The sequence below is a fragment of the Python bivittatus genome, unplaced genomic scaffold (genome assembly GCF_059951505.1).
Source record: "Python bivittatus isolate LINGU-HERP-01145 unplaced genomic scaffold, Pbiv_v1 ctg000840_np1212, whole genome shotgun sequence".
Lineage (NCBI taxonomy): Eukaryota > Metazoa > Chordata > Lepidosauria > Squamata > Pythonidae > Python > Python bivittatus.
Genome location: NW_028277113.1, coordinates 48,082,885 through 48,199,653, shown reverse-complemented (window position 1 = coordinate 48,199,653; position 116,769 = coordinate 48,082,885). Strand labels below are relative to the sequence as shown.

The 116,769-nt window shown below is 37.2% G+C and overlaps 3 protein-coding genes and 1 non-coding gene across 16 annotated transcripts; 3 read left to right on the top strand and 1 right to left on the bottom strand.

The window, feature by feature from the left end:
* Positions 1-6,490: 6,490 nt before the first annotated feature.
* SGK3 (serum/glucocorticoid regulated kinase family member 3) lies at positions 6,491-56,975 on the bottom strand. Of its 8 annotated transcripts, none has more exons than XM_088130563.1 (20): positions 56,785-56,975; positions 55,933-56,008; positions 50,928-51,016; positions 34,140-34,242; positions 29,881-30,086; positions 24,453-24,536; positions 24,227-24,299; positions 22,018-22,093; positions 19,105-19,192; positions 16,892-16,941; positions 16,336-16,393; positions 15,847-15,930; positions 15,637-15,768; positions 14,870-14,982; positions 14,632-14,668; positions 14,444-14,530; positions 13,535-13,630; positions 12,007-12,162; positions 8,415-8,504; positions 6,491-7,939 (listed from the first exon to the last, which is right to left on the bottom strand). In XM_088130563.1, exons 5-20 carry the CDS (start codon positions 29,956-29,958, stop codon positions 7,769-7,771), a joined length of 1,473 nt encoding a protein of 490 aa, XP_087986689.1. In that variant the 5' UTR covers positions 29,959-30,086; positions 34,140-34,242; positions 50,928-51,016; positions 55,933-56,008; positions 56,785-56,975; the 3' UTR covers positions 6,491-7,768. The 8 variants fall into 8 exon arrangements, with proteins under 8 accessions (XP_087986689.1, XP_087986688.1, XP_025023328.1 ...); XM_088130562.1 differs by lacking the exon at positions 50,928-51,016 and adding an exon at positions 35,575-35,690; XM_025167560.2 differs by lacking the exon at positions 56,785-56,975 and adding an exon at positions 56,401-56,766.
* A 6,432-nt stretch (positions 56,976-63,407) lies between these two features.
* Positions 63,408-77,632, top strand: VCPIP1 (valosin containing protein interacting protein 1). The gene is made up of 3 exons (XM_007429624.4): positions 63,408-66,348; positions 70,535-70,621; positions 72,713-77,632. The coding sequence occupies exons 1-3, from the start codon at positions 63,681-63,683 to the stop codon at positions 73,585-73,587; spliced, it is 3,630 nt and encodes a 1,209-aa protein (XP_007429686.1). The 5' UTR covers positions 63,408-63,680; the 3' UTR covers positions 73,588-77,632.
* Positions 77,633-79,832: 2,200 nt separating this feature from the next.
* On the top strand, positions 79,833-79,925 carry TRNAY-GUA (transfer RNA tyrosine (anticodon GUA)). The gene is made up of 2 exons: positions 79,833-79,869; positions 79,890-79,925. It is a non-coding gene; the product is annotated as a tRNA-Tyr (tRNA).
* A 419-nt stretch (positions 79,926-80,344) lies between these two features.
* Positions 80,345-108,255, top strand: MYBL1 (MYB proto-oncogene like 1). 6 transcript variants are annotated; one of them, XM_088130706.1, is made up of 16 exons: positions 80,348-80,797; positions 85,907-86,012; positions 86,103-86,174; positions 86,423-86,515; positions 88,092-88,312; positions 89,369-89,552; positions 89,924-89,998; positions 92,718-92,819; positions 93,923-94,156; positions 94,533-94,883; positions 96,128-96,273; positions 96,493-96,607; positions 101,445-101,561; positions 101,649-101,753; positions 102,737-102,913; positions 103,765-108,255. In XM_088130706.1, exons 1-16 carry the CDS (start codon positions 80,778-80,780, stop codon positions 103,891-103,893), a joined length of 2,247 nt encoding a protein of 748 aa, XP_087986832.1. In that variant the 5' UTR covers positions 80,348-80,777; the 3' UTR covers positions 103,894-108,255. The 6 variants fall into 6 exon arrangements, with proteins under 6 accessions (XP_087986833.1, XP_087986834.1, XP_087986832.1 ...); XM_088130705.1 differs by having other exon boundaries at positions 85,893-86,012; positions 92,721-92,819; XM_088130704.1 differs by having other exon boundaries at positions 85,893-86,012.
* Positions 108,256-116,769: the final 8,514 nt, after the last annotated feature.

Below are 116,769 nucleotides of genomic sequence, written 5' to 3'. Positions count from 1 at the left end.
CAATACAGTATATAATAATGGTAATGAAACCACCTTCAGTTCCTTATAAAGCCTCTAATTTCAAGTGGAGTATGTTTGGAATTTAATGTTCTCATCAAAGGTGATTATAAAGCACTTTTCCCGTTATATACTTATACTACAGGTCTAATTATCTGTGCGAAAAGTGTCCTTCAGCTTAGATGATGGCTTTGGGTTCAGCCACATGGTTTACCTTTCCGTACATAACAGAGCCATAATTAGCCTGATAGCAGGTCCCATCCACAGCAGCTGTCCATGTCACTTGGTCAGCACTTCCCCTTCTACAGAAATATCATTTACAGATGCTTTAACACACATTATTTCCATATTAAAAGCATTAGAAAGGGAGTAACTACATGTCTGTTGTCTTCATCACATAAATCCTTTTCTATCCCAACTGCCAATTAATTAATTAATTATTGTGTTGGTATAACTAGGGCTCAGCAAAAAAAATTAGTTACAAATAATTACCACAATGTAGATGCTTTTGCATCTTTGTAATCTTTTTTTAATCACAAAAAAAGTGTTTTTTTTTCTTTTAAAATCCACAATAATACTGGCATTATTGTAACATCGGGAACCTAAGCTATTACTTTTACAACCTATAAAAGCATCTATTTTCTATGAGAGTAATTTGCTACGCTCCCCAACAACTTGCTCCTGCACTCAGCTTCGGTATTTAATTTCTATCCCAAACCAGGCCAGATACAACACCAGTCTTCACTTCCCCTCCCTCCCTCTGCACACAGATTTAGCATCTTTTTCATGAAGCCGTTTTCCATTATTTGTGTATGCATTTTTACAGCTGATTTTCCTCCCATCCTCTAATGCATAGATTTTTATGTGCAGCTTTAGTGCTGTGCTCTCTTGGTCACTTTTAGATGCAGATTTATTGCTCTATAATTCTACAGTTGTGTTGTCTGAGGCATTCTTGACTTTTTTAAAAAATAATCTTTCTATCATCGCCTCTCAACTTCTATGGTTGTTGGGGTTTCTTGCAAACCATAGACAAATGTAGGCAATGTAGACAGATGCATAGATAATGGGATGGTAGAAGGAAAATGTTTTCTTTTTTTATGGAAATGTCCCAAAGGATATTCAAATAGGCAGAAAGGTCTCAGCTATTTGTCATGTTACAGTCAGTAGAGCTTTAAATCCACTACAAACTATAATCCCACAAAAAAGATGGACACACCCATGATTCCAGTGCTATGAATATTGGGACAGATCTCAGAAAGATAAAGACAAATCAAAATTACTCTGATTTCACTTAATTGTGTGGCAAAGGATTGAGAAACATGCTGGTGTTCTAAAAAAGATTCTCAGTCTAAAACGATTAGTAATTAAAGGATTATATTAGAAAAGGTACAACCATGACTTGGTTGTTTTCAGGATGGCATGATTTTTTTTGGCAGTCCACAAAAGAATTACCAGCCTGATATAAACCTAACTGAGAGTTAATAGATGGGCAAGTCACACTATTTGCATGGCTGCAAAATGTTTATATAGGATTCTCACAAGTCTTGTCCTCAGATGTTATGATGAGCCAGAAACCCTGAACTTCTAGAGATTCCCAGCCCCATAAGCCTCTCAAGAGCTAGGTTTTCCCTTCCTCTTCCAGTCCTTACTTCACTGAGGCATTGGAATAGTACCATCTAGGATGGCCACCACAACAGTTTGTGGTGTTGCTGTTGTCAGAGGGAAACCTTTTGATTGCAACAGAGGAAAAAAAATATTGTCAAGAAATTACCATTTTTAGTACAAATAAGCCCTTTTTAGCCACTTACAAGTCATATTTTAAGTTTCTCCTTTTAGAAGGAGATGGGATTGCTCAAGAAACAGCACTACACATAATTGCAGGAAACATCTATGTATATACTGCCATCATTCAAAATGAAATAATTTACAATAGTAGTGATTGAAACTTGGCAGTATTTACTGTTAATTTCAATTGTGAGGGTCAGTGTGATTTAATTGGTTCATTTCAAATTTGAAGAATGAATAATTTATAAAGCAAAAGATATAACAATAATCAATTTGAATTGTTTTACATGTATGTATGGATATAAAGTGTGAAATTGCCCAGGCTACCAGTCTTTTTGAATAGGAAGCCTCTCAGTTGCCAGAATGTGAATATTAAAGGTGAAAAGGGTTTCTAACTATGCAATAACATGCAGCATCTGAAGCAGATAATGATGTGGAAAAAAGAAATATGGGAGGGGGGCTGGTGGTATTTGCCATATGAGAAAGTGCCTGAATAATACCCTCAGATCAACAGTTTAGTTATAGATGCTGTGTTAGCCTTCCCTCAAACTCATGATATGTTCAACAAGATCACAAGAGATTCATCAACTGCTATAGCCAATTAACAGCTTGTATTTGGAAAAACTAAATGCATTGCAGAAGTGGTAGGTTTAAAATGAGGTACAGTGTGAGAGTTGAGCTCAGATACCATTTAATTTTTTTAAAATTTCCATTCAAAATCATCTCCAAACATTTGGTCTACTGGTTAAGGCACCAGGCTAGAAAGCAGAAGACTGAGTTCTAGTCCTGCCTTAGGCACGAAAGCTGGCTGGGTGATTTTGGGCCAGTCACTCTCTCTCAGCCTAACCCACCTCACAGGGTTGTTGTTTTGGGGGAAATACAGTAGGAGGAAGAACTATTAGGTATGTTTGCCACCTTGAGTTATTTATAAAAAATAATAAAGGCGGGATAAAAAAATCTAAAAAAAACCCCTACTGGGTAGGGGAAGGGAAACAATAGTGTACAGCTTCCTGTGATCTGTTTAATTCTACTCATTAAAAAAAAAAAACCCACATAGTAACACATGACAATAATAAAGCTGAATGGATTTTGAAGATGGACCCAGAAGCCCCTTTAGATGATCACTCCAATGAGTGATGTTGACATGTCCCCTCTCCCCACCCCCCTCATCTCTCTGGAGCCAGGGATTACGGGACACAGTTGTTCAAACTGTAACTGTTGAATGAATAAACTTTCTGTATCTTCTCTCAAAGGTTTATGCCTGTTTCTCCTCCTCGGGCCTTCTTTCCGCTTCCCTCCTCTCCTTCATGTATTTCTGCCACTGGCAAGGCTGCGTCATTTGTCTGTCATTCGGCAACAGCAGATCTTCCCATCCTTCCTCTCTTGCTCAGAAGGACCAAAGCCCGACACCAGATTTCTAATCACAGGAGCTCCCGCCAATACCCCTTTCGGGCTACTGTGATCTGGTGCTTGGTTAATCCCGTTGCCAGTCTCACAATGCTGTATGGCAACTCTGTGCTTTGACAGAATTCAGGTGTAACTTTTACCTCAGATCAGTTATTTCAAGGGATATTCATTGATACTGATTAGCTGCTGTGGCATTAAAGCCACATTGTAAGCAAACCTACAAAAAAAGCAAGTACTCCTAGAGGCCTAACTTTAAAATAAACATACTTAGCCAACTCATACTAATCATGCTTAACATTCATGGATTTGTTAGTTTAACTGGCCTTTTATATATTCATGACTATAGTTTCTGAAGCATTACTATGTGTTCAATATGCTACAAGAGTTTAGAAAAGTAGTTAATTACAAACTGAGTAGGAGTCATCAGCATGGTGTGGCTAACAAAAAAGACTAATGCTGTTTTAAACTGCACCAGTTCAAGTATAGTTTTTGAATCAGTAATGATTTGATCTTATTCTGTGTTGGTTAGACTCCATCATGAGCACTGTGCCCAGTTCTCAGTACCATATCTGAGAGACACTGGGCCAAATTCAGAGAATGGCAAACATGATTATTAAGAGATTAGATACTAAGTGGTCTGAAGAGGACCTGAAGGAATCAGGAATGTTTAGCCTTCAGAAGATTGAGGAGGAATGCAATAACCCTCTTCAAGTACCTGAAGTGACGTTACACCAAAAAATGAGAAGATCTTCTGTTCCATCAACCCAGAGTATGTGATATATAATGGATTTAACTACAGAAAGGCAGCTTCTGGCTGAATATTAGATAAAACTTAACAGGAAAATCAATTTGGCAGTGGTACCATTTAACAGACGAGCACTGGGCTCTTCTTCACTGGATGTGTTGAACAGAGGCTAGACAGCCATGTCAGGGATCTTTGGGATTCCTGAAAGGGATTGGACTCACTGACCTAAATAGTCCCTTTGAATTCTTTAATTCTACTAACTTATTTAAAGGGTGTATCCATGTAAAGTACTCATAGCCAGAGAACTTTGTGGTGGGTTACAGTCACTAAAAAGCAAGATAAAACAATAAAAACAGAATAAATATAAAATAGTAAAATAATTTAACCTATAATAATAAATATAAGAACACTGATATTTAAAGAAAAACAAATTATTATGCTGTGGACCTGAACACAGGAGTCAAAAAGGTAAGTCTTCATCTGCTGTGGAAAAAATATTTAATGTCAGGACCATCCTGGCTTCCAGGAGAAGGGCATTGCCAAGTGGAGGTGCCTTAGTAGAAAAAGTTCTCACATGCCTCCCCACATAATATCGCTCTCCCAGTTGTGGGATGCTGAGGATTCCCCTCATTGATCTGAACATTCAGGCAGACTGAAGTGCTCTGTTAAGTATTGGGATCCTAAACCATTACGCATCTTTATCAAAACCTTTAAGTCTGATCAGTAATATTAATAATTAAAATGGGGAGTTATCTGAGGATGGACTACTTTGGCCAGACCACCCTTGTCCAGAAAGGGTTGAGGCCACAAACCAGGCACAATTGACTGAATGTATTCCATGCCTCTATAGACCATCTGAATACAGGAATACATCTTGGCAGCGCACCTGCTTCTTTGGAAGAGGAATACAACCCCATCCAGAGTCAGAGACCTACTCAAGCCCTATACCTGTGACTTGATAATCCACAGTGCCTATCTTTGAGAATTCAGTGTCAGTTTATTAGCCCTCATGTAGCCTATTATAGTATCTAGACAGCAGTTAAATACCTACATCCCTTTAGCTAATTTTAATGTCAGGAAGAAATAAGAGCTAGGCATCATCAGCATATTGGTAGTACCTGGTTCCAGAGCCCCTGATTACCTCACAGTGGATTAATATAGAAATTAAACAAGAGTGGCAAAATTGACACCTTTGGGATACCATAGTTTAGTAGAAGCTTGCTGAAGTTACCTTCAAGTGCCAACCCTGAAATATGGAATAGGATCACTGAAGAACAGTGCATCCTACTCCAGCTCTAGACAGTCATTTCAGCAGAATATAGTGGAACCTTGAGTTACGAATTTAATCCGTTCCGTGACTCTGGTTGCAACTCGAATTGGTCGCAACACGAGGCAAATTTTCCCATAAGGTTCAATGTAATTACCATTAATCCATTCCGGCGTCCGTGGACCAAGTGTCAGGGGCGGAAAAACGGCCACGGACCACGTGTCAGGGGTGAAAAAATGGCCACGGACGTGTCAGGAGCGTAAAAATGGCCACGGACCACGTGGAACGGGCAGAAAAATGGCCACGGACCACGTGGAACGGGCGGAAAAATGGCTGTAGACCACGTGGAACGGGCGTAAAATGGCTGCGGACCATGTGGCACGGGCAGAAAATGGCTGCGGACCACGTGGCACGGGCGGAAAAATGGCCGCGGACCACGTGGAACAGGCAGAAAATGGCCACGGACCACGTGGAACGGGCGGAAAATGGCTGCGGACCACATGGCACGGGCAGAAAATGGCCGCAGACCACGTGGCACGGGCAGAAAAATGGCCGCAGACCACGTGGAACGGGCAGAAAATGGCCGCGGACCACGTGGAACGGGCGGAAAATGGCCACGGATCCGGTTCATAAGTCGAGGCGAGTTCGCAAGTCGAGGTACATTTTTGGGGCCGGAGCTGATCGTATCTCAAAAAATTTGTAAGTAGGGGCGTTCGTAACTAGAGGTACCACTGTACTATGATTGATGATGTGGGCATATTAATGGCACCTAACCCCAAGATCCCTGACAACTTCACTCGGTGGCTTCATAGGAGGATCAACAAAGTTACAATCTCATGGTAGAGGTCATCTGTTGGATGATCAAGACAATTTTGCTACCCAAACCAGGCCAGTAATGCATTTGGAACTGATCCATATAATCTATATTCTCCAAGGATGTATGAACCTGACCAGCTACTTCACTGGATATGTAGTTCATGTGAGAAAACTGGATCTCATATGAGGCACATAACTGGTTAAAATGGGCCAGCTGAACTCTTTTGGGATTAGAGTTAGGACTCCACTGAAGATTGCTATATTGAAGACAAAAGTGGGCTTTGGGTTTGATATTTTGATTGTGTTTGTATATACTATACATTATTTAGTTTGCTATGGTCAGACTGTTAATCAGGCTGGTAATAGAGAGTATATACATCTTGTTAAAACATCTCCACAGGTTACCATTTTTTTAGCATTATTCAAATCAGAATTCCTGAAATAACACATCCTTCTGACTTTTTATTATTTTAATTATATATTTAATTTGTATTTTAAAATATTTTTACTTCCATTTTGTTAGTCAATATGAATTCCATTTATTAGTAGAAAAATTAAATAAACAATAACAGCAACATTACAATTTATGTTGATTGTCTCAAATACCTTCATCCTTTTACTTTGAATTGGAAGACTAGACCAAAGAAGAAATAACTTGTTTATATTATAAAGTGAAAATATTTTATAAAGTAAAGGTTTGATTTCTATTCAACCAGAGGCTGCTAAAGCCAAGAAAAAATATTTCCCTATTCAAATTTCACAAAGGGACTATTTTGAAACTCATTCCCACACCCTCAAAATCATCGACTATACTGGAGATAAGTGTCCCCAGCATGTCCAAAAATAAAAAGATTATACTCTAGTAAGTTATTTGAGAGCAAATTGTACAAATGTTTAGCAAGTAAGAAAAAACTGAAATTAAAATACAGATCACAAGGAAATAAGATTTTTAATACAATCAAACTGTAATATATTAGCTTTCAACATAGAAGGAAAGAGTTTCCCTTCTACAAATAGCAGTAATGTTTAATTTTTTTCATTTCTTGGGGGGAAAGACACTTAGCTTCTTCTACAAGAAGAGGACAAATAGTCATTGTGAAGTGTATTGTCATCAACAAATATTAAATGCTAATTTGCTCCATCATTGCTTAACTTAGCAAACACATTCCTATGTTTGATAACTGGAATGAATTAAATACTTAAGTGAAGTGTAAATGACTTCATTTATATGCCCATCATGACTACAGTGGCACAGGTTTACATTAAACTGAGTGATACTGTATATATTTTTATTTCTTATAGCTAATAAAGTAGTGTGACTATTGCCAATTAAGCAAACAAACTATGGATAAGCTCATCTTTTTAAACAGCAGTATACAAAAATAATTGTATAGTAGTAATTCAAGCATGGAAGTTCATTATAATTACAAAGTCCATTAAATAGATGTGCTGATAATAAAGACAACTGATCTAGATATGTTAATGTAAACTGAAGGAAAAATAGCCATCCATGTTTAAAAAGGTTCAAGATTAGGAACTCTTACCTAAATGTATTTTTAAAAATATCTTTGTGCAGCATGTGTAACAGTCTAAAAATGTAATCCAAAATGCCCAGAATCCTCATATTACAGCAGAGAAAGTTGTTCTTCAGCAGATCAAATGAGGCACTTGTTGCATATATTTTAGAAACTGTTTATAATCAAATAATTTCACTCTTCCTAGAGATAATATACAACGTTCCAATCTTCATCTTAATGAAATAAGTCTTCAGAAGGTGGTGCATAAGAAAATCCAATGAATGCATCATCTGCTTCCAGTACACTAGCATTTACAATATTATAATCAGAAGAAACGCAAACTGAGCAGGGTACCATCTCTTCTGTAAACGTTGCATCAAAGTTCCTGATGTCATCTGGACCAAACTATAAAATAAAGCATATGTAAAACATTGCAAGGAAGAGGCCTATATTTCCAAAATAAGTTGAAATGCTTTTAATGAATTATACAACAGAACAGTTTTGCGTATACAGATATTATGGTCTATCTAGTGTTAAGCAGTGAAACTTCCACTTGTGCAATGGGATTTCCACTTATTCCCCTCCCTTTTCATCTCCCACAATTCTCCAAAATCTGCTCTGAAGGCAGGGGAGAAAGGAAACAGGAATTCATTCTACTGGTGAATGGTATTCTATCAATAAACAGTTACAGTTGGATATGGCCTTGTAAGTAAGATGTTCCACATAAACACCTGTTTACTAATTTGTTTCTAGATATATCCTCCTTGAGGTTATGTAATATTATGATAATTTTTTATTCACTCCTTCCTTCCCTGAAAGTTTTTCATTCAACTTAGCTATGATGACTTAATGAAAAAAGAGCAGGAATTATTGCACCTACCACATTAGGATTAAATGGTGGTGGGATCTTTTTTTGTAAGAGGTCATTCCAACTGAGAGATTCAAAGAAGGGATGCCTTTGAATTTCAAGCTGAAATACAAAATACAGGTTAATACAAGCTATATAATTTGTCTTAAATGTGTCAGAAAGCTTGTCTCATCCAGAAAAAGTTAACAAATATTCCTGTTTTGTTTAAAGTCAGGTTCCAAAAAATCACGGAAATGTGCTGAATTGCCAATGTATGATACTAAACATTTTGGTGACTATATATTAACACATAGCAGTGTTATTTCTTGAAGTTACAGGGGCAGAATCATGTATCCTTAGTAATAGATTGTGCTTATAATACTCTGTAAATGTAAATTGTTGCTGAGGTGCTTTTGATAACCAACAATGCCATAGTACTAAAGCTGGGGTTGGATAAGGGATAGGATGGACATAACTGTCTTACAATAACTTGCTTTAATATGACTTTTCATACTTTCCCATGCTTTCTATTCACTATATAATTTCTAAATTGTTTAGAAATTGCTTAGATTGTTCTAAAAGCAGATAAATTTAGAAAGGGAGAAAAAGAAGCAATGCATGAGCAGCAATAGAACGAAAATTAAATGGTCCAGAGATTTTTACAGTAGCTGACTGTTTAAACAAAGTAAATTTAAGTATTTTTTAAAAATGAAACACAAAACAAAACCCCAGGTTCCTGATAAACCGAGCTCCAAGGGAAGGGGGTGTGGTGATGATTTACTGTAAAACCTTGACAGTGACCAGAGGTACTGCTCCACTGGTGAATAGGGGTGAGTGCTTATATGTACAATTAGGGCTGAAGAACAAAGTTAGAGCTGTTGCCAGCCCCACTGCTGCCCAGCAAAGCATGCCCAAAGCTCCTGGCACTCATGTCTGGGCTGCTGTGGGGGTTGCCTAGGCTTTTACTGCTAGGTAACATCTGCATGCCATAGGTGTTGTTTTTATGGAGGTCAGAAGTTCATGGCCTCCATGGCACTATGGGTTTGAGGAGGTGATAATTACCTCTTTAAGAAAGAGAGGGGGGTACTGCTTGCCTTGAAGGAAGCAGGAGTTTGAGCCTGCGAATCCTGAGGAAGTGGACAGGGTGTTTGAGAATGTCAGTGCTACCACCTGTGTAGATCCATGCCTGTCCTGGTTAGCCATGGTTCCCAGGAGGTTTAAGCTGTGATTATTTCATCTTTGAGGAAGGGGGGTCATCCTGTGTGCATAAAGGAAGCAGTGGTGTATCCCCTCCTCAAGATGCCATCACTGGTTTCCAACCTTCCCTTTTTGGATTCTGGAAAAGGTAGCAATTCAACAACTGCAATGATATTATATTGTATTGATTTTTTTTTGTAAACATCCTGACTCATGAAAAATTAAGACTGTACAGAAATAGTTAAATAAATGGATAGCTGGCTCAATAAGACAGATTTACAGCATACAGGGACCAAAGATTGTGCATTTTGAAGAGTATTAAATCAGCAAAATACTATTAACCTAAAAGTGGTCAGGAGTTCTGCAGTACACTGGCTCAGATTCTTGGCTGAGTTGTGAATCAGGATGTCTCCAGTTTACTCTTTGCATCAACTATAGGCTCACAGTTAGACAAGTCAATCCATTTCTCTACCTCAGTTCACCATATCCTAAAATGGATAATGCCAACTTGACCTATGGAGTTTACAAAGACTCTGAGTATAAATATGAAATTCTTTGAGTACAATAAAAGCTCTGCACCAATATGAAACACAATTATAACGAAAATGAACAACTTTCTAGTGCTATAAATTGTTAATTTCTTAAAAACCTGAATACATTTCTCTATTTGGCAAAAAAACTTCACATAGTTTAACCCTTGATTCAAAGAAAATTATGATTAAATCCCATCCAAATCAATGAAGATTGGGTTAATCTGCTCTATACGTATTTCTATAGGACTTATATCTTTGTATTTACAATTTGGATCAAACATTTTAATCAATGTTAAAATGTAGATTTCAGTTATATGATCTGGTCTAGTTCAATTATGTCCTTAACTGAAATGCAGTATTATTTATTTATTTATTTATTGTTAAAATATAGATTTCAGTAATATGATCTGGTCTAGTTCAATTATGTCCTTAACTGAAATGCAGTATAATTTATTTATTTATTTATTTATTTATTTATTTAGATTTATCCCCGCCCCCGCCCACCTCCCCGCAATGGGGGACTCTGGGCGGTTTACATCAAATTAAAACACATAAATACATAATTAAAATTTATAAAAAGAAAAACACATTTACACAAATGGAAGGAAGAGAAAAAATCCAAGAGGCCAATGGAAGCCACACCAGGCCTCTAGGGGGCTAGTCAACCCCATTTCTGACAACCTCCCTCCCCACCCCAGGCCAGATGGCAGAGCCAGGTCTTCAAATCCCTCCGAAAGGCCAGGAGTGAGGGGGCCTGTCTCACCTCCAAGGGCAAGATGTTCCAAAGGGCGGGGGCTACAGCAGAGAAGGCCCGCCTTCTGGACCCCGCTAATTGGAGTTCTTTTGCCGAGGGGGTCCAGAGCATGCCCTTTCTGTGAGATAGGGTGGGACAAGGCGGTCCCTCAGGTAGCCTGGCCCCATGCCATGCAGGGCTTTAAAAGTGATAACCAACACCTTGAATTGGACCCGGAAACAAACCGGTACCCAATGCAGCTCATGAAGCAAAGGTGTTATATGGGTCCTTCTTCGGACCCCAAAAATAGCTCACGCGGCTGCATTCTGGACCAGCTGAAGCTTCTGGATATTCTTCAAGGGTAGCCCCATGTAGAGCACATTGCAGTAGTCTATCTGTATTGTATCAGCCTTCCCTGATCTGGTACCAATGCACTGAACTTCATCTCTGATGATTGTTGGATAAAACTACATTAGAGACAGGTTGTGTTGGGAAATATATTCTATATGCTGGAATGAAATGCAGTATCCGAACTTGATTGCTTAAATTTTTCAGATCACCTAACATTGAAAAAGGAACAAATACCGTATTTATTGGCGTATAACGTGCACCTTTTCCCCTAAAATTTGGGGCTGAAATCCTAGCTGCATGTTGTACGCTGGGATACTCAAGCAGCAGGGCTGGGAGAGTGGAGCCTTCATTTGAGCCAGGGCTGTAACTGGGGCAGCTCCGCAGAGCAGGAGGTGAGCAGTGTGCGAGTGAGAGAAATGCTGCTCACACTCTGCTCTGCGGAGCTCAGGGGAGCACCGGTTTTTGCTCCCTCGCTCACCTCCTGCTCTGCAGAGCTCAGGCGCCAGTGATGGGGAGATTTTCTTTGTTCAAAGAGGTGCTTTTTCTTTCATATTACGTATTCTACCTTATAAGTGGTATAAATATTAATAAACAAAAAGTCCAGAGATCCCTTTATTTTGGTTCCAAGTCATTTATTTTAAATTTAAGTTTTTTAACTCAAACTTCCCTCTTAAAATTAAGGTGCGTGTTATATGCCTGTGCTTGTTATACACCGATAAATATGGTAAATGCATTTCATACAGCTAATGAAATAAGTCTTTTAAATGTTATTTTATTTACTACTTGATTTAAAATAAGATATTTTACATACAAAGTCGTCTTTAGCTCCAAGTCTGTTCTGCCTCTCTTTCTCCAAAAGTTCTTCCAGAATAGACCAAGCTGTAAGACTGACACCTGGCCTTAAATGGAGGGGTTTGTGAAGAATGTTTTCATACATCTCAGCAATGTCACGGCAGTAAAAAGGAGGCTGGAGAGGTAATAGGGAAAGATAACAGAACAAAGTTAATAGTGTATTTGTTCAAGAAATGTAAGTAGATATATATTGCAATGATCACCCATGCTACAGAATGTTCACCCTCCAAGATCACAGAAGAGAACAGTTCAGAACAGCAACTTATCTGCTTAATAAGTGCATATCATAAAGATATAAGAGAGAGGATTTATTTTAGGACTGGACCATCATTTTAGAATTTTCTCTGCTTGGTACTCATGAAATTGAACAGTTTCTAAAGTGCCATAAGACCTTCTTAATACCTGGGATTAAATAAACAAGGGATCATTTAAATTAAATACTGCATTTTTCTATCTTGAGCTGGATTGGATTATAGTTTCAGATTCAGCACTAAATCCTAAAGATGACCTAATCTAGAAATGTAGGAAATTAAAAATTATTGATGGATTATTGCTATATTATAATGTAAAAATAGGTCCACTGCATAAGATTTACCACCAAGGGGCTTGCTCCCAGGTAATTATGTTTTTAAGAAAGCAACCTTAATCAGAGTGATCTGAAATAGAAAACAATCAAGGACTGGTAGGAAATATCTTGGGAGGAAAATAACTTGGTTCTAATTAGCAATAGCTGCTATTTTTCTGACACATCATGTGTTTAAGGATCTCGGATCAGAATCTTAATGCACTGGATGCAATATTCCCTTTACTGTCCAATATCTTCAAACAAAAATTGCTTGTGACATGATAAATAATATTCTTATTCAAAATTATTGTGTATTCTTTATTGATGTAAGCAAAACATTTTATAACTGGGATAGGAAGCAAAGTAGGACGAAATAGGCATTTTCCTAAATGCTGAAAAATGTACATTTCAGTATAAGTATTACAAAAAACAAAAAAGATCCTTGTTATTCTATTATCAAGGAGGAATGAAAGGATAAGTGAGAAGATGTTACAAATGTCCTAGATACTGTCATCTTTTTCTGAATGATTCCATTCTCTTTAGCAGCGAATACAATCATTGCTATTTCAGTTGTCTATTCTTTTGTGCTAGGTGACATAATCTGTTCCGCTAGCCAGCCAGGAAGTTAAGAGAACATCAGAAGCAAATGACTAAACTACAAGACTTGCTGGGAATAAATATGCACTGTTGATGTTACTATGTTTTTAATATTAGAAATTAAAGTTAATTTTAAACTTAATTAAAGTTAAGTTAATTTTAAACTTAATTCTGCTACATCAAAATGAGGTTCCCTTTAGTCAACATCCTGTTTCCAACAGCAGGAGCTGAGATACAGGATAAGAAGTTGTTTCCTTCTAGCAAGTAGTATATATGTTTAGGCATTGATTCAGGTGTGCAGTTTGAAAAATATGAGATTACCTACCAGACCATATAGCATTTCATATAAAACAGCTCCAAGGCACCACCAGTCTACAGTGTTATCATAGGGTTGCTTTCGGATCACCTCTGGAGCCAGGTACTGTAGGGGAAAAACGGCTTCACCAGTCACTAGGAAGCACAACTCTTTTCAGTATAAGTGATGCTAAACATAAGTCTATGGTCTTTCACTCTCAACTATTTAACAGAGCTCAAAATCGATTTCTTAGATATATGTGTGTTATTATCAATAACAATAGATGTTTTGAAGCTTGTTTTTATGATTTTATAGTTTGTAGTTTTATTACTGCTGTGAGCTATCCAGAGTTGTGTTTTCAGATAGGCTTCATACAAATCTTATCAATCAATCAATCAATCAATCAATCAATCAATCAATCAATCAATCGATTTAAAACAAAAACAGAATTCTTCTAAACCAATTGCCCCTACAATGGGCCCCCTACTCAATCTAGCCCAAGGCCCGGGGGAAAAGACACACTCATTTGAATAAGGGCAAGATGGGGGCCGTACAAATCTCAGGGGGGATATGTTGGGAACTTTCTTGTGATACTGATAATTATATAACACTACTAAAATATATTTTTGTGCAACTATTGGCTTAGTTTGGCTTCTCTATTCCACAGCCTTTTTAGGCAGCAAATCTACCATCCCCACAGTCAGCAAGACTTTCCAAATATTTAATTTGCATCTATTTTACTTAGATGTTATATATCTCAGCTATATTTTTGCAATTCTATCCATGGAAGTTTCAAACATGCACTAGCACTTTCTTTTTAGTATAAAGTTTGTCTGAGCAACACCTTCCTCCTGATGTGCTCCCATCACCCTAGCAAGCATATCAGAATTGCCTGAAAAATACAAAAAATATATATATTATGCAAGTAAATTAACTTACCTCTGGTGTTCCACAAAATGTTGCAGTGGTGTCTGAAGTAGCAATTCCTTCTTTACAAAGTCCAAAATCTGTTAAGACAACATGCCCCTGTATTGAAAATAGATAGTCTACTGTCAAACAATGAAGAAAGTTAGTGATTGTATTATTTAACATTTCTTGGATAATAGAAAGAAATATTCACTGCCTACCAATGAATCTAGAAGAATATTTTCTGGCTTCAGATCCCTGGGCATAAATGGGAAAAAAGGAAAAATAATTCACTATAAGATATAAAGTAAAATCTCTAGCAAGAGTCATGCTCTTGTGTGACTTTTAAAAAGAAATAAGGTCTCTGTATAAACCAACAAACAATAAAAGTGACAAAAATATATATTAATAGAAAATGCCTGGATTTATTTTATTTTCCTTTTTAGTCTAAGTTATTACCTGTATACAATTTTTACGGAGTGCAAGTAGCCCAGCGCACTGGCTATTTCAGCAGCATAAAACTTGGCTCTGTGTTCAGGAAAGGTACGTTCTTTTTGCAAGTGAAAGAAGAGCTGCAAATATGCATGGAGCAAGTTAAAAGAAAATGGCCTTAAAAGCTGTGTTATTCTTAGTAATAAGATTAACACATTCTGCAGTTTCCCTATCAACATCTATTAAAACAGTGAAAATCTGCACTCTGTGTATTCACATCCTTCCTTTAATCATTTCCGTATTTTTTCACATCTGTAGACTTGGCATGCTAGGGCTGCAACTGCTAAATAAACAACTACAATGCTCTAATTTGTACATAAATCTAACCTACAATGTTATTTGCTTGTTACTAGTTTACAGTGATGGGTAAATCTATTCATTATAGTTTAGTATGGTATATAAACTGGTCCACTATAGCATCCAGCAACATGGTTTTAGAAATCCTGGCTTAGCGTTATTTGTGAATGCTACCCATGTTTCACTAGTTAATATAAATCACGAATATAATAAATTTTAGACTAAATATTCCATATAGTGTACATATAAGACAGTAAGTAATAACATTAGCAGCAAATCAGCAAATGGATCTATATTTGCAATGTGGGAATTGATTTACATTAAGCCACTACAATTAGTTACTGCAGTTTCTCTTAAACTGTAGGCCAAAACTCATAATTCTGCAATTTCAATAGATGGCATATGGCCACAATATAAAAACTGAAAAGTATACCTACCTCTCCTCCATTAACAAAATCCAGAACAAAGTACAGCTTCTCTGTTGTTTGGAATGAATAATGTAGTCCAACTAAAAATGGATGTTTCACATTTTTCAAGAGCACATTACGTTCAGCCATGATATGTTTTTGCTATGAGGAAATAAAGGTCAGTAAGTAAGTAGGAACAATTTGTAATTGAAAGGAAGAATAAAATCTCTTTCCTTTCACCTCTTTCCTGTTTAGGACAATTTTCTTCTGCAGCACTTTGACAGCATAGAACTTCCCATCCCGTTTTCGTTTTGCAAGAAGAACCTAAAGAAGAATTTTCATACAAAGTCAAAGTCTGTTCTACTGAAGAACTCAAGTAAATGTTTTTCCAATTTCTTAGGTTTTCTAAAGCTTCATATAATACAAAACCTTATATTAGATTATTTGTTTACCTAGCCTAGCCCTATATACTCTCACAAGTAGCAGCTGTTTAGAGATTATGCAGAGTTATTTTAGATTACTTGCTATATTTTTTTTAAAAAAACACCTTTGAGATCCCAGGGATTGAAACTGGGATCTTTGATATCTAAGACATGCAGTTCTCTCATTTAGCTATAGGTCTTCTTTTCATATAATCAACAAAAGGATATATCCCAAACTACAGAATCAAAAAATGTTCAAATGGAATGGTACGAGCAAAGACTTTATTATAATAAAAATCAAACCTACCTTGCCAAAGCTGCCCTTCCCAATAACTTTCAGGAAGTCGAAGTCTGTAGGTTTTGCACTGGAGTAGTTTCAGGATAAAGAAAAACACAGGTAATCAAACTGGTAAAAGTAGCTATTTAATGGTTGAATGGCAGTCATGTCATATATTCTTCCTATCTTCCCAAATTTCTCTTTTATAATAACTATTCTTTCTATATTTACTGTGCTCTCTTGTCACAGTTCAAATTTAACAGTCAGACGTCGGCCATATTTCAGTCTCCTAGAACACCAATGATTCTACACAGCCTTTTCTATTTTATGCATGTGCATTCTCATTATCCTCCATGTTACTTTTCCTTAGTATTTGTTTTACTGACTTTCCACACATTTATCCTTTCCCTTTTATTTTTTCTTATACTCAATAACTTGCAAGACAATATTCTCTTGGTTCAAAATTGCAACAGTTTCTTCCTAAAATGCCCCCAAATTGAAATTACATGTATGGTGCTCTTTACTCCCCCCCCCCATGGTTAATGAAATAACTGCAAAGACTAGTTTATATTTAACTAAAACCTACTGAGGATTTCCAGATGGCCCCAAGTTGATGCTCTGTGAGGTAGAACTTAGCTGTTGAAAGATAAAAATCTAAATTAGACTCAGATCAAGTTTATAGATAATTCATTAGTTAGAAAGAACATTTAATCATTACATTTCAGATTGCATTTTTAATTCTAGTATATTCAAATTAAGTATTTTGGGGGCAAAAAGTCTTTCTTGTAATGCTGTTTTTGAAAGAAACAAAGGTTAATTACTGTAATCCCTATCACTGCAGAGATGTTCCTGACACCAGTGAGTGTAAATTGTTCTTTTTTTCAACTTGTTTCTCAGACAGTTTTTTAAGTTTAGGAGCAAAGTCTATGTTCCCCACATATCTTTGTGTGCTGTCCAAAAGAAAATCCATCTTGTTTTAATAAACAGCTTTGAGGTTGAAAAAGGAAACTCAGTGATACAAACTAAACTCCAAAAAGGTATTTGGAAGGGACTGCACCAACCACTGTGTATCTTTTTAGATATGCTGTGACTATACCTACAGTTTTTGTTGGGGTCAAACTTTCCAGACCTTTGAAAAGATTTTAAAAGAACAAATAATAGGATTAACCCTTCCAGAGGTTTAAGGCACCTATTTTACAGATAAATTTTTGCCATTTTGCTGTTAAATGTTACCAGAAGAATTCTCTAAGTCTTTGAGAGCAAAAAAAAAAAAAAAATTGCAGGGATGAATGTGACCCACAGGCTGTCAACCCCACCCTAGAAAGATGGGGCAAACCCCTGGGTCAGAGTCTGACTGATTATATCTACACACTTCACTATGCCCCCCCTCCCCCAAATCCTGGAACACAATAAATCCTGCTGAACTAAAAATATACAGTAAGTGGAAGGAGTTCTATGTGGAGAGAAGATGAGTACTATTAAAATCTGGTCTGGAAGAAAGAGAGAAACACTTTCCTGCCTGGAGAACAGATGTGGTAGGAACCGAGTGACAGTTAAGTTAGAGCTGGGGTTAAAGTTGTTACCAATGAAAAATATGGCTGTCTATCAACATGCCTAGTTACTATGAACAACCTCATTTTGTAAAATGATAATTGCATTTGGTCTTATATAAAGAGTATTTTTCTGTATTTTGTGTGGCTTTCACATTCCACTGTTGGATTAAATAAATTTATTGGTTCAAAGTTGAATGGATTAGTACAATATATATTACTGTGATGATGATGATAATTGTGTTATAGCTATTAAGTATTGTTCATCTCAAATGAACAATAAATTTTGGGAAGAAACTCTGCTTATGCAAGTATACATACTAGTGTAAAACTAGAGCAACTAACTCATAGAGCAGACATTAGAACTTGGCATTGTTTAAATTGTCCTGGCAAATAAAATCAGCATCATCTGCAAATAAAAAGTCCAATTGTGACATGACAAACTCACATTACTAAAGAAAATTAACATTTCTCTACCAACTCATCAAATACGGTTATCTGACTGTCGGCAGGGGAACGGAAAGCATCTCTGAAATATTAAACATTCTAATAGGACATCAATATTAAATCTGTGAATGATATAAAAATGAAAAAAGTAAAACGTGGCAAGATACTTGATTATATTGAAAATCAGATGTTTATTAATGCTGAGGGGGATTTCTTAGAGACATGCTGTATCTTACAGGTTCAATGCATGGCTTTGCTGACCACTAGAATACAGAAGTCTCTGACCAGGGGTGGGTCAGCACTCCATGGAGCTTGCTTGAGCACTGTAGCATGAAGTAGGCTGTAGTGTTGAGTGACATGAACTATATGACAATTCGCCAATAGTAGGAGGGTAGTGATTAGTATTAGTTAATGCTGGTTTAATTGCCAGAGACATGCTCTTACACATTTTCCTTTACTAAAATGTATTGTGGATGTGCTTGTAATTTCACTGATGATGGTGCAAAGATTCCAAACTAAGCTTACTAACATAAAAATTGGCATCTTCACTGGAACATAGGAAGAGTGGTTATGTATATTTTAATAATAGTCTAGCAATACAAGTTGAAGGATTCTAAGCCTTGAATAATGTGAAATAAAGACTTAACATTCTAAGACTACTATATTTAGGAAGAGAGGTAGGCAATGCTTTACATTCCACTGTAACATAAATCAAGGTGTTAGACATTGGAAGAGGCCAACAGGGTAGAGGAAATAAGGTAACTACTGTAATTTATGCAGAGGATGGGGAAAAAATAATTACCTTTTGACTGTTTCTTTCATCCTCATCTTCAGATGGATCATATTGGTGCTTTGGATTGTCCATCTGAAGAAATGATCTTACATCTGGACTAGGAAAGATAATTTAAGTGATTATATAATGTTTTGTTATATACTTTCAATGTGAATAACGCATACAACAAAACAAAAAAATTATCATCATGACTTAGATGAAAACTGAAATAAAACAGGAAGCTAGTTAGATTATATCAGAGTTACTTAAGATGAAGCTTCCATTTCCATCTCTACAGTATATATTAATTAAATGACTTGTGAACACCACCAGGAAGAAGCAATTTCTGTTGTAACACTTTTGGTATTGCTGCCATTTTTAGTTTTTAATTTGTTACATTTTTTATCAATAACATTAAAATCACCACCAAAATTATATACTACAATTGAATGAAAGCAGCAGAAATTTGCTCAGTTAAAACTAATTTCAAAGGCATTAACTGACCAAAACGTTTTCCAAAAAAAGCCACATTTTAATAAGCCACAGCAAAGCCAACAGTGAAGTTGTCAACCTCATTACGACTGGATATATACTCCAGAGTAGGCATGACCATGGGACAAGTAGAACCTGAATTTGAATTATTCTTACTTTCCTTGTGGATAGGACATCATCTAGTGCATCATACATCAATCTGAAGGTCTGTAGAGGTATATTTGGGAAGATGCATTTTCTGAGATATGTAAATTCCTTATCTTCCAAAGACTGTAAAAAAATGTTTGCCAGTAGTTTCAACTGGCCCTGGAAACTATAAAGATGTCCCTTCAGTTGAGCCAGAATTGGAACATTCTATAATCTTTTTTATTTCAAGCAAGTCACAGCTTTCTGAATTTGCTAAAGCTTCCAAACTGTCCTAAAGGCGGCAGCTCTCTAGCAATAATGCTGCAACAATCAATTCAGGATATATATCAGTGATCCTGGGCAGATGGTTCTCAGCGTTTACTATTTGAAATGATTGAAAATGAATTCTGGTCACAATTAGTACTTAGAAATCCAACAGAAATGCAGGGTTCACAATGACCAAAGTAAAAAGTTTATTTCCATCTAATCCTAACTCCCAAACTTGTTAGCCACCACTATTCAGATTCATTCATTTAAAGACTGAATTATTCCTACATTTGATTAAAGTTATAAAGCTAATCTTAATGTATCATTCACAGGGTACAACTCTGTCTACTGATTCCTCCTGTGACTGCATATAAATGTGAAAAACACCATGAACAAATTGAAATCTTGAGGCTTCTCACAGAATTCAGGGAATAATGATTAGCTAAGGAACAGGAAAATTGCTGAGCTAAACCAGCATTTCCCAATCTGATGCTCTTCAGATGGCTTGCTAGTTGAAAGTAATGAGAGTTAACCAATACATTTGTAAGGCACCAGATTAAAAAAAGGATCCAGTCTGTTGCAATCTATTCTGAAAGATGTTGTGATTTATTATACTTAACAGTAATGATAGTTCCAGAAAAATAATATAAATCACATCTCCCCTGGCAATCTCTAGAGAAATGCTGTCAAGTGAGGGCATAATAATGAGTCAGGTCTGCAAATATTTATTTGTTCATTAAATTTGTATGCCACGAAATCTTCAAGATTCACGGTGGCTTACAATAACATAGAAAGATACAATAAAATTGCCACAATAAAATAAAAGTATTGAATTGTATAACAAAGAATTCTAATCAATACCTAGTGAGCACTCTCTAAAGATCCTCCAATGATGTTTGGTCTTTAAAATCTTATAATTATCCAGTTAGCCAGGTTAATTGGCACACTAAGCCATTTCAGTTCATATTTTATTAGAATTTTCCTGTTAAATATTTGTATATTTCTACTTAGCTCAGAATTTTTACAAACATGCCAGTAATTCCATCTTTTATGCATTTATGACAGTTATTTGGGGATATAAAAGGACTTGCACTTGGCTAACAGAATTTATTATTAATACAGGGAAAGAATGAAGGAAACCTCTAAGAGCATAGCCATAACCTTAGACAACTGTGCAAAAATTGAAACAGTTAAGAACCAGACAAGCAGAATCTTTAATTTTCAGGATATGGCACTGGTGATTATGTGGATGGAAGAGGTTTTATCTACAAAATGTTTAGGATTATGGTTTCAATGGGCTGCAAAGAGAATTCCTTCCTCTGGAATAGATGGAGACACTGCATTTTAATACCATATATTTCACAGGTGAGTACTGGGCTTCTTTAGAAGAGCAGAATTCAGGATAACAACCAATTTTATTCACGTTCTCATCTAGCTATCTCTTCTGCAATTTCATATTCTAGATATCTTGATTAAAACCAAAGTAATAGTCTTATTTTTTGACAGAGCCAAGAAGAAACCCTAGTCCTGGTGAGATGATGTCAACCTTAATTGTGTTATGAGCTTGCTTACATTCATTTATTCTTCTGATTTACAAGGGTGGTGATATGAAACCTGAAATTAACAGGCAAACCCTTTCAGAAAGTTCTGAATGCCAGTGGGACTATAAGTTCCATCAGATGGATTACTTTAATCAACCACAGATTCCTTCAGTCAGAGAAACTCCTTGTGAAACAAATAAGTGAAGCTAACCATAGGACCAGACTATTAATAATTAAAGGCTTAACTAGTGATTTTAGCAGCAATTCTGCAGTGGTTTAAAAAAATAGGGAGTATCACATCTAATTGAATACTCCAACCCTGACCAGCCAAAAGCATACCTCAAGAAGAACATCATGGTGATCACTTTCCATTTCATTGTGTGCAGCATCTGGTAATCAAAGGTTATAGACATTCTCTTGCAATATATCACTTAGAAAGAACTTGTGGACTGTGGTTTCCATTCTATAGTTTACCACATAATTTTATTCTCTTGGGGGAAAAAACAGATTCACTTACTGATTGCAAAGCTCTGGCTGTCGTACTAAATTCTGAATGAATTCATTCAATCCTGCTCTTCTTTGTTTAATGAAATCTGAAAAACAAATGAGAAAAGATCAGATATTAGAATGCATGTTTCAAAGTTTAAATATACACATTTCTTAGATTATCTCATAACAAAAACATGAAAAATCTTTGCTCCTGTATTCTCAATCAGAGCTGTTCTCCAGAGTCCCACAAATGTCAGTGGACAGGCGAAACAGATTAGATTAGACTAGCTAATAAGTAGATCCTTTATAAAAAGGCCATCTTATTGTCTACCAAATCCTTTAAACTATAGATTTAATTCCAAAAGTGCAGCAGGCATTTAAAGGAGAAGGATATGGTGAAATGGATACTACTGAATAGACACTTGAAAATAAAAAAAATATGTCATCCCCATATGTGTGTGTGTATTGAGATACATACATACATACATATATATATATATATATATATATATATATATATATATATATAATATGATAGTACCACACACATTTTGATTAATCCTATGTTACGCACCTATGTTACATTATCCTGTGTAGGATATAAGAGATGGAAAACCAACTGGAATAAGTGTGGCTAGCAGGAAAACTAAGATGGTAGGGCATTCCTCTATAACGGCATCTCAAATCAGAAACTAGTTATCCTGTTAAGCTCAGTACTAAGTTAGAGCTGGAGTAACTGACAGTAAGGAAACAATAATATATAAAAGCAGCTTTGAAACTCAGATAGCGTTTTACTTAGGGTGCATAGAACACAGTGAAAGAAGAGAAGTTCTATTTAGTCAGAGATAAACTAGAATTCTCTCCCCATGAGTAAATATAGCAAATACTTTAAACCTCCTTGTGTAATATTTCACAGTTTGGGCTACATCTTTCTTCTAACTGAGCTAATGCTTTTCTTTGAGTATGATTAGTAAATACCGGTAGGCCTATTATGTCATTTGGATGGTACAATAAGCATTCACATTCAGTCTATTTATATTTGCATGTTCTACTGAGAAAGAGAAAAAGAAAGACTTTAATTAGAGAGGACAAACATTCCAGAACTAACTTAAAGGATATGCTACATATAATCAATCAGAATTTAAAACATATTATATACAACCACTTGAGCATATAGACTTTTTCCAATTTCTGCTAATAGATTGGTATCTTATATACAACATGCCTCTCAGCTAAAAAGCTGAGAAGCAATAGCTAGTCTAAAGAAATCTGATGCAATCAAACTCTGCACATCAGATTCAAACAAACAAACAAATAAAACCCTCAAAAACAAAAACAAAACCTGTTATTTATATGCAGGTGAATACTGTATACAAATATTTTGGATGCTGACAGAACTGCTATAATGGAGAATTTGTATCCTTCATATTTATCAGAATTATATAGCTTTGCAATGGATTAGATTATACCCTGCTTGGCACTAATGAGCATAGACAGAATTTAATGTACTGGGCACTATTCCTTATTTTTAGGAGCCTGATGCTTAACGTACTTGTGTTCGCAGAGTTCCATGCCTTGATTTAAACCTGTTTTGAAAGTATTACTAAGTCAAAAGTGCAGCAAGAATTTCAAGGGATCTAATCATACATTCGTGTACCTGAAGCAACAAGTCAGGCCACCTGAACTCTTCAATATTATGGGACATGGACAAACACAGTACAACACATCTGCTGCCTCAACACTAGATGCATGCATTAGATGGGCTAGGAACTCTGGTATCCAGGTTCATGTTGGTGTCAAAACAGATTTAAATAAAAGCTGACTTCAAATTTGCTCATAATCAAATGCAAGTAACTTGTGTTACAGCATACAGGAGAACAGCTATAGAGAATTCTCACCCAGAAATTTTGGATTACAGTTTTCCTAATCCCTTGTCACTGATCATACAGGTTGGAACTAAATGGAGTTGGAATCGTAAACATTTGGAGGGAACTAGATTGCCTGGTGTTGGTTCTGATGATATAGCTCATTATGGCACATTTATATCCACAGACTCATCTATGTGCATTTCTATATACTGTTATATAGAAGAAAATGCAAAAAAAAAAACCACACACATACACAAAACTATTTTATCGTATTTTACTCAATTCAACTGGGAATTTTTAATTGGCTTTGAAATCACTTGTGCAGAAACAGTTTAAAGACAAAGTGAGAACCAAATCAGAACTGCTTACCAGGATCAAAATTATCTCCAAATATTCTCTTAGCAGGAATTCTCAAATTCATTGTAGGAAATTGTTTCCTTAGCTGAAATACATAAATCATATAATTTAATCTCAGATATCAGTTCAGTTCTCAGTCATGATGTAACAACAGAAGATGTTACAGTATGCAGAAGAAACTGGTTCAGGGGACTTTCCCAAACTAATTTGAGCACAACTCCCCAACTCCCTTACTTACCGTATTATACAGCTTGTCAAACTCAGCATATCGCCTGAAGACAAACCATTCATTAGTGCCAACTGACACCAAGACTTTGTAGACCTGTTGATACAAACAATTTTTTTTTAAATAAAAAGCTTTTTAAAAATGTATGGGATTATATACCTATGGATGTGCCCCATTTGTTTAATTAACTATTGAATATTGCATCCAAAAACTTAATGCACAGCTACAGTAGATTGCATTCTCCAGTATGGGTCTGCTGAATACATTCATTTTTATTTCTAAATGGATTTATAGACATGCTTGATGAAAGAAACTGAGGTATGTGCAGGAACTCATCAGTTTATAAAATCTAGAAAAAAGGTTCCTATCTATTGGTCACCCAACTGAGGACAAATTCCAGACAGGTATGGAATTAAGTAATCAGTTCCTTCCAAATACCTGGGACTAAGAAACATCACTAACGCATTATACAAAAATTTATCCTAGTGTTTAAGGCTCCAGACTAGAAACCAGGAGACTGTGAATTCTAGTCCTGCCTTAAGCATGAAAGCTGGCTTGTGCCAGTCACTCTCTCTCTCAGCCCAACTCACCTCCTAGGGTTGTTGCTGTGGAGAAAACAGGAGGAGAAAGGAGTATTGGGTATGTTCGCCACCTTGAATTATTTAAAAAATAAAGGTGGGATAATTTTTTTTTAAGTTAATAAACTTATTAGGATGGTTTCTTTAATAAGCACTGCACAGCTCCATCTTTAAAGACAGTAGGAACCATGCCCTTTTCTTATGGAGGCATATACTACTTTCTCATGTCCAGAATCTTCTCCTTTCCTCTTGTTGGACTTTTGCAAGTAGCAGCATTTAAGCAGTGTTCCTGCTGCTGTGAGCTTCTTGTAAAAGAAATCATTCCTCATCAATGGGAATGTGCTAATTTGAATGATGCTGGTGAAAGTAATAGGCCTATAAGATCTCAAAGGATATATAAGCTTTGGTCTGAATCTGTAATATCTATAGAACTGTGCTTGGGTTTAAAGGTACTATATAGCAAACTGCATTATTGATATAATACACCTTAAGAGCTGGGCCTAATACCTAATCATTTTCAAGCATGCCAACAGATTCTCCTGTTACTACACTTTTTTTTCTTCACAGCATGGAGTATTAATTAATGTAACACTCCTTTGCTATAGTGTTTATGGGACATCATAGGACTCCAATTTTGATCCAAGTTCTCAAGGAAATTACAGTGGTACCTCTACTTACGAACTTAATCCGTTCCATGACTCTGATCGCAAGTCAAGTTGGTTGCAAGTCGAAGTAAATTTTCCCATAAGGTTCAATGTAATTATCGTTAATCCGTTCCGGCGTCCGCAGACCATGCATCAGGGGCGGAAAAACGGCCGCTGACCACACGGCAGGGCGGAAAAAATGGCCACGGACCACGTGTCAGGGGCGGAAAAATGGCCCCAGACCACGTGGAACCGGTGGAAAAATGGCCGTGGACCACGTGGAACAGGCGGAAAATGGCCGCGGACCACGTGGAACAGGCGGAAAATGGCCGCGGACTACATGGAATGGGCGGAAAATGGCTCATAAGTCGAGGCGAGTTCGTAAGTAGAGGTAAATTTTTGGGGCCGGAGCTGATCGTATCTCGAAAATTTTGTAAGTAGGGGCGTTCATAAGTAGAGGTACCACTGTATTTAGCCTACACTTTTGTTGATACCATCATTTAATTCTCTCCTTCAAATTGCAAAGATTTGCAGGGGAGGAAAAAAAGGAGGTGCAGCTTGATTATACAAAGATAAACACTGCAAGGAGAAAAAAACAATCTCTTCCAAACAAAATCAGTACAACTGCCTCTCCCATAGTTACCTTAAAATCGTAATACTAAGAGAATTATCTGATTTCCCCTGTCATGCCTGAGAGACGAGCTAGGCTAAGTTGCAGATTTATGTTTATTGTGTATAATGTCTGCAATATTCTAAAAAAGATTTAAGTATTCTAAATCATTTTTCTAAAAATATCCATAGGCTGTTTTTGGGGGGGGGGAGGGAGGGAGAGAGAGAGAGAGAGAGAGAGAGAGAGAGAGAAATACTATGAAATTGCTGTGAAACTATTTTTTTAAGATGAAATTATTTCCTTTTAATATCTGAACACAGCTTTATTTTGAAGCAACATTACCAATCTCCATAAAGCATAACTTGATAACACTGCAAACTGTCTAGAAAGGGAGGAGGCATTTCTAGCACATGTTATTATGTAGGTCTGCTGGACAGGCCTAAACGGTAAGAAACAACCTGAGTTCCAGCTGTTTTTGCTATATTAATATTCTTTATTTCACAGAGATAAGAAGGGCTACAATGCAGTAACAGAAAAAAATTGCAATGTCCAAATGTATTTAGTACGTTTCTCTTGAGAGGAGCAGAAAAAGCAATACGCTAGTTGCCATTAAGCCGCTTCATGAAGCTATTCAGTTAAACACTGTGGTAAGAAGCGAGATCAATATTACATTGTCATCTTTACAACCTGAAATATTTACAAATTCTATCAACAGACATTATAAAAAATAATTTGCTCACTGATGAAATTAAAAAGAAAACACAAAGCTAAAATTATACATAGACAAAAAACAGAAACCAGATCCAAAGAAGCTATTGAAATCGGATGGGGAAGAAAGAACAGGAAACAATTAAAGGAAAACAGAAGCATAAAGTACCAAGACTAACAAAGCAGGAAATGATGTAATTTAATGTGTTTGTATTTAAAGGACTTTTTAAAAGAACTTGTCTATGTTCTTTCTGATTTTTAAATAAGTAGTCAGTCAGGGCCCTAAATTTGAGCTGCTACACAGAATATAAAAGTTTTAAGCTAATATAAGTATGTGACAATATTTTTAGGCTGAATATGTTTATGTACTTTACATCATGCAGTATGCATATGCATGAAATCATTTATGGCTCTGGACTATTTTAAGTATTAATAGGTTTGATTGGACCAGTTTAGAGTTATGTGAAGGGATAAAAGTGAGCCTGAGGTTCATAAACTTTTCTGCTTGGCATGTCCATATGGAAAATGGAAACTGATCTAAGACTTAAATAACCTGTTTTTTAATTATAATTTTTATTGAAGATTTTAATTACAGTAGTAAAAGTAAATACAAACTAAATTCAGAGAAGGAGAAATAGAAAGAATAAAAAGTGCAAAGAAAGAAAAAGAAGAAAATAAGAAAAAGAAATATATAGAGAAGTGACTTCTGATCTTCATCACAAGTATAAACAAACTTAGTAATTCTTTACCCCCTATAAGGTTACAAACAAATATAACTTCTTCCCATAACCCTTCCTTTATCTATATACAAATCCATAAATCAACTTTTCAGTCCTAGTGTCAACAAAAAGTCCATAAAGGGTTACCAGAACTTTATAGAAACATGTCTTATTTTAACCTTGGTCAAACAAACCAACTTTATATTCCTTCCTTTTACTTCTGACAATCTTGATCTTTAATCATTCAGATGTTGTCATAAGATTTGGTCTCTCTTCCATTTTTCTTTTTCCTGTTCCAAAGGCTTCTTTGAGGGTTTGGCAAACCTCTTTTTTAAATCCAGTAAAAAACCATTATCCAGGTCATTCTCTTGGTTTATCATTTGTATTTCCACTTTGATTTTCAAAGCTTTAACCAACTTCTTTTGTATATCCAGTAGAAAGTCCTTATCTGGGTCATTCTCTTGGCTTGTCATTTGTGTTTCCACTTTAGCTGCCTTCTCTGTATTATAATCCACACTTTTTTTATTATCTAGTATTTCTGGTTCTAATATTTCTGCATCAGGCAAAATTTGTTTTACATCTGTCATTCCTTCCTTAACATCTTTTGGACATAGTGAATCCATAAAAGTAGACATCATTGTTGATATTTTAGCTGCTAATTTCTGGCCCCATTCATAGAAAATCTCCTAGAGTATTTCAAATGTTATAAAGTTTTGTGTCATTTTGTAAATCCCCGTACTAACCAAAACCAAAGGGAAGTTCACTTTTTTCCCCTTTTCCTCCTCTGCCTGGAATCTTTAATCCCCTCTAGTGTCCAGTTTCTGAAAATATCTCTCTCAAATATCTATTATGACTCAAGATAGATTAAAAAATTGGTGCCCACAAAAAGCTGTTTATTTTATATAATCTTATAGTAAAAGTCTCAATGTTCCAAATTTGTCTGGAACCTTAATTCATTTTTAACCTTCTTGGATTAAGGTTTATTTAGCTTTTTGCCATTTATTTCCAATTCTTTAAATTCTTAAACTTATGGTTAATTTTTTTTTAATTCAAGAATGAAGATAAACTCACCAGGTGGCTTTTCAAACTTATTGTTCCTAAGATCTCTAATAGCCTTAAGATAGTTAAATAGGTAATTTCTGAAAGTGATTAGAAAGTGAGGTTAGCGAATCCAGTGTCCTTTAAAAGGCTCCACCACAGCTGTGAGCATGATGGCTTATCCCTTCATCTCCTGGTGCTCAAACCTGCAAGAGACTGTTGTCCTCTGGTCTCCTTATGAGGAGCAGCCATCTGAAGCATATACGGGTAATCTTATCCAGAGAGGTTCTGAAGGACCGGTCTACTTGCCAGTTCTTTGGTCTTTGCCACAGTCATCATTTCCACTCTTTCAGAGACATTCTTAGTTCACCATGCCTCCCCCAGAAGTCTGACCTGTTTGATATTATGTCCAAATTGGGAACTCTAGATAATGTAGAATGTATTTCTGGCTTATTGACATAAGCAACCCAGTTTAATCTGTTGATAATCCATGGTGTGATTCTAGATTGCTTTAACATTAGTTTGAACTAATCAGAGTTCATTCATTTCAGACATAATCTGTGATTAGTTTAAAAGAGGAAATATATGATACTTATTATCTACTTCTTATAGCAGTCAGGGAAAAAAAGGCATCTAACAAGCATCCTACCACTCTTCATACTATGGTGATTTTTAAAACATCATTACTATCATTATGAGAGGGCGCTGACACAGTTCCATAGTACCCTCTCTCTGCTCTATATAGCTCTGGTGCTCAAAAGATCAATTACATGCTGGAGAGCACCTAGGAGCCAGGAGGTGGGGTTTCCTGCTAGTGAGAATGTAGCTCATCCCCAAGCTACACGGAGTTCCAGCACTGTAGACTAACTAAAACCAGATTTCTTGCAATATATGCTGTACCATGGTTGACCCAGAAATGAATTGCCTCAGCTGCCTAGTGGAGAACAGCATGGGACAACAGGAATGTACAGCTGATCTGGAATTGGTGCCAAAGCCCTTGTGGAAGGACCCTGAGAGAGAGGTTAAAACAGGCCTATCTGGCCTCATCTGTGTAGCACTGAAGCATCTCCAAACTGAGCAGGTACATATTAAGAGAATACCAAATTGAGTATACAATGAAGCACCTTCTGTTTCCATACTTACAGTAAATCTTTTTTTCTTCACTCTGTGTTCATCAGAGCTGGGGATGCTAACACTTGGACAGCTTTCCTTTAGATCCATTTTATGTTGTTTTTGAGCAAAAATTCAAGACCACCACACCAGGGTATAACAGGATGTAGAAAGTATCATCAGTATTGATTTAAAACACACAGTCGTTCTTGTGCAAACTTAATTTCCATCATGCAAGCCTTAAATAAAATGAAATGTTAAAAAGGATCAGCAAGAACTGGTATGGTTCATGAAGGCACACAAACTGACTTTTTCAAAATTCACTCCCACTCCCACCCCATAAAATGAAAGTGTATAAAGTGAATATAGAACAGGAGTATTCAAAAATTTAAAAAAATAGCAAGGTGTCTATATATTATAAATACAGACACAGAAATGTGTTTTTAATATTTGAATACACATTCTATAGCAGATGTATCAGGCATTTATAACTCTGAAATACTTCTGTTACTACAACATGTATGTAAAGTGCGACATGAAACAATAATTATGTATTTCATATGCTCTGCTGGCTCATAAAACTCATAAATCCCTATTGAAAGAGTAACATATAGGCTCACATTTTTATGCAGCTGCAGGTAAAGAATAGAAGAATGAAGGTGGATTTTTATAGTCGAGATTTCTTTATTTCACTTAATTTACTGTCTAGTGACTTGCACTTATGTGCAGGCAAATCCAATGCCTATTTATCCAGGAAATGGAGTTCCACTGATTTCACTGAGCTTCACATTTCTTTTCAATGAATAATTACCATGGATGTTAGCAACTTTGCATTTGTACTATATAGAAAGAAATTTTAACTTCAACAAGGTAGTGGCAGTTACAGAGTAAGGAACTTCAAGCTGTGTAGCCTTTGTCCTCATAATTTTAATTATTTAATCCCTAATAATTTATTCTTCCCCCTTCTTAAATAATCCAGCATATTCACAGTGCAAGAATATTCTTCGAAGAAAGTAGTACTATTAACATCTGGTACTGGTGGTTCAATATCTTAAGACTGCTTTGTTATTAAAACTAAGAATACAATGGATAAATCATCTTTTTCAGGAAACCCTCTGGCAATAGGCACTTCTGCAATTGGAAGTATGCTTGAGTTAATACAACTGCCATGGGATGTGGCAAAGCTGACTTAGGAATGGCATACTTTATTCTAAATTTATTTTGGCAATAAATAAATATACTTATAATCTCAGTAACACCATTCCAAAATGATAAACTTAGAATTATATTTAAATTATCTCCTCTCTTATTAGTTCTTTTCCACATAGCACAATATCTTTAATTTGGAGAAGGGTTAAATATATTCCATCTACTGGCATCAATTAACAGTTAGAAGCTTGGCAAAAAGAGATGCATCTTCATAGCTTTTCTAAAGATTGAGAGAGTAGCAGTAAAATGCAGCTCTCAAGTGGGATTTTTTAACCTGGGAGCAACACAGGAGAAACTCTCTCCTGTGTGCCTGACAGATGATCTCTGAAAGTGCCGGGAATCTTCAGAAAAGCCTCTTTCGTAGACTGTAACAGTTGAACATTTGTAGTAGGAGAGATGGTTCCCTCAGAGAGAGAGGCTCTAAACTGGTTAGGCTTTTATAAGTCAGTGCAACACCTTAACAGGTGCGCAGAAAGCAACTGGCAACTAACTAAGACTGGGTTTTCCACTGCAAAGCAGGACAAGATATGACAAGTCCACCTTGCAGTGACATCACTGCATGAGCTCCTCCTTTATATAACTGTTGGAACACCCTTATGGGGTGGGCTTTGCATAATGATGTCACTGTGCATGCTCAGATGCTGTGAAAGCACATCTTGTTCCTTACTCTGCTGGCAAAAAACAGGCCAACCAGCCAGGCTGGGTTGTTTTCTACCATTAATTGCCAATTACTTGCTGACAGCCTGCTGCTGTCAGCCTATTTTTTGCTGTATTCTTCAAATAGTAATTCAAAACAACAGTTGAATTTGCATGTAACACTACAGCATGAACATGGTTTATAAGTCACCATGGCTGGGCTTGAACAACAAATAGCCCCCAAACAGACAAAACCCTATGATTTAGTGTGACATGTAAACCAGAACATTTTTTTTTCCAGAATAGTTAATTTCTGCCTAATATAAAATATCATAGGTTGCCTTAAAGCAGCCTGGGACTCTCCTTTGAAAAGCCAGATGCTAATTAACTCTCTCCCTACCAATAATCCCAAATGCATAGCCTCCTAATATAAGCACAGATCAAAAGAAAACATGGTAAATGTAAAAAGACTGGTACAGTTTTAAGATGCCAATTTAAAATATGTAGCTTCTTGAAGAACATACATGTATAGATTTTCTGTCTTAAGGAAGAAAAGTGTTATTGGACTGCATGTATTCCCCAGTGTTTCTAACATGCCTACATTAAGCAATTTTCCTGTTGTGGAGACACCCATGCTTGTGTTGGCTGATGTCAAAGCACTTCAAAATCCAGTTAAGAGATTTGTTTTAACATCCAGTTTATAAATTATGTATCTCAGTGATCCACTTTATTTTCAACTAGTTTTTGGAAAATTTAAGCTTTATAAAGCAGTTATTTTAATTTAAGAGAAACAGTTTAAGGAATGCAATATATTTTGATAAGCAACAAAATGTAATTTTTTCACCATAGCAATTAAAAGTATTTACAGTTGATTTCATTATGCACAAAAAAAGAGGAGGTACACAAACTTCCCTTCAATGAAGAAACTGCACCACAGCATATAAAAAACAAACAACAACAAAATCCTAGTACTGCAGCAGTTAAAACTGCACCAGAAACTAAGTTGGATATAAATCAGCTCAATTCTTCAATACTGCTTATGTTGTGGAACACAGAGGTCCACATCTACTTTCAAACTAATGCAGCATCCCTATATGGAAGATTGTAGAGTTTTCTGTAGATAATCCATGAATAATTTTAAAAACAGATGTCACAGATCTTGCAGCACACTGGTTTCAACATCTCCTAGAGGGTGTATATTTTAATTTGTTGTTTCTTGCCATTGCTTATGATTTAAAACATTGTTTCATCCAACTGTCACATTTTCTTAATCCAGTCAAGGTCTTATTATAGTATAGAGAACTAGATATTCATTTCTTCAATGTAAAGATAGTACGCATATTAATGTCTTCATGAAGAAATGAAACAAGATTAATATTTCGCAGATCAGGCGGCTGAATTTGCAGATTTGCCAAAGCTTATTTTTTGTGTACTAAAAACATATTTAATATTGAAGAGGGACCACTTGACTCATGGTACAAGAGTAGTAGTTGAGACTTAGAGCTGATTAGATCTCAAATCACATGGGAAGCTTCATAGGCATTCCAATACCTGAAAGTACTATAAGTGGTCTTGCAATTACCAGGACTTACTGGGCTCCATAAGATTTGGAGGAATATTCTGCCTGGTAAGATTTAAGAGAGGTCTCTATAAAGCCTCTTTCCACATTCCTTGGGCTATTTTGGCAACAGCAAACAGTATGCTACATATAAACATATACTCTCCCTTCAAGAAATATTTATTTGGGTAGTACTTGTCTCTAAATATTAATTAAACTAGGATTTTTTATTTTTTATTTTTTTTGCCCAGGATGCCTCCTTGACAGGAATATTGGTTTTGATTTTCATACTTTATTACTGTTTCTAGTTTCCTTAGCTATTGCCATTCTCCTATAATTTTAGATTAGCCATCCAATACTAAAGTGGACCATGGCCAATCAGTTTATTGCTTTTAATTCCAACATGCTGAAAAATCTGGCAAACATAAAAATCTAGTGAATAAGAGGTCTTGATGTTGCAAAAGATAACAAAGGAACAAGTGTGTGTTGAGCCTGGGTGAATCTAAGAGCTAGCAAGGAGCTCTGAAAGTTGGTATAAAGTAACAGATTCTTCACAGCCCAGGAATGTACAATGAAATTCAAGGCTGGAAAGATAGTAAGTCGGCAGTAAACATTTACTAATTTAGATGGGAATTTCCTCTCTGGCTAATGTTGCTCCCACACAGAGTTTTGATTTACATCTTACATGTTAGGGTATGAATAATGTCCATAATACAATTTCTAGAAGACTTTAGGGACTGTTAAAGATTTGCAGTTGTTGCTATTCTATTCCTTTCAGTACTTTAGTAAAATGTTTTCGTTACCTAGAACATTTCTATCATGCATTTTAGAAGCACACAATTAAAAAAAGAAAAACAATTAAAAGCCCAAAAGTTGGAATATGACTTACCTTTCAGTCTCTCAGGAATAGGATACAAATCCACAGTTAGGTAATATCAAAGATGAGGAGTCTGCAAGTCACAGCTGGAACTGATTACAGATATACGGCAGACCTAGAGACAGCAAAAAGGCTAATTTCAATGAGGCAACTTAGACAGGGAAAATTCAATAGCTTGGTTATGACTTTGACAGCATCTCAACATTTCAGACTATTATCAGTGCAGGTTATTATTCCCAGTGAATATGTGAGGAAAAGGTCTGCTCAGTTTATCTCATGTGACACAACAGTTACTTAAAGTTAGTGAAAATAAACCAATTCCTTAACTGTGGAACTTCAAATATTAGGTTGCGTCATAGCATTTGCTTCCCCAGCTATCCACTTAAAATTGCTGACTCATTGCTAATCTTGTCAATCACCCAGATGACTGTTGCTAGTTGCAGGCCCAACTACTGTACTATATGGTGTTTCCAGATTCTGAAAAGCCTTGCAAATACTATATAGGCATTCATTTATAGTACACATTTCAGATTAAATACACTGCTTCTCACACACTTCTATCCAGTTAATCAAAGAGGCAGCTATGACTATTGCTGGGCAGCTTCAGCGGAATACTCTCTTTTCATTAAAAAGTCTGTTTTTGTGGCTGTTGCTGCTGTTCTGAGGAGATGGGGCTCTGCTGAATGCTCTATTGCCATAACAGCTCCTGCAGCATAGCTCTTATTGATTCACGGGAAGCAAAAAGGAAATAATGAAATTAACCATTTTTTATTGCTTTCAATTCATTTTTGTCTTCATATTGTTCCAGGACTTCCTGCAAATGTGAAATCAATGTTCAATTTTATTTTTATTTCAATACCTACACTGCTCCACCAATAAAAACAACAGCGTATGCATACAGCTAATGTTGAGCAAAGTTGGCTCAAGACATTTGTGCTGCCTAAGCACAGCAGGAAGGTAGCACTCTGTCATCAACACAAGTTAAGGACTGTTGTAATGTTTTCTCACTCTGCTAGTGGTGGGACTGACCTGAAAATGAATTGGGCCACTTACCACTAGTTTTCCTATTTGGGGCAGAACATAAATAAAGGTTTGTCTTTCTCAGGCTAATTTAAAAGCCAGAAATAACTGCTCTCTCATGAGACAGAAATCTTTAAAGCACTAATAATCAGGATAATGCTATTTATAAACTGAAATACAGAATGATTTAAGTGACGGAGCAGCTCCTCAAAACATAATGATCAAATTAAGGGGAAGTTATCTGCTGAGCACCTAATTATATGAATAACGTATCTAGTGACTGAGCTACAAAATTCCTAGTTAACTATATCTACATCAAAAGTGTTTCAATAATAAAAAAAGTACAAATGCAGCCAAAAATATTGGTATCCCTCCACTTTTTCCCAAAGAATCCCATTTATTTGCCATAAAATAAATTGAAACTGACACAAGTAAATGGCATCTTCTTTATTCCAATGTCCATAGAACAGACACTTTGCTTCTGTTGTATGATTTCACATATTCAAAGTAACTTCTTGATTTTTGCTCATATGTCCATGAAAACTGAGGAAGAGACAGAAGCATATAACTGATTGAGAGTTAGTTTCTGCATTTTTCTATCGATCAGACAGAGAGACCTTATTAGCTCTATCACACAACTCTTTGGAATGAAAATGGCAGCAAGGGACCTTGTTGGGTTACTGTGTATAATTTTGTGAATGTCTGAGCTGTCAAATCAGTAGAAGTACTCCATGCATTGCAAATAAATTACAATCTGAACAATGAGTACACAAATGACAGAAATCATTGGGGTGGGTAGGGTGCATACTACAAATTGTTAAATTGTACTGCAGAATTTTATAGCACTTTAAAAGAACTGAATGGGATTTATCAGATTAAATGATGTAAATTTATCTAATTGTTATTCATCCCAACTACCCTCAGTGTTAACAGGAGAACTGAAAATATCATTTATATAAAAATTAAGGGACTGAAACCACACATAATCCACTACTATGAAGCAGGCTGAATATATATTTCTAAATATGCAAACTTAAAACTTTCCATGTTTCTAAAGATGGAAAATACCTTTTCAGATTGCCTGTTTCCTTGAATGTGTATGTGTACCTATCATTCCCAATGTGGATCAAGACATGTTGCCTAGTAATAAATTCCCTTCATTAGTTGCTTCGGTAAATGGAATGTACGCTGAGTTTCACATTGATACTTAGACTAGCAATTCATCAGACACATAGAAACAAGGTCAAAACCTTACCACATTAACATAAAACAAGGAAATCTTTATTATTATTCAAACTACAGATTTGAAGACAAGCATTTTTTCTCTTAGAACTTAATCTACTGAAGAGTTCAATGGATTAAAAAAAATCACCCCCACCTTCTTTGATATAGAATAGATTAAGCATCATGGTGGCATGTTGGTGTGCAATTTGGAAATCCAAATGATCCTTTAGTGCTACAAACTACCCATACTATACAGCCAGGTTTCTTTTGCAGTGTGAGTCTCCATCTTTCCCCCATCTCAAAGAGCCAAATCTGGAAAGAAGCATCAACCTCAGTATTGTTCATTATAAGAGTGTGCATAAGAGGCATTATTTGCTGCTGTCGTGTGGTGCTGTAGTGAACTGAATAATAGTAATGATAACAAAAAGAGTTCCCCCAAATCCAGGCATAAAACTAACCAACTTTTCTGATTTAAGCCATTGCTAGCACTGCTGTATTTTGTTCTGACACCTGAATTTTCTGGCAGGTAAAAATGGGTGGGGTGGGAAAGAAGTAGTATTGGCAAATGCAATGTAAAGCCTTAGTTCTCGATGGAAGGCTCAACCAATATGGAAGTAATCATCCAAGAGAAGTGAAAACTCTTTTGTTGGCTCTCCCACTCAGCAAATCTTTCTTGCTTGTCATTTAAACTGTCAATCTTCCTCTTCCTCTTCTTTGAAAAACAGTGGAATTTAGCTTCAATTAAAGATTGGGATATCAGGCTTTTAAGTTGGAATGTCAAACTGGGTCAAATAGGACCACCCTCACACTCAGCTGCAGGTGGGTAGAAAAGGAAGTGGGAAAAAGAATTTATTTCCTTCAGTGAAATACTCCCTTTTTGTGAGTTTATATTCATGCTAAAAGCAATACATTGTCTTCTTACTTATATGGTATTTTAATGACCACACAATGTATTATTTCTCATCAAGCCTACACCAAGATTTCACTTCCAAAATAAGGATCTTGATGTAACTAGATATGCACCGTTCATGTTTAAAAGGGAGGCCAGCAAACATAGTGATACTCCAAAGTGTGCAGGAGTACAAAACAAATGGCCTAAATATAATTAATTGTTTGTAATTACAATTATAGTAATTATGCTTCAGTCCAGTGAAGACTGAATGCACTCAGTGGCCACAGAACACTGACTTGAGAGGAGGGAAGAAAGAACAGAATAAGTACCACAGAATAGGGCATGACTGCCTGGCTGCTGCTATTAAACAGGCCTATTTCGTTGTACAGCAGTTCCTATGTAACTCCACTCCACCCATGGCAATCTTCCCACTTCCAAAAAAATGTTAAATGTGGCCTTCAGTCACCAAATCTTTGCCCTTACTTAATCTATACATATTATTCTTGCTCCACATAATAAACTCTCATTGAGAACAAAAGGATCAGATTTTTTCTAGTCCATCATGCTGTGTCATGTAGTGACCCATCCCAAGTCTCTGGAAAGGTCACAAGCAGTGCATGGATAGAAGGACTTGCCTAGGTGTGCTGCTTATTTTCTGCCCCTATCATTCCACATAATTCCATATATATTGTTACAAACCTTATTCTGTGAGATTTCTAAAGATTTTTAAAAAAAAATTTATAAAGCAAAACAAAAACAAAAATGTTTTATGGCCTGCTGAAATAACCATATACAGGTAGCCCTCATTTAATGACCCTAATTGGGACTGACAACTCTGTCACTAAGCAAAGCAGTTGTTAAGTGAAACATCACATGACTGCCCTGCTTAGTGATGGCAGTTCCAGCAGTCCCAAATGTGCTAAGCAAATCACCAACAGTTGTTAAGCAAGACATCATGTGACTGCAACTTGTGACCTCCTGCTGGCTTCCCCATTGCCTTTGCTTGTCAGAAGCCAGCCAAGAAAGTTGCAAATGGTGATCACATGACTGTGGGACACTGTGACTACTGTAAATGTGCAATGATTGCCAAGCACCCGAATCACAATCATGTGGGACACTGTGACAGTTGTAAGTGTGAGGACCGGTCACAAGTCACTTTTTTCAGCACTGTTTTAACTTCAGTCACTAAATGAATGGTTGTTAAGCGAGGACTACCTGCATAGGTTTTTAGAATTATCTGGAATATAATTTGTTAGCCTGCAAATACCATCAGAAGGTTACACATTATCATATTCATTTCCTACTGGAAAATATTTATATTTTCATTATATTAAAAAACAAATCTCACTAATTTTTCATGTTCTCTCAAACAATACTATTTGAAATTCCAGATTGGCAATGGATAATCTCATGTTTAAACTAATTAAACAAAATAAATGCAAAATATGTATTTATTGATCTTGTTCTACTTTCTTGACTGTAAAAGTCTTGCTTTTTCAGAACCAACATTTCCCCAAACCAGACACTTCCCTTTGAAGTAGAGTCAACAGTAGCTTATCAGTGTCTGAGCAGGCAGAAAAAATTTTGGTTTGCAGGGATATCTGCCAGCATTCTTACAAACATTACTATACACAAAGCTTTCATTCATTGAGTCATCAAATCTTTTTTTAATAAACATCACAGAGAAACAGACATAATTAATTCTAAACAGAAAGCAACATATTGAAGGAACAATCAAATAAGTACTCCTGATTATATTGTTTCTGATAATTAATTTTAACTGAATGTTCTTATTTTTGAATAGATGTTATCAAGTGCCTTATCACTATTACCTACACAGATTTGGGGTAGAGAGTTATAAATGATGTATAACCCCATGCTGAGAGATGACCTCACCCAGCAGCTTTATATAAATGTTAAATAGGAACAGAGAGAGTACAGAGCCCTGAGGGACCCATAAAGTAGAAGACTAGGACAAGATCTCTCCCCTCTTATAGAATGGAACTGGCCCTAGAGGAATGAAAACATCACCAGAGCACTGTGCTTCCCACTCCCAAAGTCAGTCCAGAAGGATACCATGATCTTTGGTGTTGAAGTCCACTGAGAGAGCAAGGAGGTCCAGGGTGGATGCACCATCCCCATTCTGCCAGAGATTATCAACTAGTGCAATCAATGCCATCTCAGTTCTATAACCCAGGCCAAAATCTGATTAAAAAGACTGTAGATAATCCAGGCCCCTTTGAAGCTTCAAACCAACCACTTTCTCAACAACCTTTCCTAGAAAGCGAAAGTTAGAGATAGGATGAAAATTGTCTGCCATCCTTGGATCCAGCAATGGTTTCTTGAAGAGGGGATGGACTACTGATTCTTTAAGACCCAGAGGAACTACCCACTCTCTCAAGGATGCATTCACCACCCCAAGGTTCCAAGCGCATGACCAATCAAGAAGGGCATGAATCTAAAAAAATAAAAGTAAAAAAAAAAGGAGGAGGATATGAATCTAATATACAGGTCGCCATACCTATCGCCCCAATTACTCTATCCACTTCCTCAGGACTAGCAGGCTTAACTCTTCCCAGATAACCAAGCTAGACCATGCTTCAACAACTTCAAATAACCTGCATGGCCAGAATCCAATTCAGAGCGGATCCAACAACTTTATTTAACAGCTGTCTCAAACTGTATTCCCAGTGCCCCTGCAGGTGTTCCTCCCATCCTTCCCTACCCAGGTGGGAGCAGGTCACCTTAAACAGAACCACTGGCCAAGATGCAAAAGGAGTGGAAAAATAATTGCATTTTGCCACTCTTATTTCCATGAGGTAATCCTTAATAAAGGTTCTTATCCATGCCTGATTGGGTTCCCTCTTCACATTCTTCCAGTAGAGCTCTAGGCGTCTCTTCTGCTGCTTCATCTCCCAGAGTTCCTCTGAGAATCAATACCAGTTTGGGCTCTTCTACCCTCTTCTAACAGATCAGCACTCGCCATCCTACATTATATAGGAGAGTCTACCAAATTCCTCTGTTTAAAGAGTGCAAGCAGGGGATGTGAATGTTTCTGTCAATGAACTTCCTTATTTTTGCATGCAATCAATTGCTAATAACTCAAATAATTAAACAAATAATGCATCCCCCTTATCTAGTAAGCATAAAATATTCCCTTTCCAGATTGCTAAACAATGAGAAAACGGATTCTGCAAAAGTGCATTTATTATCACTTTATTGTTAACTTTAACAATCGTACTTGAAAAATAAAAGGGATAATATATCTGATGCTTCAAAATACAACTCTGTTTACCAAAATAGAAAAGGAACAGTGAGGGCAAACTAGTTTGTGGCCTCCTTTCCTTTTTAAACAAATGTTTTGTTTTTCATAGTGCAATATTTATGCAACTACCCCCCACCCCCTGTACATCTTAGAGCTCTAATTTGAACATCTGATTTTGCATAGCTCTCTGGGTTTCGCTCAAGACATCTGCAGAACAGCAGCTTAGAAAGGCTGCTTTACAATAGCTATACAAAATTGGTGAGCCTCAAAAAACAAGTCTTTAAGAACCACAACATAATAACGACAACTAAGGGAAACTTCACTACGCAAAATCAAAGACTGATTCTGAATAAATATACAGTTCAAGTCATTACACCTCAAAAATGTTATTATAGAGTTCCAAAAGGAGCTAGAGTAGTTCCCTTACAAAAATTCTTAGTTTTTTTTAGCTCAGAGGAAAGCTGGGCATGAGAGCCATAACAAAGATAACTGAAATCATGAATAGTATGGAAAATGAGATTAGAGTGAAATATTAGTTTCATCCACTGAATCCAAATGCAGAGAAAGTCAGGACTAATACAGCACTAAGCTGTGGAATTTGCTGCAATCAATTCAGCTGGCTTTATGAAAATGAACATTAAATTGAGATTAATGTATATTTTAAGAGGATTCAAATGTTAATTCCTATTAGATATTTTACCCAGATAGATAATGAATGACAAAAATTTTATGGCAGACTAAAGCTCCTAGAATCTTTTTGGCTAAACTGAAACTACCTTATGATGATGATGGCTTTAACCTATCATATTTTCAATTATATGGTTGAAGGATTCTTGGTTCTAGGAATTTACCATCTTTGGTACTGAATGGTGTTGCACTGCCCCAAACAAACCTCGTGCACAATCTGGGGGTCCTCCTGGACTCATGACTCCTGCTCTAAGAGCAGGTGACAGTTGTGGCTAGGAGTGCCTTTGCACAACTTTGTATTATGCGCCAACTGTGCCCATTCCCAGATCAGAGGGACCTACTCACTGTCACTCATGCCCTGGTCACCTCCCGGTTAGATTACTGCAATGCACTCTACGTGGGGATGCCCTTGAAGAGTATCTGGAAACTTCAGCTGGTGCAAAATGCAGCAGTGCGAGCAGTTGTGTGTATCTAGTAGAACACACGTTACACCTCTGCTTTGTGAGCTGCACTGGTTACCAGTTTGTTTCTGGGTCCAATTCAAGGTGCTGGTGTTGACCTTTAAAGCCCTTCATGGCATGGGGCCGGGTTATCTGAGGGACTGCCTCTCCCCAATTTCATCAGCCCGTCCTACCAGATCCAGCAGAAAGGGCATGTTACAGGTTCCATCGCCTAGGGAGATATATTTGGCAGGCCTTTTCTGCTGTGGAATCTTCTCCCCCCTGAGGTGAGACTGGCCTCACCATTGTTGAGCTTCCAGAGGTCCCTTAAGACTTGGTTATGCCAGCAGGCCTGGGGACTCCAGGGGATGGGGGAATTAGTGAGGTGGCTCCCTTATTTTTAACTTCTTTTTGTTCTCTGTTCTATTTTGTTTTATATATTTTTAATGTATTTTACTGTTTTTAGCTTTGTTGTACACTGCCCAGAGTTGCCTGTGGTGAGATGGGTGGCTATATAAATTGATTTAATAAATAATAAATAAATATATATATATCATTGGGTTTTTATTTTAACATCCATATTTTTTGGAATGGGACTTTTTATGATTATTTTCTTCTTTTGGGTCATTTGGAGAGCAAGTGTGTAACATCTTTGAAATCTTGGCAAGTTTTAGAATCCAGGTATACTAACTGGGATGTTCTTTTCCAGCCTTGTAAACTGCCAGGCATGTTTGGTTATTAATAGATAAGTTATTTTATATTTTGATCACGAATCCCATGAGAAATTGATGTGAAATTTGAAAATAGCCAGAAGGATGTTTTATTGAAATGTTTGGGCTAAACAAGGGATCAACACTTTAAATCAATTGATTTTTAATGGCTGTTTTATAGATTTTAAGAGATTGTACGTTGAATATCATTTACTTGCACAATTAGCTTGGCAATATAGATATGAAACATGTATTAATTAAACAGTATGGTTTGGATGCATTAGCAGCCTCTGAGGTATCTACAATTTTTTGCTCCCTAAAAGTTGCAATGCTTGAAAATCAATCAACCATTCACATTTATAAGGAATCAAAATTAGTATTAGTTTTATACTGTGTAAGTGAATTGTGGAATGTTTAGTTTTGGTTATTCAGTAGATTCAGATATTAACAAATGTAAAAGATAGTTCTTATAATTTAAAAGTGAAATTAGTGGAAGTGAAAAGAGATGGATAGTAGATTTTTTAATGTTGGCATTGTAAAACATTTGTAGAATGAAAGGAATGTAGATAACAAAAAAATTAAAAAATCACCCTATTGGTTGAAAGCTTGTGAGCACTAAATGACAGAACAATGGCTATTTGAATCTGAGCTAAATCTCTGAATGTAAATATTTTCCTTACTTAAAGACCAAAAGATACATCTGAAGAAGAAACAACAGTTTTATGCCCAGCATTCAAGAAGCACTACAATAAATGCCAAAAAGAAATATAATATACATCAAGGAAGATTTCAACACCAAAATTAGAGACAAAGAAGAAGCAGAATTTGTTGGCAGATATGGTTTGGGAGACAGGAATGAAGTAGGTGACTGCTTGTTGCTTTTCTGTCAATAAATTCAGTTTTGAATCACCAATACATGGTGTATTTAACCCAAATGCCACTCATACACATGGGTATCTCCAAATGGACCACACCACAACCAAACTGATTATGTCTTATACTCAGTGATGGAGAAACACAGTTATATCAGTTAAAACTTTACATGGTGCAGGCTATGACTTAGATTATCAAGTACCTGTAGCCAAAGTCCATTTTAAATTCAAATTCTGCAAAACCAAAAGAACATAGCAGCCTGGAAATATATCAACAAAATTTCATTTCTCTATACCATCGAAGTAAAGAACAGATTCGACTTACAGTACTTAATTTCATGGAAAAACAACCAGATGAACTATGGGAAGAAATGAAAAATATTATGAAACAACCCAGAACTATGTTCCATACAACAAACCAATGAAGTAAGCAAATGGCAGTCAAAGGTAACCATCCAAATTGCTGAATGGAGAAGAAAAGCCAAAGCCACAGATAACAGAAGTGAAGCAAAATGATTAAATGGAGAATTTCAATGTAAAGCAAGAAAAGATAGGGGAAAAAAGGACTGGAAGGGACACTGTAAAGAAATGGAAGACAGAAAGGAAAAAAGACATGCTGGGGAACTTTTTCCCTTAAAAAAGAAAACCTGGACACCATTCTCTACGTGCAAAGGAACAATAAGGGGCAAAGATGAGAAAGAACTGACTGATCAGAAGCAAATCTAAAACAGATGGAAGGATTATACTGAGAAATTATATACAATTAGTAATGTTCTTCAACATTACTAATTGTATACATTAGTATACAACAAAGATTGTATACTAATGTAACAAAGAGAAATCTGAAGCAGATCAAGATATAATGGAAGCTGAAGTAATATGGGCACTAAAACATCTGCCAAAAAGAGAAGCCCTTGGAATAATGGCATTCCATCCAATTTGCTTAAAACAATACCATAAGCAGTAATACAAACTATGTCAAAAAATATGGGATACCAATGAATGACTAAAAAGTTGGAAAAGGTCAATGTTCATCCCAATCAGGAATAAGGTTGACACGCAGATCTGCTCCAACTACTAGACAATAGCCCTGATATCAATTCTAGCAAAAATTTGTTGGAAATAATACAACAATGATTGAACCAGTCATAGAAAGAGAGCTGCCCAAAGTATGGTCTAATTTTAGAAGAAGAAAAGGCACTACATTCCAAATGTTCGATGGATCATGAGACATGCACAAGAATTTCAAAAGTATGTATACTTATGCATCATTCACCATAGCAAAGCCTTCTGTTGCACTGAACATGAAAAATTATGGTAATGCCTGGAAGAAGTGGGTATTCCAGAACACTTAATTTCATTAATGAAATCACTGTCAATAAAACTAAGAAGACACTGTCAGAGCAACTTTTGGAGACACAGACAAGTTCAAAACTGGAAAAAGTGTGCAGAATGGCCAATGAACAGAATTTCTATTCTATTTCTATTCTTATACAGGCAGTTTTGAGAAACTTTGACTTAAGGCAAATCAGACATTGGAACAAAAATTGGTGGCAGAAGCATTAACAATCTACTGGCAGAAAATGAAGGAGGATATAAAACAGCCTAAAAGTCAAGGAAGAAAGTGAAAAGGCTAGATTTCATTTAAGCATTAAGAAGACTAAAGTAATGATAACAGCTAGAAATTGTGACACTGAAATTAAAATTGGCAATGAAAATTTGAATCAGTCAGGATTTTATTTTCCTTGGTTCCAAAATTGACCAAACAGGAGATACTAGTTCTGAAATTAAATGCAGAATATCATTTGGGTACACTGCAATGACTAGCATGGAGAAGATCTGGAAAATCAGTTTTAATACCAAGTGCTAAAGAGTAAATGGTACTGTTTTTCCTATATCTACTTACAGTTGTGAAAACTGGATAATTAAAAAAGCAGATAGAAAAAAACTAGATTCCTTCAAATTATGGGTTTGGAAACAGGTATTGCACATACCTCCGACAACAAAATTACAAACAAGATTTAAGTCTGCATCAAGTTAGCAACATTCAAGTTAGTCACTGGAAATTAAGACTGCCAAGACTGTCTTATTTTTGGTTATGGCATGCATTCAAGTTCCTTAGAAAAATCAATTATGCTAGGAATGGTTGGAGGGGTTAGAAAAAGAGGTTACCAAATAATACGTTGGATGTATATCATCAAACAAGATATTGGTTTCAACTTAGAAGCATTAAAACAAAATTGTGAAATATCAGAAATAATGGAGAGAGCTAATCTATAAAGTTTCTCAAAGGCAAATGTGAAAGAAGAAGACAAACAGATAACAGAAGAGTACAACATTAAAATAATAGATCAAGCTCCAAATATCACAATAGGACATCTGGGCTGAGGCCCACTCTCAAAAAAACAGTAACAGTAACCCATTAAAATAAAATCTCCTTCAAGTCAAGCTCAATTCCTGGTTACTTCATGGATATCTCTGTATAATTTTGTTGGCAACCATGCAGAACTGGTTTGCCACTGCCTTCTTCCATGGTCCAATCTAGCCTACAGTCCTGGGATTCCTGGTGATATCTAGGGGTTAAACAGGTCTGACTCTCCTTAGCTTTTTGAGATCAGCCAAAGTACTTTGGGCACATTAGAAGTCTGCATGCTCAAAGACTATTTCTGATTTCTACAATTTGCTCAAAAGGAGCTCCCATGCTACTAAAAGGAAACGAGACTTATTCTGGAGATATGTGCCTCACATTTACCTTCTAAACACAGTACTTATTGTAAAGTACTGTTTGCAAGTGCCTATTGAGCAGCAATTACATTTTTGAAAATTTCACCCACAGAAGGGTCTTGGCATCCAAAACTATTTTGGTCATTATTTTAGGTAATATAATAAGATCAATTTTCTTACTGTCCAGACTGCAACTTTGTAGCTACAGAACCACATGTTTGTAACAGATTCTTCATAGGATATCCAGAATAAAACCACCAATTGACAGGAATAGTAATATAGTGATAATAATGTATTACTAATAAATTTAAAACAATTTTTAAATTGCAGATTTTGCACTTTATAAGGAAACATTTTACTATTTATCATTATATTAATCAGAAAGGGCAGGACACAAATATGAAAAATGAATAAATTGACAACTAAAAAGTGTGTTGGGTGATGCAAAGTATTAGCATCCATGGTTTTTTAAATGAAACTCATGTGTTGTCAGACTGGCAGAATTAAGAAATCATTCTGGTCTTTATAAAACAGATACATATGCCTTTTAAGTACTTATATAATGTACAATTCTCTAAATAGTTGACACATTTAGGGGCGGAAAAATCAGTTCCCCATCCCACCCTACCTGTACTGCTACATCCAAGCACAGCTGGCCAGGGGATAATAATTTTAAAGTTTACTATAAAATTATTGCATGTCAATGGCAGAGGTAAAACTGAGCTGCTGAATGGTGAAGGTGGTGGCAACAGAAACACAGTCATTTCACTCAAGCAGTAAAAGAGAATTACAGTATTTATGCAGCCTCTCTTGTGTCTGTGTCCATAAATTAGAGAGTTAGATCTGCTCAGAGGCTTTCAGATGTGCCCAGGAGCTTAGAATTTGGAAATTCTGTTCAAACATGTCGGAATAAGTAAATAAATAATTACATTTATTGAAAGATTTAAATGGCCTCTGTTTTGTCCCAGGAGTAGGCTAAAGTTATTTTTGACACATAAACACAGGGTATTGCTCTAAATTCAAGCAATAATCCTCATGCATTTAGAACTTAAGCATTGAATGATGAAATGTAAGCATCAAATGAATGGCAAACAAAAGAACTTTGATGATTTTGATAAAAAGAAACTTAAATAAATGGAGTTCAGGGAAAGAAAATGTATCGTACAGAGAAATCCATTTCTTCTCTTTGCAGCAAAACTTCCAACGCAACTTGCTAAGAGCAAAACAAACCACACCCAAACATTTCAAAAATAAATAAAACTATTTCTAATTTACAAAGAAAAGGAATACAGTCCAGTATGTAATTATTTACTTTATAATCTTCTCATATAAAAAGACACTACAGCTATCATAGAAAAGAAGTTTGCCCAGCCTTGAAATGTGAAAAAAATGAACTCAATACAAAGAACAGAGGACAATTCAAGACTACTCCAGGATCACATAGGTTGAAATCACATGCAACTATACAACTGTGCACTTATTTGTGTGTATGCTATTCATATGCAAAGCAAAAGGGAGAAAAACTCTTTAAACACATGTACTATTTTCTTCCCATATTACAGGGTAGACATGTGATTTAAATATATACAGGTGCCCCATCCCTTAATCCCAATATTTAAACAGATGCCTGGATTGTTTTCTCTTGCAGGTATTTCAAATATAAGATGTCAAGTTAAATCATTAATCTGCCTTGCAAATAATATTGCATCCTGCCTACATATCCAAGTTGGGCAGAAATAGACAAACAGAAATTAAATGATGGATCATACAAGATCCAAATGAAAACATTTCATACTTTAGGACCAATCCAGGAAAGACTTTCTCATATCCCCAGTAAAGGGCTCCCCGAAAGCAGGTATATCTTTAAGAAGACTTATTCTGCAGATGGAAGCAATTAAATAAAATACTTGAGAGGGTCCAGTCCTTGTAATAAAGATCAATAGATAGAGCCAAACAGAATAATCTGGGCTGCCACTGCTGTCTCAATTGTGTGTAATAAACATGTGCTTTGCCATCTTCACATTAACATAATATAGATACTGAGGATGAGGCAAAATCCCACCTGTTTTCCCCACCTCATTGAACTCTACAGACTTACACCATTTTCTCCCAACCAAACTTCTTTAAAGATTCAGAACCAGTTGGGGAATAGCCTAAAAACAAATGGAATGAATAAGTCAAGAGCAGTTCTCTTCACTACTCTATCTGAACAACAAATTTTGCTTTATATGTCAACAAAACAAACACTGGCTTTACATAAGAAACAGTTGCCCCACAAAGTCCATCTGTTCCCTTGGACTTCCATACAAAACCCCTCTTACACCACAGAAATGTTGCTTTTCAAAATCTCTTTCCCAAACTCATAGAGAGCTTCACACAAACTTGGTGGTCTCACTGGCCAGTTTCCAATGCTCTAACTAATCAACAATTTCTATTTCAGATTCGAATAGCTTTCACTGCAAATGTAGTTTTATTCTAGCACCACCGCCTGCTTTTTAGTCAGTCCAAGGGGAACAGTAGATTTGAAAACAAGATTAGAAAGAGTTGCTCAGCAGAATTAGTTTTTATGATGAGCAGCTTTCCTCCGCTCTTAAGAATACAAGCACAGCACTGTTTTCACCCACACGTAGAATGATTCATAGTCATGCTAGCCTAAACTTTGGTCTGAAGACAGTCTTGTTTTCAAATACAGCACTGTTTGGCAATTAATGATGGCATGAAGAATCCCAGTCATCTAACATACAACATCCCCCAAATGATTGAAAATAAGGATGTTTCTTTCTCAACACATGCTCATATACAATTCAAATGCAATATAACACATTATTACTAATTAAAATGTTTTAATTCTGCCTTCTAAGCTAAGTTTTCAATTCTCCACTAAGGAGATTGTGGACACAGGTTGTAAGATATAATATTGGAACATAAAATATCTCATCATGTTGAAGGAGGAGAGAGGAGAAGAGCAACAACTTTTAAATAATTGATATGGATACTAAGAAATAGCAGCCTTGATTAATGAGATTCAGTTTGCAACTGATAGTGCTGGATATTCCTTCAGCAAAGAATTTCCTTAATTCTCCAAATTCCTCCTCCCCTTGGAAAAACTGGTGCATTTATTATAGTTATAGAAAGAATCTACTATTGACTTTAAATCAATTTTAAAAGCCAAAACATCAAAGTATTTACTTATTAAAAATTCTTTCAAATACTGATCAGTGCCTAAGGATACAAAAGCAGTAAACAATAATGATGTAAGAGCTAATAATTAAATCAGGTAGGAACAGTAGCAAGCTTTTACAAAGATAACGCTTCTACAATAAAATAAATCCATATCATTACATATAGCTCAAGAGTCCTGACTTATTTTCACTTTTGTTCTAAATTGGTTTGTAACCAATTCTGAAGTTATGCCATACATGCAATCACAATTAATTATCTGTTAATTGAAAGATCCCACAATTGTTTTTGCAGCTAGCCAAGGAAAGAATGTAATATGTTCTAAATTTATAAAGGGAGTTTGAACAAACTCAAATGCTAGTGCCCATCTAGTTTAGTTCCCTCATTTTCCTTCTTTCCCCTTCTTGCTGTAGCTTCTCCTTCCCCATCTTGGTTTGGATTTGAATTTTTATTTTTTTCTTTGTTGTTTCTGGCAAGAAAATGGGAGGTATTATATGCATGCAAGTATGCCTTCAAACATATACGTCTGTAGTTTAAGTGTATGGGAAAGAGAATAGCTGGAGTTTGCAGATGAGAATTCAGTTTATATGTGTGGTAATTTGTTTACAGGCTTTAATTTAATTAAAGGATTAACTTTAATTAATAACTCTCTCTCTCTCCTGACCATGATCTTTTTTAATGGCAGGGGAAGGCTCCAGGATTATTTTCTGCAAAAGTTGCAATCTTAATTTGGCAAGGTAAAAAAAATGGGCTTTGGACCAGATTTTTGTCTGTGCATATATACTTTTCCTTGGGGATACCACTTAAATTTAGGGTTATCTTATTTTTGGGAAAGGAAACCACCATAACCACACAGAAGTTTTTAACTAAGAATGTTGTAGTGAATGGTTCAGTCTTGGTGGGCAGAATAACAATATCAGTTAATTATTGACACTCAGTTTCTCTACCATTCATTCCTGTTTTCTGTGTAGTCCTTTGGGGCCCGCTTTAGCTCTGAGATACAAAGCAGCCACATCACTGTTAAAACTACCTTCAGAAACCAAGCACTACAAATTAGTATCCCTGTGGGGATTTATTTTATTCTTGACTTCTTGGTGTGAGTCAGCAGCCTAATCCATTCAGTGAATTTTAATGATCAGAATGAAACTCTTACCTCACAAATTAATTTGGGTTTCAAAACCAGTAGTACCAGGTATCCACATTAAGGTGACTCTAAATTAGACCTACTGAATGCTATCACATACTTTTTAATTGAAGGAAGAATTCCTAGAACAAAGCAAAAGCTTGTCTCTTAAAGTTGTCCTTGGAGTTTCTGACATGTTTAGGATTCCGCCACCAAAACAATTACCTGAACAAAAGGAATAGAATTACAAGAAGAGAAGACCAGCTTGACATGGACTGTATAACAATTCAAGCAATTAAAAAGCAGCAACCTTCTCCAACATGATGCCCTCCAGAATTGTATGCCAGGCCAGGAGGGAATTCTGGGTGTCACTGTCAATATATATGGAGGACACCATACTCAAGAAGATTTTTTCAGGAGTGCCATGGTCACAGAGATCTCCCTTAATATTGCAAAGACTCTAGATGCCATTTTAACTGGATGCATTCAAATACGGTTTCTGTACTTTATCATCCTCTATAACATTACAATTGTGAGACAAATGTCTTTAGTTGTATGGCATGGCCATTGAAAGATTTCTCTGGCTGGCTCTCCATGTACTAAAAACTATTCTGACTCCATGTATTAAGTCGCCATTTCCTCTTATAATCCAAGAATGCTTACTAGTAGCTCTTTTCAAGGGTCTTTCTCCGAACTCTTGTCACTTCTTTGTTTTCAGTGTTGTTTCACTTCCCAGAAATGTCACAACCACCCTTTAAAAACAGCAAAATGTTGCAATTATCTCTGACTGCCCATATCACAAATTGAGCAAGACTGTGGAAAACCTGAACCTCTACTGTATTTATCCCAGTCCTATATGTAAGCTCTCTTTTAGAGCTCAGACCTGGTCATAAAGAAGCTTCACTATATTTAGTAGAACTTATTCCCAGGTCAACATTCAGAGACTTATAATCCAGTATATGTTTGGACCTAGAATCAAATTAACTTTAATAATAAATGGAGAAGTTGGTGACAGGTCTTAGGTTAGTAATGACCTCAGTTTTGTTACAAGGGAATGAACCCACAAACAGCAAAACTGTAAAGCATTTAATACTTTAAGAATTTAGTAGTAATAACAATAATATTCTATTAATATTAACGAGTCACCCATTGGGGGAGATGGGTGGCATACAAATTTAATAATAAATAAATAAATAAATAAATAAAATAATATCCACTTTGCAATTTAGTTTGCAAATACCCATACCTATTCTTTAGTATCTTATTTCATTATACCTTGTCTTGGGAAGAAAACCACAGTGAATGTTTTACGATAAAGTTGGATCCTAACTCAAATGACCATTAACAATAAAAATCCTTACTATCAGAACACAATCAATCATGAAGAGATGTCATCTTAGAACATGTTTACGTCCAAGGAGGCACAGAACATTATGTAACAGAATATGAATTTCAACATAACAGGAGAGACTGATATTTCTCAGCTTAAGTCAAAATCTATTTCTATTTTACATGTGCTGAAAATTTCCCAGTCATCCCTTATAAACAAAGGACTAAGCCTAAGTTTTGACTTTCTGCAGTATTGGGTTCTAAGAAACTCAAACTGTCACTAGTTTTATTAATCTCCTTTAAAAACTTGCATGCACACACCCCTTTCACATTTATTTTATTTTATTCTTATAACAACAAAACATATTTTGTACTTCCTAGAAAATCACTAGTCAGTTACTTGTCCTTTGGAAGGTAATAAGAGGTAAAGGCTTTGTTTACTCCTAGGGAACTGAAAGATTGCCTCATCCTCCAAGAACAGAGCAGAAATAATTCACTAGACAATAACCTCTTGAGGTAACTTCATTCTTCTTGTGCAACCCACTCCTGTGCACAGTGAGCTGCATCCTAGGCTACACAAACTTAGATACTGCTGGCTCTATAGGCCTGTTTGAGTATTTATGAAATGTATATGTGTGACTGAATTGACAGAAGCCACAAAAATCATTTGTGCAGAACTCCAGAATCATGAGTTAAGTAACATGTGAGTACTTGGGCAGTAAAGGAAAGAACACGGTAATTTTGTTTGAGGACACGGTAAAAATATACCTCTAGAACAATACCATGTTCATACAACCACATGCTAATGCTATCCATTTTGGCTTTTATTGTTTTTTAAATCTAAATTTAAAAATGTAAATTTTAAAAATCTAAATTTAAAAATCAATAAAAGCCAAAATGGATAGCATTAGCATGTGGTTGTATGAACATGGTATTGTTCTAGAGGTGTATTTTTACATGGTATTGTTCTAGAGGTGTATTTTAAAGAATCAGTTTGGTGTATTGATTAAGGAACCAGGTTAAAAACCAGGAGACCGTGAGTTCTAGTCCTGTGTTAGTCACAAAGCCAGCTGGATGACCTTGTGCCTGTCACTCGGTTTCTGCTCTAGGGAGCAGACAATGGCAAATCACTTCTGAAATCTTGCCAAGAAAACTGCAGGGACAAGTCCAGGCAGTCACCAGGAGTCAACCATGACTCGATGGCGCACACACACACACAAAATCACCTAAAATTAATCTCCAATTTTATTACTGTATGCAACTGAAGGACAGTTATTTTTCCTTTCCCTTGCACTGAAAGCAATTCTTTATTATGATCTCTAGAATACTTTAAAACTGGGAATGTTTTGATTATCACATTAGCATTTTTATGTGTTATTTTTGGATTTACTCAGTGGGAAAATGTGGTCAACTAAAAACCTACCAAGTTTCATTCACTTCTGTTTTCTACCCAGCAAGGCTCCTGTGTGCTTTGTTATATATACGTTAGCACAGATCTAGGTAAATGCTGAATTCCGTATTGTTCAAAAAGGGAGGAAAAAAACAAATGATGGTCGATCCTATCAGTATTAGATACAACCTGAAACCACCATAGCACATAGTAGTCTTTTGAAAACCTCTATTGTTCACAATTTCACATAGGTTTATTCAGAAGTCAGTTCTACAGCTTTCTGTAATGGTTAGTTTCCTCACTGCTAAAGATTTAGGAGACAGGTACTGTACTGTATGTAAAAGCTGCAAGCTTTTCTCTTACCAGTGAAGAGACTTGCCTCCCTGCCAGATCAAAGGACGTTTTAATCCTAAATCTGTTCCAAACGAGAAATACTTCGGTTGCTGAAATTCTTTCATCTCCTGTCCCCCATTTTTTCTGCCTGCCCTCCAAGTCTAGCAGGAAAGGCATGCTGTGGGTCCATTCCAACAAATAATGCCAACTTGTTGGATGCTGGAGCTGTGCCTTCTCTGTGGTTGCACCTGCCCCGTGAAACACCATCCCCCCAGAGGTCTGGATGTCCCTAACTCTGTTAGCCTTTTATAAGGCTTTGAAAACCTGGCTGGTCTTGGGCCAGGATGTTAGGCGAGCTCAGCTGCAACTTCTTGTTTTGGGGACTGTGGTTTTAACCAGGGCATCATGGGTTATGTTGTTATAGTAGTTTTATTCTTTGCATGCCACCCACATTTTTCACCTCAATACATCTTGTTAAATAAGATTTTGTGAGAATCTTGCTTGGAAATAATTACTTACAATCTGAGGCAGCTGCTAAAGAGCCTGACACTATTACAGGTCTTAGCAAGGTAAGAGGAGTATCGATTGCAAGTTTCTCTTAGACAGCCTTAGAGCTATACAGGTGGTCTTCACTTACAGACCACTCATTCAGCAACTGTTTGAACTTGTGACAACACTGAACAAGTTGCACTTATGACCAGTCCTTGGAGTGCCGGTCGTTGCAGCATCCCTGTGGTCATGTGGTCACCATCTGCGACTTTCTTTGCTGGCTTCTGACAGGCAGTCAATGGGGAAGCTGGCAGGAGGCTGCAAATGGCACCATGTGACATCCTTGGTTAATGACCTGCGCAACCCTTAACAATGGCAACTGGGGCTGCCAGAATTGCCGTCACTGAGTGGCATGGTCACGTGATGACATGCTTTATAACTGCATCACTTAGCAACAGCAATTCTAGTCCCACCTGATGTTGTTAACCAAGGACTACTTGAACCTAAATGCAACCTTCATGGCTACATCATTAACACAGCTGTTTTTTTTTCACTTGCCTTTTTTAATTGATGAAAAGTTGTAGAGAACTCGAAGGCTTGTTCATTATTCATTAGAGGGGTTTTTTTTAAACTACATATCATCTTCGTTTGTTAGTTGCAGTGCATTTCAGATAATGCTTACTTTTCTAGAAAATGAAATTCTGGAGAAATTGTGGATTGGTGAATTTCCCTAAGTGAAACTCATCTGTTTCTCTCCCTCCCAATTCCTGGACATAACTTGTCTCTTCCCATTTCCTGCAGCAGTCCATTTTCCTGAGATGTTATTATTTTACAGGAGTTCAAAGTGCAACAGAGTCCCTTGGCAATTTTACACCCTCTTCCCTCAGTAGCAACTGTTTGGATATTTGGGAAACTGAAAGAATGATGCAAGAAATTAAAAATGGATTGGGATCGGGCATTGACTGGATAGCATTTTTTATAGTATCTGATTGGTCAACTATGGATTTCTCAGCATTTTAAGTCGGCAGCAATGAACCTGACTGTGGGTTAGCTTCATATTGTTTTTGAAGGATTGGAGAATGATAAGATGAGCATTAAAGTGTTCTTTAATAGCTGCACATTATATTTTGGTTGGTAGCCCTATCAGCTGCCAGTCTAAAAGCACCCTGTGAACAGGTGAATTCGTATCAAATTAACCACGAGCCCTTCTGTTTCTCCTTTATGCCCCTTCATGTCAACTTATGCACAAGTAAATAGTCCAGTCACTTACATGCCACATCTTCAACATTAATTCAAAGAAAGTTCAGCAGAATTGTAACCATTTTGTTACTGAATACCTCAGAAGCTCAATATGACAGTCCGTAAGCCATAGGAAGTACTTTATTATAATGTCTCGTGGAAAAAAACCCCCAAAAGCCGTTACTGACATCTAATTTAAGACCTGCATAAAACCGTACTCTGACATGGAGACTCCTATAGATTCCCCATTACAACCCTCTTCTAAAATATGCCTTAAGAAACTTCTTTCTATAGCTGCTGCTTTACTACTTGCATAGTTATCACTGGAAATATTTCAGAAATCTGCTGGTAAAAACATTTAATGAAGTCATATGAAAAAATGAGTAGCTTCTGCACTATTACTTTTAATGTGTCTAAAAATATTACAGTGCAATATTTTGTAGAGTCTGTCTCAAAAGTTAAAATATGCCCATGAACCAAACAGTCAGGAAATTCAAGATTAAAGTTCAGTAATTTATGCTCAAGAGGAAAGTTGGTTTCTTTTAGAATTATCTTCTCTTTCTTCATCCCATATATCAATTTATTTCTAAGAACTGTCAAAAAAGAACCAGTACAAAAAGCCTAAAGTTTTCACTCAAGTGTAATTTATATCTGGCAACTAATCTAAGAGCATGAATGTGCTTTTACATTTACAAAATGCTTTTCAATGCACCTTTCTGTACTGCAAGTTCCTTATTAGCATGGAAAAATAAATTTTTCTTACCTAACCCTAATTTTTTTCATGTTAATGCAATATCTACTGGACATATACATAATTATTTCCTAGAGCTACAAGTATCACAGTTAAAGCCTGTCAGACTTGTTATCGCAGATCTCTTTTTTTCTTACCTGGGCAACTTTTCAAAATCCATGTTTGTAGCAATTTTTTTAGAAATAGTCCACTATGTTATATAGAGAGCACCAGCTGAAAGAAAAGGAGGGATAAGGAAAACAGACACTCAGGAGATGTAGGGTCAAATATACACGAAAATGGGTTTCTAGGTTCAGTAAAAGAATCAATCAACTTGCATCACTAATGTACTGTTTAGCAGTGAAAAAATTACTCAGCGTTCACGGTATACCGAGTTCTGTCTCTTCTAGGAATGATGATCTCAACCAACAGAATTACCTTACTTGCGTGCGGGAAACTGAGCAATTAATTCTCAGACACAGCAGAAAATTAAATGCTCAGTCCTGGGCTGGTGGCTTCCACAATTCTTTACCTCCTTCCTCAGAAGCAAGTGCAACGGGGCCGAGACCTTCCACGTCGCGCCCAAACTCCTTTCCTCTTCCCCAGCCCAAAGTACACTTGCTTACCACAAGAGACTTGTGGCGCTTTCAAGCTGACATCGGTTCGCTTCCTTCTTCCGACTCTCTGCTGCGCGCGACTGGCCGCTTGGGGCCGTTTCGCCACTGACGTGTAACCGGGAGAGCGCGCGCCCCAGATATACAAACCGCCCGGCGCGAGTCTCGCCGCTCCTCGGCAAGATGAGGCGTCCCGGCCCCAGGCAGCGAGTCTCCTTCCCCCCGCGGTCGCCAGATAGCCGCCGTGCCCGGGGCGCCGTCCGTTAGCTGGCTGTGGGAGCGACGCGCCCAATCACTCCCTAGCCCTGTGCCTGCGCAGGGTGGAGCCTGCTTTCTCCACCCTTTGGGGGGTGATTCCAACCAGCGGCCGCTCTCCCGCCCAAGGCTTTGGCTCACCGCGGCTGCTGGTCGGCGTGGGTCAAACGCCCAACAAAACCCTGCCCCACACGCCAACCTCTCCTTGCACCGGGGCTGGCGGCGGCGGCGGCGGCGGCTCCTTCTTCTGCGGGTGTTGTGGGAACAACAGCCAGAGGCGCCATGAGGTTTCTCCCAGTACAAGAGCCTCGCCAGGGTCACTCGAGGACGCGTTCCAACGTTAGATTCATGTGACTTTGACACGAACTCGGCGGGACCTCTCGCCCCCTGGCGGACACCTGCGACGCCTAAGGATTTCTGCTCTTGGCAAAGGCGGAAGCTGCTGCGAGCTCGCTCGCTCGCTCGCGTTCAGTTGGTATCTTCTTTTTTGTGTGTTTTTAGTAGACACCGTCAAGGGCCGTCCAATAGGCAGAAATGCAGTAAGTCCGTCACCCCTCGTAGCTTCCTACAGTATCAGCACTGACTGTAAAAGGCGCAATAGCCCCAGCAGAAATAAAAAATAGCAACGTGCTAAGAAGTCTCTGTCTCATGTTTTCTATTTTTATTTATAAATACCTAGTCCATTTACATATATTTTAAGGCAGCTTACATTAAGCAGCACCAGTAAAAGACCTGACAATGTAAATTACCCAGACACACCATTTAAAAACAAAATTGCAAGCAATAAATAAAGGGACCTATTCATCTGTTTTACTACCACTGAGTTGGGATCAACTTCTGCTGGCAAATGCTCACCATTTTTACCTGTCTTTAATAATAGCTTGTACCTCTCCCAAGGACAATGCATTAATCTCTTTTATCTCTACCATCCACTTTAACCATTGTCTTTCCCTCCCTCAACCTTGCCAGCACATTTTTTCTAGTCCATCAAAATACAGTATGTGAGTTTTGCTTGCTGATCATTCATAGAACATTTTGTCTAGGACTGACTGATAGTACTCGTATTAAATGTCTCAGGATCCATAAGCCAAAGGCATCTAGCTTCTTTTGCTTGCTCTTTCTCAAGGTCCAGTGTCCAGACACCCAGGCAAGCATATTCTTGGGTAGAAAGTCCCATAAATAGAATATCTCTACAAGTTCTTCTCCCCATCTCCATCTACTGTACTCAGCAGAAAATTTGCACTATGAGATGGATCTTCTTTCTCTCCATAAGTCAAGGTGGATAGTATCTAAGCCTAGTTTAGGTGCTTTGGCATCTGAAGTAGAACATTTCAGAAGCTCCTCTCCATTAATTATTCTTGCAAGATACAGTAATAATTAAGACATAATAGTTTCATGCCATCCAAAATGAGCTGCCTAGGGCAGCTGTGTCACTGCTCAATGATAAAGCTGGTTTTTCAGTCATAGAGACACCCAGAGGAGAGCTTCTGAAGACGACCTCAGTTAATAAGCTAAAAAACAAAGTGTTGTTAAGGTAACAACTTCTTCAATCTGTGCTAGCTTTCCCCAACTTTCCTCCTGACTCTCTCAATATGGTCTGTTCTATACAATACAGATAAAACAATCAACACTTTTGAGGTACTGTTGGATTTTTGTTGCTCTCTGAGCTTGGTTGCTTTCTTGTAGATGTTTCATTATCAAGCTAGATAACGTCAGTAAGAGGGAGAGTGGGGTTTACTGGCTGTTTAAATGCTGGATGTTTTGAGGTATGTTAGATGGTAACAGAAAAGTATATATATTTCGTATATTACAATCCATTCATCACCAAGTAGTTTGGATCTAGGAACCATGGGGAATATTCTGTATATGTATAAATGCATGTTGATGCACTGAACCATGATTATTCTTTCTTCATTTTGTTACTCGCTCGTCTCTTTTTCACAAGGGGCAAAACATTTCCCTTCAGCATCTTCTCCTTCCTAATCCTTCTTTATAGTAAGTCCCAATCTACCAAATTTGGTCTGATTTCATGGCTATAGCACTGTTTTTCTCTCTGGCTGTATTTCATAAGATTGGTAACCCATGGTATATTTATTGATGGTTTACTGAACATACATTGCTAATTATTCACACAATACAATGAATCAGGATAACAGCAGGATATGAGCTACACGCTACATTTTAACTTAGTACTTTGTAGATTAATGTGGTAAAATAATGCATAATAGTAGACTAGATTGCCAACTCTTGATGGCTTAACGTATTATGTGAAATCAGTCAGTTGTAGTTCAATAAAATATGATTAAGCAAATAATTGTTTAGTATGTGTGAATCTCAATCACTATCTCTCAGCCATTTATTTAATTGTGAAGTGCCAATCTGGCAGTCAATATGGGGTGAAAGCTAAGTATAAACATATTTAATAAGTTAGAGTGTAGGAGTCTTATCACATTGGATCAGTTCAGATCATTTATTGCAATCCATGGCCAAAAAACAAAATTACCTAAAGAAATGTATTATCCCAACTCACAATCAATTTGTATCAGATAGTTAATAAACTGAAAACATTTATGCAATCTTGTAACAATCAACAACAGTCAGACACAATGCAAAAAAAAAAAAAACCTAGATAAATTTCCAGGTTTCATCATTTGTTTGCTAGTAACACAGGCTACAAAGCAGAATTTGGCAACTATAAAAATACTATGATGATTAAAATCTGTGAAGAAAATTGAGATGTAAAACTTAACTGATCTACAACAAACCCAACCATGAATTGGAATTGGAACATTACTTGATCTACAGCAAACTTACCTTGACCTGGAAAGCAACAGACTGATAATATAACAGCACACAACACATTGTTTCAACTGCTTCTAAATGACAAGGGCAAAACCTTTCCACAAAGGGAGTAAGTTGTTATGTTCCTTCCATTAGGGCTGAAGGCAGAGCACTGAAATGAGTTAAGATGAAACCCCTATGGTATTTTTCAATATCAAGAATGTAATGATATTTAGCAGGGAAAAAGCTTTGCTTAAATTTCTCTTTTCAAAGCAACAGTCAGTCTTAGTATTATCCCTCTACAAATCAATTTCCATTAGATGTTGTTGAAACAGCAATTGAAACCTCTTTAGTTATAGGGAAATCCAAGGACTCCAAAGCTAATGAAGACAGACCACAGTTGTGTAGTTTCATCTCCAAGTCTCCTTCCAAGTTGAGTGAAAGTCATCTGGGGGAACCAAGGGAGCTAGGCCCTCAGGGTGGGATGTCAATGAAAGCTAGTAAGTGATCCTGCTTCACTGATCTTTAGCTGCACTTTTGAGAACCTTTACTTATGTTCTTTGGGGGAAAAGATTCAGCCACCCTCTTCATAATTTCCTAATGGAATTCTTGGCCCTATCCTGTCCTGATAACAAGAAACTGCCAGCTATTTCTCTTGATTAAATTGCATAAAACAGAAAAACAGCAGAGTGGGGGTTGGGAGGGCAAGGAAAAGTAATCTGGATGAAAACAAGCAATGTCATTCAGAGGTAATAGAATCCTTATTTCCTGAGATCACTGAATATATTCACAAAAGAACCTAAGACAGGGATTTGTACTTTGAAGATGAGTTCAGACTGCTGACTGGTACACTTAATTTCCCTCTAAGAAAGAGTTTGGAATATAATAATATACCTTACGTGTGTATAGTGTATTCATGTTTGTAGTATTTCTATTAAAATAGCCTGCATTGATACATGTTATGGCTATTATTGTTGTTCTTACTACCACTATGTTTAGAGTTAATTGTATATTAATTGTGTTTAAAATAGCCTTGATAAGGTTGATGATCATGATTATTTTTACGTTCTGAATAAGGAGAAAAAGGAAGCTAAGAAAGAATGAATTGCTTAAGGCCATCAGGTGCATAATGGGTAGACTATGGCAAGTGGATTATAACTGTTTTATAGAAGCTTTAGTCTAATCCTTCTGTTATCTAGAATTGTATCTCTGCTATCCCGGAAAGAAACATCTGTATATTATTTCCAGACATATTGGACTAGATACTGCCAAAGGAAGTGGCCATGACAGTGGGGGTTTGCCTCATTTGTGAAAAACTCAGATGCCTCATGATAGACCAACTGCTTCCCGTAAGTGAAGGAAACAAACATTCTGGCAGTCACTTTGCATTCGTGAGCTTCTTACAAAAGGAACAAGCAGGATGAGTCCTCAGGGATAACACCACAAATAACACCACCAGTACTGAGCTTAGCCTTCTCCAGTGTGATGCTTCCAAATCTGTTGAACTTCCATAATTCCCAGCCAGCTAGTGGAGGGCATGGCAACCACCTTAATAAATAATCATATTATTAATATTATAATTAATACATGTATATTATTAGTATAATTATATTAATACTTAATAAAATGGTACCATCCACACACTATAAGAGGGATGAATCAATAGGCTTTGAAGAACTAACACAAAGTTTGCAGAAGTACAAAAACCTTTAGGAATAAGAAACTAAAAAACAAAACAGGTTAAAGAGAATAGCACACAAACAGTAGCTCTAAATTGCTGGGTGTTGCAGAGGGGTGGGGTAGAGAAATACTGAAACTGGAAAAGGGCATAAATGGAGCTTCTAGAATCTTGAACTGGAGCTACCTCAACTGCAATGTTTTAATGCCAATTCTACGTCTAACAATAAATCACAATGTGTGGTTGCAAAACATTATGATTAGTCAAATATATGGAACAACATAATTGAAATATTTCTGAAAGCCATTTCATGACTTCCCTTTTAAAATTAATTTGAAAAAACACCTTTCAATTCCTTCATAATGCATGATATTGGCTTTTTCTTTGGAGTTAATATTTTATAAAAATATATATCCTGTCAAACTATTCCCATTTCCACAGATGTTTGTTTGGCTGAAAAAGTTGCCCATTCCTAACCTCATGTATTCATCATGACAATTGCAATAACACTGACACCAATGGCAGCTTTTGAAACAAAAAACATTTTGGCTTAATAAGGTCTGCAAGTAAAGCCAGTGTAAGATTAAGAAAAAAAATGGCTTGTTGTTTGGCATTCAGTATTAACAAATTACATCGAAGTCTATAGTTTCAAAGCTTGCTAAGAATTTTGAACACAACAGAGATGAATCAGAAGTTTTGATTATCAACACTGCTGAAAATATTATGGTGGTTGCAATCTTTGATTACAGGAAATAATCTTAATTGAATATGAAATGTATAAGTAGACATATATTGATTAATTAACTGAACGTGTACCATCAAGTCAGTGTTGACTCTTAGCAACCACATAGATTTTCTGCAGAACAATCTGTTCCCAACCAGGTCCTTCAGATCTTCCACTGGTGCACCCATCATTAGTACTATAATCAAGTCCATCCATCTTGCTTCTGGTTCTCCTCTTCTTCTCTATCCTTCTATCTTTCCCAGCTATATAGATTTTTCAAGAGAGAATATAATAATTTGTGCCTGGTCATTTATGCCCTGAGTGAGAACTCTGGATTGATCTGTTGTACAATCCATGTTTGTTTTTTTGGCTATCTGATTTTCTCAGGAGTCTTCTCTAATACCAAAGTTCAAAAGCATCAATACTTTTTCTATCCTGCTTCTTCAAAGTCCAACTTTCACTTCCATAGAGTGTCAGAGAGAAAGCCATTGCCTGCATGATTCTGCTGTTTGTAGATATAGACACATAGTGGCATGTGAATATCTTTTCTAAGGCCTTCATTGCTACCCTACAGTTCTAGTATAAGGTGTATTTCTTGACTGCTCATTCCTTTACTGCTGATCCTAAAAGATAGAAAATTTCTATCCTGTGCTTATTTTTATTTATTGGATAGATACAATGATTTCTTGTATACAGGCAAAGTTTAATTGTACATTATGTGTGTAACCATACGTAAGTTTACTTTACTCACTCTTGACAAGAACCAGTAATTGCAGAACACAATTATAGAGATTAAGCATAAAATAGAAAGGGGGTGTATGAGTATGGGTGCATGCCTGAATGTGTTCCTACAGAACAGGCACTCTGGAAAGTTTGTTTTTATGAAGCTGATTTCCCCTAACAAATAATCAGAAGCAAAGTGCTATATGCAAAACTGAAATATTGTGTAATCTAATAAACGGTTCTGGTATTTCTGATGATTAACATATTATTGGATATGGTTTGATTGACTACCATCTACTTCATCAACTGCCTGAATACCTGTACATAGTGTATATTTCTGATGGGAACTGCAAGGAAATAAATACTGGAAATAAAATACAGAGAAGATAGCACAGAAATTATCTTTGGCTTAATAGTGACTACTGTATTCACAAAACAGTTCTTGAGCGGTAACACAATCATCTTTGCATTGGGGAGACAGTTAACCCGGTTTTTTTTAGGTACACTTCACGTGCTTATCGGCTGACGAAGACAAGAACGTTGTTTTTCGCACTAGCTAGACAACATTTTCGCACCAATTTATGATTAACAAAAAAAAAAATCACAAGACAGCAGCAAAGCATTCTAGGAAACATATTCATTTCAGTTTCCGTTCTCATAGAAGCTCCAATGGCTTTTGGAATAGAAACACTACATTACCCAGTCGTCCTTGTTCAAAAACAGTATCTTTCCCCTCTCTCGAGTTTTTCCTGTACGGTGTTGCATGCCGGTAGCGGTAGTTTTCAACTACCTCCATTCGATACCACGCCGCTCGGTTTCCTTGGAAAAGAAAACTACAATTCCAATCTGCCCTAGCCGGTTGCGCTTGCGCCGTCTGCATGGAAGGAGGGAGGGGAAAGGCCGTTACGTCGCGGGCAACGGCCACGGTAGTGAAGAGGCAGTAAGCGGTAGTACCGGAGGTTTACGTGTTCGCTGCTGGGTTCGTGCCGAGTAATAGGAAGAGGGCGAGTTTTGTCAGGCTCTGTCCGTCCTGGTGGAAAAGTGGGGATGAAGCTGTGAGGGGGCGCGTACCGAAGGAAGTGAAAAAAGAGACCGGCCGCAGGCAGGCAGAGGAGGAGAAGGCGCGGAGCGATGTCTCAGCCGCCTCAGCAGGAGCAGCAGCCGGTGGCAACGCTGGTTCCGAAGAAGAAGGACCGGCGTATCTTCTCGGGCACTTGTCCTGACCCCAAGTGTCAGGCGCGCCTATTTTTCCCGGCGCACGGGCCTCTAAGCAGCGGAAGCATCGAGTGCACGGACTGCGGGCAGCGTCATGAACAGCGGCAGCTGCTGGGGGTGGAGGAGGTGACGGATCCCGATTTGGTGCTGCACAATTTACTGCGGAACGCACTGCTAGGAGTGAGTGGGGCAGGGCCCCCCAGGAAGAACACAGAACTGGTGAAAGTCATGGGCCTGTCAAACTACCACTGCAAGCTGCTGTCACCCATCCTAGCCCGCTATGGTATGGATAAACAGACGGGCAAAGCTAAGTTGCTAACTGAGATGAACCAAGGAGATGTTTTTGACTGTGCTCTTCTTGGGGACCGTGCCTTTCTTATTGAGCCTGAGCATGTTGACACTGTAGGATATGGCAAAGATCGCTCTGGCAGTCTCCTGTACTTGCAGGATACCTTGGAGGATATTAAGAAGGCCAATAATAGCCAGGAGTGCCTCATCCCAGTCCATGTGGATGGTGATGGCCATTGCTTAGTCCATGCAATTTCCCGGGCACTGGTGGGTAGGGAGCTCTTTTGGCATGCTTTGCGGGAGAACCTCAAGAAGCACTTTATGGAGAATCTCAGCCGCTATAAAGCCCTTTTTCATGACTTTATTGATGCCACAGAATGGGAAGACATAATAAATGAATGTGACCCCTTATTTATTCCCCCTGAGGGTGTGCCAATGGGCCTTCGAAACATCCACATCTTTGGACTGGCTAATGTTTTACATCGGCCCATCATTCTCTTGGATTCTTTGAGTGGAATGCGTAGTTCAGGGGACTATTCTGCCACGTTCCTTCCTGGATTGATACCAGAAGAAAAATGCATGGGGAAAGATGGCATGTTGAACAAACCAATTTGTATTGCTTGGAGTAGTTCTGGGCGTAATCATTATATTCCTCTGGTTGGAATAAAAGGTGCTGCTTTGCCTAAATTGCCTATGAAATTACTTCCTAAAGCTTGGGGAGTGCCTCAAGACCTTATTAAAAAGTATATCAAATTGGAAGACGATGGTAGTTGTGTGATTGGAGGAGACAGAAGTTTGCATGACAAATACTTGATGAGGCTAGTTGCAGCCATGGAGGAAGTTTTTATGGATAAGCATGGCATTCATCCCAGTTTAGTAGCTGATGTACATCAGTACTTCTATCGGCGGACTGGTGTGATAGGAGTTCAGCCAGAAGATGTCACAGCAGCTGCTAAAAAGGCAGTTATGGACAACCGACTTCACAAGTGTCTCATTTGTTGTGCTCTTTCAGAACTTCATGTTCCTCCAGAGTGGCTAGCTCCAGGAGGGAAGCTGTATAATCTTGCAAAAAGTACCCATGGCCAGTTAAGACCTGATAAAAATTACAGCTTTCCCCTGAACAGTTTGGTATGCTCCTATAATCCTGTAAAGGATGTACTAGTACCAGACTACAGTTTGAGTAGTTTGACTGCCTGTAATTGGTGTCATGGCACATTGGTGCGTCGTGTGAGAAGTGATGGCTCTGTTGTATATTTGGATGGGGACAGAACAAATACTAGATCAACAGGTGGCAAATGTGGTTGTGGATTCAAACATTATTGGGAAGGTAAAGAATATGACAATCTCCCTGAAGCTTTCCCTATTACTTTAGAGTGGGGTGGGAGAGTGGTGAGAGAGACAGTATATTGGTTCCAGTATGAAAGTGACCCTTCTCTGAACAGCAATGTATATGATGTTGCAATGAAGCTTGTTACTAAGCACTTTCCTGGAGAATTTGGTAGTGAGATTCTTGTCCAGAAGGTTGTCAACACAATTCTGCATCAAACAGCCAAAAAGAACCCTGATGATTACACTCCTGTAAATATTGATAGTGCTCATGCCCGAAGAGCTGATGATATGCAACAAGGACAAGATATGGCATCTCAGCTTCCAACCAAAATTATTCTTACTGGGCAGAAAACAAAAACACTGCACAAAGAAGAGCTGAATATGAGTAAAACTGAAAGAACTATTCAACAAAACATTGCAGAACAGGCATCCATAATGCAAAAACGAAAAACTGAAAAATGGAAGCAAGTACAAAAAGGGCCAGCTAGAACTGTGTCTCCTGGTACTGTTCCTGATGGGTCATCCTCTGCACCTGCTACTCCCACCAAGACTCCTTATTCTCCAATATCTACGAAAGAAAAGAAAATTCGCATAACAACAAATGATGGGCGACAGGCCATGCTCACTTTGAAATCCACTACGACATTTCTAGAATTGCAGGAAAGCATAGCTAGAGAATTTAATATTCCTCCACATTTGCAATGTATTCGCTTTGGCTTTCCTCCCAAGGAGCTTCTGCCACCCAAAGAAGGGCAAGAAAATGAACCTGTTCCTCTGCTGCATGGAGACAGAATAACTATAGAGATTCTTAAAGGGAAGGAAGATAATAACCAGGCTAGTTCAGTGCACTCAGCTCATGCTGTGAAGCATGATGATGTTGCTGTTACTAGCAGAATTTCTTCCAAGGAACTCCAAGAGCAAATAGACAAGGAAATGTACTCTTTGTGTCTTCTTGCAACATTTATGGGTAAGACAATACTAATCTCCTTCTTTGAAGTATAAAAATATCTAGAAATGTACAGTACCAAAATAAGTACTGGCTAGCTCCTACAAGTTCTTTAGTAATAATAAAACCACTTGTTTTCTGTCTTTTACCATACCTGTTACTGTAGGTTAGAAGCATTTTAATATTAAGTAATACTGTAATCCAGTATTGATTGAACTCAGTGAAACAATTCTGCCTAGAGAAGTATGGGGCTTCATGAAACTTGGAAAAACTGTTAGTTGCAAATTTAGACACAAACAACCTTATTTATTTAAAAAGAAATATCTCACTTTTTCTTGAATACTCTTTATGAAGCACTGAATTGAGGTTTTGAAATACCTTCTAATATATTCAGCACAAACTTTATCTTGATTTATTATCTAAAATATAACATTTTATTTAATGTACAACATGGAGCATATTTGTTGTTTATACTTCTTTTTCATAGGGAATTCATTTCCATGGGGAGTTTGTGTTGTTAAAATATGCATTTAAATCTGAAATTGCTCTACAATTTAAATTCGTAAAGTTGATCTGTTAACATAGTGCTTAATACAGCAAATAACTGTCTGCTATTTGGCCAAATCTAATAGGAATTATATTTTAGGAAACCTTTTTAATTAAATTAATTGGTGGTGTTACAGATTAAATTAATATTTTGTAGTCCATGTTACAGGCTTGCAGGATGCATAACATAGAAAGTATTGTTTGACTTCCAACTGGTTGATATATGTGTCTTAAGCATTGTTTTGCTGCAATTAAAAAAATCCTTTGGTTTGCCTCAGGTTTCCAGAAAGCCCTCCGGAAATGTACTTCCTTTTACCACCCCCTTGTGACATCATTTGTGTTATTTAATTTGAAATGGACTTTCCAGTCCAGACAATATGAATGAAGCAATGCAAATTACTTTTTTAAAAAGCGAAGCTTCACTGTGTAATCTTATGAATTGAAAGCTTAATAGTATATCTTGCATAAAGGAAAAACAATGTTATTCTTTCAAATGAAACCATGTTTTCAATAAAAATTCAATTCTTTTCCTGGACTCTCTTTTCTTCTTGAATACAAGTTGAAAAGATGGAAGGAAGAGATTGTAGGGGTTTTTTTTGCTTGTCCTAATTTCTCTAAGTGGAAATGAGGGAAACAAAAAAAAAGTCTGAAATAAAACTGGGTTAATTTATGAGTTGTAATGCTTTGATATATGACAGAAAAAATGGGGGGAGAGAAAATAAATAGATGTGCATCTAATATGTGTGTGGGGGGGGGTGTATGCCTGTGACTAAACAAAGGTGAGTGTACTATGATAGCCTTTTTCCAACCTGGATTATTACTGTCAGAATTGGAAACCATCATAATAATTATCCATGCTGGTTCCAACACATCTGGAGGCATCAGGCTGGTGTAAGTGATATTGAGTGGTATATTTTGGAGTGGCTTGATTCAAACATTACAGATCATAATGTAAGTACAGACCTTGTACGAGTTTCAGTTTTGTGTACTCTCTCCATCCTTTGTTTGTGAATAGGACTTTAGAAATTATTATTCTTCACTCTAACAACAGTCATCAGTTACGTCTAAATTTTGGATTATTGTAATTGGTGTTAAAATAAGTCTTGTTATCAAACTACTGTTTAGTTAACTAGTTTTGAGTCATGCTAATTTATTATCAGAGTTTGGACAAAACAGGAAATTATTCAAAAGCAGAAACTATATGACTCCTTGTATGCAGACAACTAAGAAACAGGCAAGAGAGAGTCTTAAGTCTGAAATAAGTACAGGCACACTTACACTCTTCTAATTACTTCTGAACTGTATCAATTGTGTTAACTGATTGCATACAAGATGCTGTAAGTTACTGAAACATGAATTTTAAGACTTGGTGGAAGGCTTGGCAATGCTTTTTTTTTTTTTAAGTGTTATATCATCATGCCATGGAAGTGGCAAGTCATGCCCTTGACCTGGTTTTCACTACAGATTGAATTGGGAATAGCCTAGTAATGGAAGGGATTACTGTGACCCTTTTAACAAGGGTTATTTCCTGGATTAATGATAACTAGCCCCTCTTGCAAAAGTGAGAGGTCCATACATACCTGAAAGGAATATAAGAAGTCATCTTAGATTGAGTCTGAGTATAATATGGAGACAGAAAAATAATTTAATTTATTAATTAATTTAATTAATATTTTCAGAGGGGTGGGAGGATTGTTTTAAATTCAGAATCATATTCCTTTCAAGTAAATATGGTATAAAAGTGGTTCATCTCCAGATGTTTATACAATCTGACAGATTCTTGAATTGCCTGACATTGTAGGAGGAGAACTGTATTAGTTTATGGTGGCAAAAAATTGGGAGTCTGGTAGCACCTTTTCCAACTAACTAGTTTTATTAAAAGGCATAAGCTTTCATGAGCTGTGAAAGCTTATGCCTTTTAATAAAACTTGTTAGTTGAATTGCCTGAGACATTTTTCAACTGTTGTAGCTTTGTTTCCTGTGAATAGTCTAAGCTTACTGTGACATCATGTTAAGTGATATTCAAGTTTCAAGCATAGAATCCAACAAGAGAAAGATGGATTTTTTTTTGCTATAGCCATAGACCTTCAGATAGTGTAGGATGGTAATAATTTGGAAAAAAATATATGGTTTGGTTTTAAAGGAATTCACTTTTAAAACACTGTTAGAAGATGCTAATACTCTTAATTATCTATGATACAGCACAAATGCTTATTCCAGTGCAATGAATTTTTCTTGAAATTTTTCTTGAAATTTTTTATAATTGCAGAAAAATTTTCTAATTGTTTAGCCCTGTATGTGGTGAGTTTTAAGATATAAAACAGTGGTGAAAGTAGGAGAAATGAGTTAGGATATTATTAAAATGGCCTTCATTGTGACAGAGTATGAGTATTTTAAAGGTATATTAAAGTAATGTCTCTTCAAGCTGATCTTGAGTCCTGATGACTTTAGGGACATGCTCATGTAGTTTTCTTAGAAACAATATAGAAATGATTTGCCATTCTTGTCTTCTGGGATGTTTCCTGACTTCCCCTTCTAACCTACAGCTCTAGTATTCCCTGGTAGTAGGATATTGCGGCTATGACCCTTCAAGAAGTAGCACTATGCTTGCAGTCCTAGTTTGTGTGTAGAGTGTTGGGATGTGCAAAATTCACTGATTTGAGAATGGAATGTTCTGCAGAACAACAGAATGTCTGTCTTCTCTTTGAACCATGCTGAAAGTCAGCTGGACTATGCCATTCTGAGTGAGGTTTGGCAAGTTCTGGAAGTAAATTCCCTAGGCTAGAATTAGCCTGAGATGTCCTAGATATAGTATTTTGAACGTTTCAAACCATATTCTTGTGGTTCAAGAATTTACTTCCAGAAATGGCTGAACTGCTCCCAGAACAGCACAGTCTGGAGATAGAACAAAACATCCTGGAATTTGCTAGAAATTTCCATTCCTGAATAAATGAATTTTGCGTATATCTGTGGTAAAGTGATGGGGCATCATATGCTGTACATGAATGCATACATATATACAGTAGCAATTCCTAGTTACCAAAAGGTAGCATTAGAATTGTTATTAATTTTTTCCTGCTAATGTCCTTAATGCTAATAATATTAATAATAATAATAATAATAATAATAATTATTATTATTATTATTATTTATTAAACTTGTATGTTGCCTGACTCCTGACAACTCTGGGCAGATCACAACAGTTAAATAAAGAAATTACAATAAATTGAAAGCTAAAAAATGGCAAGTGGGACAGACCAGATGAAATGAAGTAAGGGGTCTTACTCTCCCTTGCCAAAGGCCTGTATAAAGAACCAGGTTTCATGGCTCTTCTGAATAACAATAGAGTTCAGGGCCATTCAGATCTCAGAGGGAACTTCATTCGAGTAGGCAGGTGCCTAGTCAAATCAAGTCATTCAGAAGTGGATTCTTATATACCTAACTGTATCATGCATTTATTTGAAATATTTATACCTTCCTTTCTTGCAGTGTTTTCCAGGCAACTTGCAGATACAATTAAAACAATACAATGCAATTTTTAGTGTCACTTCTTTATAAAGAATTAAAAAAACACATAATCCTGACTTTTGGAAAACATGGTAGAACTGAAAAAGCTACCTGTACTCTGTTTCTTGAATTAATTTTTACTTTGTATTCACAGGAGAAGATGTTTGGTCTTACGCAAAGGGGCTTCCTCATTTGTTCCAGCAGGGTGGTGTATTCTACAATATAATGAAGAAAACAATGGGTATAATTTCTAATTTTATGTTAATATAGCTTTTCTACTGTACTGTACTTTATATATTCAAAAGTTTGGTGTTAACTACCTTAAACTGATATCTGTATGCTGAAGTTCTTGATCTAGAACCAAAATCTGAAAAATAAAGTCAACTCAAGAACTGAAAAGGACATTGTGATAGAATTAAAACTGAAGACAATTATATTGTAAAACTTAAGGTTCTGAAAACAGTATATGCTGACTTTGTTTGGTAACAGGTTTCATCAGCCTGGCACTTCTGCTATTATTAAGGGTGAGGGAGACATTATATGTCTCCAGAGTGGCATATAATATGCAAGATGGCATAAGCTGCAAGATAATATTGGCTGCTTTCCTTAGCCATATTGGATCCTGTCCCATAAATATATTTGTTCACAAACTGTAAGAGAGGAACAGGGAACTGAATTTGGTGCTATGGTTGGATTTCTCTGATACCTTCCCCCCTCATTATCTTCTGACTATCTTTTCTTTGCTCAGAAAGAGATGAATAAGGAACCCTTTTAGATGTTTTTATTCTGATAATCTTCACCCTAATATAATGGACGGAATTTATTAATTTCCCTCCACAGACAAAAGTGAACAGTGACCTTCCCATATGCTACAAACAGGCAACTGGTTACCTGCAATTTTGTCACACTAGAATTCCCATAATCTCTTATTACTGGCTAGGGTGATTGGGACTGATAGGAGTTGTCCAAAAAAGTCTAGTGGGCTCTGGGTTGTCTGCCTTTGTGCTATACTAAAATCTGCTTTGGAAGATTAGCGGTTATCTGGACATTTCTGAATATGTGTGGCAGAGAAGAAGAGTTGCCAGAATTCATACTCCTCCCCATTGCACTGATTAGCAGTGAAAGAAAAGGCAGTTCGTTTATAATATACTGTATTTTTTTAAAAAAATGAATTTAAAGCATTTTGCACCTTCAAATTATAACAGGGCATCATATTTGAAAATATAGGCTTATTTTATAAGTGGAATTTTATAATATACTCAAGTTTTTTAGTTGATGTAGCTATTTCTGAGTTGCCCACAACCAACTCTAAGAATTCTAAATGTGCTCCCCAGTCCAAAAAGTTGTAGTAGAGAATATTTAGTTGTACAACATCTGATTTAAATCAACCAGACTTGCAACGTTTTCATTCTGTTAAAATGTTTGTCAGATTAACTTCAGTAGGCAGTAATTGTTATGACCTAAGTTTATTGAGCAAGTAACAATTTATTTGAAAATAAACTTCCCAGGTCATTTATATTGTGTTTTTTAAAAATAAACTCCCCTGTTTAATTCCCAATATATTAAAGTTAGTTTTAAATGCAAGTTAATCAATGCTGGAATCCAAAAACTCAATTCTGATCTTACATGTGTATTCCTTCTGGCATCTACAAAAGTGCTGGACTGTAGTATTGTATTCTCATGCATGACATTGCTTCTGCTTCACTGATTTTCTTACAATTTGTTATAAGCCAGAATGGCACATAAAAATGATTGCATCTTACTATAATCGTCTTCTAGAAGCTGTCTAATTACATTTGAATAGTCCTATCACACATTCTCCATAACCTCTTACCAAAGTTTAGACTATCATTGTGTTCTTCAGAAACATAAAATACCACTAGGAAAAAGATAAAATAGTATGAATTATTCAATAATTTGCCCAAAGATACATACTTATCTGTTTTACTAAGTTGGTGAATATTTGTTCTGGTACACGCTGTATTTGTTTTTGCAAAACAGCCATGAATTTAACTAAAGTACATATTTTTACATACTCTTCATTATGGCTATATAAGACCTTTGGGTTTAAAGTCAATGAATACAAAAGAGCAAAGTCCACAAGCACAGCCTTCATACTCTGCTTGTGGACTTCCCAAAAGCATCCAGGGCATTGTGAAACAATTGACTAGGGCATTGGATCTTATTTAGCCAGACTTCTGTTATTTTTTGTTTTGTATTTTGTTGAATGTATTTGGGGTGTATAAATAATACTTTATATTTTGTTTTATTTTTCATATTTTTATAAGCTTTATTAAAAATCATAAATATGCTTTTTTTATTACTCCTGCAGGTCTGGCTGATGGTGAACACTGTACTTTTCCACACTTGCCTGGCAAGACCTTTGTATACAATGCAACTGAAGATAGATTGGAACTGTGTGTGGATGCTGCTGGACATTTCCCTGTAGGTTCTGATGTTGAAGACTTGGTTAAAGAGGCACTAAATCAAGTACGAGCAGAGGCTTCTTCAAGAAGCAGGGAAGCAAGTCCTTCACATGGACTCCTAAAATTAGGTAGTGGTGGAGTAGTTAAAAAGAAATCTGAGCAACTCCACAATGTAACTGCATTTCAAGGAAAAGGCCATTCTTTAGGCACCGGAGCTAGTAGCCAGCAGCTTCATCCAAAAGTTAGGGAAGCTCCATTTGGAAGAAAGCAAAATACAGGTACAGATTTCAGTACTAATTCTGCCAAACTGGACCCTTCTATGTACACAGGTGATTCTGGAAATAGTGAACTTATACGGATAGCTCCTGGAGTAGGAACAATGAGAGATAGTAGACAGCTTGATCCTAATTTAATTGAGGCACAGCGGAAAAAATTGCAGGAAATGGTTTCTTCAATTCAAGCCTCAATGGACAGACACCTGCGAGATCAGAATACAGAGCAATTGGCAACAAATGATTTCTCTCAAAGGAAATTAGAGGCAACAAGTTCATCCGTTAAAACAAAGAGCCCTCAGATGAGTTTAACTGAATCATTTACTTTATCAAGTGGGAGTGGACTTCTGAATACAGAAACAACTGATAGTAACATGTCAAATGCAGTGGGAGCACCATTCTCCACAAGATCAAAAGCCCAAAAAGGAAATTCTGTTGAAGAGCCTGAAGAAATGGATAGCCAAGATGCAGAAATCACTAATACAACTGAGCCAATGGATCATTCATGAAAAGTTTAACAGCTGATATTAATACAGGAGATTACTGTGCAAATGTAGTTTGTTGGCTGGGCCACATTAATTTAGTCATTGAATCTTGAATGTTTCAAAGATTATATCTTACTCATTGCATGATAGCAAGTGTGATAGACAATAGCTTTTAATATGACATTCTGCTGCCCAGGTTAGCTCTCAGTTACTTGTACATTAGTTATTAGAACATGCACTGAGAAAAAATATCTGCTGTAGCTGCGGGTTACCTTTTTTTTTTTTTTTGTAATTTTAATTCCATTAAAGTCTTAATCCTTCAGCCCCTGTGAAATCATTAAGTTTTTTTTTTCCAGTTTGACATGTGAAAATAAAACCTGACAATGCACTGTGTTTTGTCAGATACTGGTCCATATATCATTAAACAACATTCCCTTATACTTGATATTTGAAATCAAATTTATATTTGTTAGATAACTCAAAATACTCAAGTACATTTACTGATAGTTCTTTAAAACTGTAAAGAAAGACATGGAAGATAGTATATAAAAAAACTAAAATAAAGATGATACAATCTGAGCTAACATTCCTTGCTTTGTTGGCAAGTGACAGCATGTTTTATTTTGAGTTGGTAAAGTGCTACAGTATGTTTTTACATGGCAAAGACAAAGTGCAAGCATTTTAAGATCAGAATAATAAAAATTTGGTTTGATTCAGGAAGATTTTACAAGTAGGTGTTGATTATCTGTGCTACCTATTAATGCTTCCTATGTTGGATTAATCAAATTTAACAGAACTTCCATCAGAGGTTTTTCAGTGAATTCATAAAAACTCCTTGTAAATTCCTTAGACATAGGACATACTTAATGCTTTTACTTTAATACACCACTTTAATTAAACTGTATCCACTTCAAGCAGCATATTCACAGATCTACAAGTGCTAATTTTTAAGAAACAGACACTGTGTTTGCTCCAGTAAAAGCATAATGTTTATCTTGATACTAATGTTGCACTTTTTGCCTCTTCGCATATTTCTATTTATGTGTGTTATTACTACTACATCTGATAAAAATAAACTTGAAAGGGTGAAAGACAATATAGAAAAATATAGGAAAGAAATCTTAAGTTCATAGTTATTGAATCCAGTGCTTAGGCACATATGAGTTTTTTCTGGTCTATAAATAAGTTTATAATATAAATACTTGTACTCTTAAAATATGTTTAAACTTTTTGCAGTTACAATCACACAAAATTACTAAGGAATGCTATGATTAAAAATCCCAAATAAGGGAAAGCTTATTTTTTTATGTGGGAAATTAACTTAGAGGTACAATTGCCTCAGTTCATTTGAATATCTTATCCATTCACACACCCTTTTTCTCTTTTTCCTAGACAGAATCCAGATTTTATCTTCTATTGCACTACTTATGTATAAAGCCTTCAAACCACATTTTCATGAATGAATAATTTTAAATATATAATTTTGTTCTTTTTGCTCTTTACTTTGATTAAGAAGTAAAATATGTCAATATGCAGTTTTAAAATTGATCCATGCCATACAGAATAAGATGCCTGCTAAGTACAAAAAACTACTGCAAACTGCTAGCAAACACACAACCAAGTGGCCATGACACAAAGAAACCAGTTGTGCATTCATATGGGATTCATAGGGGTGAGAAGTATTTCTGACACAGGCTAAGTCCATAATGAATTTCAAAACTAGCTTGTAATAAAGCATAAGATAGCTGATGTGATAAACAAGAAAGCAGTGCTTTTTCTGAGCAACAGGACATCTACACTGGATATCTTTAAAAAAAATCTCCTGGCTTCTGTCATATAATGCTTGGAATTACGGTGCTAGAGATGCTGTGAAGAAAATACTTTTTGGCAATGTTAGCATTTCCACAGAGCTTACATTTCTAGGACTCTGGGTAAAAACAATGGCAATTCTGGATTTATTTGAATGTATAATGTTGATAAAATGGCTTGACAGTTTGGTGTCAGACTTTTTATGGTAATGAAGAAATGGAATAATGATTCTAAAGTATAAAAATTATATGATCAGTATCACTTACTGAAAATTCATGTATAAATAGGTTGAGTTGTGAAGCTGGAGAGGCACAGGTGGCTTTTTAATTTTAGTCTGGTTTTTGACTAAGAGTTAAGTATACTTTCTGTAGGAACTTTTCTTTGAGGAATGCTCTTATTAATATTTTTTTTTCTAGGCAGAGAATACATTCATGTTTGTATCTTTTCCTTTGCGACATGTTAACAAATTTTTAAAACACCCAGTTTTTAAAATTAAAATGTTAAAGATTTAGGAGCTATATGAATTTTTCTGCTGTATCTGTAAATGCTTGGTAAACATTACATTTGAATATTTCATATTACAACTGTGCACACAGGTGTAGGCTGATCCCTATCAAAGTTAATGAGACTGAAGTGCACAAATATATGCTCAAGACCATTGACTGTAACGGCATCTTGTTGCAGCTAATTTGCTGAATTTCATTCAGTAAGCTTAAGCCCATATAACTTGCTGTAGTATTGCCTGTTTCATGATTTAATCAAATACAAAGATAATTAATGGAGAAAAATGTTGGATCTGGCAAAAGAAATAGTAATGATGTCTAAACTGAATTTCCTTAAGAAATAAGTAGCATAGTTATATCTGTATTACAGTTTTCTTGAAGGGAAGGGTACCAGTTTGTTAGCTGGAAGATCATGATTTTATCAAGTCAGACTGCTGTTCCTTTCAGGTTAAACAAATTTGTTATTGAATAGCAAAGCAATTTTCTCTGTATATAATAATATAAATATTAGTACAATAGAAGCTTGGCAGTATTCGGTGTACTGGTTTACTAAGGAGAAAATAGCCTCTGTGTTATCAGAGGAAAAAATGCAAATAAAAATAAAATGCATTTTAGAAATTGCTGGTATTAAGGCATTTTGCAGGTTTTAATTTAGATGTAAAAGTATTTTATGATACATTATATGCCCTTACTACATTTCTGTATTTCTTGGAAACTTAAAAGTAGACCTTGTTGCAATTTAAAAAACAAACAAACAAACATCCTGTGTGCTGGACAATGTCTGTCTTCTTTAACTGTTGAATGTTTGTACCTTATTATTTACAAGACAAAAATAATAAAGTAACAAATATTCTGATTTAAAAAAGAATAATACAAATATTCCTTATGTTCTATCTTTCTTCTGCAACTTTAAACATTCTAGTCAGTTGGTTTGAAATTAACAGTATGTTATAGGAAACAGGATATAGGATTTCCTGAGTTATGCTTTCTATTCACTGCTTTAGTAAAGAACACAGAAGAGCATTGCTATACCTTTATTCTAATAATGCTATATGGAAAATGTAGCTTTTTGAAGATCAAAGTGGCTGTTTTTTCATCAGAAAATAATTTAATTATGACACAGTAGTCTAGCAAAGAGTTTGATTATTGTTTCACCATCACATCCAGCCCAGCATACAAGTATGCTTAAGCTCTCAATCTATACTGGTTTTTCTTTTAGATAATTTTGATATGCTGGCTGTTAGGACTTCATCAGTAGCCTGGTAGGGGGATTTATGTATTCAAAAATGGATTTTTCCAATAATTTTTATTAATATCTCAGTCATTTAAATTTTAAGGTGCTGCATTTAAAATTCTTTTATTCAGAATCCGTGCTTTGCCCCTGTGATTGTAGCAAAAGATTGAATGGTAACTGATATTTTTAGATTTTATTTTATTGAGGATTATTGCCAGAAAAAGAGTGCACTTTTGGAAGTAATTGGATTTCTAAAAATGTATAGTAAGCATTAGTGCTGTATATATTTAGGATATCTTTTAAAATGGCAAGTGCTTTACATATTGAATTAAATTAGAGTAGTAATGATACCATGTTCACAATGCTGGCCATTCAGCACATTTGAATTTTATTTGTGATTGCTGTACTAATTTGTTTTTTTTTAATTTGTAATGTAATAATAGTGTATTATAATAGTGTATTATATTACATTTTACTGTACAGTATTTTGAATTTTCTTTGATTGCAATATTAAAAATCTAAGCCAAACAAATTTTTCCTAGTCTTTTTATCAAGTTACCATTACTGAAGTGGTGATTATAGGCCAAATGTCCATGCCTTTCATCAAGACTTAATTGTTTTGTGTAGCTGGATGGGAATAATAAAGCACCAGTGGCATCCCTCTGTTATTCAGAACTGCATTTCTATCAGGGCTTTATACCTAAGTAGACTTTTCAGCTGTTTCTATGTCTCAGAATGCCAGCTATTTAGGAGGATTTTTGGGATTTGGAGATTTGTTGGCTGGGGGAGGGGTTGAATGATACAATCACATGTATTATTTTAAATTCGTATATCTTAGATTGGAGAGCACAGAGATACAGGTACAGAAGTTAGGTGGATTAGAATAATTTTTCAGAGGGCTGGATTGATGTGTGGTAAAAAATGGGCCTGTGGATTTGCTCATCTAGATGGGTACCCTGCTTTTCCTCTTTGAACTCAGAGAAATGTACCTAAAGGACTTCTAGATTGTCTCCACCCATACCTGAGTGGTCTTAAATTTAATTATCTTCAATAATATTAAATGTACTGAGTCCTTCATCCTATGTATGAAGAGTATGCAAGAGAAATTGTAGGTTCTTGAGCTAAGGGGATAAATTGGGCTATCTACCATTGTAAAATGTCTTAGTGGAAATTTGGGGTGGAGGGTTTTTTGTTTTGATAATTAAATAATACTTTTTTTTGGACTTGTTTGCTTTTTTTTTAGTATCCTGTCCTGAGCCCAAAGAAATAAAAATATACAGTACATACTTATAATGGATATTCCCTTGTTTAAGATATACATATTATTTGGAGAAAGATTCACTAAATTGTTAATTTTATTTCATCTGTATATATCAGTTGCTTTCAGTGAAGGATTTATCAGTGGTATTATATTACAATATTAAAATGTTTAATTAGGTTTCAAGTCAAGTTTCAGGCATGGAAAGTCACTAGTGTCTTTAGGCTAACATAAATTAGAAGATCTCTTGGTCTATCAAAGAGCAAATGAAGCCATTACTAATTACTTGCTATTTTGGAAGCAAAGGCAAAATATAAATTCATATTTAATATAAATCATATTTAATATATTAATGAGAAATATTAATATCAACTATATAAAGCCACTTCATAATAGAATTCTTTACAGCATTAATTTCTGAGTAGTGTACAAGGTCATCTCCTAGGAGAGAAGGAAAGGTCCTAAGAGTAAAGAAAACATGTAGCTTTACTGTACTTAACAACATTGTATGTACATCGACTTCAGCCTCTGGCACATTTCCTTAAAAAAAACAAACAGCAGAGTGGATAACAACACTGGCCTACTTAAAGCTCTCATGTCTATCCCCCCCCAGCCGAAAATTGATGCAACAATCGTGGATTACATATGGGGAGGGCACAACTCACTCTCAACCAGCACTCTGTTTCTTGCAATGTGCATAAAATTATAGATTTTACTTACATGTATAGGCAGGTAATTTTTTAAAAAAATGCTTAAATATATATATATATATATTGAAAAAGATATGCTCTGTATTAGAAATATTACAACTGCTCAATTACAACTAGACGATAACTGGATTTCTCGATACTTGTTTTAGAAGGCAGCAATAATTTTCAACGGGCCAAAAAAAAAGTTTCTTTCTTAGGTAGTATGAACTGTATGTCAATTGTTAGCAGTATTCATTCTTTCCCACATAGCAATTAAAAGCAGAAATAGGCTTTTCATTCGAAAAGACACACACTTTTTATATATCTCTCTGCTTTTAGAAGGGTGAGAAAACAGGTCTTTTTTTTAAATGTAAGTTGTGGATCTAGAGATTATGCCCCACAGTTTTAAAATAAACAGCCAAATCGACTGCTTTATCCGCAACTGCTTCCTTGGCCCCCAGTCAGCGCGGAAAGGTTGAATTAGACCCAGGGGAATTTATTTCGGAGTACACGCCTAGATTCATGGTCCTACGTTTCTACGCTCACTGGAAAGCAAATCTCGTTGACTTCAGTGGCAGGTCAGTATATGTTGGACCAGGTTGAAAGCTTTATAGGGGAGATATATTATTCTCGTCAGTAAAATATATTTTTAGGTACCATAGAATATGGGTTGAAGATACAGTTGTATCTGTTGCCTCGTCTTAAAACTCTATCCTCAGCATCACTACTTCCAATGCACATCTGTAGGCTGGACATTAACAAACTCGACCCAGGTCCCTTCGATAGCTCAGCTGGTAGAGCGGAGGACTGTAGAGGCGGAATATCGCATAGGAATCCTTAGGTCGCTGGTTCGATTCCGGCTCGAAGGAGGCTTGTTTTTGTTTCCATTTGCTGATTTCAAACTGGTGTTTCACACTGGAAAGACTTTTCTACCCTCACTGATGAAAGTTGGCGTTTCTTGAGAAAGCATACTTTAAAATCGGGCGCTTTTGTTTACACAGCCAGCAAAAGGAGCCGTTCCGAAAATAAGCCAAAATGTCCCTCCCCTTTTTCTTTTAAAGGAGTGTGAGAAAATGAAAAGAAAGTTAGCACATTCGCTAACGCAACCTACTGCACGCTAGAAACACGTGAAGCCTTTCGTTTTCTCAAGCCCTTGGTGAGGCAAAGACTCGCATTCCCAGCAGCCCTTGAGTTTGAGCCCACCAGTAGCTCCTCCTCCCTCTCCGACTTCTGCAGTATCCCGCCACCTTTCTTCTCTTACTGGCCGTTCCCCTTCCTCCCTCGCCCCAGCTCCCCCGTTTGGTCGCGTGCTTTCTGCAGCAGCCAATGGGGTGTCAGTCCGCGTGCGCAGATTCAAACGGTGGCTCCGGACAGAGGCTGGGCGCGAGATTCGGCGGCAGGGTCGAAAAGGAAAAAAACAACAACAAAAACCCAGAGAGGTCGGCGGCGCCTCCGGAAAGCGCCCGAGGCGGAGGACCGAGCAGTGGCAGCCGGACGAGGGCCCCGCTCGCTTGGTCCCTGAACCTTTCGCCTACCGGTTCTGGCAGGGTGTCGGGCCATGCCCCCTGTGCGGGGAACGAGGCGGGGCCGGGGCTAAAAAGCAGCGCCCCCCTTCCCGGACTCCCCTCCCGGGGATCTCCCGACCGCCTCGGCTGAGTGAGCGCCCCTGGTCGGCGGTGCCATCCCGCTCCCCTTCCCTTGCTTTATGGTGCGCGCGAAGGATGGCGAAGAGGCCGCGCAGGTGAGTGGCCCCGCACACCCTCCCGCTCGCCGTCTTGGCATCCCCCACGCCCGACTCTGTGCTTCTCCCTCTTTCCGCCGCGGAACAGGCCACGCCACCCTCCTGGGCGAGGGCTCCTGACACAGCCTGCTGGTCCTCTCCACGGATCTCAGAAGGTTTCTGCTCTGTTTTCACTTGCTCTGGCAGCTCGGATCTTCTGGCCCGCGTACTTGTTCCCCCTTATGCCTCGGGCTGGATCTTTCTGGTGATGGTCGAGGTTTTGTCACGCAGCCTTCACACAGCGCGAGAGGATGGCCCTAGCTCATTTGTTCAGTTACTTCCTCACTTGATCCTAAACCACATTGTTGTGCCAGGTCTATCCCATTTATTTTCTTTCTTTCTGCACTGCGTCATAAATACGGACATATATTAGTGCATTCCTATTCTGGAATTTCTCTCTCTCTCTTTTCTCTCGTTTCACTCTTTTTTGCTAAGATGCATGTACAGTATGTGCGTGTGTGTGAGAGAGAAAGTCTGAAAGAGAGTGACTAGTGGATCCCCTATATAGTTGTTACTAAATTAGCTTATATATATTTAAATATGGGAGTATGTAAGCAAAATAATATTTAAGGAAGGATTGTAGAAGGGAACAATAAGGTATTAGTCTTTAGTCAGAACCTGAACAGATAAACCAAACAGTTTTGCCTAAATATTGAAAAATTAGATTTAAAAAATGGTGCAAATTGTTTCCTATTTTTCCATATAGCGAAATATGTAGACTACAAAGGCTAACACTCTTTTCTTTGCCAATCAAACCTTTTCTCTGAATTTGACTAAATAATGGTAAAACAGGCATCCAGGATGGAAGAACATTTTATTTGGAATTACTAGTATAATTTCAGGATATAGTGGGTCTTACACAGCAGTGTAGTATTGACACAAGTATGATGTTTTTCTGCTTATTTATTAGGAGAATAAACAAATAGCTAATAGTTGTAACCATTTTTTTTCCAAATTGACACATTTGCAGGATTAATTTCTTGCTCTTTGGTCAGTTTCTCTGAGGATAGCATACAAAAACACACAAAAGAAAAATAACATTAAAAGTAAAGGCAACTGTGAAAAACAACAAAGCTCAAAATAATACAAAACAATCTAAAACTGTGGTTAAAAAAATTAGTAAAACATAGCAGTAAAAATATAGAGAGGACTAAAAGATCCAAAATGTACAGAAACTTTATTTCCTAGTACTGAAAAGACAACAAAGCAAGAGGAGCTATTTACTGAAAGGGCTGGCTACTGGGCAACAGTGTGCAGTCCCTTAGCAAGCAAGGATAATTGGCATGAGGCCTCTAATAATGAATAGATAAAAATATATAGGTACTACCTGACTGGTTGATTTAATTGGTTAATTCCAGGATTTTGAATTGAGTCCAGAGTGGGAACTAAAGAAAGGTAATATAATACTGGCACTGTATGATTATTATGCCCAGTTCCAATCAGTATCTTAATTGGATTTTTCAGTTTACCTTCATGGGCATTCCCACCTATATTATATTATGATTTGTCTCCTTTATCTGAATTAAGTTTTTTTTTTCAACTTTGAATTGTTAATACAATTTTGTAAATCTTTTGAAACTGACAGAACTTATTTCCAAATAAATAGAAGGTATAGAACTAATGTGAATGGCTTGTGAAGATTATAACATGGAAAATTGATCTACTTTAATTATAGTTTATATAACTTTGTTTAATTATGGCATATGATAATGTCCAAACCACAATTCTGCCAACCAGAAACAGTTAGAGAACTGCCAAATCAAGGTTTGAAACCACCATTTGAATTGTATTTACAGACTATAGTTTGTGCTTAACAGAGGCTTTCTATTATATTAGAAATTGGAAATAGTTTTCTGTTCAACTGAAATAAGGATAATTTGGGGAAAAAACCATAGTATTATATCTTTGGTCTATCAAACACTCATTCTCAAACCTTTTCAGACTAACATTTATTAGAAGGCATAAGCTTTTGTGAGCTACAGCTCACTTCATCAGATGCATGTCGCTCATGAAAACCTATGACTTTTAATAACATTTGTTAGTCTGAATATGTTACCAGACTTCTTCCAGTATTTGGCTACCATTGACTAAAACAGCTCTCTTCCTATAATGTTGTTAAGTCTCAGCAATCCTATGTATTACATTGCATTGGCATGCTAAAGTTTTACATAACAGTTTATTTACCTTATTTGAATTAACAGCTGATATATGTAATATTTGGACATTGCATTGGCCTATAATAGAATAACAGGGAAGCATCTAGGGATATATCTTCAGAATAATTTGGGAGAATAATAGCTTTTCCCCATCTTGTGCAGATTCTATAGCAAATGTCATAATAGTCTACCAAGAAAGGCATACAGTTATGTAGAAAATAAAGACCTCTGGCGGTTTGATATTTATATCAAGAATTAGTTACAAGAGTGGAGAATTTGTGGCTCTCTAGATGTTGTATTGTAATTTACATCATTCTTCTCCGTGGCCCATGATGATTGAAAGAATTGGGAGTTGTAGCTCAGCTATATTTGGAGAGTCATGACTGCTACTTTTGACTCAAAGGGACAGAATCGACTTATATGGATAAATAATACTGTAGTCCTGTAGATTGTGATCTTACCAATATATTTTCCTAGAATATTTTAAAACATGAATATTAATGACTCTGAGAAACGCTATTTAGATGTGAATATTTTCTTGGACACAAATAAATGTTGTAAAAGAGTTGAGCAAGAAGACTGTGAGAAAGTGGATTTGGCTGTGCTCTAGTTGTGATAATATTTGATACCCTGCTTGAAACTTTTGCCAGGAAGACTATGATAAAATTGTAAATGAAACACCTAATTGTGTTATGATTAATACAGTATTCTATGAAGCCAGTAGATGGCAGGCTGTTCTCAAGGAAACACAAAGGCGACAACTCTCCTTGTTTGTTTAATAGATTTGAAAATGAAAGCTGCTGTTTAATTATTGTTTCATAATGTGCAATATTTGCATAAAATTAAAAGAAAAGTATGATTTTTTTTCTTTAAATATGTTATTTTGATCTAGGAAAAATGCCATGTATAAACTAGTCTAGGCATTTGCACAAAGATACAATGAATGAAAGTAATGTCTTCACTTCCATAATGTTAATTTAAATAGGGATATTTTAATAAATGAAATCAGAAAATAATTCTTGAAATGAGCTTTTTTGGTACCTGTATTATCCATATAATCACCACCGTTTGCTATATACTTCTGCCAGTGATGGGCAAGCTTCTTAAAGCCATCATGAAAGAACTCCATACTTTGTCTCCTGACAGCCCTTTTTACATCTTTATGTGAGTCAAACAGATGCCCACAAAGATATTTTGGAAAAAGGTGGAATTTGCATGGCACCAACTCTAGACTTTATGGTGGATGGGGTAAGATGATGAGATCCAACTTCAAAATTGCCTTTTGGGTGGCTTGTAAATTGTGGGGCCTAGTGTTGACATGTTGCAGCAAAATTTCCTTGTGCTTCTGAACTCTGCTTAATAGGAGTTTTCAAAGTTTTGCATGTTGCAATGTAATACTCTAATTTGATATTGGTTCCTGGTTCAAGGAAATCCAGTGGGATAATACATCTGCAACCCCAAAAACTGTAACCATGAGTTTTTCTGCCAAAGCCCAGATTTTGAACTTTTTTCCACGGGTGAAGTTTTGTGATGATACTCCATGAACTGACGCTTCTTTTTTGATCATAAGAACGAACCTGTTTTGTTCACTGTCACAATGCTGTGAAGAAATTCCTCACCTTCATTCTTGTAGTGTGACAATAATTACAGGGAAATTTCAACTCTTGAAGCTTTCTGCCATCAGCATGTGAGGAACCCATCTTGCACAAACCTTCCAGTATTAAAGAATATCAATAATGTGACCCACATGTTCTTGTAAAATGCCAGGCTTGACAAAAATTTCCCCTTGAGTGATCTGTCACTTGTCCTTCATCAGTTCATCAAACTTTCTCATGTGAAATTCGTTGGTTGTTCTCACAGGTCATCTACTTCATTCTTAATCACACAGATCGGTTCTTCCTGGTTCACTATCTTTACAATTTGTTGGCCCAGCAGTGCACACTACTCACATCAATACAGCCATCATCATAAACAATCTGTATTGAAAGGTGAAATTTAATTGGAGGGACTCCTTTGTTAGTCAAAAATTCAATTATGACATGTTGCTTAAAGCACACTAACAAGTATCTACTGCAGTCTTCCATTTCACGAATAAACACAACTTTTTCTCACTGCAATTTCCTGCTGGCTGAAGTGAAAGAACACATGCTAAAGAACATGTCACAGCTTCTAGTGCATCAGTATTGCCATCTGTTTGCAATTTATAACAATGGAGGCATTACTTTTCATTCAACCCTCATATATGTTTGGTTTTCCAAAAATAAGATTTGTGACACTTTCTGCATGTTTGATTATGCCACTATGAGAATGTGTCTGTATAATATATATGAAATATTGTATAAGATACATTTGCTTTAAATTGGTGTTAGCCACTCTGGGAAACCAGCGTGTTACCATTGGAACTAAAGATATCTTTCATAGTATGCTTAAATTCTCTATTCTTTTTTTTTTTTTCCTGAAAGCATCAAGGTTTGGTCTTGGCTTAGATCAAGAATGTGAAATAGGAGAGGGGTGCAATTTGGGCAGGCCCTCAAAGAGAAAAGAATGTAAGAGTAAAAGCTAAAGACAACTAAGAAATATCCCAATTGTGATATTCTTCCCTGGTTGCTTTCTGCTTAAAAAATGTAGAGACATGTAAGCATGGTATTCATTTATACCATTCACATTATGCCTACTTTGATCCTGTGTATTTTAGAAGTGCATATTTATTTTCTCAAAAGGATTTGATTTGGTTGCTTCTCAAAGTTTTACTTAGACTTTAGCTACTCAGTTGATGATAGTATATGAACAGATGCCTAATAATTTGCAGTATCTTTGAGTTGCAAATGTTGACTATAAGTCCTCTTTAAAGCATGTGATACATAGGCATAGATTTACTGTCAATGTTAACTTAATAATAGCTTGCACTTTGCAGTGAGGAAGATGATGATGACCTTCATTATGCAGATCATGACTATGAAGTACCACAACAAAAAGGGGCAAAAAAGATATGTAACAGAGTGAAATGGACCCGTGATGAGGTGAGCTTAACCGTACCATGGCATATCTTCCATACAGTATTGGGTTTAGTGTTATAAGTGTATTTATAGATATTTTATCATTTCTTACAGGATGAAAAGCTTAAAAAACTAGTAGAACAGCATGGTACAAGTGACTGGACATTTATTGCTAGTCATTTACAAGTAAGTAGAAAATGATTTACTGAGGCTTTTCTTATTTAGTGTTCAAGCATTCAGAGGTCTCATAGCATCACTGTCTGAACAAACAATAGGCAGCTAGAAAAAAGATAGTTCTGTATATACATCTATCAGAACTCAACAGGAATTCTTAGTTCTTAGTGGAAATGCTTTGTAAGTATTAGAGTTCTATAAAATCTTGAATCAGGATGACAAGTTACACAGAGAATAATTATTTTTCTTTTTTTTTGCAGAATCGTTCTGATTTTCAGTGTCAGCATCGATGGCAGAAGGTCCTAAATCCAGAACTTATTAAAGGCCCCTGGACTAAGGAAGAAGATCAGAGGGTATCGGATTTATATTTATATTGCTCCTAAGTACTAATTTTGTTTCAGAAAGGACAGTACTGTTATTCAGGTATCTATTGTCCTGTTTTGCCATATGTTGTTCAATACAGAGTAGGATATAAATAAGAACATTATAAGTGTTTGTATCCATGTTCTTTTGCTCCTTAAAACAAAGATGCATACCTTTTTTTTAGCTTAAGAACTGCACTTAGCCTTTAATTAGAATACATTTCTATTTAATATGATTACTCTCCATAAGTCTTAACATTCCTATTCTCTATTATACAATTATTGTCTTTAATTGTGCAGAAATTTAAGTATTGATTAACATCTTTCCTCACTGAATTGTTAATATTGTTCCTTTTGGAAACAAACGTTAACATATGTATCAAATCAATAAAATGTTATGTGAGACTGGCAATACCTTTCAAATAAAATGACTATGTATAAATAAAGATTTTCCAAATTAATTTTATTTTCTACAATTCGTTTCTTTTCAGATTTTTAAGCCTCTTTTCAGTTTTACATCAATTTATAGTAATAAGTACAATACAATTTGAAATAAAATAGTTAAAAAAAAGACAGAGACAACATTTAAAATGTTCCCTAAGTGGATTGCAAAGTTACCAATTAAAAACAAAGACAGTAAAATACAATAATAAATAGTAAGGCTCCAGAGCATTATGGACTTAATTCCAAATAGGTTCTTTGGAGTACTCAGTGGTGTAAAGGTAGCACATTTTTACAACTGAGCTATGTCTTTTCTCTGGATTGTATGAAGCTGTGGAGAGTAGCTGTGGATTCCTGGAAAAGATGCAGTGGCTTTAACAAGGTGTAGTCAGATGCTGCATAGATGTCATTGCCTATCCTGAAGTGCATTTTTGGAATTAAGTCTGAAGTATTGCATAGTTCTATAAAAAAGTTCCATAAAGAAGACAGTATCAGACATATAAATGCCACTAGACCTGTATCGTATGGGCAGTTACAAAAACACCTGGGAGAAGAGTGTTTTGGCCTGGAGCAGGCATGTCTCTATAGAGAAGACATTCCTCTTCCTTGCAGCTATGCCAAATTTTATGACTTGGTGGGCATCTTGAGGAGATGGCTGGGGTAAAAGAGTAGATGCATATATAATATTTTGCTTCCTTACATTAAATATCTAGTTATCTAGTTTCACCATTATATATTTGGAAGGGAATGTTATCTAGCTTTGTAAGATTATTTCTATATCCTATCCATTAGATTTTCTATTTTTATACTGTACTTCACCAGCTTGCTTCTAAGTGTGATATTAGGTCTGGTTCATACAAAATGCTATGATGTAATGTGAGGCTTTTTTTTTTTCTTGCTTAGATCAATCGACCCATTATGGCTTTTTCAACAAATTATGCTTTAGAAAATCCTGGCTTATGTGGGATCTCAGCCATAATATTTTCATGATTCTCCTCTCCCTCTCATTTATTTAGCCCATTTCGTGGCTAAATAAATAGAATGAGATTCTGTGCTTCTTCCGCATAGGTGCTATTTTTTCTTAAAACAATGCTGGAGAAAATGTGCCATTCAATTTGTATTCTAGGTGATTGAACTTGTTCAGAAATATGGTCCCAAACGCTGGTCTTTGATTGCAAAGCACTTAAAAGGAAGGATAGGGAAACAATGTCGAGAGCGATGGCATAATCATCTTAATCCGGAGGTAAAGAAATCTTCATGGACAGAAGAGGAGGACAGAATCATCTATGAAGCTCATAAACGTTTGGGAAATCGATGGGCTGAAATTGCAAAACTGCTTCCTGGGAGGTAGTTTGTTTATTTGTTTGTTTGTTTAAAATGTTGCTATTGTATGGCTCTGTTTGCACAATATACTAATAAATCTTCCATTAACCCAGTTAGATCTTAGTTACTGTTCATTTTGGTAGCAAACCATCACATTTAACTGGTTTAAGTCTCCAATTTGGGAATATAGAGATTTTGCCCATTTTCTTCATGAAATGCCCTTATGCCAGAAAACTGCCGGCACGGCTTTATAATATTACTGGTCAGGCAGCAACAGTGCTTCAAGTCTTAATTCATCCCAAAATAGAGAGCTCTCACTGCCTGTCCCTACCGTCCTGCTCCCCCCCAGCAAACCCCTTTCTTCCCAGTCTTATCACCACATATTTCCATGATCCTGTGCAACCTTGTCCCCTCCTGCAGTGTGGCCACAGATGGCTTAAGACAGGCTGTCAAGAGGAATGTTGAAAGGCTCCCATTTGCTCACCAGCCATTTTAAGTTTCAGACCAATGCCCCCCCTCCCCCATGACCCATGAAAAGCAAAGCAATTTAGTTTCTTTGCCCAAAAAGCAAAGCTTTTGATAAGAGAAGCAAATGATAGTGAAGAAGCCAGCTCCAACCACTAAAGAGGATCTACAAGGGCATAAGGCAGCTTTAGAAAGTGAGAACAGGGCAATGAGGCATAATTCAGGAAACACTCCTGGCCTCTAGGATATACTTGTGCAAATCTCTGTTAGAAGGTTACTACTTTGATTTTCCTCCCACATTTTTTGAGAAGGGATAATCTAAAAGTATTATAACATTTTAATACTTCTTTTAGAAGCATTTAAAATGCAATTTCATTTTAGGAAATTCTGGAAATGTAATTTTGCATTTTACCATTTATGACTTTTGTTATTATTTCTTAATTAGGCTACATAATTCTCAATTCTATGCAATACGTAATAAACATAATGTTTACATTATGGACATAGTATAACTTATTAAACACTATCTCATTCAAAAAGAGTTCATTCTTTTCCATTGAAATTGGTGCAACTTTGGAGAACTTGACTTTGGATTATGTCCTATAATTTGTTTAGGACTGACAACTCAATAAAAAATCATTGGAATTCTACTATGCGAAGGAAAGTTGAACAAGAAGGATATTTACAAGATGGGATCAAGACAGAGCGCCCTTGTTTATCAAAACTGCCACACAAAACTTGTGTGTCTACAGATCATCTGCATGCCCAAAATCAATTTTACATACCAGTTCAGACACATGTAGGTTCCCAAATTTTTTTTTATATCCGTATATTTTACAGTAGGGGAATGTGTATTAGAGCTTCATGCTGCAAATAATTTAGAATAAGATATTTGAAAGAATCCAGAATTTTTAATACCTTCAGTGTTGTTTTAGCCTTTTCATATTTATTTTGTTTTTGACACTTTTTTTGATGTAAAAATACTTTTTCACTGGGGCCCTGAAAACACTTGGTTTCTTATTTTGTTCATCTTAATGTTCTTATATTGTCTTAAACTAGCAATTTTTAAAAGTAAGCATGTGTACAAATTAAAATGTTTTCTAAAATGTTTGTCATTCTGTAGAAATAATTGTGTGAATATAATTGTGTAAATAACTGTTGATTTCTTAGATACCAGGTTACCAGTATGTCTCAACAGAAAGCAGCTGTTTAGACCACGTCGCAGCTCCTTCAAACTTCATTCAGGTAATTGCTGGGTAATTATACCGACCTTTTAGTCTTTCTACAAGACAATGATGATAACACAAAAATATTTCTGTTTAAGAGCTATATGAAAAAATATTCTTAATAGGGAGCACAGGAATACAGTCAACCTCAATTCCTTTGAAATGATTGACATATTATGGTGTCTAATTATTTGTACACTTTTTCCATCAAGGAAATGGAACTGACTTTGATAAATAAAATATTCATAAGTTAATGGAAGTTGAATTATTTCTAGATCTTGGATAGCAGGTAAAATCCATGTCCATGAATCCTTGAATTTTTAAAAATATGTGGTCTGTAGTATTAAATTGCTATTTCTTTCCTCTCCAGAATTGCAGCTTGTTTTGTTTTTTAATATATCAGTTTAATAGGATGGAAATTGCTTTTAAGTAACATCTTGCTAAAGAATAGATGTATTTAAGAATTTGAGGAAGATTTTTTTTAATTGAGCAATTATGAAATAAAATAATTACTCATGGTCAGCTTGTACATTTATATCAACACCACCCTAGAGTTATGATATGTATTTTAAAATATTGCCAAATCCCGTTTCCTGTTTTGATTGTAGTTAGTCCCATAGTCTAATATATAACCATGTCTGTACAGAGCTAAATCAGACTGATAAAATATGACAGTAAATTAAAGGAGTTAATAGTTCCACGCTGTTTTGCCCTAATCAGGTCCAGTTTCAAATACTGTGTTCAGTTCAGGGTACTATATTTTATGGATTTGGACCAGTTTGATGGTGTGCAAGGCAGTTGTGATAAAAGTTCTGTCCCTTTGTACATGTTTGCAATGTTGGTGCATATCCAGTGGGTTGGGGCTTGCAATGTTATTGCTGCCATTTGCTGTTTTAACCTCTCCAGTGGGCACCACTAATTCAGAGGAGGGCCAGGATGATCAGAAAATTAGAAACTGAGTGCTGTGAGGAGAGACTGAATGAGCCAAGGATCTGTGGGTTCAAGAAGAGAAACCTGGGAGGAGATAGGTTATCATTCTTCATGTTTCTGAAGGAAACATGTAAAAGAGAGCTTTGACTATTTATCTAACAAATTTAAGACATAGAATAATATTATTAAGTTACCCACAGGCAGATTCTGGTTGAATGTTGGGAAAACTTTCCTAAGTGTAGTTTGACAGTAGCATCAATTATTAGGGCTGTACAGTGCTTCAAATGCAAAGAGTTGTCAGCCCTTTGAGGTAGTCCAGACAAAAAACACCAACCATGGGCACTAACACTACCTTTATCGTTAGGATACAGTAACAGAATCTTGCAAGTCTGAAAGTACCTCTCCCCTCCCTCACTTTAACTTTCCCAAAAACTAGGGAGGGTCCCTTCTGAGACACTTTCTTCACCCTCACCCCTCCTTCGGACTCAGATTTCGTTTATCAGCCCATTATCTAGGCTGTGGTTGTACCTCCTGTCTCTCAAGATCATTGCCACATACCATTACAGGGGTGAAATGTGATTTTGAGCATGCATAGGCATGTTAAGAGCACTTTAAAACAGCTATGTCTTCTCCAGGGCTCATCTGCTACCCTCCACAGCTGCTGCATGATCCAAGGGAAAAAAATCTGTTGGTTTAAAGCAGGGGTTCCTAAACGTTTTGCCATCACACCTCCCTTTAGTGTAATTTTAATGTACACACCTCCCCTAAAAATCCAAACACCAAAATGAACACAAATGAACAATGAACACAATGCAATGAAACTTTGGGAAAGATGGATTTATTATAACAATGTAACCAAAAGTTTCTTCACACCTCCCCTGGACTCTTGTCTGCACCTCCCCAAGGAAGATACACCACAGTTTGGGAAATCCTGGTTTAACGTGTTTTTAACAGGTATTCTGTGTATTGCTTTTCTCTTTGACTCCAGAATGTTTCCCAGTCTAATCAATTACAGGTAGTCCTTGCTTAACAACCATTCGTTTAGCGACTGTTCAGTTATGACAGTGCTGAAAAAGTGACTTATGACCAGTCCTCATATTTACAATGCTTGCAGCATCCTGCAGTCACGTGATTGCCATTTGCGACCTTCCCAGCCGGCTTCCGACAAGCAAAGTCAATGGGGAAGCCGGCAGGAGGCCGCAAGTCGTGGTCACATGATGTCTTGCTTAACGACTGCAGGTGATTCGCTTAACAAGTGCAACCAGGACTGCCATCACTAAGCAGGGCAGTCACGTGTTGTTTCATCTTAACGACCACCTTGCTTAGTGACGGAGTTGCTGGTCCCAATTAGGGTTGTTAAGCAAGGACTACCTGTACCTAGTAAGATGATGGCTCCCCCTTGTTGATATGTTCAAGCAGAGACTAGAGAGCAATTTTTCAGGGACGTTTTCTCTGTTGAGAATATAGATTTTTATTTCAAACAGCCAAAATGGTACCTTCTGATACTATGATTTTATAAAATGAGACTTCCTTCCAAATACTGTAAGTCTGTCAGGATTACAACTTTGCTCTGAAATTATTTTGAAGCGTATCTTTGGAAATTAGAGGGCTGACTTTCTTTTAAGAGAATGTTATCAGCTGTGTTGTCACTATTAAGAATATTTACTTACTGCCCTTGAATTGTAACAATACCAAAAGTCCTGTTATCCTCTCATTCTAAAGTCCCTTACAAATTATCTCTTAGTTGTGTGTCCTAAATGTAATTCTGTCTCTTTGTGTGTTCTTTTTTTCTTCAATGTCCCTTCTAGCAGCCATTTGATGATGATCCTGACAAAGAGAAAAAAATAAAAGAACTTGAATTGCTACTTATGTCAGCTGAAAATGAAATCAGAAGAAAGAGAGTATCCTCAGTAAGAGCAGCTTGTACAAATGTGACATTTTTGCTGATTGGCAATTAGATCTTTCTACATCTCTGAAATTAATTAATGAATAAATATACTGTAATGGCATTTGAAGCATAGTGGAAGAAATCCTGTTTCACTTCCCTCAACAAATGGGGTAGGGGCAGTTGAGAAAGAGTTTGGATGGCATAAAATGCTGCTTTTAATCTTCTTTCTTTTTAATTTTTAGAACAAAGGATTACATACTTACTATTTTTGGTGCCTTTTATTTCTCCTTTGATGAATCAAGGAAGGCTAAAAAAGTGTAGAAAGAGAAGCATGAGGACCATCCTGCATAACTAATAGCTAGAGGATTATATGTTGCATGCTTTCTGTATCATTTGGCAAAATTATGAAGAAAGTCTTTCCTCTCTAGACAGAGGCAGGCAACATTTTGGTGGCTAGGGGCCACATTTGTTTTTAAAAAAAGACAGGTTAAGGGCACAGCAGGTGGGGTGAGTACTTAGTGATGCCATGCAAGTGGGCAATGCCCTCTCCAGGGGATTTGTGTTGGGTACTTCTGATATTTAATTTTTATTTATTTTTGGTTTACTAAGCCTAAAGGAATGTGTACATACCATAAAAAATTGTGGGATATGAAATGCCTCTGTTTTTTGACAGTTTGCCATTGAAATTTAGCAGTATGATTTCTTGGACTACAATAAAGATGATTGACAGGTTAAAATTAGACTCAACTACCATTATTGTGAGAGTGGTTGGTATGGAATGATTCCAAAATGTATGTCTGATTTAGATGGAGGCTTAATAAATGGGCTGAAGTACCCATGTTTTGACAAAACTGTGTGACTTTTAAGAATGTGCCATACAGTTATATCAGCAGCATAAAGCTTTGTATTTTTTTGGAGATAAGCCACTCTATTAAATGGGGCTTACTTCCAGGTAAGTGCGTACAGACTAATTAGAACCACATTACATTGATTTGCTGACCATTTTCTATATCACATTTCCATAATTGCCAGTGAAGGTAATTAATCATACATCTTCTATAGTAAGTTTGATTGATCTTTCATGTTTAATTTTCAATAAAACAGCAACATTTTTTGTGTTCTTAGCAAGCCGGAAATTTTTCTAACTGGTCTGGAAACTTCATCATGGAGGATAACATGGCAAATACTTTAAATAGCCTTGGGGAGCAAACAAATGACTTTTATGATATAGATGATACACAAGCTGCAACAAATCAGCAAACGTCACCTACCAAATATTTGGCTGTGGAAGCGAATGCAGTGCTGTCATCTCTACAGACCATTCCTGAATTTGCAGAGACACTAGAACTCATTGAATCTGTAAGTGTCAATCATATAATTCCTATAATAAGTACAATCAGAAATTTTAGAAATCTTTAATAACTTACTAGGATCATAAGTAGTAATCATTTTGTTCAATAAAGCTGGGTTATTAACTGTTTATTAACTTTTGTGGGGGAAATAATATACAATTAGTGAACATCTGAATTGCTGGGATTATCTGAGAAAGTAAGGTTATTAAATCGAACTAAAAGTATGTATTAAAACTAAAATTAATATCTAAATGTATATATTAAAATGATAAATATATAGTTAAGTCACTGATATCCCCAGTCCAGCTGGGGATAAAATAACTCTTCTTTTAAAGAAATGTTGTGGGTATTTTCTCTCTCTCTTCTGTTGATGGATATTGGAGGATCCTGTAGCATGGAGTGATGTCACCAGCTTTGACCTTTCTGATGTGGTTCCCTCACCTGTCAATCAAGCTCCAGTAAAATTAATGCGTATTCAGCATAATGATGGGGCCATGGAGTGTCAGTTTAATGTAAGTGTTGTACTTGATGGCAAAAAAACATGTGATGAAGAAGAGCCAAGATCTCCAAATGCAGCCAAATTCAGTACTCCTCCTACTATTTTACGCAAAAAGAAGAAAGTCAGAACTGGACAGTCACCAGCCTGTGAACAGAATGATGGATTGTGTAACAACATTTCCACTACTACACTAAAACAAACACCAGTGAAAACACTACCTTTTTCTCCTTCTCAGGTAAATAAATATAGTGATTGCAACTAGTGATGTTTTATATGTGTATTTACTATTTATCAAATTGCAAAACAAATGTATGAAGGAAAAATGAATGGGTTGAGAGGAAGAGGAAGACCAAAAGAATTATGGTTGGGTGGAGCTGATGAGATCCTCAAAAACCATGGGGTGAAAAGTTTAAAGAACAGAAGATATGATGAAGCGTAAAGATGTGATAAAAGCCAGGATGTTTTGTAAGAATAGAAAGGTATGGAAAGATATGGCAAATGGTGTTTATGTAAACTAGATTTAGCCACATTTCTTTTTATTATCTTGTGTCTTTAATTTCTTTGGCTTACTATTTTGTGCTGCTTTTCTGTGCTGTGCATAATGTTACTTAGCCTGAAGGGGAATAGCATGATGGATGTGTATGTATGATGTATTACCTTTTTTTTACAATCAGCTGAAACTCTCTGGGTAGTTTATAAAATGATATCAAATACAACAATAACATCAAATACAAAAATAAACATATAACATCTAAAAGAAATTAAAAGAACCACATATCAAAGTATGGCAAATAACTGAGGATACCAGACAGAGTTTAAAATGGAGAAAGTAAACTAGTTAATTAGAAAATGATTTAACCATTAGTATATTGAAAGCAGTTAGATAGAAGTACAGTTTTAAAAAATAAAATTATTTAGTTCTGGTTACAATGGACTTTAAAGCATATTTGAACATCTTGAAATGCTTCCCACGTTGTCAGTGGTGTGTAGTACGATATGTAGATCGTTTTTTTCTTTCAACCTCTCATAGAGATGACTTAAAAGAAGAGTACTGAAAATGTAAAGACAAACAGTAACACAGAATGATAAGAAAATCGTATTGATTGTAAAGACAATTGGCAATTTTGCTACAAATTGTTTTAAGATTGTGAATATTTGGGGAAACTATCTCCTTTTGTATAAATAATGATTAATGTTTTTTATGAGAAAATGTTGCTGTACAAAGCTATACAAGGCAACTCTTCAAAGTGCATATATAATGTTATGACAGGTAGGTCGTATTAATGTGGGCTTTGTATGAAGGTCTTCTTTATATGCATATTTAGCTGTGGAACATCTTTCCATTGTGGTACAAGATGTGGAATAATTATTTCTCTTGCTACAGAGCTGTTCATAAGTGTATGTATAGCAGACATTAAACAGTTGGAATTAAATACTTATTAATTTATATTGTGTAATTTTGTATTGTTTTATGTACAGTTCTTCAACACATGTTCTGGAAATGAGCAGTTTAATCTTGAAAATCCTCCATTCACATCAACTCCAATTTGTGGCCAAAAAGTTCTTATTACAGCTCCCCTACATAGTAAAGATGTAACACCCAAAGATCAAAAGGAAAATGCTGGGTAGGTACATAATTTAATATGGATTAGGAATTAAATATGATTTTTGAAACAAAGAGAAATGAAAAGGGAAGTAAATCTGACTGGACTAAAAATGATTTCTAAAATATCATAAAAGACAGGTTAAAATGGATTCTGCACTCTGCATAAAGCCTGTTCATTCAGAACAACCTATTTTGATTATCATATGAATTTGCTTAAATATCTTTGTATTTTATATAGTTTTAGGACACCTACTATTAGAAGATCTCTACTAGGCACAACACCAAGGACTCCAACTCCATTTAAGAATGCTTTAGCTGCTCAAGAAAAGAAATATGGTCCTCTGAAAATTGTGGTATGTACTATTTTGATTCATATCCTTCTATAATGTGACCAAACTAATTTTATGATTAAAAACTGGTGGCTGAGCAATACTATATAACTCATATTTGGAAAAGTTCAAAAATATGTTATAATATCTGGTTTCTACCCATACTGTTATGCTACCATATTTCTATAAGTTCTGTAAATTAAATACCAAAATTAAACTTGTGAATTGGACTGAAGTACAGTGCACCCTCAATTTTATAGACCTTGATTCAGCGGATATAAGAGACAAAATCTAAATTTCAAGCTGTAACAGACTATTCAATCCAAGCAAGAGACAATTTGAACAATGTACATTCTGGATACATTTTGTGTTTGTTATGTATATTACATATATTCTATGCATGCATAAATCCTATCTGCATTTTAACAGATACTTAGCCGTAACAGACATGGTTTCCCTCTGTTCATTTGTTAAATCAAGGCTTTACTGTATTTTAAAATAGTGTACTCTAAAACTCTGGACTTTAAGAGAAATACTGATTGGTGGCTCACTTAATGACTGCCCTGTTTAGCAACTGTTCAAAGTTACAACAGCACTGAAAAGGTAACTTTATGACCAGTCCTCACACTTAGGACCATTGCAATGTCCCTGCAGTCACATGATTGAGATTTGGGTGCATTGCAACCGGCTGGTGTTTACAACCACCGCAGCATCCCATAGTCATGCGTTCGCCATTTGCACGCTTCATAGCTGACTTCCAACAAGCAGAGTCAGAAGCTGGCATAAAATTGCAAGTCACAGTCACATGGTGTCTCGCTTAATGACTGCAGGTGATTTGCTTAACAAACATGGTGGAAGTGATGTCATAAGTCTGTCGCGGTCATGTGATGTCTTGCTTAATGACTGTGTCACTTAGCAATAGAGTTGCCAGTCCCAGTTGTTGTTAAGTGAGGACTACCTGTATTGAGGTGTTCCTTCATTTTATGCCCCATAAGAACCCTGCAAAATAGTTTGGACTAAGATAATTGGTAGGGAATTGGGGGTGTTGAGCCCCTGTTGGCGCTGAGAGCAGCCGGCTGAAGTGCCACAGGGGCACGCTCCCCCACTCCTTTTTTGTCTACTCTCCCTTGGGTGGTGACTGGTATGTCGGGCCCCTTAAGTGAGAGGCCTGGGGGGGGGAGGACCTCGGGCAGTTTAGGGCGGGCATTCAAGTGGTGACGGGCATGGGGCGGTATGGCGGGAGCCAGAGGGCAGGCCGTTTCAGGGGAAGACGCCCCTGATGCGTTATACCGGTGGCATGTTCCAGCCCTCAGAGCTCAAGCCCAGACCCTGGTCAGCAGGCCTACAGAGGTCCGGGCTTTCGACTGTTGCTGCTGAACACCAGGTCAGTCAATAATAAGGCCCCCCTTATTCACGATCTTATTGGGGAGGAGCAGGCTGACCTGGCATGCATCACTGAGACCTGGCTGGCACCAGAGGGGGGAGTAGCCCTCTCGGAATTATGTCCAGCCGGGTTTAGGGTGTGGCACCAGCCAAGACCCCAGGGCAGGGGAGGGGGAGTGGCAGTAGTCATCAGGGAATCCCTATTGGCCTTCAGGGGCCCTGTTCCGCAAGTTGCTGGATGTGAGACCCTGTTCCTGAGGTTGGGCACACAGGATCAATTGGGAGTGCTGCTAGTGTACCAGCCTCCCTGCTGCATAGCAGCCTCCCTGCCTGAGCTGCTGGAGGCCATCTCGGGGTTGGCAGTGGAGTTCCCCAGACTTATGGTCTTGGGGGACTTTAATCTGCCGTCCCTGGGGTTGGCCTCGGAGGCGGCTTGGGAGTTCATGGCTACCATGGCAGCCATGGGCCTATCCCAGGTCATCGATGGCCCGACCTGGGACAGTGGTCACACCCCAGATATGGTTTTCTTGTCGGAGCAGTGGCAGCGTGATCTGGTGGGGGATTTTATATTATCCCCCCTGTCACGGTCAGATCACTCCCTGGTGGCGGTGGGATTCTCCTATGCTGCCCCCCTCCGCAGGGAGGTGGGACCTATTCGAACGGTCCGCCCCCGGTGACTGATGGACCCGTATGGGTTCCAAAGGGAGCTGGGGGTTGTTCCTGAGGCCTTGCTGCACGGTCCAGCGGAGGCTCTGGCCGCAGCCTGGAACGAGGTGGCTGGGGCCTTGGACAGGATCGCGCCTGTGCGTCCTCTCTTGGCCCATCACCCCCGGCGTTCCCCGTGGTTCACGGAGGAGCTGAGGGAGTTGAAAAGGGCTAAGAGATGTCTAGAGCGCCGCTGGCAGAAAACTGGGGACGAATCAGACCGAACATGGGTTAGAGCTGCTATTAAGGCCTACCTAGTGGCGGTAAGGGCGGCGAAATGTCAACATTTCTCCATTCTTATTGCATCCTCAGAGTGTCGCCCTGCAGCCCTGTTTAGGGTCACCCGCGCCCTCCTGGGAAAAGGGGGGGCGGAGGACTACTTGCAGGGTCGTGCAGAGGAATTTGCTGAACACCTGATGGATAAAATCGCTCAGATCCGTTCTCAGTTGGAAGCCAAGCATGGAGTAGGTCCAGTGGAGTTGCCCGGGGAGCGCTCTTGCCCAGTTATCTGGGAACGGTTTGATCCTGTTGCCCCTGAGGAAGTGGACAGCGTCCTTGGGGCTGTCAGTGCGACCACCTGTGGTTTAGATCCTTGTCCCTCCTGGTTAGTTAAAGCTGCCAAGGAGGTGACTTTAGGGTGGGTTCTGGCGGTGGTTAATTCATCCTTGCAGGAGGGGGTGTTTCCGAAGCCTTTTAAAGAGGCTTTGATCCGCCCACTCCTCAAGAAACCATTGCTAGACCCCACCCTCCTGGACAATTTTCGTCCAGTCTCCCACCTTCCCTTTTTAGGTGGTAGAAAAGGTGGTCGTGCGGCAGCTTCTGAGGATACTGGAGGAAACGGATTATCTGGACCCCTATCAGTCAGGATTCAGGCCCGGTTATGGGACAGAAACAGCATTGGTCGCACTTTTAGATGATCTCTGGCGAGAGCGGGATGGAAGGAGTGCATCCATCCTTGCTCTTCTTGACCTCTCGGCGGCTTTCGATACCATCGACCATGGTATCCTTTTGGGTCGGCTGCAGGAGTTGGGGCTGGGTGGCACAATGTTGCACTGGTTCAGCTCCTTTCTCCAAGGCCGAACCCAATCGGTGTTGATAGGGAGCGAGAGGTCCAGCCCCCGGCCCCTACTTTGTGGGGTGCCACAGGGGTCAGTACTTTCACTGCTCCTATTTAATATCTACATGAAACTGCTGGGTGAGATCATCTGGCACCATGGGGTGAGGTATCATCAGTATGCGGATGATACCCAACTATACATCTCCATCCCAGGTGCCTTAAGTGACGCTGTGACTGCCCTCTCGCGGTGCCTGGAGGCTGTGGGGACCTGGATGGGGGACAACAGGCTTCAGCTGAACCCTGGTAAGACGGAGTGGCTGTGGATACGGGGAGCCTCAGGATCTAGGAGCTTGTCATCTTTGGTTCTTGATGGGGTTGCACTACCCCAGACAGACCCGGTGCGTAATCTGGGGGTTCTCCTGGACTCACAACTCCTGCTCGAAGAGCAGGTGGCAGTCGTGGCTAGGAGGGCCTTTGCACGACTTCGTGTTGTGCGGCAGTTACGCCCCTTCCTGGATCAGGAGGGCCTCCGCACGGTCACTCATGCCCTGGTCACCTCTGGGTTGGACTACTGTAATGTGCTCTACATGGGACTACCCTTGAAGAGTATCCGGAAGCTACAGCTGGTACAGAATGCAGCAGCGCGGACAGTTCTTAATGCCCCTAGGAGGGCACGTATAACACCCCTGTTGCGTGAGCTGCATTGGTTGCCAGTTTGTTTCCAGGTCCAATTCAAGGTGTTGGTCATCACCTTTAAAGCCCTTCATGGCATGGGACCAGGTTATCTGAGGAACCGCCTCGCCCCAGTCATCTCAGCCCGCCCCACTCGGTCCAGCAGAAGGGGCAGGTTGCAGACCCCACCCATCAAGGAATTTCGATTGGTGGGGTCTAGGCAGAGAGCCTTTTCTGCTGTAGCACCTGCTCTATGGAACATCTTGCTGCCTGAGGTGCAGTGTGCCCCCTCCCTCATGGCCTTCAGGAAAGAGATCAAATCCTGGCTCTGCCAGAAGGCCTGGGGGCCAGAGGGGGGCCCGCACCTGTGGAGATGGCTGGTGGGGTGAGGGTTGTCCTCCCCCCCCAGCATCTTACAGGTTTTTTAGGGCCAAATTATAGGAGGTTTTTAGGCCATTTTTAATATATGTTTTTTTAACTATTTATAGATTATGTCCATGTCTGGAGAGTCCTGTGTTTTTTCTTCTTTTTTATTATTGTGAGCCGCCCAGAGTCACCCATTGGGGGAGATGGGGGGCATACAAATTTGAAAATAAATAAAAAATAAAAATAAAAAATAATAAGTGCCCAAAGTCATCCAGTGAATTCCAAGGTCAAGGGGAGACTGAAAGCTTTGTTTCTCTATTCTAGTACAATACTCTAGCCACTACAATGTACTGGTTCTCTATCTAAATCTTTGTCTTGAAATGATACATAAATAGTCTGAAACGACACCATTTACAATTCTAATTCAGAGTTTACATCTTAGTTGTGTCCCAGAATTCTGCCTACTTACTTAATGAGGAATGGAATATAATACATAGAAATATAGGGTTAGAAGAGGCCACTTAGGCTATCAAATCTAGCTACCTGCTCTTAAGAATTTAATCAGAATATTAAAAGTTGGAAGTGCAAAAATGTGAGCTTAACATCAATGGATTGCAATAATAGTATAAGAAAATGATGAACTTGCTATTTTCTGCTATTTTAATCATTTAATTTTAGTCACAGCCTCTTGCCTATTTGGAAGAAGATATTCGGGAGGTTTTAAAAGAGGAAACCGGAACAGATATATTCTTCAAGGAAGAGGAGGAGTCTGTCCATAAAGGGTGCAAACTAGAGGTAAATTATATTTCATGTAGCCCTAGAATTTCAGGAACAATGGAAATAATTTTAATTACTTCTTTTTCTGTAAAATATTGGTCATAGAACGCTTCTGTAAAGAAAGTCAGGAAGTCATTGGTCCTGGATCCTTGGGAAAAAGAAGAACTTGGTGGCCAGTTTTTTGCAGAAGACAATGTTTCAGATGTGCAGGTCAGTACCATGATATTAGAGATTCAAATATTTCAGATTAAATAGAAACAGATTAGGATATGCTATAGCTTCAAGAACTTCAAGCAGGGTTTTTCCTGTCAACTTTTACTGCAAGAAAACATGAGTTTAGCATCTAAAAAAACTGATTATAATGATCAGTTGTTGTAAGAATAAGCAGCAGCCTAACTTCTTTTTTGATTTCAGCAAGTGTAGTACAGGTAGTCTTTGCTTAACAATGACAATTGGGACTGACAACTCCATCTCTAAGTGACACGGTCATAAAGCATGATTTCACGTGACAGCACTGACTTATGACGGCGATTGCGGCAGTTCCAGTTGCTGTTGTTAGGCGAATCCCACACGCTTGCGGTGCCCCATAGCCACGTGATTGCCATTTGCAACCTCCTGGCAGCTTCCCCATTGACGTTGCTTGTCAGAAGCTGGCAGTGAAGATCGCAAATGACGATCACATGACTGTGGGACGCTGCGACCGTCATAATTGCAAACCAGTTGCCAAGCACTCAAATCATGATCACATGACTGCAGGGATGCTGCAACAGCTGCAACTATTGTAAGTCCTCTCATTCAGCACCCATCATAACTTTGAACAGCCACTGAATGAGCCACTGAATGAGAAGTCACTGAATGAGTACTACCTATAGCTCATTTTATATTTATATTCTAGCCTGCTTTGCTCCCAGAAAGTGTTCCATGTTAATGATGCCAGAATAGTTTTACTGAGGATTTTAAGAATTTTAAGATAGAATTCTTGGAGTTAAATGAAAGCCTCTTGATAATGAAAGCCTATTTTTAATCATTTACGCTAGTCTTTAAAGAATGGTAAATGCTTGTAAAGCTTTGTCTCAGAATTTCTATATGCAAACCTGCAGGATGTTATTGTTAAGCTGCTTTAACTATATAAATTTATAATTCTCCAGTCAAGATACAGGTTGTTTTATTAAATATTTTCCTTTGCAATATAGTCAGAGAATATCTATACCACGTCACTTCTAATGATACCATTATTGGAGATACATGACAATAGAGACAATACAACTCCAGAGAAACAGGATTTCAATTCAACAAAGCTGAATGTAGCATTGAAAAAAAAGCTGAATACATGCACTTCAAAAAATGTTAAAGCAGAAAAAACTCTTCAGGTCTGTATTTAGGAAATCTTAATATTTGACTCTATTTAGGCTATATTATCTCTGAAAGATTATTTTATAAATTATAATCTTTCTGTTATTTGTTAATGTATAAAAATCAAAGATTCTGGTATTGGAATATCCTGTGTTTGCAAAATGCTTGCTCATTCAGATTCAAGATTCAGAATTAATGAAAACTAATATGCTTTAAGTTAAGAATTGCTCTTGCAGTAAAATGTCCTTATATCCATAGAACAGTGTTGCTGAGTGTTCAGTTGGTTGTATAATTCATTTAATGCATTTCAAGGAGATGTTCAGCATCAGTCTGCAAAGAATTTGACATTTGCTCTTACTTCCATGTGTGCAAAGTCAAGCAGGAGGCCTGTTTAGTGGATAGGAGTTTTATATACAGACACACACACACTCCTTTTCCACCCCCTGCCCTCTAATTTTAGGTTATGGGTAAATTAGATAATGTTGGGTGGATTGTGGAAGATATACACAGGCCTTCTTAATGGTCTCTTGCAGTGCCTGAACATACATGTCCATGCAGGTGTACTGGGTTCTAAGCATGGGTGTTATGCCTCCAATAGCCTGGTGTCCTACTGTTCAAAGTGCTTTACATGATTTTATACATGTTTATATAGGGTAGTCAGGAAGCCAATATTATTTTCCCCATATTCTAGTTCATAGCCTGGGACTAAGGATGGGAGTCTTTTATAATCATCCAGTGAAGTCAAGAAATGTTGAATTGTTCTTGCTTTTTTTTCATTTGAATGTTTGATTATGATAGCCCTTGGCTTTAAGAAATGTAGTTGATTTGATTCTTTGAATGTAATCATTAACTGGACTATGTATAACAGGCAAATTGTGAATGGGAAGCTGTTGTTTATGGGAAGACAGAAGATCAACTTATTATGACAGAGCAAGCAAGACGGTACCTGAGCACCTATTCAGCTTCTGGCACCACTTCAAGGGCTCTCATCTTGTGATTGTCTTAAAAACATATCAATCTACCTTTTTTTTCTTTTTATTACAGACTTTAAGCTGAAATGTTGTGTTTGCAGTACTTGTTTAAAGCTGCCTTCTAAGGGGAATGTAATACCCCTTTTTGGAAAAAATAACAAGGATAGAAATAACCCCCCTCCCTTTTTTTAAAACAAATTTTAAATGGTCTTTTGAAAGACCACTAAACTAAATGGTGAAAGGAATGACTGAATATTTTTTCTATAAGCCAGTTTTCTAAATTATTCTTTAGTATATACATCTACTTTTCTTCTAAAGAAACTTTTACTGTAGAGTAGATTTACAGGTGTTTGGTAATCTATGAAAGAAAAATGTACATTACTCTTTGAGAATGCTTTTGCTAAAGTCATTTGCTTATGTAGCAATTTTAAACACAGAAGAAAGGAGAATAAAGGAAGAATAGACAGTTGCACTACTTGTACAAGGTATGCTGCACAGAATTAACTACAGTGTTAAATGTATTTATTTGAGAATGGTACTTCTAATAGGAGAAGACAAAGAGATGAACTGAATTTTTATTAGGATAAAGCGTCAGTATTCATTAATCTCAAACTGAGACTATTGTTGAATGTATTGTACAGCATGTGGGAGCAGAATAGCTTTTGTAAATTGTGAGGCAGCTTGTGTATAATTTAGTTTCATTTTAAAGCTTGAGGCTGCAATTTCATCTAGTGCCCACATATTTCCTGCTGGTTTGCAAAGCAACATAAACTTGCTCTTGCCTGCAATAGAGAAAGGAGGAATAGTAACATACTGCCCTCTGTTCAGAAACTATATAGATGTGCATTTTGCCTCTCCCTCTTCTACTTTCTTTAGTATAGCCTCAGACCTAAGCAATATATCAGGGTCAGCTCAGTCTGGTTCATTTGGAGATTAATTGTATTCCCCTTTTGCCTTCCTGTCATCCATATACCATTACACTTTGCTTTTCACTGCCAGTCTTAACTAGGTTGCTTGGTACAGAAATCTGATGCTGCCCCCTATTTAAGGCCTATATCCTTTGGCTTTTAAGGCTTTGGGATCCTATGCACTGTATTCAGTTTGATGGATCTTTGCAAAATATACCTGTCAAAGGCAGTAAGGAAAAAAAAATGGTTTTGGAAGATCAGGACAAAACAAACAGATTAACTCTGGCTGAACACCACCATGAAGGATAGAAAAAAAGGTTTTCTTTATGTCATTGAGATGGGAAGTGAATGATTGCTTTCTTTAATGGCTTATTCTCAGATTATGCCTTCTGACAGTGCTGAGTGGGTGTTGCTATTCCATAAATATTGAGGGAAATAGTAGGGAATCCAGGAACAAGCTGTTGGTGGCTCTCGATTCTATAAATGGCATTAGGCAGTGGGAAATAATAAAACCCAACAACATGATAATAGTTTTGGGAAGGTGGTAGAATCTTCATGGCAGAAGTAAATAATCTGAAAAACTGGGGAGGAACCTCAAGTGAGCTGGCCTTTCATAGCATGCTCTATCTTGCTCCTTGTTCCCACAAATGCATGGCAATTCACATAAAGATAATGGAAGAGGTTGTGATACATGAGCTAGCTGATGGAGCAATGGTATTTTTTAAAGATGTATCTAGAACACATCTCAAAGAGGAGAACTTCCTCTGGACTTGGGCTATTCTTCCAGGCTAGTGTAGATGTCATTGTGAAAAAGAAAAAGAAAAAAGAAAGGAGAAAGGAGAAAGAATGAGCACCTTCGCTGAACGATAGTAGTGGAGGAATACATTTTGTGGCAGGATGCTTGAATTGTTAGGGTTGCTCTGCAAATATCAGCACCTGAAATAGTTTTATGTGGACACAAACCATAAGCAAAATTTCAGCCTCTTTGTATATATACACACAAACACATATAGTCTCTTAGAAGCTTGTAAGAAAATAGTTCCAGTTGAAATGAGAAGAAGAAAAAGTTAACTTGGTGCATTGGAATACAGCAATATTACAATCTGTGAAGTACATAAATTTGCATTTCATCTATTTAAAGATTGCACTATTCCCTTTTCAATCATGTAGGTTTACATAGTCATTTTAAAATCCACCTGACTTTAATTTCAGATACTCCAGAAATTGGATATTAAAGGGATAAACCTTTATGAAGAGACAGAATGTGATAAGACACAATTTAGCTTCTTGTGGCTTTAATGAAGGCATGAATTCCAATGCATTTTATTACAAATGTGTGAGAGAAAAAAACTGGTTCACTTAGCCACTTTTCTTGACACAAGCAGCCATGGGCCCTGTTACATTTGGGTCTGTTTTAGTATGGGGAGAATTTGAGTTAACTGACCTATAGGTAGGTAACTGTTGCAGTTGCCTTTGTGATCATGCTTGATGAATTGCTACCATAGTTGTGGCACATGCTCTTGGCCTGTCTCTATGTAGCTCCGCTTACTTCAACATTTTCCCCATACCTAGGCATATACATAACTAAAGAGGGGCTATGACTGCTTGTTCTGAAATTTGGAATTGCTTCTAAAATAATTTATAGTTGCTCTTGGGAGCCCTAACAACATAGTTACAAAACTGCTTAAAAAGCAAAATAGTCTTTTTTTTTTTATTTAAAAGTTGTTCATGCTTTTAATCTTCACAGGTTATGGCAGTTGCTTAAGTTTACTTGCTTTAGACACTTGCACTTATTTTTGTCCTATTTGAAGGAATGTCTTGGTTTTGTTCTTGTTGTAGCTATTTTTTTTTAGTGAATTTCTTGTAGAACATAATGGTGTGCTGTCAACCTAAATACTGACAGGTAAATAGAATTGAATACTATAGAATTGTATACTGTATACTATAGGTTTTAGCTATTTATAAATCTGACACTCTTCCTCTCCACTCCTGGGTGTGCTGCTATGGATAGTAGCAGAATCTGCTTGCTGCTATGAGAGATGGAAAGAGCGAGCATCATATGCACTGTATGTAAAATGACAAATAGAATGATGGCATGTTCTCAAGTTATATTGATATCAACTGTTGCTGTGCAGAGAGAAACACAATTATTAGAAAGAAACTTGATACCACATACCACCAAGAACTCTAAAAAGGAATTTCCCCCTTATTTTAATATTATATGTGGTATGTGAAGCAATCTATACTTTAAAAAATAGCTGGAGACCCCTATACAATATTTATTTATTCTAAATCAATATTTATATATAGAAATTCATCTTGCTGTCTTTTATAGGCCAGTTTTAAAAAATGTTAGCATTTTTCAGAATAATTTGGTAGAAAATGGAATTCTTCTTCTTCATCAACATGTAAGAAAGCAGTTTGGAATACTCTTTGGTATTGTTTGTTTTGTTCTCTCTTTAAGTGAGCTTTTTAGAATACTCCCTCCCTAAAGTACAATGTAGCTCGGTGAATATGATTCGTATCGTAAGGCTATTATCTGGACGACTGTGTAACATGCCCAACATGCCTTTTAACTTTTTTCCTTTTTAAACATATCAATCTAACCCTAAACAAGCTGTTTCAACCTTGATGAGAATTCATAAAGTGGTTTGCACATGTATTAATCCCTTTTACTGCTGGGTATATGCAGTTTCTTAGTTGTACTTAAATGGGTTGTCTTGATTGCAATCAGTATGTCAAGATCCAAAGGGGGTGTGTGCATTTGTGTTGCCCTAGCCTGCTTTTTGGATTTTCTCCTCTCTGGCTATAGCTTCCTGAATTATTCTGGAAGTGCTCTGAAGAGTTCTCTGATTTTTTTGGAGTGGATCTTAGGAGAAAGTTATAGTGGTGGGATGAGGAAGGGAGTGAAGATGATACAAGTCTTGCAGTACACACACTAACAGTGCCTTGCAGTTTCTTGGATTCTATTCCATGTTATTTTTCTTATATCTAAACTATCTACTGCTTTGCAGGAGGTATGTTCATTTACAAGTAGGGTTTCTTTAATGGTACCAAAGTCACCAGTGTCAAGACTTAACATAGGTCTCTGGTTAGTAGTACAAAATGGAGTTGGTATTGGTTGACAATTTAATTTAATTGCTCTTTTGTTGCTTTTAGCACAACACCTCCCCCTTTCCCATTTTAAGCCATTGATGTGTTAGACATTTTTTGTACTTTTTCGGTTTTAGATGCATTTGCATTTTTTATGTTCAAATGGAATATATCTGCAAGAGCCAAGCATGCATGTTAGAAAGTAACAGCATTTGCTAATATGTATGTATGTTTTAAAGTTTTAGCTTTAATTATAAGATAAAAATATTGATGAAGTGCTGTTTGTGGATATTGTTTGGGGATTGTTATTGTTAATTTACTACAAATTTGGTTTCACCAAACAGAATTTTGCATAAAATGCAGTCCCACTGTAACACCATAAATAAAACATTTATGTACATTCTTACTGGATATTTACTTTTATTTAAAGGAAGTGTGTGAATTTGTATGCATTGTTTGTTTCCCACATAAACAATGATTTGCCTTGTCTAGATTATTACTGTTACTATAATCCTCTACTAAGCTGCTGCCTTGGGAACAGCCAGATACCGGAGTTGTTGGAAATACTGTTTTGCCTTGCTGCTTTGGTGCGGAGAAGAGGAGATGGGAGTCTAATTTGACAGACAAGAACACTTGGGGATGAAATCAAGTGCCAATGTTGGGGAAAGATCTGAAGGATGGGGAGAAATTAGAATTAGAGTTATTGCTGAAGGGGGTGGTGGGGTTAGCGAGTGGGGATATATAAAGAAGAACCAATATGTATCACATGTAGAAAATGTGATACCTGAAAATGAAAGCCAGAATGTAGGATCTGTAGATTTCAGGAGATATTTTAAATTGATAGGAGGTAAAGTGTGTGTATGGGTGGGAGGGAGAGGAAGAGAGAGAGGTGGGAGAGAGAGATTCCAAAGAGGCTAAGTATAAGCAATATAATTCAACAGATTAGAAGCTAAAATATCTGGAAGTGACATAGTTTTGTAGCAGCTGTGACAAAGTCTTTTTTTCATACTTTTGTAGCAGCTTTCCTGCAAAACACTTTTTGCCCAATGGAGATCTTTGGTTCTTTTCTACCTCTGTGGTTTTAATTAATACATCTGCTGCTAATTTGTTCTTGTCACTGATTTTAAGGCACTTTAAATGTTTGTAGAAGTAGGATGGTTATACACATTCATATAAATTAATAGTTTGGGAGTGACTGTTCCTTTCCTTAATTTTGTGGGGGGAAAGTAACAAATTGCCTTACTACATGATATATTTTCTTTCCTCTGAGGAGTTCAGTATGGTATTCAAGTTGCTGCATCCCATCCTATTTCTTTTTCTTACTGCAACTCTTTAAATAGGAGAGTCTGATGGAGAGTAATTAGTGTGCATTGTCGTTAACTGGAGATCATAATCTGGGTTTCCCCAAGCCCTTAGCCTAACATTCTAATTACACCTGTACCACACTGATTTTAACTATATTTTTCATGCAGGAACAAGTTTGGCATTTGCAATATGATGAAGTAGAAACCAAATTGATTCCAACATAGTTTTCCAGATGCAGATTTTATTTTATTTTATTTTATTTTATTTATTTATCAAATTTGTCACCGCCCATCTCGTTAGACGACTCTGGGCAGTTTACAAAACAAAATCAATTAAAATTACAATATTACAATAATAAATACAAAATAAAAAGATCCAAAGTAATTGGCGATCACTCAGGGAGTGTCATCGAGGCGCTAGCCAACCCCAGGATTGGGCAGAGTTGTTATCCCCCCACGCAAGCTGGCAGAGCCAGGTCTTCAGTTTTTTCTGGAAGGCTGGCAGGGTAGGGGCCTGCTGCACCTCTTTGGGGAGAATGTTCCAAAGGGTGGGAGCAACAGCAGAGAAGGCTCTCCTCCTGGGCCCCACCAGTCAACTGTCTCGCTGACGGGACCCGCAACATGCCCTCTCTGCCTGACCAGGTGGGACGGGTTGATATAACGGGTAAGATGATGTTTTATGTTTGAAGTAATATATGTTATATTCAGTAAGATGCAGTTCTTTGAATCTTATAGAGTTTTAAAAATGTTTGCAGCAAGCTGTATGGGTAAAAGTCAGAATATTCCATTGGATCTTTAGACCTTTATAGCTATTGATAACAATGTCACAGAACTACTTGGAATGGTAACCATAATGCAGATGTTACCAGGTTTTAACACAAAATTTCCAGTCCCCCAGTGTCTCATCTATGTCTGATTCATAACAGGAAATCTGTCTGGAATTGAGTAGGCTTTACTTATAAATAACACTCAGACATTTCTAAGTGAATGCAGTGCATTCAGTTGTGGGAGGGTAGAGTTCCCCAAAGCCTGCCACAACAGAATAGATTGACTCAACTTCTGGGAGGTGTCCTGTTTGGCAAATGGCCAGGCATCATTTGTTCTAGACACCAGATGGCATGTCATTATAAGTGCAGCAAGGGGTCATCTGGCACGCTCTCTGGGATTATTGCTACTGCATAATTGTTGACCAGGAAAAAAAAATCTTTTGTATTTTAGGGGGGGGAAACCCTTATGCAATGATTGAGTTTCACCAGATACATACTCCCTTCCTTTTAAAAAAATATTTGGTAGAGCCAAGAAAAGCTTCTGAGTATATGCATTGTACAAGCTGAACTAAGAAAAGAATTGGAAATCTCTTGAGAGCTTTGCTGCTTTCCAAATAATTCTTCTTTTTAGCTATAGAAAACATTTTGTAGCTTATTCATACTAATCCAGAAAGAGAGATTTGTACATGCTAGAAAGAGTTTTAGATCAGCCTTCCCCAGCCTGACACCCTCTTAATGTGTTTGGCCTGCAGTTTTCAGAATTCTAAACTAACATGTTGAAGAAAATAGTATTTATTTCTTTGTTTGCTTGTTTATTTAATGTATAAAATCACCCAGTTCATAGCAACTCTGCCCTGTGTACAGATTAAAAACAAAATCAAAATAAATAAGTAAGTAAATAAAATATACCATACCCAAGGAGGGGAAAACAAACATACCACAAATATACTAAACATCCTGTTCATTCAGAACCTGGAGGAAAAACCAGGTTTTCAAGGCTTATGGAAAGAATAGCAGGGTTGGGGATGTTTGAATCTTGGGGGTGGGAGTGGGGGAAGAGGAGGATACTATCTCATGGATACAACTAAAATTAACAAGATGAGATGGTGATGAGCAACAGCATGAACTGCTTAATTCCTATTCTGCATTTGTCTTTTTGTAAAAGGAAAAAAATGGTCCAACCTGCTGAAGCCACATGGTAGGGAGGGGGCAGAACAGAAATGCAGGTCAAAATAGGTAAATTAGTTGGTGAGAGAACACTTAGCTGAGAGAACAGGATGGATGTCATCCCAGGGTGCTAAAAGAATTACTGGATGTGATCTTGAGCCTCTGATTGTAATCTTTGAGAACTGGAGTATGTGTGAAGTGCCAGTAGACTAGAGAAAGAAAAAGAAAGATGAAATATGAGCCAGCAGTGTACTGCAGTTGCCAAAAGAGCCAATGTAAACTTGGACTGCATCAAGTGAGGTATAGTATTAACTTCACAGGAAGTGAAAGTTACACTTTGCGCTGTGCTGGTCAGTTCCTGGAATATTGTGTCCAGATTTGGTTGCCACAATACAAGATGGATGCTGAAGAACAGGAAAGAGTGCAGAGAACAGCAGAAAAGATAGTGAGGGTCTTGTCTAAATCCTGTAAAGAATTATTAAAGGAACCAGATAAGTTTAGCTTAAAGATAAGAGTAAGAGGAGACACAATAGTTGTCTTCCAATACCAAGGTCTGTTACAGGGAAAAGACTGGATTTATTCTCCATAGTGCCCAAAGATAAAACAAGAACCAGTGGGTGGAAACTTTATAGAAAGGGATCCAAACTCAAAATACAGAGGAATTTCCTGACAGAGGTATTTAGCAGTGGAGCAGAGTAGTGAGTGCTTCATCACTGGAGATTTTTTTTAAAAAGGTTGAACAGCCATTTGTCTAGGATGGTCTGAAGATTCCTCCCTTGACCAGGAGTTGGACTAGAAAACCAAGATCACTTCCAACCCTACGATTCTGTGATCTGAGCAAAGGCCCCCTGGCCATAGCTGCTGCCTGCTCTTTGAACAGGAGCTGTGAGCACAAGGGAACACCTAACTTGTTCACCAGTTCTGTCTGGGGAAGTGCTGCTCCATTTAGAACTAAAGATGAAAAATCCATGCCTTTGGAAGGAGCATGAATACACAGCCACTCAGTCTGCTTGTCCCCATCTAGGCCCCAAATAGCCTCCAGGGACTGAGATAAAACCTCAGCAGCATAACTTGGTTGACCCACGGTTGAGATATACAACTAGCTATAAAACTATCAGTCCTATGGGGTAGGCCAGGCTAAGAGCCCAATGTCATACAAGTCTGGGCAGCTATAGTAACAGAATCTTGAAAGTCTGAATGCACTTCCCTCCTCCCTCACTTTATCTTTGTGCGAATTAGGGAGGGGTCTAAGTCAGTTTCTCAAATTAGTTTCTTGGAATGGACTTAAGCCATGCTTCACTGGTTGTTGCCTTGGTAATGGATCTTCTCTCTGTCCTTTAAGGCCTTTCCTCATGCTGTCTGTAACAGCTGACCCCATATTGACTGATACCTCACTCACCAGCTTCATGTATATGTTATGCAGGAGGGGTAGTGTCCTGTTTCAGGTTTCAACACATATAGTTGCTAGGTGATAATAATAATTTACTCAAGGCTGAGTAGATAAACAGCAGACGAGGAAAGGAATGTAAGTCAAAACAGAGTCTCTGGAAAGAAAGCTTGCCTGGGTAATTTTGCTTTCAACAGGAACATGCAGAAAAAAACTCAAAATCCAGTCCAAAGTTCAGAGACCCAAGCCAGGTTTGTCAGCCAGTCCAAAGGTCAGAGCTTCAGGGTTTTTTTACACAAGCAGAATACACAGGAACAACACACCAGACAGTTGTTCCTGACAGAGAAATATGGGGTCAGGGCTACCTCTTAAATCAGGCTACAGCCAGCTATCTTTAATTAAGATGGTTACTCCCTTGCTTGGCAAGGAGCCTCATTGAGTGTCTTTGTTCTGCTATCCGCTCTACTCAGCGAGTCTGAGGGTTTGGAGGCTGTACCTCATCATCTGACTGCTCCAGCTGTTCTGATAGTGCCCGAGTTTAATCAGCCTTGGGTGATTCCTGGTCTGATGTCTCCTGCGGCTGACATTCCACTGGTTAAGCTGGAGCAGCTTCTTCAGATTCAGAGTCCTGGGCCATGACAAATCAGGACAGTTGTACCATCCCCATGTCGGCTCCACCAGAATTTATCAACAAATGTAATGGGTGTCTCACTGGTGTCCTGGCCTGAAACCCAGCTGAAAAAGATCCAGATAACCTGCTTCCTACAAAGCCCTCTAATGTTGCAACCTGGCCACCTTCTCAACAATCTTCTACCAAGAGGGTGGAAACTGGGTTGAAATTGTCCATTGCAGTGGGTTCAGTGATGGCTTCTTGAGGAGAAGGGCACTACCACTTCCTACAAGGCAGGCAGAACCATCTCCTTACTCAAAGATGAATTCACCACTGTATGGATGCACCCACATGTCATCTCCTGGGAGGCCTTATCTAGCCAAGCGGGACACAGATCTAAAAGACAGATGGCCAATTAACAGTCCCAAGCACCCATCCATTTCCTCAGGAGTTATAGATTTACCAGGTAACAGGACAAGATCATGCCTTACTCAACTCAGCTAGATTTGCCAAGTCAGAGTCCACATCCAAATGGATCTGAGGGACTTTATTTGTCAGAGTATTACAGCGGCCCTGAAGATGTTCTTGTGAGCTATTTCTCCACAGCAGCTAATGGGTGTTAAAAAGGGCCAGTGAATGTGGTAAGTGTGGAAAAAGATACGTTAGATCTTCCAATAACACCTACAGCTCTAATGAACAATACCCTTTGAGTTTAATTATTTTAAGAGTGTTGAGATGCCACCAGTCTTGAGTACTAGAGTAACATAAAACTGTTTCTCATTGTCAAATAAGGGAAAATACTGGGGCAATGTTTGATTTTTTTTAAAAAACATAAGGGGCCTATTTTCAGTGGATTTCCTGGGGGAAGCTTAAGATTTACAAGTGCAATTTTCCTGTTATGTACCTGTAAAAAACATGGTAATGATGATTTCCCCTCCTCCAAATGCTTATACTAACTGATACTTAACTTATACATGTAAAAACCCCACTCACTTAATGGTAGAAAGGTATACTTATACCAGAGAAGGAAGAGTTTAAGATGACATGATGTTTTCCTGAATGAGAAAATCTAACAATGTTAAGTTGAACCAGTCTAAATACATAGCCAAACAGTTGAACTATCAAAATATAATGTTGAACTATTTCAAGAGTATTCAGACCTTATACTGAAAGTTCACTGCACAGCTTAGCCTCAACAGTTCAGTGCAGACAATAGCCTTCAAGTCATCCTTTTTGTCATAACAAGAATGAAAGAAGACACCACCTGTGTTGGGCTTTCACAGCAGGAAGACACTTGTGACAAGCAATCTTGGCCCCCAGAGAATTCCTTCTCTTTAGTACAAAGCATTCAAATCTGTAGTACACTGGGTTTTTCTAAGGATGCCCTAGTGCTTCCCCTTATTTTTATTTAAATAGGGTAATTTCTCTTTTTAAAAAGAGACACATACTGAATGCAATAGTATGAATGAGTGCAGGATGCATTGGTTCATTTGCTCTTTTTTTTAAGTGAACAATGTGGACTTTGAATGTAGTATACACTAGAATATTCAGTATTTGAATTGTTGTAGAACACCAGATTGTTTTGGAAAATCTAAAATGTTTACGTACAGTGCTGAACTATGTGGCAGAATAAAATACATTAAAATTAGTATTAGTAGTATTTTGGGTACTGGAATCAATTGTCTTTGATAGTGAGTGCACAGCCAAGATATCATTTTTGACAAGCATATGTAGAGGAACATTCTAATACAAATCCCTTTTTAGGTGTTTGTTTTAAAAAGAAATGCAGACAGTCTACATTATCACTAATCACAGATATATGTGTTATGCTGAAAGAGAGTGTCTGGACCAAAATCACCCAGTGAGTTCCTGTGGTTGAGGAAGAACCAGAGCCTGACTCTCCCTGTTACCTGTCCAATACCACCAGCTCTTTATTTCCATTAAGCTTGCATTAACTGTATCCACAAGCTGAATGCTACTAGGACTTCATTTCCTGGGTCTGAATCAATAAATTTTGCACTCTTCCGGATACTTATTTCCACATATTCAGGTAAATGTAATGAAACCATCCTAATCTAATTTGAACAGTTGGATCTGTTCAACTTTGGTTTCATGAGGATGATCTCTATAAATTTATCTGTGTGATGGATCCAGTAAATAATTCCTGGAGAATTTAATACTTGTACTGTTTTGTGCCAATTTGGATGATTCTAACTAAAGAACTGGCTATGGATACTGGACTATTTTTTGCACAGAATCACTGCTGTAAAAAAGCACAAAAATCCATGGAGCCTTTGATACTGTTCCCTAGTTCCATGTCCTTTTGTAACTTTTTTGTAAAAGAGCATATTTTAAGTTACCTGGAAATGTTATTGAAAGCAGAATATAAATGTTTGTATCTGTGACAGATTCAGGCATAGGCAGGACAGACACATAAGTATAAATTTCACCCTTAAAGGGTTCTATATTCTTTCACAGATAAATAATGTTTTAGTTTTACTAACAAGATCTTAATCCTTTTCTTCCTATATCTGATTTAACCTACACCCCAGACATTGTCTTACAAATCTATTTACTTATTTACAGAATGTTCAATATTTTCTCTTAGCTTGGTGGACTCAGTTTAAATAACACGCAGCCTCTGCTTTTATTTCTGCTCTGCACTTTTAAGTACAAAAGACTGAAGAGATTCCCCCACTTTCTAAACTATTTCACTTTCACAGTCTACACTCTATTCTACAGTGTACTTTCGGAGCCTTACAGCTATGCTGTAGGAAATGTTAGTCTCATACATTAAGCACTACACCACACTGGCTCCGAATTTCACTGCCTCCTGGAAAGATTCAGAGAAGGCTGACAAAGATGATTAGCATCTGGGAACTCCTATGAAGAGAGATGAAGGAACTGGGAATATTTAGTCTTGAGAAGACAGGACTGAAGTGACATATTAGGGTTACAGATGTACAGAATGTTCTGGGATGGTTCTGTTCTTGCAACTTAAGCATGCATATTTTGGATGTTTTGGTCTGTATATGGAACAAAACAGAGCTATTGTTCTGTGATCTCTCTGACTTGTGTGTTGGCCAAATGCTGCAACAACCAAAATGTTGCAGGTTTTGTTTTGCCACACTGTAGCAATCTAAAATGATGTGTCAGAACCTCTGAAACATAATGGTTTGTTCCAGATTTGAAACAAAACAAAACAAAAATTAATTTTGTACGCATCCCTAGATATGACCGTACTCTTAAAATAGCTGAAAAGATGACCCATAGAAGAAGGTTAAGACCTGTTTCCTATCAACCCCCAGTGCTGGACATGGATCAGTGAATTTTGACTGAAGGAGGCAGATTTCAATTTAATATTAAAAAGACTTCCCAGCTGCAGACTGGCTGTCAGCAATTGGTGCCCTAATTGAACCATGCCATTGGTACTCCCCCCATCAAATCCTATGAGCAGAACATTTAATTTTCTTAAAAATATGAAATTTGACACCCTACTAATATTCCAGTTTACCTGTATGGATGGGCTACCCCTGAAATTTGTTAGTAGCAAGGACAGTTCAATAGGAGAGCCAATTACCCATAGAGGTGGTAAGTTTTTCTTCACTGGGTATGTTCAAGCAGAGGCCAGACAACCTTCTGTAAGGGATCATTTAATTTGGATTA

What these genes read in the sequence shown, in the direction of transcription:
- SGK3 (XM_088130563.1), bottom strand. Translation starts at nt 29,958, where the DNA reads ATGGATCTAAAGGAAAGCTGTCCAAGTGTTAGCATCCCCAGCTCTGAT. An exon ending in ATATTCTTCTAGATTCATTG is followed by an intron (nt 14,531 to 14,631) that starts GTAGGCAGTGAA and finishes TTTTCAATACAG; the next exon opens with GGGCATGTTGTCTTAACAGA. An exon ending in ATGAAATGCTATATGGTCTG is followed by an intron (nt 12,163 to 13,534) that starts GTAGGTAATCTC and finishes TTACCTCTCCAG; the next exon opens with CCTCCTTTTTACTGCCGTGA.
- MYBL1 (XM_088130704.1), top strand. Translation starts at nt 80,762, where the DNA reads ATGGTGCGCGCGAAGGATGGCGAAGAGGCCGCGCAG. An exon ending in ATGGCGAAGAGGCCGCGCAG is followed by an intron (nt 80,798 to 85,892) that starts GTGAGTGGCCCC and finishes ACTTAATAATAG; the next exon opens with CTTGCACTTTGCAGTGAGGA. An exon ending in ATAAAGGGTGCAAACTAGAG is followed by an intron (nt 101,562 to 101,648) that starts GTAAATTATATT and finishes TATTGGTCATAG; the next exon opens with AACGCTTCTGTAAAGAAAGT.
- VCPIP1 (XM_007429624.4), top strand. Translation starts at nt 63,681, where the DNA reads ATGTCTCAGCCGCCTCAGCAGGAGCAGCAGCCGGTGGCAACGCTGGTT. An exon ending in TCTTCTTGCAACATTTATGG is followed by an intron (nt 66,349 to 70,534) that starts GTAAGACAATAC and finishes TTGTATTCACAG; the next exon opens with GAGAAGATGTTTGGTCTTAC. An exon ending in TATAATGAAGAAAACAATGG is followed by an intron (nt 70,622 to 72,712) that starts GTATAATTTCTA and finishes TTACTCCTGCAG; the next exon opens with GTCTGGCTGATGGTGAACAC.